Source organism: Sardina pilchardus, chromosome 8 (assembly GCF_963854185.1).
Source record: "Sardina pilchardus chromosome 8, fSarPil1.1, whole genome shotgun sequence".
Lineage (NCBI taxonomy): Eukaryota > Metazoa > Chordata > Actinopteri > Clupeiformes > Clupeidae > Sardina > Sardina pilchardus.
In genome coordinates, this window is record NC_085001.1 from 3310089 (window position 1) to 3454267 (window position 144179).

Genomic DNA, 144179 nt, shown 5'->3' on the forward strand with positions numbered 1-144179 from the left:
CTATATAGTGAATCTTAGAAGAATTTGAATTATGTGAGATTTTCTGATTTTTGCACATCATGTATTTTGAAATACTTCTCCTAGACGGTTTATCGAAATTATGTCATTTAAGCACTAAAATGATCTTGAGGGGTTGCCTGAGAGGAATTGCGACCAGATTTTTGAATTTCAAAAGTATATTGAAATGGCGAAGGTCTGAATCTAGGTGTCTTATAAAAGAAACAAAAAGTTGGTGTTATAGGCAGAAAACAGTGACTAATTTGGATGAAATTTGATGGAGTATTAGTTAGAGGGTTTGTAGTGACAGTCATATACAAAGTTTTGAATTTGGTGTTGTTTGTGTTTTTTAAAAGCTCATTAATGATTGTGGTGGACACAGTTTTAGCTAAAATATTTTGAAGCGAGTTGATGAATAATTATAATCATATCAACCTATGCTGCAATTTTGATTTCAACCATGTTAACAGAAAGTGAGATATTTAGGTTTATTAGGTTTTTATAGGTCTGTGTGCCTAGCCGCGCATGGTCTTGCTCCCTCACTGTGGCTCACCCACTCTCCCCCCACAGTTCTTCCCACCCCTCCCCTCTCTCCCAGCTGGATGTCTCTCTAACCTCCCCCGCTTTCCACATAGAGACTCAGACACAGACAGACACACACACACACACACACAGACACACACACACACACACACACACACACACACACACAGGTTTGAACCTAGGTGTCTTATAAAAGGAACAATAAGTTGGTGTTATAGGCAGAAAGCAGTGACTAATTTGGATGAAATTGAATGGAGTATTAGATAGTGTGGTTGTAGTGACAGTCACATTCAAGTTTTGATGTTGTTTGGTGTGGTTGTGATTTTGTCACTTATAATAGCATATTAATGATTGACACATAGTTTTACCTAAAGTATTATGAGATGAGTTTACAAATACTAATAGTCATATTAACCTATGCTGCAATTTTGACTTTAAACACATTAACAGAAAGTGAGTTATTTAGGGTTATTTGTTTGATGCCCTAGGGAATGAAACTCAATTGTCTGTAAAAGTCTCTCACTCATTTGACATTCTGTGGTCGAGAGCACTGTCCCGCCCACTACATCATGTGATTTGTTAGTCAGTGCAGATCCAGGCGACCCCGACTCATAGCATAGCTCTACACTGAGTGTTTTCGTGGATTTATATTGTGGAAACAGTGCAATCATTTTGACTTTTTGTCTACGGAGTTATTCTTGAAAGTAAGGTAACAGTTTTGTTGAAACGCAACTTTGCAAGCTATTTGATGCGGTTCAATAAGTTGGCTAAAGCGCTCGTTTCCTCCATCTAGCTAACTCCAAGTGATGGACGTTAGTGATATGGTGTTTACTAGCTAGTTTATCTTAGCTTACAAATAGAGCCTTGATAGCCTAGGTGACAGCCTAACTAGGCCTACCGAAACACAATCCAAACTTTTGACAGTTGTAAAATGTAACGTGAAGTTCAAATGTGTCACTGTTTGGGAGTAGCCTGCCTTTTGGGAGCTAACGTTATAGCAAGGCAGGTTTTTGTCACGTTCGGTAATTAACAAGTCCCAGTGCGATAACGAACGTCAAATAGCCTAGCTGCTACTGTAGTTGGTCTTGTTTGAAAAGGTCTAGCGGAAAACACAACAGGCACCTAGGGCCAGCCGTAGTAAATTCGACCTGGTTTTAAATCTTGGCCTAAGCTAGCTAGCTAGCTAGCTAACTCCAAGTGATGCACGTTAGCGATATGGTGCTTACTAGTTTATTTTAGCTTACAAATAGAGCATTGATAGCCTAGGTGTCAGTTTAACTCCTGAAACATAATCCAAACTTTTGACAGTTGTAAAACGTAACGAGAAGTTCAAATGTGTCACATTTTGGGAGTAGCCTACCGTTTGTGAGTGGAAGCTAGCTAATGTTAGCTATTAGTGGAGGACGTAAGTTTGAAACCACAACGAACTTACTCTGCCTAACTGAAGGAGGATGTTTCTCCATGGACATCTAGAAAGCAGGAGAGAAGATGACAGAACTAGAACTGGCCGTCTGCTTCACTGGTTAGCTTTCAATCAAGGTAAGAACATTTCCCTCCAGTGCAAGGCAGGTTAATGTTAATCAGTTGTGGTGATTAATTGCCTTTAAATGGAGTAAACCATCTATCTATTCAAAATAATCTAAACGTTTCCACTGTCTGGAAATACGTTAGTTTGGTGCCACCGATTCATATGAGCAGTCGTGCAATGTGTGTGTGATCCAAGTGAAACCATACGAGGCTAGAAACAACGATATTTTTCAAACGATTGATTCCTGCAACTATACATTGAAACAGCATAGGCAGACTGCCTAATCCTAGTTTTTGAAACGATTGAAGATGGTATGAACATAGTTTATCCCTTTGCATGCGTTTGCAAACATACTCTGGGTAGACTTCAAAACGTTTTTTTATTATTTGATCTGCCATCACTAAGCCTAGTTTAATTAGGCTATAGGCCTATGCATTAATAACCTTGCCTATGATGGGCTGAGAAATCTGCTGTCGACGTTAGGCATGAAACGGTAGGCTCAAATTATTTATTTAAAAGACGTAATTTATGAAGTTGTTGTTGGCTTTGCCACGCGTTCGCATCCAGTTTGACGTGTCCGGATTTTCCGATAATGACAGCAATCTCGTGATGGCAATATTGACTTTTAATTTCTGCGCGTGTAAACTAGTCTAGGCTACAGTGCCTGAAGTTAGCTGTGACAGACTAGCCTACTGGTTTTCATAGTTTTAGCCACAAAGCCTGTCTACCCTAGGTCAACTAAATTGTTTAGTTATCACCTTGTCATGTCGCGTTTTTCCAGCCTTATCTCCGTGCGCCCCATGTCATTCAAAACGTCATTCAAAACATATTTCGGGATAGCCATCTCACTATGAGAAAACGTATGACGACAGTGCTAAGAGATTAACACATTGGCATGCTTGGTAAACTTGTCTTGCACATAATATTGAGCTGATTTTTTTAGTGAAAATGGCCTGTAGCATTGTGCTGATAGATGAAAAAAGTCGCCTATTTAAAGGCACAGTTTGAATTTTAATCCTAGCTCTCCATTTAGTGTGTGCACTTGAACAAGTGATGTAGCTTATACATACAGACGGCATCTCGTCATAGTCGTGGTTACCGCCCCCAGTTACCGTGTTAACCATGGCTGAAACACCCCCGTGGGGGAAAACATTTGTTTTCTGCTAGCGAGTTAGCCCATTGACTTTCATGTGTGATGTTAGCATGTTTTCCCCCACAGAGGGGGCGGCAACCTTCTAACCGTCTGTATCTATAACAGTAGGGCCAGACATCTGTTTTTAAGAGGAAAGGTGTAGGACATGTTACTTTGGAAGGAGAGGGAGTGGTGCAATTTGATTTTCTTTGGAACTTAAATATCATCAAGCAACCTCTTCAAACAGCATCAATATATCAATAAGCCTATTCACTATTATATTATATTGTACAGGACTAGAGCTAGAGGACTAAGGGGGCAGGCTATATGTTATCAAGTAGGCCTATATTAAAACATGTAGTCAACATTATAACTTTATGTTGGTTTAAGTGAAAACAAAGCATGTCATGAACTAGGAAAATCCATGGTACTACATCATTGTTGGCAAAATGATCATGATAGCCTACATATTTCATCCATATCTGGTTTAGTCTTGAGCAGGCCTAGGCTACTTTGCTATAAATTAGTCGTAGACTTATTACAATATAGTCTATGTATATCTATATATATATCGAGGGCTGAGAACCACAGGGGCGTAAGTGACATTTCACCAACTTTACAAGAGAGCCAAAACAAATCTAACTGCTTATGTTCACAGTTAAAGACCTTTGGTTTTTGGTTTTGTCAATCATTTTATATTTATAAATATTTTACTTCTATAATTGTGTCAGCTAAAAAGAGCTCAAGAGCTTTCAGGTGATATATATAACTCAATTTTGACCAAAATGTCACTTACGCAACTGCCCCTTTGGTTCTCAGCCCTCGATATATGTTATAATGTTTATATGTATCACAGTTTATCAACAGTTCTCATAAAAGTCATCTGATGTTATCATTTAAGGGGTCATTTTTGAAAACTTTCTCCTGAGGGTGCTGGGTATATTTTCCTCTTTTTTGTCCTTTGCCAATCACACCCCTGAAATATGGTGTGAATCAATCTCATTGAGTGCTGTCATTAAGAAAAAGAACAAGGAAACTTGATATGACAGGGCAGCAAACACTCATTTTCTATGCCCCATTCAGTTAACCTAATGATAGTTGCTGGTTCAGTATTCGGCTAAGGTTGTATCAAATTTCCTGGTTCTTTATCCTACAGTGACCTCAAACAACAGGGCTTTGAATTTGTTCACACACAATTTCAATACTGGAAAACTGGTCTTGAAAGTCCTTAAAAAGTGCTTGAATTTGGCCATGACAATGGTGTACAAAACCTGTGCATGTAAATTTAACGGTCTATCGTAGCAATAACAGCAACATTTTCTTTTATTTGGACTTCGAAAAGACTTTTTATGAGGAACATTTAAAACCCTTGAACTAATAAAGTAAATTAAGTGAGAGGAAGTGTGCGGACCTTTTACTCTTTTTTTGAACATTTAAAACCCTACAATTTATCTTCGTGGCAGAAGGCGTACTTTAGAAATTTCACAGACAAAATTGTTTTTGCTACCCCTAGTCAGAGACAAAGCTCTGGTCTAGGGTGTGGCTTAGGGACTCTATAGTGCCACCTAGCAGATTGTGTTGTGGTTGACGTGTACATTCACGAAAATGAAGCAAATTTGGTGGGCTTGTGCGTTATTGCTATCGATAGTCAGAGATAGAGCTCTGGCCTAGGGTGTGGCTTAGGGACTCTATAGCGCCACCTAGCGTGTTGTCTGTTGTGGTTGACACATACATTCAGGAAAATTTACCAAATTTGGTGGGCATGTGTGTTGCTCATGCACATGCCCACCAACACGCACATGTTGCTTTGTTAGATTCCGAAATGTCACAGGTCTCCGCACCGCAGGTGCTCGGGCCCGCCATCGCCGCTTGCGGCTATATTTATTATTATTATTACTATTAACCCCCTATAAGCACTGACATGTGTAGCCTATATTTGCTTTAAAAGAAATGGCTGCAAACTATGTGAGTCAGGATACAACTGTATTTCTGTGTTTTTTAGATGCCTTTAAGCCTAAGGCTTTTGATTTTGATTGGGTCAACCATGGAAAATTATTTCTTAAACTGCTACAGAGAGGGGTTCCAAAAGTCTTGATTGGATAGGCCTACTAATATATTGGTATAGTCATCAAACAGTGAGAGTGAAATGGGGTTGTGCGATATCTTCCCCCTTTTTTTGTATCAAACAGTGTCCGTCAAGGCGGATTGTTATCTCCTGCCTTATTTAATTGCATGGATGATTTGTCAACTGATTTGAGTTCGTTTTCTAAGGGCTGCCTTGTTGGACGTTCTCTCATTAACCATCTCATGTATGCAAATGACCTGGTTATTGTTAACCCGTATAGTGCTGGCTTATAACAACTACATAAAGTCTGTATTGAGAATGAAATTACATTTAATGCAATAAAGAGCAATGTCATATCATGATAGTCAGAAGCAGGGAGGATAAAAAAAAATGACTTTCTCTGTATTCTATCTGAGTAATAGTCCACTCATGGTGTGTAAAGAGGTAAAGTATCTTGGTCACATATTCTCAGATGATCTTAGTGGTGACAAAGATACACCACCAACACCATAAACTATATGCCCAGTCAAACATGTTACTTTGCAAGCTCAGTATGTTCTCCTTATTGTAAAATGCTCTTAAAAAGCCTTTTGTACACCTATACTGCTCATTTCTGGTGTGTGTAGAAGAAAAGCAACCTACAGAAGCCGTAGGCTGCTTTTCTTCTACACACACACAACAAATAATGCCTATAATGACTCTCTGAGGCTGTTGATGCAGATACTAGGGCTGTCCGCAAATAATCGATCAATCGATGGTCGACCAAAAAAAAATTTATTCGACCGAATTCCGTTGGTCGATTGGTCGTAGGGAAAAAAAATGCGTCAACTTTTAATTTGAAGGGCGTGAGTCGTTGTGACAAGGAAGACGTGACACGACAAGAACAGAAGGCATCCACTTATTTGACCATGTCTGGAAGACTATCTAAAATATGGGAACATTTCCAAAAGGACAAAGATGACCCAAAGAGGATTATTTGCAAACTTTGCAGTAAATCATTTGCCTATCACTCGTCCACGACGAACATGCATTACCACCTCAATACTGTAAGTAGCGTTGCCTGCTAGCCTAGCTATGTTGCATTGCATCATCATGAACAGCAGGCGTGTGGCACGTAGGCCTACTTTAAATAAATATTCAGAATGTTCAAAGTTCGTCTGTCTTTTGTGATTATTTTTGTGACACATTCAGAATTTCAAAATCTGAAATCATTTGCCCGTGTAAAGGGGACAGGTTTAGGATTATGGTCCTGCTGTGCGCTTGTCTGCTGTGCGCTTGTCATAATGTCACTGACGTCGGGTTTTTTCACTCTCCGTCTGAGAGAAGAAAGACCTTTCGCCAGGAGCGTTCTAATTACGCCCCCCTGTATTGTGGGAGAATTCTGCTGCCGACATTCTGTCCGACATCAGCTGATTTTTGTCGATAGTCTTACTAGCGGATAGCTAACTCTTAACGGCCTAGCAGCATATTTGTTTACATTGTCAGATAATGTATTTCTATTGAAATATAAAAAATCTAAAGTGTCAGAATAAATGTGTGTATCATGATTGAAGCAGAACCTTTCTGACAATGTATGTGGGCACAACATTAACGTTACATGCACAATCAGCGTTAGGGGAGAAGTTTATCCCAGCCAAAGAAAATCTGACGCTCGTCTAGTTAGCGGATTTGCACTAAAAGTGTCAACAAGGGTAGTAGCCTACATACATACGTTGATATTAGCTTAAACTAACTGTAGGCGTCTGCTGACTATCCTGTCATAAGTAGGCTATCGCAGGCGTCACGCATAGCCTAATGACCGTCAATGCATAACGATTTTGCTATATCAGCTATATCAGATATGTATGCTAGATCAGAATCAGAAAACATTTTATCAGTCAGTCACGAGGTTAGTGGTAAATGCGCATAGATAGGCTACTGGCAGCCGGGCATTAAAAATAATAATGATAAAAAAAAATTAAAAAAAAGCTGGGCATTAAAAAAAAAAAAAATTTTTTTTTTTTTTTTGGGGGGGGGGGGGCGATTAATCGATTAGTCGGAGTAAATGACAGCCTCTGGTCGACCAACGAAATCCTTGGTCGTGGACAGCCCTAGCAGATACCCAGATGATTCAGTGCAGGTTGGGCTACTTGTTTGCTTTCTGCAGTGTGTGCCATCATGTGAGACAGTCAAGACAGACAAGTTAAGGAAACATTGGAGAAAATGCTTAAATATATGAGTGTTTTTTTTTTGTCTTGTTGTTCTTTTTTCATCTATTTATGCTGTCTTAACATTCTATGCTATGGACCCAGCAATGGAGTCTGGAATAAAGAATTGAATTGAAATTTAATTGAAAAGATTTTTTTTATCTCTTTTAAATAGCAGAATATAGAACATTATTCTGTGATGACCAGTTTTGATTTTGTGGCGACCCGCCACAGATAAGTCAACATATGGGAAACACTGAGGGCCAGATGTACTAACACAGCGCTAACAGCGAGTTTTTGTATACGCAGACTGCGAACGCTGTGCTAAGTGGAATTTACTAAGCGGAATTTACTAAGCGGAATTTACTAAGCTGTCACTTCATTACGTTAACAGCGGTCATCCCCGCCCGTTCCCGCCCCCTCTACAACGCTAACTGCGTGTGTAGAGCTCGAACTACAAGCGCAGTTGAATATTGCAACATTAAAAAGAAAAGTTTAGCGATCATACATGATACAAAGAGATGTCAACGAGCTGCGACAAACAGAGTAGGCCTAGTAGTTCTAATAATCCACTTAAAAAATAGTCTACTTGTGAACTATTTACTGCACGTAGACTAAGGATATGACTCAATGCTTGTCTAACAGATTGGGAAGTGTAGGCTATGTCGTGAAAGAGAAAACACGATTTTAGAGAGGCAAACAAAAGTTAAGGTTGCTTTTGACATAGTACAATGAAGAAAACGGATGCTCTGAATATTGATTCAGCTGTCTCCAAACGTTTTTCTAATAGATGCATTTAACCGCAATTTGGATTACACCTGCTTTCAGAAGGCGGAAGTTTTTCAACGCAAACTAGACGTGCGCTGTTTTCATACATATGGCGGAATACTTAATCAATCGCTATTAGCACCTCTCCTCCCCTGTACTTGCGCGTTACACCCATTTTCAGCTGATCCGCCCAGATATTAATATGCATGACACGGAAAAGCGCAAATAGCCATTCTCAGCTCCCACGGCAGGCAGTCTGCGCGTTTCCCTCATTGCGGCCGATTTGTACATACCATCGCCATGCTATTACGTGCACGTTACGCCTAAAATGTGCGCAAAACGTTAGTACATCTGGCCCTGAATGTTCTTTTTTTTAATACCACAGCTCATTCCATCATGAGAGGCCTCCATCACCTGTGCCCACTTGTGTGTCCTTGAAGAGTGACAAGTCAGAGGATCGCCACATAAACTTCAAACACGATGTCACAGATGGAACAAGGCAAGTCCATAAACAGACTCACATGAATGAGAACTGTGTGATTGGATTGTTGAAATGTTCACAGTTTGCAATAATTGATTAAAACAGTGAGGATAGATGAGCAAATCAACTCTTATTGCTCAAACTGACAGCGTTGACAATGTTGCCACTTTCATTTAATAACCTCATATTATGAAGTATTAATAAATCATTTCATTTTGCATGTACTGTATGTGTGCTAAGGTCATGGCCTTTAACACACACAACAAGGCTTATGCTAACTGACCGCATGAGAAATAAGCTCATTCACTGTTTTGCTGGTAAATTCAGAAGGCTGTATCAGATGCATGGTTTGTAAATCTAATGTGGTTTGTGAGGCTTAAATCCTCCTTCATTAGCAGTAGCATCATTTCAAAGCTAATGCTGTCTAGGCCCATCAGACTCTGTTCACTTCTTGAATGAGTTTGGTAGCCATAGCAAATCTTTATTGCCACACAACAATGATGGTGGTCATTTTTGTTACAGAGGTACTGTAGCGCAATCCATTACAGAAGAGAAGAAAGAAAGAAAAAAGGAATAGATAATTAAATATATAAATATATTATTTTGGGGAAAAAAAGTTAGTTAAATTGCAAAATCTGAAGGTATATCATTATAGACCAAGGTCTTAGCTGTTCAGCAATGTACCGGTGCAACCTCCCCATTTTGTATTTTTTTTTCCCAGTACTTATACAACGTTTACTTTAAGCTTTAAGTATATATATATTTTACAGTAGACGTGTCGATTATTATCACACTGCAGTTACACAATTTGAGGATATTTTTAGCATGAAATACCATGAAACATATATGTCAACTGAAGAATCAACGTTTTTATGCCACAGCTCATTCCATCATGAGAGGCCTCCATCACCTGTGCCCACTTGTGTGTCCATGAAGAGTGACAAGTCAGAGGATCGCCACATAAACTTCAAACACGATGTCACAGATGGAACAAGGTAAGTCCTTAAACGGATTCATAGAATGAGCACTGTGTGACTGGATTGTTGAAATAGTCACAGTATAATTTATTAAAACAGTGAGGATAGATGACAGTGGTGCTAGCTGTGTTGACACTCTCATTAATGACCTCTTATTATTAAGTATTAAAAGTATGAATTATTTCAGTTTGTGTGTATGTGTGGCAAAGGCTCAAGCAGCAAATAGATAGACCCCTTCTTTCAGTGCTCCATGGGTGCCAACTCATGTAGTAGTGTTGTGTGTGAAGGTGTACACTCTTGGATTCCGTTTATGGAGCCAAGGGTGTGTGAAAAACCTCCAAAACATTCTCAGAATAAATTTCAGAATACTCCCCTAGCATGAAGGACTGTAAGATGGCTTACTAACACTACTCCTTTAATGCTAAATACTCAGAGACCAACATGAAGGAAGCAAACCTGATGGCGTCAGTGACCAGTTGACCCAGGAGGACCTCAAGCGCGTATTCCAGGTTTGGATGCAACCATATAGTACTTTGCTGATAAACACTGTTTGCACACATTTGATAATAGTATTTTCATGATTAATATGAAGCTGATTATTATGACCGCTGCTAGCGGTCATCAGGGTTTAGTCAGAGTTTTTATTTTCTTTCAGATATTTTTTCATTAATTTTGTGTCAACGATTCCCGGGTCACTGAAAGACCGGGCTGCACCAAACTTGATGGGCATGTAGCCCCACAAGGATGACGCAGAACCATTGATTTCTGTTTTGATCTGTCGCCCACCCACCGCACTGGACCCCCCGGCCCACACACACACACACACACACATACACATACACATACACATACACATACACATACACATACACATACACATACACACACACACACACACACATATGGGCATCACAACAAAGACCCACTGCACATGTGCACATACATGCTAAATCTGTGCTATCACGATACCAAATCAGTAGTCGGTACCAATATTAGTATTGCATGATTCTCATGACCGCCAAATTCGATACCACAGTAGAAAACATGGATTTTCTAAGATCCATTGAACTTGAATAAGACAAAACATAGAACAGACTGTAGTACTGTAGATGTAGGAAATGGAGAACTATGTGAAAAAGGCAAGGATTGTGGAGTTGAAGAAGAAACGGGGGTAACATGCAGTAGTCTGAAAAGGCTGCCATCATGCACTGAACAGTAACAGTACAGTCTTAAGCCGCCTTCACATTGGCACAGTAGATACGGCTGCGAAACGGCCGGAAGTCATTCATTTCCTATGGAGATTCGCAGACCGTATGCGAATGGGTCCGAACAGTGCGGTGCGAAAAAAATCGGGTCCGTTGGTCATCCGCATGCGTTAAAAAAATTGAACTCGTACGACAGCAACGGACGGTTCCTATCCGAAGGAAGTTAGCGTTGCTATGGTACTGATAAACAAATTGAATATCTATCTTTTATAATGTCATATTACATGCTTTTAAACGATAAAGTTTAAAACAAAAGTCATCGAAAAGGAACGTGTATGATCCATAGTGGTGCACAAGCCCATCTTGTGAAAAATAAAATGAACGGTTGATGTAAAATAAATAATTATTTCCAAACGAAGTTTTTTGTCATGTCACTGTCTTACATGGTCTCTTAACACTATTAGGGCAGTTAGACAATTAATTTAGAAATAAAATAGCACTATTGTACATTTTACTCCCAAACTCGAAAAGCCTCCGACACTTCCAACGGTCAAGTCCGACGTCCGAAGGGGGAGCACTGCGAATTACGGAGTGCCAATGTGAAGGCGGCTTTACTGTATTCAAACCCTGCATAGTGTAACCAGATATTTATACACCAGGTGCTTGAGGAGAAGATCATCACCTTTGTGAAGAATGAGTTGAAGAGATTGAGGGAGATTGTGAGTCCAGATTACCAAGAAAACTTTGAGGGTAAAGAGCAACATGAGAGTGATGCCAGAGAAGGGGCTCTCAAGATGGCACTGCACTTCCTGAGGAACATGAAGCAGAAAAGTATTATTGACAAACTGCAAGAAAGTAAGAAATGTTCCTTTATTTGTATGAATAAACACACATGTTTTCATCAACACGCTACATTAGAGACACCGGAATGTCACTGGTGTCAGTGCCTTGTATTTCATTCATTGTGAAATATACAGTATGAACTGTATGTCTGTGGTGTCAGTGGCTTGCTAAACGTGGCTATTTTGTATGTTTTAATTTTTGGGAATTAGATCAACAGGATGTAGTCTGTCAAACGGAACTGAAGAGAAATCTCAACAACAAGTACCGGAGTGTGTTTGAAGGAATACCCAAGGAAGGGAGCTCTGCTCTGCTAGAAAAGATCTACACAGAGGTCTACATCACAGAGGGAGGAAGTGGAAAAGTAAATGAGGAGCATGAAGTCAGGCAAATTGAGTCCATATCCAAGAGACCAGCAGGACAGGAGACATCAATCAAATGCAGAGACATCTTTAAGCCCTTACCTGGTCAAGACAAACCAATCCGACAAGTCATCACAAAGGGAGTAGCTGGCATTGGCAAAACTGTCTCAGTTCAAAAGTTCATCCTGGACTGGACTGAGAGAAAAGAAAACCAAGATATCCACTTCATATTTCCGCTGCCTTTTCGGGAGCTCAACACCCTGAAAGAAAAACATCTTTCATTGATTGATCTTCTCCACCACTTTTTCAGTGGTGCAGCAGTCGAGCAGTTAACTTTTCCCAGCCTGGGGAAACACAAAGTGTTATTCATCTTTGATGGTCTAGATGAATGTCGACTCCAACTAGACTTCTGGAGAAATGAAATATTGACTGAAGTGACAGAGACCATGTCATTGGATGTTCTCCTGACAAATCTCATCAAGGGTAATCTGCTTCCCTCTGCTCTCCTTTGGATCACTTCTCGACCAGCAGCAGCCAATCGAATTCCGCCTGAGAATATTGACAGAGTCACAGAAGTACAAGGGTTCAGCGACCCTCAGAAGGAGGAGTACTTCAGAAGGAGAATATGTGATCAGAAACTTGCCAGCAAAGTAATTTCTCATATTAAATCATCAAGAAGCCTCCACATTATGTGCCACATACCAGTGTTTTGCTGGATTGCTGTAAACGTTCTTGAGGTTCTTCTTGAGATGCATGGAGTTGAGCAAGTTCCAAAGACTTTGACAGAGATGTACACATTTTTCCTTGTATTTCAAACCAAGCAGAGAAGTATGAAGTTTGAAGGAGTTCATGACACAGATCCACAGTGGAACCGGGCTAGTCTTCTTGCTCTTGGAAAGTTGGCCTACAATCAGCTGGAGAAAGGGAACCTGATATTTTATGAAGATGACCTGATTGACAGTGGTATTGATGTTAAAGAAGCAGCAGTACATTGTGGAATTTGCACCCAGATCTTTCAAGAAGAGTCAGGCCTTCATCAAGAAAAGTTGTACTGTTTTGTGCACCTGAGCATCCAGGAATACCTTGCAGCTTTGTATGTGATCCTGATGTTTACAACTGAAGGGAAAGATCTCTTGTCCCCTCAGCAGGCCTCCGGAGCTGTTGACAGCAGACCAGTGTACAAATCCATGACCACTTTGCAGAAGAGTGCCGTGGATAAAGCCTTGGAGCATGAAGATGGGCACTTTGATCTTTTCCTCCGTTTCCTTCTTGGCCTCTCTCTGGAATCCAACCAGAGACTCCTACGTGGCCTACTGAAGAAAGTACACAATGAAGGCAAAGAGGAAATAACCAGTTACATAAAGACAAAGATCAGGGAGATTCCATCATCAGAAAGAGTTATCAACCTGTTTCACTGTCTGAATGAAGTCAATGATCACTCCTTAGTGGCGGAGGTCCAGAGCTTTTTGAGTGCAGGGACACTTTCAGCAGGCAAACTCTCATCCGCACAGTGGTCAGCTCTTCTGTTTGTGCTTCTGACATCAGAAGAAAAACTGGATGTGTTTGACTTGAAGAAGTACAGCAGGTCTGATGAATGTCTCCTAAGGCTGCAACCAGTAATGGAGGAGTGCCAAACGGCTCTGTGAGTAGGATAGCAATACGTATTGGCAGAAATGGAGGGAGTAATATACATTTATTGGGGCCGGGACTTTAACGCGTTAATTAAGATTAATTAATTACACAAACATTAACCCGTTAAAAAAATGTACGCATTTTAATCGTATCTATTTTTGCACCGCGGAACGTTTCTCACTGGATGAGTTTCAGACGAACCGATTATACTGGAGAACCAACTAACGCGCATGAGTTTGGTCAGACGACAACAAACCACGGTGGGCTGATGTGACCGCGCTGGTTGGCCCCGTGGATGGGAAATTTTGTTACAAAAAACGAACGTCGATAAGAGCATGGTTATGTGCAAGCTATGCAGCAAGGAATTTGCATATCACCGCAGCACATCGAGCCTTAAGTATCACATCAGTACAAAACATATAGCAGCTAGCGTGGACAAAGTCTGTTATGGCTTGTGAAGCAAGAGAGATGATTTCTAATAGTCAGGGTTTCCAATGTTCTGATTCTGAATGTAGGCCTACTTGAAAGTATTGTGATACTCCAGGCACTTGAGGGAAACTTCCGAGCTTTATTTATTACAGTAATGAAATAGCAACCGAGTTGCTGTTACAGCCACAACTCCTGCTTATAACAGATTAATTCACCGCACCTATAATTCTATGTCCAACTTCACTCTCGGAACCGCACACACACACACAACATAAGCTCACACGCACACTCCACACCCATCCCCCCAGTTCCCCTTAAAGGTTGGGTACGGAATTAGCAAAACGGACGGCAGAGTTTGAACATATACAACCTCAAGTCCCGCCCTCCATGCACGAGCGACAATTCAAATGCGCAGCGCGAGAGCGAGCCAGGCTAAATGAAATGCCATCCTGGCGTCTACAGCACTATGAGCTCTAGTCTCCATACAATCACTCACATCAACTTCCCCAATTACATTCTTTAGGCTATTCACCTCCAAAGGGTTGTAGTACATATGGTTCAGTAGCCATAGGTGTGTATATTTGAACAGAATCTGGTTTGTTCTTACCAGGGCGATTATCTCCTGAAATATCCGAGTTTAGTGCTGCCCCGTTGGTTCGCCTATTCCACCGTAGCTCCAAGCTGTTAAGTTTCGATTTCATGTTTACAGCACTCTTCGTGTCATGGTAAAATGTAATTTTTGCTACATAGCTTATTTATTGCGTGGGTGATTGAGTTTCCGTAGGTATCCGCTGCCTTAGTTAGTTTGTATAGAAATGAAGTGACACAACAAGAGGGGAACATGGACGTGCAGCAGCAGGCAGTTGGTTTCGTTTCAGCACTGACTCGCGGTCACCAGCTTTCGAAAGGGTCGCGCGCGGTGGGGAGGGGGAGTAGGAAGAGGAGTAAGACGTTAGATTGACGATCGAGCTGTGAAATGATGGTATGGGGTGAGGAATTCTATTGGCTGGAGTTTTTCGAGCCCTGCCCGTTCCGCAGATGATTGACGTGTTTAATTTCCATTTCAGTGCTTCCAACTTAGTGGCTATAAGTGGGTTAGGAATAGGATTTCAAGTGATTTTGCAAAAATGGCCAAAAAAGCTCATTCCATACCCTACCTTTAAAGGGACACAACAATTTCATGAACTCAACTCAAGGTAACAGGTAACACATCACACACAATTAACAGGATATCACAGTATTGTGTTTTACTTAAAAAAAAAAAAAAAGTATTATAGTTTGCAGAAGGTCTATCTATCTATAGGCTACCTGAATTTCTGAAATGTACTATATTTCTAGATATGGTATTGCTACTGTCACAGACACCTTGAGCCACAAGGGTAAGGGACATAAGGAGTCTGACACTGTCGGCAACGATTTAAACAATAATTTATTTACAAATATACAGAAGTCAGCAAATGGAGAGCAAGAAATGATAAAGTAAAGTGTCATGCACGTCAGTAATGTGTATGTGTAATGTATAAAGAAAAGGCAATAGGCATAGCCTCCAGCTCCCAGCAACGTCAGCACGTCAAAACCAGTCCAGGACAGAGAGGGGGCGAATGAGGCCTCCGGACACAGGCTATATTCCGCCGGCCATCTACCCGGAGCCACGCCCCTCATTAGGGACAGATCAGACCTGCAGCTCCTCCTACAGGTCAAAGCTCAATACATACAATACCCATAAGACTAGCGCTCAAGAGCACCCTACAGGCAGAGGGAGGGAGAGGCGTAACACCTTACGGCACGGCAAAGCCGGGGCGTCACACTACACTTTATGGCAAAAATTGCACTGGTCTGTTGGACTAAACAATATTTTTGTTGCTTAAGCTTGTATTCAGTCATTATTCAATGATATACTAAAAATCCATGTGAAAAAAATGACTTCTCACTGTTCTCAGGCCAAATATTTATATGCGATTAAAATGCGATTAATTTTGATTAATTAATTACAAAGCCTCTAATTAATTAGATTTTTTTTTTTTATTGAGTCCCAGCCCTAAAATGTATGTATTTTATTTAAATATATTTAAGTAGATATTAACTGTGATTAAGAAGCACAACTACACTAATGTAGTTATGGTATTAAAGTCTTCTCCAGAGAGTTTAGTAATGGGTGGAATGTGTTTCCCTTAAGGCTGAACAGTTGTCGGCTCACTGAGAGTAGCTGTGCACATCTGGCATCTGTTCTCACCAAAGTGTCTTCAAAGCTGAAAAATCTGGACCTCAGTGACAACAATATTGGCGACATTGGGGTCCAAGAATTATGTTGTGGACTGGGTAACCCAAACTGTGCACTGGAGACACTCAGGTAAGACATGTACACACACACACACACACACACACACTAAGGTGGTTTACAGTATGATGGTATAAGTAAAACTTTTCCAAATTTTGCCAGATCACATTTTGCTGTGTTCTTATTGACATTTTGAGCATCTGTACTAGAGCTGAAGATCTTTGCCTGAAACCAACAGGACCCGTCGGGTTCGGTCTTAATTTTTCTCATCTTATCGGCACTGTCGTTGAATACCTTCAAGGTTTTTGGGCTTCGGTAAGAAGGGCCAAGAAGGGGCCTGTCCTGTCAAGAAATTTGTTCTCTGCATTTTGCCCATCCAGGTATAGTGTGCAGATGGCGAAAACTACACATTTTCTTGACTGACCACCGAGCCTCATTAGCCGGTTAAAACCAGTTAACCGATTAGTTTAAAATATGCTACACTATTTGAAATACCAGCCACGCAATTTCGCAACTCTGTCGCATCTCTGTCCCATGCTGTACACATAGCCCCGGCGCCCCCCTTTCACTCACATCACTTTTTCAAAATCCCCTACAGCGTGAAACATGAGTTCCGCAAACCAAGGAGCTTGTAAGTAAATGGGGGACAAATGGCTCCCTCATTTCGAAATGGTTAGGTACAAGGTGATCGTGTTGCAAATAAAGGCGTTTGTCTAGCGTTAGAAGCTCATTTGAAACTGAAATTGCCGCGGCCCTCTTAAGAAGATGACCGCTACGAAGAGACGCCGCTTAGTTTGAGGAAGTGCTAACAATAATAAAGAAAGATGATGATCATTACCTTATCTGTTACCATTGATGACCCTTCCTGAAATGTAGATAGGCTAATGTATTTCCAAATCTCAGCCCATCTTATGCGGAAAGTTGCCTAATAGAGTGCAACACGATAAAACCAATGGATAAAACAGGCACCTCCAGATCGCAAGAGACGCACCGGCCAAGGCAGAGCGCAAACCCAAACGCTGTGGCCTCGTGCCAAATGTTTTTTATTGGTTTATTAAGTAGCCTAACCTACAAGCAGGCGAGTTATGAAAAATTGAGTGTGAGGGATAATTTGTTAACTTCACACAATAAAGATCTTGGAATGAGATGGGTAGCTGTATAGTAGCACTTAGTCCACTGTCTATAATAGCCTAATTTACAGATCGCTTCTTTTCTTTTTAACCGACTAGCGACAACTTTGATCGGTTAACGTGGATACGGTCAACCATCGGTCAAACAGTCACAGGTTAACACTTGGAGCACCAAGCTAGGAGCCCACACCCACGCTAGAGGTGCCTCTCATGCAGCATTTATACGTCCTCCCTCACTCCTCGGGCCTCGATCCTCACTGATCTACATAAAGAATGATGGAGCGGCAACAATGGGATAGTCTAGCCCTTCTTCTATCTTTCTTCATGTAGATCAGTAAGGATCGAGGCCCGAGGAGCGAGGGAGGACGTATAAATGCTGCATGAGAGGCACCCTAGGAGTGCACCTACACATCTGGAGCAGTTGATGTGGGAGATCATGGATGTGGATTTGGGAGAGTCAGTTTTCCTACAGACAGGGATTGAACCGGCCACCCTTCGGTCACAAATCCAATTCCCTAACCAGTAAGCCACAGATGCCCACAGGGCCTGAATTTGGGCGCGGGATTGCGGGTATCCCGCACATTTTTTTATTTCCCGCATCTTAATGATTCTAATGCGAGAGATTCCCACACACACCTAAGTGCCTTGACAACTTGTGTAGCATTCACGTGTGTGAATGCTACCTTCTGCTCTCAATGTTACTTGAACCGTAATTGAACCCTCCTATTACTGATTGACCCACCTCTCCCCCCGTAGCCTAATGAAAAATCTGACAAAAAAAAAAAAAAACAGCAGACACACAGGCAGTTCCCACACGCGCGCGCACATCCACTCTCTAACCACGCAGTAACATTACAACCATGTGAACATGGACCGCTGGCTAAAGCGTGGAAGTGCAATGGCAGAAGTTTCCCCTGCCACCGAAGCCGCTCTCAGACAGACGTGTATTTCCGCAATGTTCACGGACTTTTACGGTTGTTTTTTTTTCTGTTGTGCTGTCTGAATGCATATGTCCGTAATATCTACTACCGGAACTTTTCCTGCTGCCGACCTAGTCATGTTTCCGTAATGTTGCCGCCACAGCTGCTGTGTGAATGCAATCGCGGAAAAAAATATCGTCCAAGGATGTAAGACCTAAGCTGTTTAAGCCTACAAGTAGCGCTCCCCGTAGCGTTGTGAAAAATGAAATTCAGGCCCTGCCCCACCACCAAATGGGTGCACACATTATTTGTACAAACATTATTCATCTTATTTGACGGATCATTAAACATAATGTTTGATTGTCCAAAAGGATATTATGATGAAGTATTTTTCCTGCTTTCTACAGTCTCTCTCTCTCTCTCTCTCTCTCTCACTCACACACACACACACACACACATACACATACACATACACATACACACACACACACACACGCACATCAACAAGTCACAAGTGAACTTCACATCAAGAAAGTGATTCAGGAGACATTTTCTTTATACAGTTTACTAATCTACAGTTTTGCAGGAGGAAAGCTACCTAAAAATGTTTCTTACAAAAGCTTGGAAAGTTTTGTCTGGTGCCTTGATTACATATTCTTTCTTCTAGGCTGTCTGATTGCAGTATCACAGAGAAGGGCTATTCTGGTCTGTCTTCAGCCCTGAGGTTAAATCCCAGATCCTTCAGAGAGCTTGATCTCAGAGGAAATGATCCAGGGGCATCAGGAGTTAAACTGCTTTTAGACCTGAAGGAGGATCCACAGTGTACACTGAGAAATATCCAGTAAGTACATTTCTGGAAGAACAGTGGACAGTCCAGTTGTCAAAGGCTTGAGATCTTTCCTGAAGCTGATGGAGATTTGTTGTGGTGGAAACACTTTCTGTAGATTCAGTTGGTCTTGGTCAACACAGTGATGATTTTTGTTCCTTCCCAACGCAGTGATGATTTTTGTTCCTTCCCAACACAGTGATGATTTTTGTTCCTTCCCAACGCAGTGATGATTTTTCATCAATTGCCATTTCAAGGTTACAATTATATGCCACTGACAAAGAAATACCGGGTCTAAAGTGAAGGCACTTGTAATTCACAGCTATCTTAAGGGCACACTGTCACATGTAACAGTTAGCGAGACAGCAACGAGTCCAAGGCAGCACGACTGGTTTGTTTTGTTTGGTGATTTTTGTTGTGTCATGCAAATATTATTGGGGTAAGTGTAGCTTGTTTTCAAGCTACGTTTTCGTTTACGTTTTCCTTCAATAGTGAAAATAAGTGTAAGACGTTAATTATATGTGTATATGTGTTGAATGGCACATGTTGCTCTCAGTGGTTTATTGGATGTTATGCCCAAAACATACCCATGATTCATTTTGGGATTACCGTAATGCCTGGGACAGTGAAGATTTGTAAGGATGTTAAGATAGCGAAAGTAAAGTCAGACCCAAATCAGTGAGGTTTACAGTGCCTATAGAAAGTCATCATACCCTTTTGAAATAGTTACTTTTTTTGTCTTACAGCCTGAAATCAAAACCCATTTTAAAAAAAATCTTTTCCAGTTTTATTAACAAATTTAGCTGTACAACATCAAAATAATGAAAAAAAAGTAAACAGTTCTGAAAATTAATAAAAAATGAAAAACTAGAATAACAGGGTTGGAAAAGTCATCATACCCCTGACTTAATACTTTGTAAAACTTCCTTTTGCTTTCATTACAGCCATCAATCTGTTTGGATATGTCTCTATTATAGCTTTGCACACCTAGATAGGGGAATATTTGCCCAATTTTCCGTACAGAAATGTTAAAATTTAGTCAAATTCTGTAGGGAATGGCGATGGACTGCTCTCTTCAAGTCAATCCACATATTTTCTATAGTATTTAAGTCAGGGCTCTGACTTTGCCACTCAAGGATATTCACCATCCTATCCTTAAGCCACTGCTTTGTTCTTTTGGCAGTATGTTTAGGATTATTGTCATGTTGGAAGGCGAATGACCTCCCCATCCTCAGCTGTCTAGGAGAGGGACACAGGTTTTCCTTAAGAATGTGGGTGTACTTGGCAGCATCCATTTTCCCTTCTATCCTGACCAATTGCCCAGTTCCCGCTGAAAATAAACATCCCCACAACATAATGTTGCCCCCACCATGCTTCACACTAGGTATGGTGTGTTTTGGGTGGTGTACTGTGTTTGTTTTCGCCAAACATTGCGCTTGGAGTTCAGTGCAAAAACACATCTGGAATATTCTGCTACCATGTGGAAAAAGCTTATATGGTCAGATGAGACTAAGCTCGAACTTTTTGGAGACTAAGATTGAAGTTTTTGGACTGAGCTCCAGGCGCTAACCAAACACAGTATACACACCCAAACACACCCAAAACACACCATACCTACTTTGAAGCATGGTGGGGGCAACATTATGTTTTGGGGATGTTTCTCTTCAGCGGGGACTGGGCAATTGGTCAGGATAGAAGGGAAAATGGATGCTGCCAAGTACACCAAAATTCTTGAGGAAAACCTGCGTCCCTCTCCTAAACAGCTGAGGATGGGGAGGTCATTCGCCTTCCAACACGACAAAAATCCTAAACATACTGCCAAAAGAACAAAGCAGTGGCTTAAGGATAGGATGGTGAATATCCTTGAGTGGCAAAGTCAGAGTCCTGACTTAAATCCTATAGAAAATATGTGGATTGACTTGAAGAGAGCAGTCCATCGCCATTCCCTACAGAATTTGACTAAATTTTAACATTTCTGCACGGAAAATTGAGCAAATATTCCCCTATCTTGGTGTGCAAAGCTATAATAGAGACATATCCAAACAGATTGATGGCTGTAATGAAAGCAAAAGGAAGCTTTACAAAGTATTAAGTCAGGGGTATGATGACTTTTCCAACCCTGTTATTCTAGTTTTTCATTTTTTATTAATTTTCAGAACTGTTTACTTTTTTTTCCATTATTTTGATGTTGTACAGCTACATTTGTAAATAAAACTGGAAAAGATTTTTTTAAAAATGGGTTTTGATTTCAGGCTGTAAGACAAAAAAAAGTAACTATTTCAAAAGGGTATGATAACTTTCTATAGGCACTGTATGTCAGGTGAAACAAATGGTTTATTGTCCTCCTTATGTGTCCAGGTTCCTGAAGAGTAGTGCTGCTGAGGAAGCCTGTGCTGCTGTGGCTTCAGCTGTGGGTTCAAACCCCTTACTCATGACTGAGCTGGATCTGAGTTACCGCATATCAGGAGTCTTGGGAGTGACTTGGCTGTGTGCTTTACTGCAGGATCCCCACTGTACACTGCAGACATTACGGTTAGTGGATGTTGTTGCATTTGCATAAAAGAGTTGGTGGTGTTGCTGTGATGATTTTATAAAATCAGTCATTATTTTGTTGATCACGTTAGCATTAAACTAGAAATATCTGAAAATAGACTATTCTATTTCCTTTCTTTGCTCCATTTGGAAGTTTCAGTTTTGTGAAATGTGTAGAATGTAGCGTGTGGACGACAGTGAGGCACACACACACACACACACACACACACACAGTGAGGCTCTCTCATTGTGAAGTAGGAATCAGGCCAATGACTCGTGACGAGACAAGACGCAACGTTCTAAAACTTTGTGTAGCAGTACTAGGTCCACGCCCCTTATTAGCTCGGCAGTGCCCTTCTGAGTGGCTCTGGGCAATTGGAGGTGCGCCAATCCATAGATGGAAGCGGCTATAAAGTCTCATTTTATTTTGATAGCCGACGTCCTAGCAGAACAATGTTGGTGGTATACCTGACTCTGGCCTCCACCGCAGGATTTCCGTGTGCTATGTGGCCTCCTGCGAGTTGTTTATCCAGTGACTGCTGGTAGGTAATTGCAACATAGCCTATGCGTTAATAGTGACATGTCCTGCATTTGTTGTAACGTAAACTTTGGGGTTTTAGGACCGTATCATGGGCAACATTGCAGGACGTGGGCCTTACAACACCGCTGACGTCTTATTGGTATGTCGCGATTAACTGTCGTCAAATTAACGTGTAGCTCTTGTTGGTTTTAATTGTGTATACTCTTTGTGTAGCAGATCGCGGCGGTAACAGAGAGCGGCAACATCAAGGCATCTTGGTTCCAGTTCCGACGAACGCTGCTGTTTTGTTTTATTTTGTGTTTGTTTTGTTCGTTTGATTCCGTTTGTTGAACCGGCTGTGTTTAGCCAACACGAAGTCAGCCCTAGTGATTAACTGAAGTGACGACAGGTGTGTTGTTACTGTTTGCGGACCGAGTGACTACGAATTCAGTTCAGTTTGAGGCTATTCCTTAATTGTTCACTGCGTGTCGTAAATTGTCACTACAAGCCTGTGTGAAGTGATTTTATGTTTACGTAGCCTACACTGTTTGCTGTGACATGAGTGCATTTTGAGTGCTGTTATTGTTCACGAGTGTCTCATTCCCTGAATAGCCACCTCTGCTGACTTTAGCGAACCCACACTGGAGAGTACAATACTGACTTTAGCGAACCCACACTGGAGAGTATTGACTTTAGCGAACCCACACTGGAGAGTATTGACTTTAGCGAACCCACACTGGAGAGTACAATACTGACTTTAGCGAACCCACACTGGAGCGTATTGACTTTAGCGAATCCACACTGGAGAGAACACTCCCTATGTTTTTAATTATAATAAAGAAGAGTTTATTTTTGGACACACGCCTCTCTGGTTTTCTGTGACCCCGAACCTGTGTTGCCTGGTAGCTTAATCCAGTCTCAAAGAACTCATATGCTGAGGGGAAGGGCCTCAGATGGCGTAGTCGACATGTTGCAAGGTATAGCAAACCATTCACTTTGCCACATTTGCAACTGCGACTAAACATGTTGAATGTGCTCTGCGACGGCTCATGACGGCTTGCAACTACGTGACACTTCTAATTCACACCGTTGCAACTCTTTGGTGTGAATTGGGTTTAAGATGCTCTGATGTTTGTAAATAATGAAAATGCAGCTGTAGCAGCAGTTGTAGAAGTGTGTGTGTGTGTGTGTGTGTGTGTGTGTGTGTGGACATACTGTAAGCTTTGTTTGCAAAGACAGCGCATTTCGCCTGCTTCACCTCCAGTTTCAACCACTGTAAGAATGTCTCTGTGCGGTTAAGCATCTGATGAGGTACATGCTCATCTCTGGATGCAATTTGCACATCATCTGCGTACCCTTGGACTGGGAGTGGTGATCAACAGTACACAACAGTATTCAGACCCTTTGTTATAACACTTGCCATTGAGTTATTGTGGCCAAATGGTTCAGTCTGTGTTTCATCAGACCAGATGATTGTACTTGTCATGGTCTGAGAGTAGTTCAGGTGGTTTTTGACAAACTCCTGGCAAAAAATGGCTTTCATCTGTCCACTCTGCCATAAAGGCCTAATTTGTGGAGTGCTGCACTGAGGTTTGTCCTTTATGCTTCGCTCATCCTCTCAAAGGAACTTCATTCATAGTGACTGTTAAAGGTAGAGATGGTCGGCGCGGTGTGAGGTGGATGGAATTTAGCACTCAGGAAAGGATGTTGTAAGATGGGCGTTTATTTTCCCCCAATTATGGCCCAAAGGGCAAAAATAATAAAGAAATTTTAACAAAAGTAAAAATATAAAAATAAATACTTTTGGTTAACAAAACAAACTGACTAGACAGTCAAAACAATAGTATTCCAAAAAATGCAAGAATATAACAAAAAGACTATTTGCACTAGTCCACTAGTAAGAGCTTTAAAGACTTACGTCCATTCGTCAGCAACTCTCCCGACTGTACTGAGCGCACCAGTTTAAATAGTTCGGACCGCACCCCTCTAATTGGACCAAGCCAATATACAAAAACTCAACAGGGGTGTTTACCGGCCAAAACATAACAATAAGCTTAAAACAGCTGAAAGTACTATTCTGAGGAACTAGAAAATAAATGCAATACTTAAACAATCACTTGCTATGGTTTGGCATAGACAAACAATATAAATCAGCACAACTAAGCATAATTACAATATAATTACAAATGATGGGACTTCCACGTGACCCAGGAAGTCCAGGAGTGTTTTTATACTGATGTAAGGATCTAAATTCCCAGGCTGATGACATTCCTTTCAATCACATATGGACTCTTGATTAGCTACTAAGTGTGGGCCTATTGTGGACCTCCTGTCACATGTTTGTCCAAAGTCCTCAGAAGTTAACTTGGACCAGGAAATGTAACCAAATGTATTGTCATGTCTTGATTGATTTACTCAAGCGGTTTCACTACAACAATGGTCTCAGTTTCACCTACAGTACTCATCATGTGATCTCCATTCATGTAACCCCTGTCACTGTGTGAACCAATCACAAACTTTGTATCCTATAAAAGGGTAGACAAAACATTATTCATGGAGTCTCTATTAGCTATGAACTCCCACACTTCGGTGTGTAGTCATCTTCCCCTGAGCTGGTAAAGTATGTTTCATTCTCTGTCTGTTTTTGTATCTTAGCTTGAGTATTTCTTGAACCTGTTTTAAGTAACTTTCACACTTTGCATTTAGATGTACTTCTGTAATGTGTTGGATGACTAGCTTGTACCTGTCCAATAAATTTGTTATGCTGATCCGCGTAGCCATTAGTGCTTATACGGCTGTGTCCGGTCCCAGGTAACGCGCTAGCGTAATGGATGGCTAGGGTTTAACTACCGCCGCCGTAGGAGTTAACCACCCTGGAAAGGGCAAGTTGTCTTTGAAATTGACTGTAATATTATGAAGCGGTGGGTCGCTTTGTTTACGGGGTCCGCCATAGATTAAAATGTCTATGGTAATTCTGTATCGAGTAATCGCATCCTAGCACAGCCAGAACCCTCTGTGCTAGTATGTGGTTGTGGGTCAGCACGTAGACATATATAGTGATCCGAGTCAGCGGGGCAGCCTCTGCATTCCTTTCTGGAAACTAGTAACAATGATTGCGTCGGGAACCGCCCGAATATAACCGGCAGTGGAGGAGAATAGGACCCTCAGCATATTCCTGACGATATGGGGTCGGTAAGAATGTCTGTGGCAATACACAGTAAATAGTAATGATCAGACGCTTATGACCCACATGAGCCTGATCCCGGATAATTCACAATGTTACTTTCGAAGGCACCACCAGGCTCACCAGCCTGACCCCTGAGAATAATATTACTTCGAACTAGACCTTCTTATATTTGGCGGAGTCAGCTTTATTAGGATTCAACAGGGGTTATCATTTAATGTCTCAAACAGCGCGCGGCTGCTTCACGGATTTTCCTTCGACCACTCTCTGTTCCCTCATTGGTTCAGAAAAGTGACGTCTTACAGGTGGTGCCCCGGTGTGAGGACACGTGACCTCTTAACAACTAATCACGTGCAAGACGTAAGCGCCGCACAGCCTTCAGTTTCACGCAGTGACAGCTGAGTGAGAGTAGATGGATATTTTTTTTTCTACTTTTTCCTGTCTACAGCCACTGTGGTGAGTTTATTTTTTTGTTGTTTGTTTTCTATTTTGTTCTTGTTCTTGAGGGCAAGTTACGACAAGCCAATCCATTTATAGTTGGACATATGTAGAATGGGTCAACATACCCTCTGTTATTCTGGAAACTTTAGAAATCTGGTAAGAGAATGCTTTGGTGAGATCCTTAACAGATAGAGATATGATCATATAGTTGCCTATGCTCAGAGTGAACCATCTATTCAATAACCTTTGTAAATATATACCAGGTAGCTTTATAGCCTAGTTGTTTGTTTTACCTTAACAATTCCTGTTTACAAATAGCCTACTTTAACCAGTTTGATCCATGCTTTCACTGACGGACAATGCGACTGACATTATTCCACCATTCAACAACATAGTAAGATACTTTGATTTACTTCTTAATTGATAAAATCTAAAATTGCATTCGGAAACACAGACGTTTCTTTCTGATTATATAGCCTATTTTTTATTTTTTTTTGTCATGCACAATAGTCTGCCAAAGGGCGGACATCCACACATGGTTGATTACGTCAATGGCAGACACATAGTGCGAACATTAAAATACAAATTCAGTTTTGCAACTTACAGTTTTGTAACCTTACATATGTATATCTAGCTATCATTGTAAAATTAATTTCAAACACTTAGACAAAGATACGTTCAGCTAAAGACAATATGTTATGTACTGACTTTGTTACATGCTGTATGATAAGTTAGCACATAGACTTTATGGGTTTGTTTTGCTACAAAGCATATAGACTGTAGATGTTGGTAATACAATTGTCCTAAAGCTGCTTGTAATCTGTGTAGCCTATCCAATTTAATGTCCAGAAGTGAGAATGCATTGCCTTAACACAACTGATTTTCTATACCTTAAAACTGAACAATTTGGATACCAAATTAACTTTTATTTTAACCAGTGTTATTTTCCACATTAACTTTCATTTTAACCAGTTTTATTTTCCACATTAACTTTTATTTTAACCAGTTTTATTTCCCACATGTAAGCTATCCTGTGTTTTATGTTTGAATTGCTTTAAATATCACCAATGTATTGTCATTATATGTATAGCACTGTAACAAATGTGATGAAAACTATGCATAGAGATAGGCTTGTACTGATGATTTGATCTCCCAATATTCAACATGGTTGGTGAACCAGGGGGCCACTGTTTTTTCAGCACCTCACTAATAGTAATAATCTTTTCAAACTAGTAAATTTGAAGCGCTGGCGTTTCTAACCACTAGTCACACCATTTCCAAAGATATCAGTGCCATCGAACATGCCTTAGCTTATTAAGTACTGTATATGCATAAGATTTATTTACTGCCTCTAGACAAGAGATATTTGTGCCTACGCAAGTTACCTAGAAATGCTTTATGTGATCTTATAGAAATCTTTTATCCCAATAGGTGACTGGCGTTAGAAAAAATATTCAGTTATTAACAGTATTCATGATGCACACAGAAAATCTATGTTCCAACTACACTAACTTCTTATCCCTTAATCCACTCTAAACAGGATTTAATCAAGTTCTCAAAATGGAATCACATTATCTGTAAAGTACTGGTAAAAGAGACTGAGACCTTGCTTGTTGTCATGAAACATTTAAATATGTCATATCTGTAACATATAGTAACCTTTCTCCCATAATAACACAAAGCTCATCAATTATTCAATAACTGCGTATTTATGCTGATGCCATCCAAGTGTCAAGCGTACAATGGACTATCCGGAGAAAGATTAACTCTTGGGGGGTTGATCTACTCAGCACAACATCTGATGGACTTTAATGTTTCTCCCTGGTGGGAGGACACCCCGAAGAAGACCTCATTCAACAAATGGATTACTCCTGAACCTGACACAGAGCTGCTACTTCAGATACCCCATCCTCCAACTTCAGAAGAGCTGACCTTGGTTCTCCAGAAACTGCAATCATCAGCCCTTAACGATCCTACTCTGATAACCCCACTAGGTCCAATCCTGTGATGACCCAGAGGGGTCAAAGGGAGGTCTGTAAGGATCTAAATTCCCAGGCTGATGACATTCCTTTCAATCACATATGGACTCTTGATTAGCTACTAAGTGTGGGCCTATTGTGGACCTCCTGTCACATGTTTGTCCAAAGTCCTCAGAAGTTAACTTGGACCAGGAAATGTAACCAAATGTATTGTCATGTCTTGATTGATTTACTCAAGCGGTTTCACTGCAACAATGGTCTCAGTTTCACCTACAGTACTCATCATGTGATCTCCATTCATGTTGTGGCGATCAAATCTGCCCCCTATAATAAAAGTTTTTACCGTCGAAAAACATGGTGGCTACATCCGGGAGACAGCCGACGTCTATTTATGGCAGTCCAGGTAAAGGTGTCCGCCCTCTCTCATCTCACGTTTCCTCTACCGGTGTCGGCTGTGTGTTTGGTTCGCTGGCGTTTCCCTGCGAGTGCTGAACGGGATACAGGTATTGTGTTTGTCTTGGGAGAGTGGCCTGGTTTGGGCTTTGTCTGTGCGCTCGTGTGGGCCAATTGTGATCACCTAGCCTTAATAGGACTGTTTTATCATTGTCCGGCAGGTTGACACAAGCCGCCGAGTGGTTCAGGGTTTGTAGACGTTTGCCTTTGTCTGTCCAAACCGAGCTCCGTGATTGCTGGCGATAACGAACTGTTTTATCATTGTTCAGCCAACAATCGCGGTAGCGGAGTAGTTGTTCTTGACTTAACTGGTTGTTGTTGTTTAGTCGTGCACTCCGTTCGGTGATCTCCTTGCATTTAGAACTGTCTTAACATTGTTCGCAGGAGACACGCGACGGAGTTGCAATTGCTGTGTGCACACCGAGCTCCGTGATCGCTTTGCTTTAACGAACTGTTTTATCATTGTTCTGCAAGCGATCACGTTAGCAAAGGGCCGGTGTTTAGGGCTGCGCTTGCGTCTTTTTTCCTGTGCTTTGAAGCGCTCTGCGCGACCGTAGTTTAGTTTAATATAGGCTATACCGGGGAGGGTTATTACTTCCTTTTTTGGGGGGAATACTTTTCATTTCTACATTTTCCTTTTCCTCTGGCGCCCGGGTTGCCTTTTAATTGTTAAACTGTGATTGGTAATTGTTAAACTACCTGAGAGCAAGTCACGTTTGTTGCGCCCTGGTTTTAGGGAGGGCTTTTCTTTTGTCCGTGACTTGGCTATTATTTGTTGTTTACTTTGTTTATTTAACCACACTGGAGAGCAGTTAGCTTGTTGTGAGCAGCCTGTGTATTTGTCCTGTTGCTGCATACGTATTTGTCCTGTTGCTGCATGCGTCGAGCTTAGTTTGTTTATACTGTGCAGACTTATTGTGGCCTTGTAGGCTGAAGAGGTCTTTTTGGACTGAAGAACCTTTTTTGCGCTTTTTGGGACCTTTTTGCGTTTTTGGGACCTTTTTGCATCTCGCCTTTTTTGTAATTTACCGAGGATATCACTGCTGCCCTCTAGCGAGGGGCTTGCTAGATATATTATTGCTGCTGACTGCTTCTGGGTGGTTTTGTTTTTTCATGTGTTTATGCTTGCTGATGTACTGAATAACATAACAGAATTACAATATTCAATACAGTACATCTTTTGAACTCCTGTTTGGACCTCATTTCTTTATCTGTTTAGCATTGTTCATAATTTCTGAATTTTAGCTTGCTTATTAGTTTACTCTGTCTGAGTGGTGGTAGAATCCACCTGGCGCCCAACGACCGTTACCCCACTACCGCTACAGATTTTGGCGCCCGTCGTGGGGCTCGAACTGTAAATACTGTACTTATTTTTGAACTTGTAGTGTTTTTGAATATCAGTATTGAATTGTGTATACATTCAGATATGAGCTTCTAGTGTAGACGCCTATTTGAATTTGACTTTGTGATGTGTTGCATTCATATTGACACTAGCATTGTGTGATCAGTTTGTGAATTTGCTTACTGTACTTTTGAACTGTGGTGTACTAACTTAATCATGAGCCTGCTAGACCTTAATCCGGATGAGACCATTTCACCAGGTCCGGATGATATGTCTCTTCTGGCCCCTTCTATTCACACTCCTGCTCCCAAACCTGTTTTACTGGGGGATTTTGACACTCCTGATGATTTAGACGATCTTTTGCCGGACCCACCACCACCACCTCCAGACGGTGACGAGGGTACAATTGTTGATATTGCTGTTTTCTCTCAGGCTGTTGATTCTATGAAAAAAGTGTTTGAAAACACTGTTGCTTGTCAAAGACAATGGCTTGAGGAGGGTTTAAGGCATGTTTCAAGTGAAGCTGTCGAAGCTAAGGGGGATGTTGCTCGTTTAGTGGAAAAAGCAAATGATGACCTGCTTAGCACTATTGGAGACCGCATCAAAGATTTACTCACTAAATGCATAGAACACATTCAGTGGAATTCTAAGCAGACAGCAGCTGAATTCCAGACCCTGTTAAAGGAATCGAACGCTGCTTTATTGGATTCTTTCTCTGTTGTTTTCTCTGAACAACTGGATAGATCAGTAAGGCCTGAGCTGCAGGACTTGCAGTCCCAGGTTTGTGCCATCAAAGGTTCTGTTGATAGTCTTGCTAAAAAAGTTAATGAATTGAATGTCAGACCAACTTTTCCACCTTCAAGAGTCGTGAGCTCTCCTTCTCCTTTTACTGGTATGGGTTATCAGCAGAGGTCTTCTACTCGTGACGTACCGGAGTACAAACCTGAGCCCGAGCCTGATTCAGTGCCTTCAGTTATTCGCACTGGTGACCGGCGTTTGCCAATTAAACTGCTTTTTCCCTCTTTCGGTGGTTCAGGTGATGACCCTGACCCACTTTTGTATATTTCCAAGTGTAAGGACTTCCTTGCTCTTCGACCCATGTCCAGCTCTGAGATCTTGGCCACTATGAGAAATGTCTTGCATGGCACAGCACGTCATTGGTGGGAGATAGCCAGACATAAGGTGCACACTTGGGTTGAGTTTGAGAAGCAGTTCTTAGAGTCATTCTTGTCTGAAGATTATGCGGATGAGTTGGAGGAGAGAATCCGAAATCGAGTTCAGTTGCCCGACGAGAGTGTGAGGGACTTCACCTTTACACTCCAGGCCCTGTACAAGAGATGGAAGCCTGAAGCTGTGGAAGATGAGATTGTGAAAATGCTTTTTAAAACAATGAATCCTCAGTTAGTTAGCCAACTGCGTGGACGCGCGCACACTGTGGATGAAATTGTTAGACTTGGGCAACAGCTTGAAAAAGATCTTTTACATCAAAAAACATATGAGCAGAAGGTTCGTATGACTAAAACTCCTAAGTCTGAAGCCCCTGTCCACAACTCGGAACCATCAAAGAAGAATCAAAAAGCTGACTTCAAGCCTCCTGCCCCTCCCTTGTGCTGGCGTTGCCAAAGTGCACATCCTCCTGGAAGCTGTCCACAGTTTCGAGCACAACATCAGCCAGTGAAAAGCTTTGGCCCTCGTCCGCCTAACACCACTAAGGGTTCCGTCTCCACGGTTACGAGTCGTAACCAGCCTTCCTCTAAATCTCAGCCTGTTAGGCCTAAAACAAACTCCATGCCTTCTCAGCCTGTTCCAGTGGTAGTACTGAAGCAACTGGCAGTGCCAGTCACAGTCAGACACAGCCAGGGTAAGGCACTGGTAGACACTGGAGCTACATATAGCTTAATGAGTTTTGATTTGTGGAACACCATTAAAACTCCAAACGAGAAACTTGAGTCATGGGATGAGGGACCTCTGTATCTTGCTAACGGCACAAATACTCATCCTGTGGGTTCAAAGGTATTAGAGTACAGCATGCATGGGCATAATTGGAGTGTTCCAACTGCGGTGCTTGCTGTTAACGTCCTTGCCTATCCTCTGGTGCTTGGCCTTGATTTCATTTCTGTTAGTGGAATGCAGCTTAATGTGAGAGATCAAGCGTATTCTATTTTGGGTGATAAACAAGGTAGAGTCTTCCCTTTTCAAGTCATGGGGAGACCCAGAGATAGTTGGGGTATTCGGTCTTCTCCTACAACTACTGCTGCTTCACTCATGCTCTCTCTGCCACCATCCTCCCTTTGCTCATCTGACCCCAGTAGCTTCACTCCTGCAGAGGAATTCTTTCTTAGTTGGGGTTTGCGCCCACCACCTTCTCCAACCATAACTTCTGCCTCTGTTGTAACCACTATGTCTCCACTTTCCAGTCTGGCAGAACCTAGTAGGCCTACTCCTGTTGAGGACCTGCAGTCGTTGTTGCAAGCTGCTGTGAGTCAGAGTAGTTTAAGTGGTCAAAATGCAGAGAAGTTGCAAAGTCTTCTGCTGGCAAATCCTGAGGTTTGCACAACTAAACTGGGTTGCACCTCTTTGTTGCAGCATAAAATAAAGCTAAAGGGTGATGTTGTAGTTACTCAGAAGCCATACCGCCTGCCTGTTCACAAACGTGAGGAAGTAAAGACTCACATTGAAGACATGTTGTCCCAGGGTATCATTGAGCCTTCCCATTCCCCGTGGGCCTCACCCATTGTTATGGTGCCTAAAAAAGATGGTAGCACTAGGTTTTGTGTTGACTATCGTCGACTGAATTCCCACACTGAGAGAGACTCTTTCCCATTGCCGACTGTGAATGAGATCCTGGAATCACTGGCGGGGTCTGGAGTGTTCAGCTCTTTAGATCTGAATAGCGGCTATTGGCAAGTAGAGGTTGAACCTGCAAGTCGTCCCATTACCGCTTTCATCACTCCCTTTGGCCTCTATTCCTTCAGGAAAATGCCTTTTGGTTTAAAAAATGCCCCTGCTAGTTTCCAGAGGCTCATGAACGTTGTTCTACAAAGTTGTCTTGGAAGATGCTGTTTTGTGTATCTTGACGATATTATAATTTATTCCGCTAACCTTGACCAACACTTTGCAGATGTTCAGACTGTGTTTAATTGTCTCAGAGATGCAGGCCTCACCCTTAAACTCAAGAAGTGTCACTTCTGCATGTCAGAGATCAAGTTTCTTGGACATGTTGTGAGTGGGGAGGGAGTGAGAGCAGACTCTGAGAAAACAGAGGCTGTAAGAGCTTATCCAGTTCCCACTAACCTGAAGGAAGTTCAGCGCTTCCTTGGGTTAGCTGGATGGTACCATAGGTACGTGCCGAATTTTTCTGTCATTGCGGAGCCTTTGAATGCTCTTAAAAGGAAAGGGATGAAATTTCATTGGACAGCTGAGTGTCAGAGGTCGTTTGACACCCTCAGACAACATCTGACATCTCCTCCGATACTTGGTCATCCGAACACGGACTGCACCTTTGTTGTGTATACAGATGCGAGTGCCATAGGTCTCGGTGCTGTACTTGCTCAGAGGTCGTCAGCATTGGCTGATGAGGAAGTGCTAGCATATGCGAGCCGGTCGCTCTCTGGTGCAGAGAAGAATTACTCAACCACTGAACGAGAGTGTCTAGCTGTGATGTGGTCACTAGAGCGATGGAGACACTACTTAGAGGGTAAACCGTTTGTAGTGGTGACCGATCATTCCTCTCTTCTTTGGGTGTTCAACACAACTAAAGCAAACTCTCGTCTGGTGCGTTGGGCTTTGCGTCTGCAGGAGTTCTGTTTCACAATAGAGTACAGGAAGGGTAAATTGAATGCTGCGCCTGACGCACTCTCCCGTGCAAGCCTTGGTGGTGAGAGTTCCTTGGCTGTGTGCAGTGTAGACCTAGACAAGGTTGTTCCGTTCCCTTTGTCTGATGTTGATGTGTGGAAAGCACAACAGGAAGACCCTGAATGTCAGGGGCTATACAGAATGGTAGCTGAGGCAGAGAGTACCCCTGGCCAGTGTGCCTTAGAGTATGCAATTGTGGAGGATAAGGTCTACCGTAAAACTGTGCATCCTCAGCGTGGTGCACATTACCAGATCTTTGTCCCCGGACCGTTGCGTGACTCTGTGCTCAGGGCCTACCATGACAGCCCACTGAGTGGTCATTTGGGTCGTTACAAGACTCTGAAGAGAGTAATGGATGTGGCTTACTGGCCAAAGATGTGGAAGGATGTTGCTGGTTATGTCCAGACCTGTCATGTTTGCCAGACCCATAAGCCAGAGTGTGTCAAGCCTGCTGGTTACTTGCAGCAGACCGAAGTTTCAGAGCCATGGGAGATGCTTGGTCTTGATCTTATGGGTCCTTTGCCGCAGAGTTCTCTGAGGAACACGCAATTGCTTGTAGTGGTAGATTACTACACCCGATGGGTTGAACTCTTCCCACTGCGTCAGGCCACTGCAGAGACCATCAGTAAATGTCTGCTTAAGGACATTTTCACTCGTTGGGGTGTCCCGCAGCACATTTTGTCAGATCGTGGGCCACAGTTTGTGTCTGAGGTCATGAAAGATCTTTGTGATCGCTGGGGTGTGGTAAAGAAATTAACAACTGCTTACCACCCGCAGACTAACCTCACCGAGAGGGTGAACCGTACCCTTAAGACTATGTTGAGCTCATATGTGGGTGATCAGCACAAACTATGGGATAAACACCTCCCAGAATTGCGTTTTGCCATCAACACTGCTGTGCAAGAATCCACTGGCCATTCCCCTGCTGAGTTGTTGCTCAGAGGTAAGATCATGGGACCGGTTGACAGGGTGTTGCAGCCTCATGCGCATTATAGACCTCCGCGAGATCTGGAACATCTCCAGTTGCTAGTAGCCAAGAACTTGGTGAAAGCTAAAGAAAAGCAAAAAAGAAACTACGACAAATCTCGTCGAGAAGTTGCATATGGCAACAAGAAGAGAGTTTGGATGAGGGCTTATCCTTTGTCCCAAGCCTCACGTAGTTTCTCGGCGAAGTTGGCTCGTAAATGGGTTGGCCCCTATAGAGTTGTGGCCAAGTTGGGGCCTGTCAATTATCAAGTTGTGAGAGAGGATTCTGGGGAGGACTTGCGTACAGTCCACGTGAGCCGCCTTAAGCAATGCTTCCCCACTGCTGCTGAGGTTGACCGTAGAGAACGTGAGCAACTTCTGAAAATCTTTTCGGAACCAGATGTGGATGACGAGTTCCTGGGTTTCCATTAGATTCTGTCTAAGATCAAGTTTTGTTGTTACTGCTCTTTCTTAGGTAGCCTACCTATTGACTGTTGTGTAATATGGGTGGTCCACTTTTGTCCTTTTTTAAGGGGAGAAGAGTGTGGCGATCAAATCTGCCCCCTATAATAAAAGTGTTTACCGTCGAAAAACATGGTGGCTACATCCGGGAGACAGCCGACGTCTATTTATGGCAGTCCAGGTAAAGGTGTCCGCCCTCTCTCATCTCACGTTTCCTCTACCGGTGTCGGCTGTGTGTTTGGTTCGCTGGCGTTTCCCTGCGAGTGCTGAACGTGATACAGGTATTGTGTTTGTCTTGGGAGAGCGGCCTGGTTTGGGCTTTGTCTGTGCGCTCGTGTGGGCCAATTGTGATCACCTAGCCTTAATAGGACTGTTTTATCATTGTCCGGCAGGTTGACACAAGCCGCCGAGTGGTTCAGGGTTTGTAGACGTTTGCCTTTGTCTGTCCAAACCGAGCTCCGTGATTGCTGGCGATAACGAACTGTTTTATCATTGTTCAGCCAACAATCGCGGTAGCGGAGTAGTTGTTCTTGACTTAACTGGTTGTTGTTGTTTAGTCGTGCACTCCGTTCGGTGATCTCCTTGCATTTAGAACTGTCTTAACATTGTTCGCAGGAGACACGCGACGGAGTTGCAATTGCTGTGTGCACACCGAGCTCTGTGATCGCTTTGCTTTAACGAACTGTTTTATCATTGTTCTGCAAGCGATCACGTTAGCAAAGGGCCGGTGTTTAGGGCTGCGCTTGCGTCTTTTTTCCTGTGCTTTGAAGCGCTCTGCGCGACCGTAGTTTAGTTTAATATAGGCTATACCGGGGAGGGTTATTACTTCCTTTTTGGGGGGGAATACTTTTCATTTCTACATTTTCCTTTTCCTCTGGCGCCCGGGTTGCCTTTTAATTGTTAAACTGTGATTGGTAATTGTTAAACTACCTGAGAGCAAGTCACGTTTGTTGCGCCCTGGTTTTAGGGAGGGCTTTTCTTTTGTCCGTGACTTGGCTATTATTTGTTGTTTACTTTGTTTATTTAACCACACTGGAGAGCAGTTAGCTTGTTGTGAGCAGCCTGTGTATTTGTCCTGTTGCTGCATACGTATTTGTCCTGTTGCTGCATGCGTCGAGCTTAGTTTGTTTATACTGTGCAGATTTATTGTGGCCTTGTAGGCTGAAGAGGTCTTTTTGGACTGAAGAACCTTTTTTGCGCTTTTTGGGACCTTTTTGCGTTTTTGGGACCTTTTTGCATCTCGCCTTTTTTGTAATTTACCGAGGATATCACTGCTGCCCTCTAGCGAGGGGCTTGCTAGATATATTATTGCTGCTGACTGCTTCTGGGTGGTTTTGTTTTTTCATGTGTTTATGCTTGCTGATGTACTGAATAACATAACAGAATTACAATATTCAATACAGTACATCTTTTGAACTCCTGTTTGGACCTCATTTCTTTATCTGTTTAGCATTGTTCATAATTTCTGAATTTTAGCTTGCTTATTAGTTTACTCTGTCTGAGTGGTGGTAGAATCCACCTGGCGCCCAACGACCGTTACCCCACTACCGCTACAATGTAACCCCTGTCACTGTGTGAACCAATCACAAACTTTGTAGCCTATAAAAGGGTAGACAAAACATTATTCATGGAGTCTCTATTAGCTATGAACTCCCACACTTTGGTGTGTAGTCATCTTCCTCTGAGCTGGTAAAGTATGTTTCATTCTCTGTCTGTTTTTGTATCTTAGCTTGAGTATTTCTTGAACCTGTTTTAAGTAACTTTCACACTTTGCATTTAGATGTACTTCTGTAATGTGTTGGATGACTAGCTTGTACCTGTCCAATAAATTTGTTATGCTGATCCGCGTAGCCATTAGTGCTTATACGGCTGTGTCCGGTCCCAGGTAACGCGCTAGCGTAATGGATGGCTAGGGTTTAACTACCGCCGCCGTAGGAGTTAACCACCCTGGAAAGGGCAAGTTGTCTTTGAAATTGACTGTAATATTATGAAGCGGTGGGTCGCTTTGTTTACGGGGTCCGCCATAGATTAAAATGTCTATGGTAATTCTGTATCGAGTAATCGCATCCTAGTATGTGGTTGTGGGTCAGCACGTAGACATATATAGTGATCCGAGTCAGCGGGGCAGCCTCTGCATTCCTTTCTGGAAACTAGTAACAATGATTGCCTCGGGAACCGCCCGAATATAACCGGCAGTGGAGGAGAATAGGACCCTCAGCATATTCCTGACGATACGGGGTCGGTAAGAATGTCTGTGGCAATACACAGTAAATAGTAATGATCAGACGCTTATGACCCACATGAGCCTGATCCCGGATAATTCACAATGTTACTTTCGAAGGCACCACCAGGCTCACCAGCCTGACCCCTGAGAATAATATTACTTCGAACTAGACCTTCTTATATTTGGCGGAGTCAGCTTTATTAGGATTCAACAGGGGTTATCATTTAATGTCTCAAACAGCGCGCGGCTGCTTCACGGATTTTCCTTCGACCACTCTCTGTTCCCTCATTGGTTCAGAAAAGTGACGTCTGACACTGACAAGACGCGGCATTCACTCCTTTACAAACAAAATGAAGACGCGACAATGGACACCGGTAGGACAAACATGTAACGACTTGATAATGACATTCTATGTGTTAATGATGATTCTTTAAAGCTAAATAAACGGAACATTTATGACACGACGTGGTGTGATTATTTAACAGAGGTAATGTGATTGAATGGTGAATGTTATAAACTGTCGGGAGTTGTGATGTTGGGTGTAGCTTGGCGTACGCCTCGCCGTAGTGTTTGATAATTAGGCCTACATATAACACTACGGGAGAAACGGGGAAGGGTCTGATGAATGACATGTATGACTGATGATTGTAAACGGTACAAGGCTAAACGGGAAACATAGACACATTCAACAAACATATACATGCAACCCGACATAGACAACGAACATAATGAAGGCAGTACTATACTGCCGTGACGGTGGCTACTCGCCCCGTCACAGTGACCATTGGGTCCTTGGTTACCTGTCTGACCATGGCCCTTCATCTTGAATTTCCCCTTGGGGATCAATAAAGTATCTATCTATCCATCTATCCCGAATTACTCAGTTTGGCTGAGCGGCCAGATCTAGGAAGACTGTTGGTCATTCTAAACTCCATTTGAGAATGATGGAGGCTACCGTGCTCTTGCTGCAGAACAGGGGCGTTGTTACAAGTAGCAAGTGATGACCCATGTGTAGGCCTAATGCATCTCTAACTCAACTGCAATAATACACAAACAAGTTAGTTTGATCAGTGCCATACTAAAACTGATTTTCACTTCCTTGCGTTTTTGCCGGCAGTCATGACGGGTGCTGGTGCGTTAGAGAGAGTGGTGTAGTGGCGTTTGCATCTGCTGCCATGTTGCACATGGTCACACACACACACACACACACACACACACACACACACACACACACACACACACATACACACGCCCACACACACACACACATACACACGCCCACACACACACACACACACACACACACTCACCTACACACAGGTTACTTACTACAGTATTAGTTTAGTAAGTTACCGTAGTTTTAACCCTTTCATGCGCAACGTCCACATGCATGGACAGTAACTTTAACTCTGTTTTCTACTTATTTATCATGTTGATATACACCAATCCACTTCAGGGCAGTTTTAGTAGGTCCTTGGCAATATATTAACAATATGTATCATCTTATATTTGGAATATTGACTGCTTGATGACATCATCAATTCAACATGAGTGACAGTAATGGCCATATGCTGAATGCTCCAGGCATATCTGTAAAAAGTTAGTACTCAAGAAGGCAAAATCATGTAAAAAAAAATATTATGCTATACAGGAGAGTGTGTTTGTTACCGGCCTCAAGCCTAGGGGAACTTGGGCCAGCACAAACCAAGTTCTTTACACTTAAAAGTAAAAGAACAAAGAAGGCAGGTGTTTAGGCATGGAGACAATGGAGTTCCTTTTTATTAAAGATCAATATAAAAAGATGCATTAAAAGGATTATTTCCTAAATACTTGACTTTCATTCATTAACATCATCATAAGATTAGCACAGCCATCAGATCACAGATTACACAAGGTTCTCACATTAAAACTAGAGCTCTCACTCAATCACCACCACTAAATGAACACATTTCATCTCAACATACAACCATCACTGCATACCCAATCATAACCATCTTATACATCAAAGATTAAACTGCATATCAATGCCATGTGCTTGTTAATTCATTACTCAACAAATGCTCAAACAAACAGTAACCTGTATCAGTGCCATGTGCTTCATTCATTCATCCACATTGCTCAAACAAACATTACAACCTGAATATATATATTGTTCCAAAGTAGGACAGCTCAAGTCATTAGCTTTTTAACATCATTTTAACACAGACAATTTATCAGTTCAAAACCCATAAGAAAATAGTCACTTTACCTTAAAAGTAAAAGAACAAAGAAGGCAGGTGTTTAGGCATGGAGACAATGGAGTTCAAAGTAGGATCCCAAACTCCTTCTCTTTATCCTGCCTACCCAGGTGAGTGCGGTGACGTGGCACACACCATTGCTCCCTAGTGGACTGGAGTTGACCCAGAATGATGTCACCATCTCAAAGCATATTGATAATACTGTATACCAATACTAGGGAAGGGGGACTGCAGGTTAGCACATTAGTCATCCGCTACACTCTCCCCTACTTTTAGAAGAGGTCTCCTGACATCTTTAATTATGTGAAAACTCCCACCCCATTACCATAACCCCCAAAGACAGGCCTTAAGTAGTGATGCCACTCAAAAAATGTAGGATGTGACAACTGATTCTGGAAAAGAATTGGTGGGTTATATGCCACTGGGGGATTGTATGCTACTACCTGCACTTCAGGTCTCGAGGACTGATATGACGGTTGACCTAGACTCTGATATGTAAGCATTTCCCTTGGTCTCACTGTACGTTCAGACCTCCTCAGTATGGGTTCTTCATCCTGTTGTCCTGGCTCCAACCCTTCCGGATCACCGACCAGTGGTCCTCCAGAGGCATCATTGACATCGCACCCTTCCTGAACTTCCTGTATAGGTGGCTCGGCTTCGGCATCGGCATTCACCTCTCTATGAATTTCTTCACCAAGCTGATCCGTTTGCTGTAGAAGGGGTTGAAACTCATCTGTTAAAGGACTCATGGTACGATGACCAAAGTGTAGTTGTGTTGTTGACTGGGAGGGCCCAATGTCAGTTCCAGCATCTACTACACGGTGGGGCCTGGAACGCAAGGTATAACTCACTTCCTCATGGTCCTCATCTGAGTCACTCTGGCACGGCTGGTCAGTGGACCTCCTCTCCTGGGATCTTGATGTTCTTCGAGGACATCGTCTCTTGGCTGGACTGGCTTGAATGTTTTCCTCCAACTGGAGGTCGCTGACTGGTAAGAGTAAGTTCCTGTGTAAGACACGGACACGCTGTTCACCCTTTTCAGCTTGAACTTTATACACTGGACTGACTGCATCTCCTACTCTGCCAACAACACGGTGGATGACCCTCTCCCAGTAGCTTCGGAGTTTCCCTGGGCCTTGCCGCTCTGATAGGTTTCGTACCAATACCCGGTCACCTGGCTGAAGTGTTATCCCCTTCATACCTCGATCATAATGATGCTTCCCCTTCTCAGAGGACTTCTGACTGTTTCTTGCAGCAATCTGGTAGGCCTCCTGCATTCTACTCGCCCACTTCTCTGCAAAGGCTTGCTTGCTTCCTTTCTCTGGATTGGGTCTAAGATCAAAAAGAAGGTCTATGGGTAACCTGGGTGACCTCCCAAAAAGGAGAAAGAATGGCGAATACCCAGTTGAATCATGTTTGGTGCAATTATAAGCATGAACAATGTGGGGCAGGTGGTCTTTCCAGTTTGACTTCTTTTCCTCTTTTAGGGTCCGAAGCATCTGGAGCAATGTGCGGTTTAGCCTTTCCACCGGATTCCCCTGAGGGTGATACGGGGTTGTTCTAGAATGTGAGATACCAGCTAATTGCTCCAATCTCCTAAATAGGCCATTCTCAAACTCCCGACCTTGATCGTGGTGAAGTTTTTCAGGGAATCCAAAGCGAGGGATAAAGTCATTGAATAATTTCTCCGCAACAGTTATTCCAGATTTGTTTTTGGTGGGATATGCTTGGGCGAAGCGAGTAAAATGGTCAATTATGACCAAAATATACTCATACCCTCCAGAACTTGGCTCAAGGTGAAGGTAGTCAATGGCAACTAGCTCAAAGGGGGAACTTGTGGAGATGGAACCCATTGGTGCTTTGTCCAAACTAGAAGGCCGTTTCTGTTGAATGCATACACATTTTCGTAAGACATAGTCTTCGACCTCTCGCTGCATGTATGGCCAATAGAATCGTTCTCGCAAGAGATGGAGGACCTTCTCAACCCCCACATGGCCCATGTCATTGTGAAGATGTTTTAGAATCAGGGGCCGTAATTGTTTTGGAACAACCAGCTGCTTATAGGGTCCTGCGTGCCGATACAACACCCCGTTCAGTATAGAAAGCCTAGCCCAGTCACCGAATAGCCTTCGAGCTTCACTAGACACCCTTTCTCTATCCCTCATTGTAGGGCTTTGCCCTCTGCTTTTCAAACTGATAACTTCCTGAATGGCTGCATCTTCCTGCTGTGCACTCCTTACATCCTGAGGTGTAATGACAGATGAACTTGAAGGTTCCGCCTCCTCCGCAAAGGCCAGTTGCAACACAGCCATCCATGGCACATCCTGTTCTTTGGTCGTCATACTTCCCTGCCACACTGCTGTTACCACGTCTGGGGACAAGTCTTCTGTATAGTCTTTCATGTGTTGAGGAAGTGAGACGGGGAACCGGGAGAGTGTGTCAGCATCTACATTGCTCTTACCAGGACGGTACTTGATGTCAAAATTAAAGTCAGCTAATTCGCCAACCCAACGGTGACCTGCTGCATTTAATCGGGCTGTACTCAGGATATAGGTCAGGGGGTTATTATCTGTATAGACTGTGAAGCTAGGGGCATAATAGAGATAGTCTCGGAACTTATCACAAATAGCCCATTTTAAGGCAAAGAATTCAAGCTTTCCTGAATGCAGGTGATAATTCCGTTCTGCTGGGGTAAGTGCTCTGGATCCATAAGCAATCACCCGCAATCTCCCCTCTTGATGTTGATAAAGTACAGCACCAACACCTTCGTTCGATGCATCTGTATGCAAGATAAATGGCAGGTCAAACATAGGATAAGCAAGAATAGGTGGATTGGTCAACATAGTAACAAGCCTATCAACAACAGCACTATGTTCCTCAGTCCACTGGACTGGTGTTCTTGATGGCAACTGGTTTGATTTCCTTTTGGCTGAAGTAGCTAGTTTTGAATTTTGTTCAGTCTTCTGCAGAAGTCCAAACAACGGCTTGGCCACCCGGGAGAAATCTTGAACATGAGAGCGGTAATAACTAAGAAAACCCAAGAGTGCCCTCACCTCCCCAATTGTTGTAGGTTTCTTCTTCTTAAACTGAGTTACAGCCTCTAAATCCTTAGGGTCAATCTGGACTCCTTCCTCAGACACAAGACGGCCTACAAAACGAACTTGCCGTCTGAAGATTTCGCACTTATTCGGTCTCAGCTTGATCCCACTAGCTCTCAATCTCCCCAGCACTTTCCTCAAGTCCTCAACATGGTCTACAAATGACTTAGAGTAGCAAAGGACATCATCAAGGTACGGAGAGCAGCACTCATCTCGCAGGCCATCAAGGACAGATTCCATACACCTCTGAAAGGCCGCGGGCGCATTAGTTAACCCCATGGGGAGCCTAATCCATTCGTAAAGCCCCCATGGCGTGCTGAACGCAGTGCAATGCTGTGAGCCCTCGTCCACAAACCCCTGGTGGTATGCACTACCTTGATCCAAGATGGAAAACCAAGCATGGCCCCCTAAGCTGTCAAGGAGGTCTTGGATACGGGGTAATGGGTGCCGATCGGGAATGGTTTTACGATTAAGCTCACGAAAGTCAACACAGAGGCGCAAACTTGCATCTTTTTTTCGGACACAAACCACAGGGGATGAATAGGATGAAGTTGACCTTCTCACCCACCCTCGCTCTAAAAGATCTTGCACGTAGGCCTTCACTTCTTTATAAAGTGGTTTTGGAATGGCATTATAACACTTTTGGACAGGGGAATCTTCTTTCAGCTTAACCTTCAGTCGTAAAGAGGGAACACATCCAATATCCCCACCATCTCGAGAAAATACATCAGATTCCTCATACAGCATTTGCCTAACAATGTCTTGATTTTCTAGATTCAAATGGGACAGGTCCACTGGAGGATTCCACTTCTCGCTAGGATTGCTCACCCTGGACTGATCAGTAGCCTGAAGAGTTTGGGCTGAAGTCACTGATATGGGAATAGATGGGCTCTGCTTGGGGACTAACAGGGGGAAAATTGTGCAAGCTTCCTCTAGATGGCCTAATACTACCCTTGGTGGGAGAAAAATATCATGCTGAGTGGAATTTTGAATAGGGATTAGTACATGCTTTGTGTGGGTACCCTGCACTTCCAGAGTGGCTGGGAACAGCTCTAGTCCATCAGGCAAATTCAGTTCTATGGCAGGCTCGAAATACACTGTTCCTTCCTCAGCCCAGTTCCTCACCTTGCTCTTCAGCCCCCGTACTTGCCCAGCTGGAATAGTGAGACCTCTCTTCCCCATCATAACAAGGCGGCACGGTTGTGTTTCCTCCACTGAGTCAACCTGAGCAACAGACACAATCGTTCTTGCAGTATCCACCTTTAAGTTTAAAGCTTCACTCAAGAGAGCACTTAAATTCAGTGGGCCTGTGGTGTCACAGTTTTCCCGAATAAGCTCTGTAATAACATTGACTCCTAACAGAGGAAAGTTGAGATTGCTTTGTGCAACCAAGAAGGGAACTTGAATGGACGCTTTACCCTGACTAGCACTGAGGACATCCAGATGCGTGTCAATCCAGCCCTCAAATGGAATGCTTGAACCATTGGCTGCAGTCACATAAAGTGGCTCAGAGAGTAAAGTTTCTAGGGGCCTGATTTCTGCATATGGCAATTTCTTCATCACCCACTCCTTCCCCATAACACTCACTTGGGCCCCTGTATCCAAGAGCATCTCAGTTTGAACCCCATTGACACAACACAAGACCAAACATTTCCCACCAATGAGCTGGGCTGTCCGCCTGACGTACGGGGTTTTAAGTGAAGGTTGTGAGATGGTTGAGCTATCTGTGCAGGTTGAATGACAATGTAAGAGGGACGTGAAATCTGGATGAGTCACCGGCCGTCCCCCTCCTGTGACCTCCTCCCATTTCCCGACCTGTTCAAGCACCCTACAGCACGATGGCCACTCTGTCCACAGCGAAAACAGTGACTACAAGAATCATATCCCTTTTGTTGACATTCCCGACATTTCCCCTGTCTTGACACTCTCTGGGATTGCACCGTTGATGCTACCATAGGGGGGTAATTTGGCACATTATCAGGTTCGGATATGAGCTTTTCCAGGTTCTTAGTCAATGCAGATACTTGGGTGGCCAATTCGGTGATGGCGACAGCATTGGCTTTAACATCAGACTCAATGGAAGGCTTTGTTGAAGAACTAGTCACCGTGTCCCCAGGTTGCTGTGCAGCATGTACTGTGACTGGCCTAAACTTAGAGGGAGCTGAAAAACGTTTTGCCCTTTCGGCCTCTTCACTTGTCAACTTGGTTATTTGTTCTAAAATCAGTTCATCGCTAACATAGAGATCTGCCAGGTATGGTTTGAGGTCGTAGCGAATGCTGTTACTTTTCTCATTTAACCCCTGGTAAAGTGTATGCAAGAAAACCCCTTGTACCAGCTTCCTATCATAGCTAAAATCAGTATCCTGCTGTTGAGCTGCAAGCAATACACGTTCCCTGAGAGCCATTATCCGATACACAAACTGCTGTGTGGTTTCTCTGTCTTGCTGCTTAGTATTGCTCAGTTCTTGAAACAATTCTCTACTACTTTTATCTCTGATGTGAGTTCTAAGGACTCTTTTCAACTCAACTACAGTGAACTCATCTTTATTTGTGAGATACTCTTTAAAAACACCTCCTTTGGTTATCCTCAACACCGCTCTTACAATCTCAGATACTGTAACCCCTGTCGTGATAGCCTCATCAAGTTGTTTACAGATATGAGTGTATGATATTTCTGACCCAGAATCTGAAATTTGACCACCCTGAATTTTAAATTCTCTACGAGGCAAGAGTGCAGTCACATCAGTAATTCTAACAACCTGATCAGTATGTGTTTTTACAGGGTTATTTGGACATGTTGGGTGTTCATCGTCCTGGTGTGTTCTATGAGTGAACGGTACTGGAATATTCACCGGGGTTGTTGATCTTGAAGGTTCAGATGGGTTTCTAATAGCAGTCATTTCATTTACGGCATCCTGCAGATGAAGTAGACGGGACATGCCTGCATCCTCCAGCTGTTGTAGTTCTTCACTTTTCATAAAATCCGAAATATAATAAAATAAACCAGGTTCAGAGAGCGTGGAAAGTTCAGCGTTGTCCTCCTCTTCCAAAGAAACAGCTAGCTGGTACAGCTGATTTGCATTCAGCTGCAATAGCTTCTTATGGATTTCCCATTGGAGTACCTGCCGTGGCTCAGTTGACGTCATCTTTCCTCAATGCTGGTTTCTCTCAGGGTGACCTTCACACGATGGCCGCCCTTTTAGTAACCACCCAGGTTCAGAGGCTTATGACTGGACTTCTCCACAGCAGTGACTTCCGGACGGAGCCCCCAATTGTTACCGGCCTCAAGCCTAGGGGAACTTGGGCCAGCACAAACCAAGTTCTTTACACTTAAAAGTAAAAGAACAAAGAAGGCAGGTGTTTAGGCATGGAGACAATGGAGTTCCTTTTTATTAAAGATCAATATAAAAAGATGCATTAAAAGGATTATTTCCTAAATACTTGACTTTCATTCATTAACATCATCATAAGATTAGCACAGCCATCAGATCACAGATTACACAAGGTTCTCACATTAAAACTAGAGCTCTCACTCAATCACCACCACTAAATGAACACATTTCATCTCAACATACAACCATCACTGCATACCCAATCATAACCATCTTATACATCAAAGATTAAACTGCATATCAATGCCATGTGCTTGTTAATTCATTACTCAACAAATGCTCAAACAAACAGTAACCTGTATCAGTGCCATGTGCTTCATTCATTCATCCACATTGCTCAAACAAACATTACAACCTGAATATATATATTGTTCCAAAGTAGGACAGCTCAAGTCATTAGCTTTTTAACATCATTTTAACACAGACAATTTATCAGTTCAAAACCCATAAGAAAATAGTCACTTTACCTTAAAAGTAAAAGAACAAAGAAGGCAGGTGTTTAGGCATGGAGACAATGGAGTTCAAAGTAGGATCCCAAACTCCTTCTCTTTATCCTGCCTACCCAGGTGAGTGCGGTGACGTGGCACACACCATTGCTCCCTAGTGGACTGGAGTTGACCCAGAATGATGTCACCATCTCAAAGCATATTGATAATACTGTATACCAATACTAGGGAAGGGGGACTGCAGGTTAGCACATTAGTCATCCGCTACATGTTGAACAACTCTATGTTTTCAGAAATTAAATCGGATGTAAAATAGAGTTTGTAGACCCTAAAAAGCAACTGTCCACGTATGTGGACGTTGCGCATCAGAGGAGTTAAATGGCCAAAAAATTGATTTTGTAACTAGGCCTTTTTTTTTTTTTTTTTTTTCAAATATGATTTTAACTGCTTTAAATTACAAAGAAACAAACATTTGGTAAACATATTTATAAATAATGACCTAATTACATGTGGTAATGCCAAGGTGGTATGGTAATATGGGGGTAGTAGAGGGGTGGGTGGGTAGTAGAGGGGTGGGTATGAGAGTACTAGAGGGGTGGGTGGGTTAGTAGTAGAGGGGTGGTATGGATGTAGTAGAGGGGTGGTTGGGTAGTGGTGGTAGTAGAGGTGGGTAATATGGGGGTAGTAGAGGGGTGGGTGAGGGTCGGTGAGCAATAATGGGGGTAGTAGAGGGGTGGGCAGGCAGTATGGAGGTAGTAGAGAGGTGAGTGGGTAGTATGGGGGTAGTAGAGGGCCATAGTTTCCACATTTTCTGTCATTACATTTTTTCCCTTTTTTACCCCTTTTTACATACGTGGACAGTAACATAACTTCTATATGAAAGCATAGTTTTAAAAAATTCCAACTGATTTTCAATATTGGGCTCATATAGAGTAATAAAATCAATACTAAAAAAATCTAGATATTTTTTTTCATAATGCGTGCCGTGCATGAAAGGGTTAAGTCAGGAATGAGAACATGTTCTCTCTCTGGTAAGTTTGATTGCACACACACGCACACATACGCACACACACACACACACACATATCCATGTGCAGTGTGCACACATTATTTATACAACCTTATTACCGTCGCGCAGCGTAGCGATTTCTTCTGGATTTTCTTTTCTTCAGTAATTTTGCATCAAGGATTCCTTGGAAGGAAAGCCCAGGGTGCATGAAATTTGATGGGCATGTACTGTAGCTGACAAGGATGACACAGAACCATTGTTTTTCGTTTTCATCCATTTCAAATGTGGCTGTTAAAGTCTCGTAAGTTACTCTATCAGAGCCACTCGCTTTATTATTCACTAGAGTGAGTATCACAAGATCAGATACTGAGTCGCTTGATTGTTTTTCTTTCTTTCTCACACAAAACGTGTATTAACTCAGTCACATGAAATTGGCTAATGTTATTCTCAAACACTTCTTATCATTGCCTTTTCTTGTTGAACACACACACACATGGTCATACACACACACTCACACACATACACACTCTCTCTCTCTCTATTACACACACACACACCACTGACTTAATCACTCAGTCAAACACACACACCTGCGCACTCATTATTATACACACAACCTATTGTAAGTTGACCGTAATGTTAAACTGTCCAAAAGGAGATGAAGATGAAGTATTTGTCCCTCTTCTCTCTACAGCATGGATAACTGCAGTATTGGAGAGGAAGGCTTCAGAGCTCTCGCATCAGCACTGATATCAAACCCCTCACACATGAGAGAGCTGCAGCTGAGAGTGAATAGAGCAGGAGACTCAGGAGTGAAGCATCTTCGTTCTCTTCTGCAGGATCCCAACTGTAAACTGGAGAAACTAGAGTGAGTATGTCAGTATCCCTGTATCTTCATGGACGCCTGCTGGACATTTTATGTGTTTGCGGCCATGTGCTTCTGTTTTTGTTTTGGGGTGGTGACTCCGCCCCCACCTGTCATGCTTCACTCCCTGTTGTTACTGTCGGCCATGTTGTAGTCACCTGCTCATTGTTTATAATCATTAGGCCTGCCTGTTCGGTGTTAAGTCTTAATGATTAGGCCTACTTATTCTGTGTCCTGTCTACCCCAGTTTGTCAGATTGTGATTTCTAGTTTGTGTGCAACTCTGCCCGTGTGGATTTACTCTCTCTGCCTGGATTTACTCTGCCCGTTCGGATTGACTCTGCCTGCTTGGATTTACTCGGTTCGTTTTGGATTTTTCGTTGGACTGTGCTCTGGTTGGTCTTCTTTTGTTCGCTCCATTTTTGTGGCCTAGGGCCTGCATTTTCGTTCAGTTTTTCTGAAGTTCTCTGTTGGACTACTTTTGACTTTCTCTGTTGAATTAAAATAACTTGTTGAACTTATTTCTGCATCTGGGTCCAAATTCCTCTCAAAACCTGACAGAGTATCACAAGATCAAATACTGAGTTGCTGTTTTGTTTCTCTTCTCATTCACTTGAAATCAGTTAATGTTATTCTTAAACACCTCTTGCCATTGCCTTTTCTTGTTGAAAACACAAATACACACACACACACACACACACACACACATGCACACACACACACTCTCTTTCTGTCTTTCCCTCTCTCTCCATCACACACACACTCTCTCTCTCTTTCTCTCTCTCTATCACACACACACACACACACCTGCACCCTCATTATTTATAGTTGACCGTAATGTTTAACTGTTCAAAAAGAAATGAAGATGAAGTATTTGTCCCTCTTCTCAGTCTGTCAGGCTGCAGTATTGGAAAGGAAGGCTTCAGAGCTCTTGCATCAGCACTGAGATCAAACCCCTCACACATGAGAGAGCTGCAGCTGAGTGTGAATAGAGCAGCAGGAGACTCAGGAGTGAAGCATCTTTGTTCTCTTCTGGAGGATCCCAACTGTAAACTGGAGAAACTACAGTGAGTATCACAAGATCAAATACTGAGTTGCTGTTTTGTTTCTCTTCTCATTCACATAGAATCAGTTAATGTTATTCTTCAACATCTCTTGCCATTGACTTTTCTTGTTGAAAACACAAACACACACACACACACACACACACACACACACACACACACACACACACACACGCTCACACACGTACACACACTCTCTTTCTTTCTCTCTCTCTCTCTCTGTCACACAAACACACAACTGACTTGCTCACTCAAACACACAGACACACACTCTTTCTTTCTCTCTATCACACACACACACACACACACACACACACACACACACACACACACACACTCACACACACACATACAGTACACTCTCTCTCTCTTTCTTTCTCTATCACACACACACACACACACATTTTAATACCTTTATTTGTGTTCACATTTTACAATGAATTTCATTGAACACAAACAATTTTAGACACCAGCATTGCAAACCCAGTAGCCTATGTCTCTGGTCTCAGTTCATGGGTACATAAAACAACACCTTCTCCATATGTGGCGACTGCCAATTATCACAGAACTTGAGCAGAATTTTGCCAGAGCCTTTGCTCTTGGCTTAGAGAGACCAGCAATCTGCAAACCCCTGACTACTAGTCTGTGGACATTACCTAAGCTTCCAAATATACACACCAACAACTTACATTTGTACCCAAGCTGTACAACAATGTCTCTGAGTGGCTGATACTTTAAAAGCTTGGTGAGGTAGGCATCCTCTAGACTGTAGTCAAATGCACAGCCTACTTCAATAATGGTTACTTCTCTGCTGTCCTCATCAACAACAACAACATCTGGCCTTTTTGCAGCAAGATTTAAAAACACATTATTTCCACTATTACAGAGTTTGAACATGCAAGGTGAGACGCATACATTCTTGTAGATTGTTGTAAGCGGTGAAGCACATGGGATTATGTGTTCAACTATTAAGTCAACAATTCTGTCGTGTCTGGCCATGTACATTCCCTTATACACACACACACACACACACACACACACACACACACACACACACACACACACCTGCACACTCATTATTTATACATGTATACACAACCTTATTTAACAGAATATTGTAAGTTGACTATGTTGTACTGTCCAAAAAGAAGTGAAATTAAGTACAGTATTTGTTCTACTTCTCTCTACAGTCTGTCAGGCTGCAGTATTGGAGAGGAAGGCTTCAGAGCTCTTGCATCAGCACTGAGATCAAACCCCTCACACATGAGAGAGCTGCAGCTGAGTTGGAATGGAGCAGGAGGAGACTCTGGAGTGAAGCATCTTTGTTCTCTTCTGGAGGATCCCAACTGTAAACTGGAGAAACTACAGTGAGTATCACAAGATCAAACACTAAGTTGCTGTTTTGTTTCTCTTCTCATTCACATGAAATCTGTTAATGTTATTCTTCAACACCTTTTGTCGTTGCCTTTTCTTGTTGAACACACACACACGCTCACACACGTACACACACACTCTCTTTCTTTCTCTCTCTCTCTCTCTGTCACACAAACACACAACTGACTTGCTCACTCAAACACACAGACGCACACATGCTCACATTCACACACAGACACACACTTTCTTTCTCTCTCTCTCTATCACACACATACACTCACACACATACAGTACACTCTCTCTCTTTCTCTCTCTATCACACCACACACACACACCTGCACACTGATTATTTATACATTTATACACAACCTTATTTAACAGATTATTGTAAGTTGACTGTATGTTGTACTGTCCAATAAGAAGTGAAATTAAGTACAGTATTTGTTCTACTTCTCTCTACAGTCTGTCATGCTGCAGTATTGGAAATGAAGGTTTCAGAGCTCTTGCATCAGCACTGAGATCAAACCCCTCACACATGAGAGAGCTGCAGCTGAGTAGGAATAAAGCAGGAGCCTCAGGAGTGAAGCATCTTTCATCTCTTCGGGAGGATCCCAACTGTTATCTGGAGAAACTAAAGTGAGTATCATACGACTAAATACTGAGTTGCTTTCAGGGAATTTGACATTGAATGTATACTATGTTCTTTCTTTCTCTCAGTTCCTTATAGGGGCATTATGGGAAACCATCTTTATGGGTGGCATCTTGTTGAGGGCGGCGCGAGCGCTCGCTATTATTTTAGCTTTCTTTTGCGCCAATCAGTTTTCTGTCGCCCATTTCCACGTCAAGTCAATCGTATGTCCCCGTGGGGTGCCCAGTGTCATATAAGGAGTATAGGACTGCTACTGCATATATTAATAACTCATTCTAATGGAAGGGCTTAATGTTCATTTGTATGTTTTATGTTGTTTACTGTATGCTCAACATTTCCAGAACACATGAGGCAATAACAGCTTCCCTCTTCGGTCTCTGTGTCCTTCAGCTGATCTGATGAAGTGTTCTCTTCCTTCCCCCACAGCCTGGACGATCAGGAGAATGACGGCTGTTTACTGAGCTGAAGAACAATCTAAACTCTACACACCTACAAATACACAGATTCTAATGAATCCATCTCATTGTATTTGTGAAAAGTGAAGGTCTCACTTTTTCCAAACTCACTGTTATAGCCTGTTATCACATTCACCAACTGGTGTCGTCTCAGACTCTGCAACAGTTGCGACCACTAAGATTCATACAATTACCGTTTAAAACAGCCACATGCCAGTTCAGTAAACCTCATGTATTCACCATGTTACATAGAAAGTGTGTGTATTGATGAAGTGTGTGTATAAATAGTGTTTTTGTTGTTTGTTATATTATAAGTGATGATTGGACAACATCATCATATTTGTTTAACTGCCATTAATTGCTGAATTGGGTTAATCGGGATCAATCACATATTTTATTATTATTTTGCATTCCTGAACTTTCCAGAACTCCATATTAAAGGCGCTCTAAGCGATGTTGCGTGGTTTGTAAGCTTCAACATTTGTTGTCACACACCATCTGCTAACTGTCTCTGCTGAAAAACTGAAACCATAAGGACCTCCCTAACCTCTCTTCATCTGTACCCACTCCACGAGTCTGTCCAAGCACATCAGAATCACTGGAGATGGGTCTCAAGAGTCGTTTTGTATTGTGAGATCACCATCAAGGCCATCTTAGTCTAGTAGCTTTGGGATGTTGAAGTTTTCAGGGCATACACTTCTGAAAAGTGCATTTGAAGTGACTGTATTGCTCTGAACCTCTTGTTGCATAAGATTGAATCCAGTCCTGGGAGCCCCATGCTCACAATGCACTGTGCCGCCTTCAACACTCGGTTTAGGTCAGGTCTCTCAGCAGCAGTGCCGTGCAGGTTTCAGCATGTGTCTCAGCATCTTAGAGTATAGAAAGCAGATGTTGGGTCTCCGTTCGGGTCCGTTCTGATTTGCTGTCCGTCTTTTTGGCTACAATAAATATTTCTTTTGCATCAGATTCTGCCTGAAGACTCATGCTTATTTCAGTTTTCAACAGTGTGTTTTTCTTGGTGTCGTGACGTGAGCTGAATTTTCTACACCATCATGTAGCCTGATTGAGGATTGAGGATCACAACATGGAGTGCAGGCTCTGGGGTGGAAGAGCCACCGCTTCCTTATGGGAGGCTTCATAGTGCTCCCTCAGTAGAGAAGATCTGTGGAGACCCTCTGGAGACACTGGGGCATCGAGGACAAAGATCCTTCATTGCCCACTTTAACCCTCTCTGTCGAGGATGGGAACTCTCACTCTGTCAGGGAGAAATGCTTGTGTCATCTTAAACTTCAGCTGTCATACTCTTTCCAACAAGCTTGGGAAGACAGTGTAATTACGTGGGATTTTAACTCCTTATGTGTTAATCATCATGTGTTATGGTTTATGTGTATTGCACATTTTCTCTTCTGTGGACGCGAAAAAATACTTTTTCTGAATTTGAACTGAATTGTGTGGTCCATTCTGAATAAACAAATAAACTGAATTATGTGCTGCATTCTGAATAAACAAATAAACTAAACAAATAAACTAAACTCTTTTGGATGCAAAAGAAGACAATTATACAGATTATCTTGAATATTGTGTTTCATTTGGCAAGAGACATGTCTTTTTACCTTTGTTGCATTTGTCATTTTTTTTTGTCAAAGATATGACCTGAGTTTATGATCAGATGTGTTACTTTACTAAAAGTGATACAGTAAACCCGATGTCTAAATTAGGGTCCAATGTCCATTGTGTGTTGCTGTACTCCCAGAGGGAGTGGTTTGAAAACAGAGGAACATTTTCCTTCAGTAGGCAAAATCTTTGTTCCCAGCCGTTCCACATGTTCCATACAGTATGTGTGGACCAGAATAGTGGACACATGAAGACACTCATTCTTTTGTGGTCTTTATGTCAGATGTCATGCTGCTATGCAACAGGTAAGGTACAGTACATTTAATTGAATGACTTTGGACATGTTTGTCTCGTGAAGCAGTGTGTGTGTGTGTGTGTGTGCGTGTGTGTGTGGGGGGTGGGGGCGGCAACAGTGATTTCAGTTTTCATTTCAGTGTTGAAATGTGAAATTTCATAGTGCAATAGTAGAAATTGCTCTCTCTTACGTCTGTGTAGAATCTTCGTTACACAAACAATCAATGTCCCAAGCTGAATTTTCCGCATTGCTTAACAGAACATAGCATCCAGCCATCATCGATATCAGCAGCAAAGTGAATAGGCAGGCTATTCATTTACCATACTTTGGACTTTTATTTTGACAAGTTTTCGTCATTTTGTCTTCCACATTCATGAAAGTGTTGGTATGAATGTTGAGTCATGTTTCATGAATCAGTCATGAATGCTTCATGTGCAGTTCATGACAGCTCTTATGAATGTGTTATGAATGAACCCGTCAAGTAAAGTGTTACCAATCATTTTAACATAATACAGAGCAGGCAACATTATATTAAACATCTGTGACAGGGGGCTAAAATAAAGCATAAAAACATCCTGAGAGGAGATGATAGGTATTTCTCATAACCTCCATATGATGTTCAGATTCAAGAGTATGAATAATTTGCCTACAATGTGATCAGAATTGTAGCATATCTGTGGTTCCTCCATGCTGACTACTCTTGTATGTGCCTCCATCCTCAGGTTCTCATTCTTTATGGATGAAGGCAACATACATCAAAGGAAGTTCTTCATTTCCAGAATTCTCAGCATATGGGATGTTGGATGACATTGTGTTTGGGTATTATGATTCAATTGAAAGCAAAATAATACACAAATACATTAATCAGGCCTCTAACAGCAGTCTCGATGAAGAGGACATGAATTATGTTAAATACTTAATCCGACATAATCATGGACGTATGAAAGATCGAGCATCTTATCTGAGCAACTATTTCAACCACACAAATGGTGAGTTGATTGACTGGGGAAAGGCATGTTATATTATAAGGCATTTTAGAGATGTTATCTAAGGCTTACACAACTAGGACTTAACCTGCAAATGCCAGCAACAACACAGAAAAGTCAGTTTAACATATAACATTCATTAAACATTCAAAATGAACTGCAGGATGGGTCAAAATACTGCACAGCCAATGAGAATCCTTGCTAACACAATCATTATGTACTACATCATGGGGTCATCCCACTTTTACCGTTTTTTTTCTCAGCATGTTGTGAATAGATTCCATTGATAAATTCACTGAGCAATTTTGGGAACACTTGGGTACAGGAAGTCATGTCTACAAACCTTAAGACCATTTGGGAAATCTATATTTTTTAAAATACTCTTTGAAAATGTTTAAGTAAAACAATTTTGCAATCTACTGTATGTATCCATTCCAGACACATTCATCAGTGTTTTTCTCCCAGATACTTACACTCTCCAGAGATCTTCGGCATGTGAACTCCTGGACAATGATGAACCAGGATGGATGACGCATTCGGATGTTTACAATGGGCAGGCTGTAGAAGAAGCGTATAATGATGTAGACGATAACACTCTTCACTTTAAAGTGAAGTGGACAAATACTGACAGTGCATTATGGACTCTGACATCGGGCAGGGTTTCCCTGTACAGCTGCATCAAATTCCTCAAAAAGCATCTCGTCATAGAAAAGAATCGTGTGCTGAAAAAAGGTACAGTATGATTGACAGTAGTGAGCTTTCTCTGTACACCTACTCAGTTCATTTCGGTCAATGATTAAAACACACAAAAAAGTTGCGGTAACACTCCATAATAAGGGTCCTTAATAAATAGCGAAGTAGTCATTAACTAACCCTTTGTTAATATTTGTTAATTGTTACTAAAATATCTATTTGCCACAAGTTAATGGTTTTTTCATCATTAATATTAGTAATACTATCAGTATGGGTCTCTCACACTGGAAATGAATGGTCACAAGGTTCACAAAGGTCCTCGATAAAACAAAACAGGCAAGCTGAAAGATGTAGCGAAATTATGCGGAAACTGAAGCTGATGCTCAGGTTCAGACAAAAATGATGACGAATTAATTAATTAATGATGAAAAAACATTAACTTGTGGCAAATAGATAACAAATATTAACAAAGGGTTAGTTAATGACTAGTTTGCTATTTATTAAGGACCCTTGTTACTGTATGCTTTGGATGGGTGCATGCCTGGTTTATTATTAGTACAGTATTTTTAATATTTCAAATAATTTGAACCATTAAAATGTTAGCAGCCAGAGTGGTAAAGGCTTTCCTGGCACATTTAATATGGTTTGGGACTGTTGAAATTTCGACTCAATTTAGAAAAATATAACTAATGCTGTCAGATGTTTTAGAAATGGATGTTACCCAATTGACTTGGTTGTTGCTTAATGATGATTTGAAGATACAGTTTACCTAAGAGTATCTGCAAGAGTAGGAGATGTATGCATAAAAATGGCACAAATAGGAGTTACAGGCAAAGTTTACAAAAGTCAATTTATTTTTGTGGAGAGAATGTGCAGAACTCAGTGGCAATCATATTGTGTACCGCTATGCGGTGCATGTAGTTTTTTTTAGGTAAGCTGAATCTTCGAAGTAGTAAGATTTGCAGTAGAATGTGGTCTAAATGTGTGGAGATGGTTACCCCCACATGAACTACTGGGAGCTGGTTAGGGCAGTTGACATTTTTGCAATGCTGTTTCATAGCACTGGTTATGCTCACTCCTATTTTTTTAACACAGTGAAGCCCGGAGTCACGTTCCTTCCGAGAGAAAAGATGGACTCGACAGATGTTCTGTTGACCTGCCTGGCCACTGGTTTCTACCCCCGTCACATCAACCTGACCCTGCTCAGAGACGGCCAGTCTGTGTCTGACCACCAGGTCACTGGGGGGGAGCTGCTGCCCAATGGAGATGAGACGTACCAGATGAGGAAGAGCCTGGAGGTCAGCACAGAGGAACTACAGCATCACCACTACACCTGCACAGCTGAACACCTCAGCGTGGACAACAAGCTGGACATTGATTTGGGTATGACAGGGTTTTGAGATGTCATTGGGTCTGTTTAATAGGTATGTAGCGCAGTGATGAAAATCATTTCATTTAAATAAGTGATAAATAGCTTAAGATTAATAAAGTTCATAATTACACATTAGAGCTAAAACATTTCATAAAGTAAAAAGACATTGGAGTTTAAAAACTAAACCTAGTGCAATTCATATCCTTTCTATTCATTTTTGGGGTAAAAGTGAAAGGATTATGGGAGTTGTAGTTGAAGGTACAACTGTGTTTAATTCATCTAAGTGTTTAAATTCATTGTAAGAGTTTTGTTTAAAAAGATTGCACTGGTAAAGTGGAATGCATAGTGTAACATGTAATATTTGGATGTTTCTGTTTGAAATGTATTTTATTTCAATACTTTTGTATGCCTTGCATGACGTGAGGTTAGAGGTCGCAAACCGCGCGAACGAGAGCTTGAGACTGTACACTGGAGTGGAAGCCACGCTGAAGACTTGCTCCGTGTTTTTTGTTGCTAATATCAAAAGTGTAGCGTGACAAACGTTATATTTGCTATCTGGACTTCGGTTTAGTGCTGTACACTGAAGTGAACTGACTTTTGAGTCTGGAAGACAAAGAGTTTGCTGTTTTCGTCGAGTTTGTCAGAAGTTAACATCTCGCCAGTTCCACCGAGAGGATGCCTGCGTGAGCTGCTGCCATTCGACGCAGACACATTGGATTAAGGTATCGTGAGTTTATTTTCTCTTGCTCCTAGCCTACAGGAGTGAAGGGGTCATTTATTTGTGGCCACGCCGAACACAAGCGACGCTTCAGGCCTGCAACGGGTTAGCTGCTAGGTTGCTAGCTATTAGCTATTCTGCCGGCTAGGACTGGGGTGGGTGATTCACGTGTGAGTGTGTGTGTGTGCGCGTGGGCCCATGCGTGTGTGTTGCATGTTAATGTGTACGGTTTACATGTGTGCTAAGGTATATGGCTAACATGGCCTAATAATTTCTAAGCTATTGCTATATTGTGAGGAAGCTATTGAGGTCTATTCAATTGTTTAGCTTCTAACATTTTGAATGTTTATCCAAACTTGAGGTTGGGTTTATTGAATTTATTTCTAAATTTAAGGAAGTGTTCTTTGAATACTTCATTCTAGAACTATACATTCGTATAGTATATTTTGTGTTTATTAATAATTCATTCTTGTGGTGAGTTGTATCATTTATTATTCTTTATTCAGTAAACTTTACTGTTATTGAGCCATTGACTATTTACTGAGTTAAAGACACACATACAGGTAAACAGAAGGTCAGCAAGGATCTTATGTATTATATACAATTGGGAATAGTTTTAACTCAGGAAAACGCCCTTTAGTACCAGGAGATAGGCCTAGGGGGCGCTACACAAAATGGAGGCACTGCTGAGATGATTCTTGCTGTTAATTGTGCTTTCTGTTGACGTTGTTGATGCTAAATTGAATTTGTATTGTAGTTTTTTATTTTTGAGTGTGGAAAAATGACATTAGATAGTTCTGCTTTGCAACAAGAGTTGCTTGAGTGGTGCAATGATGCATTGGTTAAGCCTGATCATGCATTGCTTTTGTTGGATGTTCCAGCTGATGCTGCAGTAGATTTTATTGAGAGCACAGTTGAAACTGTGAAAATATTTGGCAGAGTACGTGTTCGTTCTTCAAAGGAAGGTCCGTCTAAAACAAGTTTGCTTGTGCTTTGCGAATGTCGTGAAAAGATTGACCCATCTTGTGTTCCTACTGCTGTATTGCCAACGGATGGTGAGCAAGAATGGAAGATTGTGGTCGTCAGAGACACAGAGCCTGTCCCTGAGGATTTTTCTGCAAAACTCAGAAAGCTTCTACAAGATGAAGGCAAATCCATGACTGATATTCAAGCTTTGCTTTCCCCTCTTCCTTCTAGTTCTCCTGAAGCAGTGATTCGCGCAGTTGGTGAGCTCTTAGAAAAGACTGCAAAGCGTTCTAGTGATTCTACTGCTTACAAGCGACTGCGTATTTTCTCAGGTGTTTTGCCTACTCCGGCTGGAGAGGAAACCATGGAGAATTGGATAGAGCAAGCTAAGTTGATGATAGCAGAAAGTGACTGTGCTGAAAAAGAGAAGCGTAAGCGCATTGTTGAAAGCCTAAAGGGTCCTGCTCTTGAGATTATCAAGGCAGTTAGATTGTCTAATGGTGATGCTAGTGCATCTGAGTATCTTGTTGCGCTTGAGAGTGCGTTTGGGACTTCAGAGTCCGGTGAGGATTTGTATTTTGCGTTCAGACTTCTTCGCCAGAACTCTGGTGAAGCGTTGTCCGAGTTTCTTCGCCGAATGGAGAAGTCATTGACCAAACTAGTTCAGAGAGGTGGACTGCAAGCTGCACAAGTTGATCGAGTGAGAATTGAACAACTTTTGCGTGGCGCTGTAGAGTCAGACATGATGTTGTTGAAGTTAAGACTGAGAGAAAGAAAAGAATCCCCGCCTACGTTCTTGAAGCTACTGAACGAGATTCGTGAGGAGGAGGAAAATGAAGCTGCCCGCTGTAAGCTAGATGCAACGGTGAAACCTGTGATTCCTAAAGAGTCGTCACAGCCGAAACCAACAGAGATTCAAGCATTGAAAGCGGAGGTCAAGGAGCTGCGTGCTAAGCTGGAAGAGTCGCGCGAGGCCCCGGCTGCACCGCCAGCCCTAGAACAAAAAGCAAAGATGACGTCTGAGAGTGCTGAGGCACGAATAGACCCTGAAGTAAAGAGCTTGAAGACTCAAGTTCAGCAACTACAAAAACAGCTGACTGTAATGACTGTAGAAGGCAGTGTAACTCCAAGAAGAAAGACATTTCAGCGGCAAGCTGCGAGCCCTCATGAGAGAAGCAGGCCCGCAGTTAGCCGTGATGATTTCTTTTGTTACCGGTGTGGTGGCGATGGGCACATTGCCAGCCAGTGCCAAGAATCAGAAAACCCCCCTGAAGTTATCCGAAAGCTGCTTCGTTCGCTGAAGAGAGCAAAGGGTGGGAAGAGTGAACAAAGTCTACATCCGAGTGTGAGCAGAGATGCCTACTGCAAGAAGAGCCATGTTCACAATCCTGCTCAAAGCAACCTTCCTAGTGGTTTGGTAGGTCCGCCCTCCACTATTTGCATCAAGATCAATGGCCATTCCTGTAATGCCTTATTGGACAGTGGATCTCAAGTCACGATAATATTCGACAAATGGCAAAAGAAATACTTACCCAATGTTCCCATTCACCCCATCACTGGTCTTTCAATATGGGGTTTGAGCTCCTCTAGTTACCCATATCAAGGCTACATAGTAGTAGATGTGGAGTTTCCAGCTACATTAACAGGAGTGAGTGAGTCTATCTCCGTGTTAGCATTGGTTTGTCCTGAGCCAAGCGGCCCAGACCATATTCCTGTCATCATTGGGACGAATGCCAACTTGTTCCATCGCCTAGCTGCTCTGTGCAAAGATGCTGACATTTTGGACTCACCGGCTCGCTGTTTCAGAATTTTACCAAAGACGAAGGAAGTGAAGCTTTCCCATAGCCAAATGATGGATGTGGAAGAACCCCTTGGTGAAGTCAGATGGATGGGTCCAGGTCCTCTATCTGTTCCCGCCAGTGGAGAACGTTCCGTCATTTGCAAAGTGAGATGCAAGCAACCCTTGAAAAGAGACATTGTCATGGTTGAAACACCCCTGTCTGTGACACTACCTGCTGGAGTGCTCATTCAGCCTGTGGTGTTACCATCATCAGAGTTAAATATCAACAGTTTCAAAGTACTGTTAAGAAATGAGACACTTAGAGAAGTCACAATGTTGCCTGGGACAGTCATTGCTCATGTGTACCCCACTGATACTGTTACGATGGCTCAGAGACCTAAATCTACATCCAGAGTCCTCGATGAGACCTTATTTGACTTTGGTGAATCTCCAATTCCAGAGGTCTGGAAGAAGAGGCTTCGTCAGACCCTGGCGGAACGAGGTAATGTATTCTCTCTTGATGAGTGGGATGTGGGTCTTGCCAAGGGTGTGGAGCACCACATAAGACTCTGTGACACCAGACCATTCAGGGAGAGATCCAGACGCATTGCCCCAGCCGACATAGATGACATACGCCGCCATCTGAAAGACCTGCTGGCAGCGGGTATCATCAAAGAATCCAGAAGTCCATATGCGTCGCCCATTGTAATTGTCAGGAAGAAGAACGGAAGTGTACGCATGTGCATTGACTATCGCACATTAAACAACAGAACAATCCCTGACCAGTACACCACTCCGAGGATCGACGATGCCTTGGATTGTCTGTCCGGCAGTCGTTGGTTTTCTGTGTTAGACCTCCGGAGTGGGTACTACCAGATACCCATGTCTGAAGAAGACAGAGAAAAAACAGCATTCATATGTCCTCTAGGGTTCTACGAATTTCAACGGATGCCTCAAGGGATAACTGGAGCCCCAGCAACCTTCCAACGCTTGATGGAGAGAGCTGTGGGTGACATGCATCTGATCCAGGTAATCGTTTACTTAGATGACATCATAGTGTTCGGAAAAACCTTAGAGGAACATGAAGAGCGACTACTGAAGGTGCTCGACAGACTTGAAGAGTGTGGTCTGAAAGTATCAATTGACAAGTGCCAATTTTGTCAGCCACAAGTAAAGTATGTTGGACACATTGTCTCTGCGCTAGGAATAGCAACCGATCCAGAGAAAGTGAGTGCTGTGAAGAACTGGATGTTGCCTACAGATCTGAGATCTTTGAGATCATTTCTTGGATTCTGTGGCTACTACCGAAGATTTGTTAAGAACTACTCAGCCATAGTTCGACCCCTCACTGAGCTCACAAAGGGCTACCCTCCTAAGAATAGGCAGAAGGCTGCTCAAGAGAGAAAGTCCTATTTCAAAGAAGGAGAGCCTTTTGGCGAGCGCTGGAGCGAAGAGTGCACCGAGGCATTTCAGAACATCATTCACTGCCTCACGCATGCCCCAGTACTAGCGTTTGCTGATCCATCAAAACCATATGTGCTCCATGTAGACGCCAGTCTGAATGGTTTAGGCGCTGTCCTCAATCAAGAATATCCTGAGGGTCTGAGGCCTGTTGCCTTTGCAAGCCGCAAACTCAGTGCTCCTGAGCAGCGTTATCCCATTCACCAACTGGAGTTTCTCGCACTGAAATGGGCGGTCGTGGACAAGTTCCATGATTATCTGTATGGGGCTAAGTTTACAGTGAGAACAGATAATAATCCCCTGACATACGTCCTAACAAGTGCCAAGCTTAATGCAACTGGACATAGGTGGTTGTCTGCTCTCGCCACCTACGACTTCAAAGTTCAATACAGACCAGGTCGTCACAACATTGACGCTGATCTGCTGTCACGTCAGTTACCATCCACTGAAGTGTCACCTGACTGGAAGGAGATATCTCCTCATGGTGTTAAAGCCGTCTGCAAGATAGCCACTCCATGCGAGAAAACTGAGTCAAACAGACTTATAGACCAACTCGGAGCCAACCACAAGGGTGTTCCTAACATCTATTCCTGTCCGACACAGTTGGAGATGAGCAACTTGGAACAGTTGAGCCACCATGAGTTGAGAAGAGCTCAAGAACAAGATCCAGTCATAGGTGCAGTAAAGAAAGCAGTTGAGACTGATAAGCTTCAATCTATGGCCAAGAGTCAAGATCCAAGCGTAGTTCTCCTGCAAAGACAAAGTCCCAAGCTGATTGTGAAGAATCACCTTCTCTTCAGGGTGGTGAACAAACAGTCTGGAGACGAGAGACAACAGTTGGTCTTACCTGAGAGATATCGCCTGATGGTCATGCATTCCCTCCACGATGACACGGGACACCTTGGAGTGGAACGGACAACCGAACTCCTGAAGGAACGATTTTATTGGCCGAGAATGACCACTGAAATTGAGAATTATGTCAAGAACTGTGGTAGATGCATCGCCAGAAAGTCGCTTCCACAACGAGCTGCTCCATTGAGTCAAATCACAAGTACAGGCCCACTTGACCTAGTTTGTATAGACTTCTTGTCTATTGAGCCAGACTCTAAAGGGATTGCAAATGTGTTGGTCGTAACCGATCATTTCACCCGTTACGCCCAAGCCTTCCCTTGTAAAGATCAAAAAGCTATGACTGTAGCCAAGACCCTGTTTGAGAGATTCTTCGTACATTACGGATTACCTTCACGTATTCACTCCGATCAGGGACGAGACTTCGAAAGTCGCCTTATCAAAGAACTTCTGGGAATGTTAGGAATCCGTAAGTCGCGAACCTCACCATACCACCCGCAAGGTGATGCGCAACCTGAAAGATTCAACAGGACGCTACTGTCAATGCTAGGAACTTTGGATTAGGGATGTTAACCGGTAACCGGTTAACCGGTAGTCGACTGGATGTACGGTAACCGGTTAAATTTTTTTTTACCGGTTAACTGCGCCCCCCCCCCCCCCCCCCCCGCCCTACACACACACACGTTATTGATCTTAGTATTTCACACGATGTGTTTGTGTTCATGTTTGCCATTTGTTCAAGTTCACCGAGATCTTGCAAATAAAATAAATACATAAAATATAAAGAAATTGTTCTTATCGTCATTATATAATTTTCACCCATTCTCACAATCATTTTTACGTGGTAGGCCTATGTTAAGTGCTTATAGCCTATTGAAATCCTGACGGTAATATTGTGATAAACTTCACTGCTTAGTGGCTGCCTGTTGACTATGACATGATGTTAGTTGTAACAATTTAATAGCTAATTTGAGCAGCACGTTACTGTTAATAATCGGTAGGCTACTTTTTTCTTTTAAAGAAGACGTTGGTTAATATGCCTAGCAGCTTTTTGTTTGTGACTTTGTAGGCTACGTGAGCTATAGCCCGAGCTCTGTGTCGCATTGCATAGAAGGTCGACGTTGTAAAGCGACGTTGTAATGCGCCTAACCATTCTAATTTGGGGGCATAACTTTGTTTCACGGGTAGAAAACGACGCGCGACAGGACAGGGGGTCCATAACTGCCGTTATAGAATTTTCGATCACCGGTTAACCACCGGTTAAGGAGGCTCGGTAACCGGTAAAGATTTTTTTTAAATTTCGCCATCCCTACTTTGGATCCAGCCAAAAGGTCACAATGGAGTCAGAGCATAAGTCAATTAGTCCACGCTTACAATTGCACAAAAAATGAGGCTACTGGCTTTTCGCCATACCTACTCATGTTCGGGAGAGAAGCCCGTTTGCCCATTGACGTGTGCTTTAACGCTTCTGCTGATGGGAAGGATGCAGTGAAGTACCAACAGTATGTGGAGAACATGAAAAGGGACCTACAGAATGCGTACAAGCTGGCATCTGAAGCTTCGCAGAAGAATCATGATAGAAACAAGAAGAACTTTGACAAAAGAGTGAGACATCATACTCTGGAAGAAGGAGACAGAGTTTTGATAAAGAATCTTGGATTGACAGGAAAACACAAGTTACAAGACAGATGGAAGTCATTGCCATACATTGTTATGAACAAGTTGCCAGACTTACCTGTTTACAGACTGAAACCTGAAAGAGGAATGGGAGGAATACGCACCCTTCACAGAGACCACCTGTTACCCATAGGAGAGTCTGTGAGGTTGACGACTCCCGAAGAGAGCACACAGATCCCTCATCGCCCTGTGACCAGAACCCAGACAGACCAGAGAAGGGTGAGACAGGAAACAAGGAATGAGGAAGTCAGAGAACTTGATGTTGAGGATGGATTTGAAGAGTCTTCATCTGATGAGGAATATGGTGAGCCATATGTACCTCTGACAGATGAGGTGAGTGAACTATTCAGATCCATACCTTCTGCTGTTCCTGAAAGAGGAATTCCACCTGAGAGTACCCCAGTGTCCGATGACTTGGAGCAAAGCAATGCTCACGAAGTTGTAGAAGCTGGAGAACCTCCTGTGGAAAATGATGTTGGAGAGACACCAGTGGAAGATGAAGCAGGGAGTAGTCTACAACCACAACCAGACCCTGTGGAAGCCTCAGAGTCTGAAGGGGGAGAACATCCTGCCGAGAGTGAAGTGGTTGAAGATGAAGAACCTGTGGAAGAACGTACCTGTGAAAACCGTCCCAGAAGACAGGTTAAACCGGTGACACGCTTTACTTACGATGAGCCAGGGAAGCCAGTTGATATGCCCCTTACTGTGGTTCACATAGGTCAAGAGCCAAAGAAGAAGTGTAAAACACTTTGGTGTCATCCCATGGCCCAATGTTTTAGATGCTCTCTTGTTACTCCTTACCCTGTAAGAGGACTTATTCATGTCTGAATGATAGCGCATGAGGACATGCTAGCCTTCAGAAGGGGGAGGGTGTAGCGCAGTGATGAAAATCATTTCATTTAAATAAGTGATAAATAGCTTAAGATTAATAAAGTTCATAATTACACATTAGAGCTAAAACATTTCATAAAGTAAAAAGACATTGGAGTTTAAAAACTAAACCTAGTGCAATTCATATCCTTTCTATTCATTTTTGGGGTAAAAGTGAAAGGATTATGGGAGTTGTAGTTGAAGGTACAACTGTGTTTAATTCATCTAAGTGTTTAAATTCATTGTAAGAGTTTTGTTTAAAAAGATTGCACTGGTAAAGTGGAATGCATAGTGTAACATGTAATATTTGGATGTTTCTGTTTGAAATGTATTTTATTTCAATACTTTTGTATGCCTTGCATGACGTGAGGTTAGAGGTCGCAAACCGCGCGAACGAGAGCTTGAGACTGTACACTGGAGTGGAAGCCACGCTGAAGACTTGCTCCGTGTTTTTTGTTGCTAATATCAAAAGTGTAGCGTGACAAACGTTATATTTGCTATCTGGACTTCGGTTTAGTGCTGTACACTGAAGTGAACTGACTTTTGAGTCTGGAAGACAAAGAGTTTGCTGTTTTCGTCGAGTTTGTCAGAAGTTAACATCTCGCCAGTTCCACCGAGAGGATGCCTGCGTGAGCTGCTGCCATTCGACGCAGACACATTGGATTAAGGTATCGTGAGTTTATTTTCTCTTGCTCCTAGCCTACAGGAGTGAAGGGGTCATTTATTTGTGGCCACGCCGAACACAAGCGACGCTTCAGGCCTGCAACGGGTTAGCTGCTAGGTTGCTAGCTATTAGCTATTCTGCCGGCTAGGACTGGGGTGGGTGATTCACGTGTGAGTGTGTGTGTGTGCGCGTGGGCCCATGCGTGTGTGTTGCATGTTAATGTGTACGGTTTACATGTGTGCTAAGGTATATGGCTAACATGGCCTAATAATTTCTAAGCTATTGCTATATTGTGAGGAAGCTATTGAGGTCTATTCAATTGTTTAGCTTCTAACATTTTGAATGTTTATCCAAACTTGAGGTTGGGTTTATTGAATTTATTTCTAAATTTAAGGAAGTGTTCTTTGAATACTTCATTCTAGAACTATACATTCGTATAGTATATTTTGTGTTTATTAATAATTCATTCTTGTGGTGAGTTGTATCATTTATTATTCTTTATTCAGTAAACTTTACTGTTATTGAGCCATTGACTATTTACTGAGTTAAAGACACACATACAGGTAAACAGAAGGTCAGCAAGGATCTTATGTATTATATACAATTGGGAATAGTTTTAACTCAGGAAAACGCCCTTTAGTACCAGGAGATAGGCCTAGGGGGCGCTACAGGTATTTATATTCAGTGTCTCTTGTCTCCATTGATCTAGGTATTGAATGGACTGGCAAAGTAGGAACATGCTTCAAAGTTAATTGAAACTGCTGATGTGCTTCTACAGTGTTCCTGATTTGCTTTTTTGACAGAGGTGGATTGGAACTCGGGAACTACGACCACCGCACTCTCTGCACTGGTGGCTGTGTGTGTGTGCTGCCTGGTTGGAACCAGTATTGGGGTCTTTATCATGCGTAGGAGGAAAACAACAAAAGGTAAAACTGCGGTCTCTTTTATGTGTAAGGGTAAAATACTGTTAGATGTGATTGCAGCACATTTTAGTTACCATATAAAGTCTTCAGAGTCTTTCAGACAACAATGTCCTGGCAGGTTTGAAAACTGTTTTGCTTTAAAGTCATACATACTCATTGCTAGGTGCTAGTTATGTTGTGCTGTAGGTCTTGAAGATTTTTCTGATGCAGAATGTTTGCTGATACACTGTAACAGGCCATTAGGTACAATATACTCCCTATTCCACTCAACTATTACACTAATACAATGCCTACTCCACTCAACTAACAGGCTATTGTGCCATGTGTGACGGCATGCGTTATGACTGTCATAGCTCTTTGCCGTTGCAGCAAAGATACTTCATTACTGACAAGATAGAGCAACATAATCCATCTCTATATGGAAGCAAAATTCGAACAGTTCCTGTCTGCTTAAAGAGGCGTGTCGCAAAGACGTCTGTCATATTGGCAAGCAGTTCAGTTCGAATGTAACGGAGGTCTGCTTAAAGGGGGATTTAGCACCCCTCCCATTTGCGAAGACAGAACGTGGAAATGATCGAAAGTTTGCGCCTCTCGCTCCACTTTAACACTCTCTAGGTGCAGTCAAGTTGCAGGATTAGTACCCCAGAGACCCGGGTTCTGTCCCTTCGATACACCATGCCACACGCTACACCATGCCCCACGCTACACCATGCCACACACTAGAACACGCTACACGCTACACCATGCCACACACTAGAACACGCTACACGCTACACCATGCCACACGCTACACCATGCCACACGCTACACCATGCCACACGCTATACCACGCTACACCATGCCACACGCTACACCATTCCACACGCTACACCACACTACACCATGCCACACGCTATACCACGCTACACCATGCCACACGCTACACCATTCCACACGCTACACCACACTACACCATTCCACACGCTATACCACGCTACACCATGCCCCACGCTACACCATGCCGCACGCTACAAGCTACACCATACCACACACTACACCATGCCACACGCTACACCATACCACACGCTACACCATGCCACACGCTACACCATACCACACGCTACACCACGCTACACCATGCCACACGTTACACGCTACACCATGCCACACACTACACCATACCACACACTACACCATGCCACACGCTACACCATACCACACGCTACACCATGCCACACGCTACACCATACCACACGCTACACCACGCTACACCATGCCACACGCTACACCATGCCACACACTACACCATACCACACGCTACACCATGCCACACGCTACACCATGCCACACTCTACACCATTGTCTTGACTGTTGCCATGAGAAAATGTTTGAAAACTAACTTAACTAATGTTGAGTTTCTTTTCCTCTGTTATAGGAGCAGATATATTTCATTATATAATTTACTTGAAAACCAAAATGTGCAACTGCATGGGAATTTATAATATTTGTGTTCCACTGTCCCTCTCTCATATAGTCTTTTGAGATTCTGTGTTCTACTGTAACAGATCTCTTTTCTGACTGGATTGTGTCACTGTGTTACAGATGAGAGCTGCAAGAAGAACAACCGCACAGCTGCCTCAAGTGAGTATGTTTACAATATTTTAAGTGCCACTGTGTGTCTCGCTCCCTCATATTTGAAATGTTGTGCTCAGTATCACACCATCAGATCTCTTTTCTGACTGAAATGTGTCACTGTGTTTCAGATAATGGCTCCCAGACTACTCCGATTAAATACTCAGCTGCCTCGTGTGAGTACAGTATGTCAAAGAGAGAATACACACACACCACCTCCCTTTACAACACACTGCAGTCATGTAACCAATTAAAACATACGGCTCAACTGATGTAAACTCGTTTCATCTCGTAGTTCAGATTTAGGTAGCAGATTTTGGTGTGAGTAAGTACAATACTGTGGTTCAGTGTGGTTGAATTAAATAAGCCATGTTCAGCTAGTCTTGGGTTGAATATTTAGTGCATTTTAAAGAGGAATGTTGAAAGAATAAAGTTTGGTTACACTTTACTTGAGGGCATCTAGTAGAGTTAGAGAGTTAGGGTTAGAGAGTTAGGGTTAGGGTTAGAGGGTTAGGGTTAGAGAGTTAGGGTTAGAGTTAGAGAGTTAGGGTTAGAGTTAGAGAGTAAGGGTTAGAGAGTTAGGGTTAGGGTCCATGTTTCATGACAGTGTCATGTCACTCTTATGTAGATGAAGTAAAGTGTTACCCAAAGTTTTAAAGGTGAACTATGCAAGTTTTTTAGCTTAATTTGCCTTAACTGATCAGCCTCGGAGTCATTGAAATGGTTATTTGACTTACTTCGGGTTGAATGACGTCTGTCTCAATTCTCCCTAGCGCCTCTGAGCGGAAACACTACCGGGTCGGTGGCACTTACAAACAGAAATTCTCCATCCTCGCGATCATGCTCATGAAAAGGCAGACTAACCGATTGAGGAGTGTTGTAAAATATACTCGCTGAAGCTGTAGGGGAAGCTCTGCAGAGAAACTTGCAAGCGTAAAATGAGCGAAAACGAAAAGCAAAAGTGAAACCAGCGAAGAAATTGCCAAACCTGCATAGTTTCCCTTTAAACCATGACAGGATCACTGCTGTTCTGACTGAACTGGTCCCATTCTCTTCTTTTATAGGCACAGACGAGTCAGAGAAGATTGAAATCATCACACCAATAGAGCCAAAACCATCTTGAAAGAGAGATGCTCGAAAGACTGCTATGACTTCAGTTACCTCTCAGCTCTATTATTGCTCCAAACTCTACATTCTCTATGAACTATTTTAAAGAGACCCTATGCAACTTTCTGCAGGAGACGATCGCTCCTTGTTTACATCTGGAAGTCTGAGACGAAGAACCATGCTTGCAATTTATATATTTAAATATAGCCTATACATGTATAAATATACACGCTAAAGCTGTCGGGGAAGCTCTACAGAGAAAATGCAAGCATAAAACGAGCGAAAACGAAAAACGAAACCGAAACCAGAGATGAAATCGCCAATCCTGCATAGTTCCTCTTTAATATAGATTCAGTCTAGCAGACTACAGTACTTTGGTTCAAAACTGGAGGAAATGCGGGCTGGTTCACTAGATAGCCCCATGGTTCAAAGAATTTTGAACGGCACTGGTTCAAAACTGGGCTCGCTTTCTGGGGAAAACTGCCTACAGAGGCTGGCAAACGCCACTTGTTTCATACAGGAGATACTGCTGGCAAAACGCCACTTGTTTCATACAGGAGATACTGTGCTGGCATCTCCCCACAGGACTGAACAAGAATCTCCAGCTCTGCAGTGGAGCAACTGGTCACCATATTGGGCTCCATGTGCCCAGTGGGATCTGGGTTCCAGTCCATTTGCTGATCCCGCCCCATCTCTCACTCCCACTCACTTCCTGTCTCTCACTCCCACTCACTTCCTGTCTCTCACTCCCACTCACTTCCTGTCTCTCTCTTCACTGTCCTGCCACATTAAAGGCATAAAAGCCCTACAACACATATTCATTTTACAAACATATAATGCATCTGTTTGTTAATGCACATAGAACAATTTTAGCACATCAATTATTTTAAAGAGCACTGCATAGAAGTGTAGCTCATCCAGCTACACTGGCTACCGTTTACCTTTTTTACGGATTTCTTTTTACAGCACAGAATGATAAAACAAAACGGTTATATGGCTGGCTTCATAACACGCTCCTGTTTGAGTTTGATAGATTGGAACCGCAAAACATTGTGTTTAATCATGTGCAAGTGTTCAACAATGTCCACTCACAGGTACAGCATGGGTTGATTTCACACTTCTTTAATACAGTATACTGTAGTCATTCAATACAAAATAAAGAAAAATAAACATCTTTATGGCTGTATAGTTGTGGTTTCTTTCAGCTTAATTTCTAACACACACACACAAAGGCCATAGATGTCCAAAAAACACACATACACCTTTCGTGTTTAGTTCTAAAAGGTCTAAAGTGAGCATGATCTATGCTTTATGTGGCACATGGAATTTTCAAAAATTAGCTTATGTCATCTACCCTAGAGTTAGATAAGAGGATACAGACCCTTCTCATCTCTGTGTGTGCAATGACCCAGTCTGACACCATTCGCCTATCAAGCACAATTCACTGGAAGTGGGTTACACCATTAGGTGGGGACCACATTGGCAAGCGGAAGGTTTACTATTGCTCTCTATGGTTCGGCAGCGGACCGGTGATAATGCTGGCGTAACGCTAGCGTTGAACAAACTGGGAGTTGAACTTAGTTCAACGTTGAAGCGCAATGCTCGGCTCGTCAGTGTCAGTTTTAGAATGTTTAGGTATTTTGACCATCAGATTCGTCTAAGAACGTAACAACATAGATTGAACTAACAAGAAAGAATGTTTTGGATTAATTATTATGGTCTGAGCGTTGCGTTACGCTGGCTGCTACCGCTTGCCGCTGGCTAATGTGATCCCGCCTTAGCCTAGCATAGCAGAATTCCCTTACATTCCTTATTTAACCCTCACTGAGATCAGATGTTACATGTCGTTAAGTGCAAGAGGCAGTAATGGCTAATGGTACAAATAGGAACTGGACAATTCATACAATATCAAAAATTTCCATTGTTGTTTTATGACGGTTGTACAGTAGGCTATGCTGTTTGTTATTTTCTTAATGCTAAAGGGCTTTTCCTTGTGGCCCTATGTTTTGACCACCTATGTCTACGGTATCCCATCATAACTCTAATATCTCAGAAAGTCTATGAGAGCCCTATTCACATTGCTATTTCATAGTGGGACAGCCCTAAAGCCCTACAGAAATGTGCCTCCTCTGAGTCAGTGATTGGCCGCAGGGCATCAGAAGTCTTCAAGAATTTGCATCTGTGGTTGACACACTTGTGTATTCCTCTGAAAGAAATGTAAAGAAGACATGATTTAATTAACTTCATAACTGTCTGAATCATCATGACTTTTCATTATGTTCCTTAATTACACGGGGCAGCCGTGGTGTACTGGTTAGCGCACCGGGCTTGTAACCGGAGGGTTGCCGGTTCGATCCCCGACCAGTCCACCATGGCTGAAGTGCCCTTGAGCAAGGCACCTAACCCCTCACTGCTCCCCGAGCGCCGCTGGTTGGGCAGGCAGCTCACTGCTCTGGGTTGTGTGATTCACCTCACTGTGTGTTCACTGTATGCTGTGTGTTCACTAATTCGGTTAAATTGGGTTAAATGCAGAGAACTGAATTTCCCTCACGGGATCAAAAAAGTATATATTAAATTATTATTACATCACAGGTTGGAGAGTAATTACACAAGTTACACAATGAAATAGCTAAATAAATGTTATAGTAATCGTAGTTACAGTTACATTACAGACAGATTCTGTTGAACAACAACATTTTAGAGATAACAAAGGGGTTACAAAAATGTAAAACATGTAACAAAAACTTTGCTCTGTTGCTTTACATCTTTCTCGTGTATATTAATGTAATCAAATGTAATAAGTAACATACATTTGATTAAGTAATTAAAATAGTTACATTTCTTATTAGATTTTCAACAAGGCATCTGTAACCTATCCATATTTGTAATATGGATCTGAATCACGAGGCAGAATCACAGACTAGGATCACTATCATCCTTGTGGCAAGATACGGATAAGGATATGCATATGGATATGAACAAAATGTGCGGAATGAGAGAAAATATGCACACAATCAAATCTGAGCAAAGCTATCACGAGCAAATCAACACAATTATCAATAAACAGATTTTCATTTCTGGCACAATCACCTTCTGTGTTCACTTGCAGAGAGGTCTGTGAGCCTTGACCTGAAACACCATTTAGAACCATTTGTCTCAAAACAGGGCAGGTGATTACAGTCATTCAGGTAGAAGAGTTCTTTTCCAAAACGCTATATCCACCATTTTAATGAATTTTCATAAATCATTTTTTAAAATTTGTTTTTTCAAGTAATCTCAGTGAAACTGTATTGGGTTATGTTAAGTTGATTTATCTTTACTCAATAAAAACAGAACAACGGCATTTTTATTGATATTACCTGAAATACACAATTAAATAACATTATTTTTTTATGTTTTCAAAAATGTATTTATAGCGTTTTGGAAAAGAACTCTTCAAAGTGTTATCGTCATTTCCTGACACTGGGCTAAACTACTGGTTATATGGTCAGACTTTTTTTTTTGTGTGTGTGTGCATGAATTCTATTGTGTGTATCTAAAAATATTATGAGTAAAAAAAATAGAATAAAAATAAAAACTCACAATATTGTTTTCACTGTTGTGTCATATATTGTTTGTATTCTGTTGATATTGATCTGTGACATTTTACTAGGTCAATATCCAGGTCTGAACTTCATCAAAACGCTGAATGTTGAATAATTAGTTTTGATGATTGTATTCACTGTGGTAAGAATAGCCTCACCTGTTTTTTTCCTCCTCCATTTGATAAAGGCAAAGACTCCAGCAAGACACAATAACCCAGCAGCTAAAAGCACAGAGGGTCCTATGGATGTGGTGACTGAATCCCACTCATGATCTGCCCAGAAAGAGAGAGAGAGAGAGAGAGAGAGAGAAAGAGAGATTTGTTATTTGAGAGAGAGTTATTTTATTACACAACTATGTTGATTACAGAAAATAGCTCAAGCCAAAAATGGAGAAAAGAAAGAAAAACTAAACAAAATGAAATAATGTCACATACCGTAAAAAAATAGTTCAGATCAGTTCTGTCAGGCGTCTTCCAGAAGATTATGAGGTTAGATACAGACATCATAAAACAACAAGCTACAAACTATTCTTCAAAGCATACATCCAAAATGCAATATTTGTACACCAATAATACCTAAACTGATGTCCAGCTTGTTGTCCAGGCTGAGGTGTTCAGCTGTGCAGGTGTAGTGGTGATGTTGTAGTTCCTCTGTGCTGACCTCCAGGCTCTTCCTCATCTGGTACGTCTCATCTCCATTAGGTAGCAGCTCCCCCCCAGTGACCTGGTGGTCAGACACAGGCTGGCCGTCTCTGAGCAGGGTCAGGTTGATATGACGGGGGTAGAAACCAGTGGCCAGGCAGGTCACTTTGGCCCCTCCAGAGTCTGGGAGTGTCTTCTGGAGGAGCCTGACTCTGGGCTTCACTGTGAAATGTAATCATCACAATACAGAACAAATCCTCCTTAATATGGATCACTGTTAAAACAGAAGAACACAACCCATACACAATCTTATATGTCCACAGAGTATTGAGGTGTTACATATCTTACTCCTTTTAAGAACACGGTTCTTCTCTTTGGCCAGGTAATTCTTCAGGCGTTTAATGCAGTGGGGATAGAAGACTGAGTAAGCTATGTGCACACCCCCAGACCACATACTGTCCACTGCCTCTGGCCACACCCGGGCAGTATGAAGGCTGTCAGATTGTGAATTGTAATAGCGGACATCTCCAGCCTCCCCGTTGAATGCGTCTTTGCTGATTCCTATGCCGTCATTTCCCTGCAACTGACATCCAGTAGCTCTCTGTAGAACATGGACACCTCAGAAAGCACAAGAGAGACAAACGTTGAGACACTAAAATCCACATCAGTAGTTCTGGCCTGCTGCATCAACATCAGTTTATTTCTGGGTTTAACAGTGATTATGTAACACACAAAAACTCCTATTTCAATTTCTCTACTGAATTTCTAATGTATTAGAAAATAAGAAGCTTCATCTCACACTCTCTACAATATAGCTGGTTGTTAAAATTTACTTTGTTAGTCAAATACTTTGACTCACTGTTTGTGTGGTTCAGAATCTGCTTCAGATAAGAGACCCTATTTTTCATAAGTCTGTAGTTGAATTCCACCTGAGGAATATATGCCAGGTCTTTGACATCAGGTGTTCTCTCCGTGCCATTCACATCTCTGTTCATAGGCTTGTTGTCATTTGAGTCGTGGTATCCAATCGGAATGTCATCCAGCATAAATACAGTCTGGAATTCTGGGAATGAAGTCTCTCCCTTTATATATGTACTGAATAGCCACAAAGAATGAGAACCTGCAGAAGAAAAGGTGATCAACTTGGTGAAACATTTAGTGGTAGGATGGTAGGGTAAAAAGAAAACAAAATGAAAAACATGGATAACAAGACACGTTTTTTCATTTCCGATTTTGTACCTCCAACCACATTTCACTAGGTTTTGAGGGGTCTGTGACGTAAGCTTGCATAAATGAATCCAGACAAAGGTGGCAGAATGTCAGTGTGTGAATGCCAAAATGTCACTCAAGGATTCCCTAGTGTGTACCAATCAGTGCAGTGTTTTGGTTAAATAATCTATGAAAGCAGCCTTACCTGATTTCACAGTCAAGAAAATCTGGAATGTGCAGAAGAGGATCAGTAGCCTCAACATGGTGGCGCATGTATCAATTTCTCCTTTCAGTTCATCATGGTATTTTATGCTTCCAAGATCAGCCTCTTTCACCAGCGGCACTTCATGTGAGATTCTATTCTTTACTGAAACATGTTGTTAGAAAGACTCCACCCACACTCCAGATACTGCATTGAGTTTCCTTGTTGCTATATTGTCATCTTTATAACAGGTTGTCTCTCCCCTCCTTCGGTAACCTTCGCCCTGTGCATCAGAAGTCTCAAAACAATCTGTTAAAGTATGGGACAATGACAGCATAATTACTTTGCAGGGATTTTTCCATTGCACAACCTGGGAGGTTTTTAATTGTCCTGGTGACATTAAAACAGTATCAGACCTCATAAATTTCTGTGCACATACAGTAATGCCTGCAAGACATGAAAGCCTACCCAAATGATAAGCCCTGGGTGTCCAACAAATTATAGAATCTCATAATTGAAAATAAACCATGATTGAGACCACTAGAATGGACATAGGGACAGATCAACGGAAAAAAAGACATAGGCGGCCGGTTGAATAAAGTCTACTAAACAAAAGATGGAGGCTATTCTGGGAGTCTGCCAATTCTAGAGGATTAGACGATCAACATCACACCCAAGGGCAGGGGGAAACTGGGCTTATGGAATCAATATTGACTCGTACGTCCAGTTGCAAAGGTCTTGGGAGAGCTTATTGTTTTTACCCATCATGAAATGTTTCTTGTGTGACACCTTGCTAACGAGAATTTTTTTTTTATATATAGCCCATCAATATGTAGCCTACTATCCCAGCTTACATGTTGGTTGGGACAATACACAAACTACATTGGGTTGAGTGTGACAGGTAGCTGGGACTTGATGTGTTTCATGACTAGCCTTTCAAAGCACTTCATGATGGTGGATGTAAGTGCAACTGGGCAGTTGGTAGTCATTGAGACTGGTCACTCTGGATTTTTTTTGGTATAGGCTACGGGGATGATGGTGGTGGTCTTGAAACAGCAGTGGTGCTCAGAGAGATGTTGAAGATATCGGACAGGACATCAGCCATGTCTGCACATTCTCTCAGCACATGTCCTGGTATTTGGTCTGGCCCAGCAGCTTTTCGGCGGGTCAACTCAGATTCGGTTTCCTCTCTTCAGAGGTGGACAGATATAACACCTGGACGTTGTGGGGAGGGGTGGCTTTCCTCGCTACTGTTACTCTGTTCTTCAAATCTGGAGTAGAACTGATTCAGTGCTTCAGGTAGCATTAGCGCTTGGTGGGATGTAAACACAGAGGGCCAGATGTAAGAACGCGCTAATAGCGAGTTTTTGCATGCGCAGAATGTGAACGCTGTGCTTTGATATATTGCGTGGAATTTACTAAGCTGTCACTTCATTACGTTAACAGCGATCATCACCGCCCGTCCCCGCCCCCTGTACAACGCCAATTGCGCATGCAGAGCTGAACCACAAGCGCAGTTGAATATTGCAACATTAAAAAGAATCAAAGTTTAGCGATCATACATGATACAAAGAGATGACAAAATAGACGTGCGCTGTTTTCATACATATGGCGGAATACTTAATCAATCGCTATTAGCAATTCTCCTCCCCTACTCTTGCGCGTTACACCCATTTTCAGCTGATCCGCCCAGGAATTTGCATGACACAGAAAAGCACAAATAGCCATTCTCAGCTCCCACGGCAGGCAGTCTGCGCGTTTCCCTCATTGCGGCTTGTTTGTACATACCATCGCCGTGTTTTTATGTGCACGTTACGCCTGAAATGGGCGCAAAACGTTAGTACATCTGGCCCAGAGTATCAACACGGTTTCAGCCCTATGTTCCCACGGCCTTATGATCCCACATTTCTAAGAATTTTGAAAATTAGGCCCTATGTTCCCACAGTCCTATGTTCTCTCAAGATTGTCCTAGGGTTAGGGTGTAAGTGACTACCAAATTGGGAGGGGATGAAATCTGCAAATCTGCAAATTCATGATGAAGGAAATGTGGGAACCCAGGGACTAATTTTGGAAAGAAGGCATAGAACATAGAGCTGTGGGAACATAGGGCTGTGGGAACATACAGTAGGGCTGTGGGAATATAAGGCTGTGGGAATATAGGGCTGTGAGAACATAGGGCTGTGGGTTCATTGGCACGCAGCCGTGAATTCACATGGATTGTAGAATGGTTGACATGCCAAACCCTGCACACCTTGGCCACACAAGATCCGGCTCTGATGCCATCTTGAGCCTTTTCATGGCTGACCAATTAGACTCAAGCAGGAACTCCACTTAGGCAATCAGAGGTGGGCGGGGCCTGGAAACTGGAAAGGCAGCACATAAACGGCCAGAACACACTGAGGCTGTAACATCCCCCCATAAAAGCGAACGTGTAACGTTTGAAATTAACACAGACAGAAGGCCATAACACAGTCCTTATACAATATGACTAGTAGAGATGCAGAAGAGGCGAAGAGTTAAACTGTCAGCATTTATTCTGAAAGACAATGACAAGGCTATCAATGAACTCATAGACACATGGAAAGAATGCTGGCTTCCCCTTTGATGACATCCAAAATGCAAGTGTATGCTATACTAATCAATGCCCCATCAGAGACAATACCAGAACCATTAAGAAATGATTTTGTGTTTCTTGACAGAATGTTTTATTGTTGATTTTGAAAGGTGACCTTAAGTGTCAAGAAAGGCACCCATAAATAAAATCCATTATTATTATTATTATTAATAATAATAATAATAACATATATTACAGTAGATTGATGTGGTTTACAAAGTTTACATGAAAGAAAAAACAAACAAACACATATGCGCCAATGCGACTGCTGTCTAAATACGCAGACCGGATATTCCCTACAATTTTCAACTAGCACATTGTTGAAAATGCCCACAGTCTTTCACCTTTTCACATTTACAGTACACATAATGTTGCTTTCACATGCCTCGCCTTCAAGGCACCCGTGACAGCTTTTTTGACCTTAGCATAACGTTTCCAAAATCATTGATGGCACATAACAACATGACACCCAACCCCCTCCGAAGTGATTATGCAAGAGAGCTGCTATGCTACAGGAATTGGGAGCTCATTTCTACAGACTGCATTTGGTGCATACCCTCCATATTATATTAGAGTCATGTTCATACTTTGTTGCAAAAGACGCATATTTAGTTAGTTCAATTTTGCGCTTCTCAGCCAGAGGGGTACCCCGAGAGCAATTCTTCTTAATGGTGCCTAATGTATGCCCACGCTTTGTAATGTTTTCATCAGGCTCAAAGTTTTACAGTGTGGTAAAACCAGACTCTTTCACTTTGTGAAGATTCTTTCACTTTGTGAAGAGTCTGGCTTCTCATGATTGGGAAATGTTTCTAGCTCTAGCACAGTAACAAGTGTTCACATGCACATGCATAAACTAATACTTGCCACAGAGGCACTCATGATTTAAAACACCTAGTTTGCAGACTTTTGCAGAGGTTGCAGAGGTTCATCTGTTTCTGAAATACAAAGAGCAGTACATTCATGTCACATTCAAACACAGTATCATATAAGACGGCAAATAAATAGAAAATCATAACAGAAACCTTATCACCACTGAACTGTCAGACAGAATGTTGTCTTCCAAAGTCTAAATGTGTATACTTACCTTGGGTTGACTCATCAGAGGAGGAGCTGAAACACACATTCATAAAGCAATCATGAGAGATCCACCATGTACATGGCAGAGATGAGGATAACAAACTAAAGATCACAAATCCCCAAACTGAGTATTTACCTCTAATTAGGCTGACTTCAATTAAATAATGCAAAATCAAAACAATAATTTATCATCAGTAAACATGTATACCTCCTTGATTGAGAATAACATGTATACATTGCTAGAAATATAAAACTGGAAATCGATGTGAATATGTTGTTCTCCTGTGTGTGTGTTTACCTGTGTCTTCTGCGGCGCAGGCACATGATAATGACTCCACCCACACACAGCAGCAGTGCAACTCCCAGCACGACCACAGGGGGCACTCTGGTACGGGTACCTACACCTGCCACAAGCTCTGCAAATACAAATTAATACAGTTTTTTTTCAATTGCTTACACACAATTTTTCAAACCGAGTTCTTTTTAACAAAATTTAAGCACAGGTATCCAAACGCCACACTCAGTTTGCATAATTCCTAGATTCTTTGCAAAATGAAACACTTCAGTCAAAACAAACACACTTCAGTCAAAACATACACACTTCAGTCAAAACATATACACATATTTGTAAAAATGCTATTAGTTGTCATTTAACAAACACAGTCCTCAATGATCAGACACTATTGCAGCCAGTTTCACACTGCAGTGATAAATGCAAAACACATTTGTAAAAAGAAAAATTAGGAAATAGCATGTGCTAGATTTTTGCCCAGACATTGTTACAGTATGTAAGGGATCATTTAGATGTCCAAAAAATAGTGACAAACCCACAACATTCTTCATGATTAGTTCGACATAGGGGAAGTGTACATAAATAGGTCTATAAATTTGCACTTGCACTGTACAACACTGAAGACTGCTGTAGACTGAATATTTCAAGTATTTATTTCAATACTTACAGCATAACCATAATCAGTTACAGTAATCAACCAACAATGAAATTAATTGAACAAATAAAATCTGTAGACAAACAAAAACTACTGCATAAAGGACATACACTTTGACTCTGAAGAGCAACTACTGCAAAAGCAACAAGACTGTATAGCACACCTGAGTGCTGCGTTTTCAATTTTGCACATGTGTGCTTACACACCTGGTGGATGTGATTATCCAATTCGTTCATTAGTGTAGTCATTGGCAATCCGGGGCCTTGTAATGACAAGGAAGTAATCTCACAATCCTTATCTGTGTCTAAGGTGTGGAAATGTGTGTAGAGTTTTACAAATCACTGTGAGTAATGTTTTGCAAAAAGGGTGAAGCAGACATTGTGTGTAATGTTGTGCAAATCTGTGGAGGTGTTTTGCTCCTTGGAGTAAAATTTTGCTAATTGTGTGAAAAAAAATATTTTAGTGTGTAAACAATCGTAAAAAACTGTAATAAACATTTGTATTTTATATTGAGGACCGAACATGGCTATAGTATTATAATACATGATAACTGACATAGGTGGAAAGAAGAAAGAAACATAACCGTCATGAGAATTACCCAATTTGATGTCCAGTTTGTTGTCCAGACTGAGGTGTTCAGCTGTGCAGGTGTAGTGGTGATGCTGTAATTCCTCTGTGCTGACCTCCAGGCTCTTCCTCATCTGGTACGTCTCATCTCCATTAGGTAGCAGCTCCCCCCCAGTGACCTGGTGGTCAGACACAGACTGGCCATCTCTGAGCAGGGTCAGGTTGATGTGACGGGGGTAGAAACCAGTGGCCAGGCAGGTCACCTTGGCCCCACTAGAGTCTGGGAGTGTCTTCTGGAGGAGCCTGACTCTGGGCTTCACTGTAGAGGATAAAACATTAAAAAGTAGACGGTAAATCCACCACAGCTCAACAACTAATACAATCTAATAACTAAATATTAAAGGGATAATCCGGAGTGAAATGCACTTTAGATTAATTTTTCGGACTATTGGGAGTACATACGTTGAGTTGACACCAAAATCATGTCATTCGGATGTATTTTGAGAAAGTTCGAGTTCACCGTTTTTAGCCAAAACTCGTTAGCCTGGAAGTGAACCGGGCATGTCCTTTCACCGCTACAAAACGCTATTTTTATACCTCTTCTACTGTTCCAAACAACACTACACTTACGTGGTAGTGAGTAGAGGGTCCCTAAAGCCAAATCGAAGTATCCCCACGTCTTTATGTGGTCGGATAGAGAGTCCAGAATGAATTTAATCGAGTCAGTACCTTTCCGGAAATGTCGCTGCTGCAGCTGGCAACGCTTTACAAACACTTTAATAACATTTCCAGAAAGGTACGGACTCGATTAAATTCATTCTGGACTCTCTATCTCAGTGTTTTTCAACCACTGCGCCGTGGCACACTAGTGTGCCGTGACACATTGTTAGGTGTGCCGTGGGAAATTATCCAATTTCACCTAATTGGTCTAAAAAAGAGTGAATAGAAATAATTGTCTGTGTTCATTTGATTCCTATTCAAGACATTTGGACAAGAATGACTTGATATCGTTAATGCGGGCTATACAGAGTTTTATTTAATTTCATTTTCAATAAAATTTCATTTTATTTAAAATTTTCGGCTGGTGGTGTGCCTCAGGATTTTTTCAATGAAAAAAGTGTGCCTTGGATCAAAAAAGGTTGAAAAACACTGCTCTATCTGACCACATAAAGACGTGGGGATACTTCGGTTTGGCTTTAGGGACCCTCTACTCACTACCACGTAAGTGTAGTGTTGTTTGGAACAGTAGAAGAGGTATAAAAATAGCGTTTTGTAGCGGCGAAAGGACATGCCCGGTTCACTTCCAGGCTTTTTGGAGTTTTGGCTAAAAACGGTGAACTCGAACTTTCTCAAAATTCAATTCAATTCAATTCAATTCAAAATACATCCGAATGACATGATTTTGGTGTCAACTCAACGTATGTACTCCCAATAGTTCGAAAAATTGATTTAAAGTGCATTTCACTCTGGATTACCCCTTTAAAGTTATGAAATGAATGCACCTTTATTAATGTCTTACCTGTCATTGTTTCATTTTTCCTCATGTTAAGGTACCTCTTTAGGAATTTGATGCAGACAGGGCTATATATATTTGCAAACGTCAATCTAATACGTTCTTTGTCAATATGGCTCCACAAGTCTGGCCATGCACCTTTGGCCTGTAGAGTTTCCTGTTGTATGCTAAAGTTCAGCTCTACATCATTTACGGTGTTGAACGCATCCCAGGATCGCATTGGACCCGGGGTATCCTGGTCAAGCAGCTCACAAGAGGCCAATCTCTGCTGAACATTGACACCTTTGGTAGAGAAGAAAACATGCCTCACTGTAAGGGCAGATAGGCAACACTGCAATGTTGTAGCAGATGCTTCATCCCAAGGCGATATAGAACAATAACAGTACATAGAACAATAACAGTACATATTAAAGAGGAACTATGCAGGATTGGCGATTTCATCTCTGGTTTCGGTTTCGTTTTTCGTTTTCGCTCGTTTTATGCTTGCATTTTCTCTGCAGAGCTTCCCCGACAGCTTTAGCGTGTACATTTATACATGTATAGGCTATATTTAAATATATAAATTGCAAGCGTGCATGGTTCTTCGTCTCAGACTTCCAGATGTAAACAAGGAGCGATCGTCTCCTGAAGAAAGTTGCATAGGGGTCTCTTTAATTACATAATCATTATAACCGCCGCTTACATTATCATTACGACTGCTGTCACTTTAAGACCACAAGAGAGGCTAAATAGCGCCTGTCACTTAGAGAGCTCCATGAGTTGAAGGATACGTTTGAGTTTCACAGTTTTAGGCGACTGATAGTTACAGTTTTTTCCAATCGTTTACACACAATTTTGAAAACGGGGCTCTTTTTGTCTAAACACATCACACAATTAACCAAACACAACACCCAATCAGCAGAACATAACAGATTGCTAGCAAAATGAAATATTTCTGTCAAAACAATAAACACATTGATAAAACCTTATACTGTTCTCATATCACTAACACATTCTTCGAATGATTCCACACTGTCACTATCTTATACACACCAACACAATAAATTCAAAACACATCTGTAAAAACCCTCCTCCAATATATGGATCTTATTCAGACATATTGTTTGAGAGCATTAGGATAATTTAGATGACAAAAATATCATCAAGTAAGGCATCAAGTAAGGCACAAAACTGATGCTGCAGACAATATTTCTTTCTTTCACTGTACCATATGTTCAGTTACAGTGACAAGTCAATCAACAGAAAATGGCAAAATTATAGTTCTTACTACTGTAAAGTGTAGAAAAATAAAAAATTGTACACAAATAAAAAGTACTGTACACTTACAGTCACTGAAGAAAAACTAAAGCAACAATACAAACAAGTAACAACAATACGTAATACTCTACTCATCTCTCCGTCTAGCTGGATCAAGCCATTAGAGTTCATCCACATCACAGGCTATGGGTGCCTCTCATTTGGGCTTTTATACGTCCTCCCTCGCTCCTCGGGCCTTGATCCTCACTGATCGACATAAAGAATAATGGGGCGAAAACAATGGGATAGTCTATCCAGTGTTAGTTATAGATCAATGGGAACGCCCCTCGAGGATCGAGCATAACACACCTGAGTGCTGCGTTTTCAATTTTGCACATGCGTGCTTACACACCTGGTGGATGTGATTATTCAATGTGTTCATTAGTGTGGCCATTGGCAAGCCAGGGCTTTGTAATGAGAAGGAAGTACCTAACAATATTTATCTGTGTCTAAGGTGTTAAAATGTGTTTTACGTTTTGACATTCACTGTGTGTAATGTTTTGCAAAAAGTGTGAAGCTGAATTTGTGCTTAATGTTGTACTGCTCTGCGCAGGTGTTTTGCTTTTTAAGTGTTAAGTATTGTTAACTGTTTGATAACCTTAATTTTAGTGTGTATACGATTGGAAAAAACTGTAAATGCATGAGTTGAATGCAATTCTTCATGTATTCTATGCCATTAGTTAAAATAAACATGCAACTCAAAGATGATCTATCTTAGATCATAGGAGATAATTGCCTCTTCCAATGACCATTTCTATGATTTTGGTGAGCAATACACAAGGAGACACAACGTGAGGTGGATAGTTAGCTAGTGCCGCACAGATCTGGCTAAACGTAGGATATGTGTATATTGAAAGATTCAGCCAGCTCTGCACAGCACTGCAGGGTTGAACACGCCCACTGATTTAGCCTATTATAAAAATATGTAGGCTACCTTGCCCTGTTACCATCTCTGTAAGCCTATTCAGTGATAATGCTAATGAATGGTCGTGCTTGATAGGCTCAATCAAATGCATGAGGTTGTTATACCCTAAATAGAGCCTAGGTTTGAAGCTACAATGTCACAGCTGGTACGTAGCAGTGCAGTATTTAGCCTACATTGTGTAAACCTTGAGTTATGCTAGCGAGAGAGCTACTGTAGCAACCTGGCCTTTTAGCTCGATTGTTAGCATGCCTGACTCCCAATCTGAGGTGGTACTGCTGCGGGTTCCAGTCAGGTGAGGGCAGGGCTGAACACATTAACACCAAATGATGGGTTTGATGACTGGGTTTTTATAGTTAATGACTTAGTATTTACGCTGAAATCCCCCCTACACACTGTTAAGTGCCGCAAAAGCAACACAATGGTAAAACATTGGGGGGTTTTTTTACATCCTAAAATTCACTGGTGTATGCCATAATACAGTAGCCTAGGCCTAGGCTATGGCGAGCAGTATGTCAATGAAACTAAGTAAATATCCTTACAATACCAACCTTGTGTGCTGTTGAGCTCGTGCTTTGAGATCAATGCCTTGCGTTTCATGTCCATGTGCATTTCTCTGAATACAATGCCAGCGTCTGTCTGCTCTTCCTGTTCGTGCTCTGACTTGATTTGTCTGTAGATCAGCTTCGGTACATCTGAGTCGTAGTAAAACAACTGCAGGTCATCCAGCATTCCCACCATACTGAACTCTGGGAAAGGTGTGTCTCCGAGTATTAGTGTTGCGAAAACCCATAGAGAAGGAGTGCCTGTGGAAAACAAAGCTAAGTCTTGAGCCAGTGTTGAACATAATGATAACAACGTCAATATTAATCATCACCATAATAATATTAATACTACTACTGCTAATAATAATGCTAATAATGGGGCAATAGCTCTGTCACTAGCTTAGCCACTTTTTAGAGTTTAACACAGTTTTAAACTTGTGTTAAACTAGATGCACCGCATAGCAGTACACAATATGACCGCCGCTCAGTTCTGCACATTCTCTCCACAGAAATAAATGATGCTCGTCAACTTTCCTGTATCTCCTATTTGTGCAATTTATATGCATATATCTCCTCTTGCAGCTCATGTGTATGTAATGAGTGTGTGCATGTGAGTTTTTCTTTGTGTATAAGAGTGTGTGTGTGTGTGTGTGTCTGTGAGTGTATGTGTATGTGTGCGTTCATTGCATGTGTGTGTGTGTGTGTGTCTGTGTGTGTGTGTGTGTGCGTGTGTGGAATCTGTGGATGTGTGTGTGTGTGTGTGTGTGAGTGTGTGTGTGTGTGTGTGTGTGTGAGTGAGTGTGTGTCATTCAACCAGCAACCCTTCGCTCAGTTCATTGGTTTCATCAGGTTACTTTCCACAGGTGTATAAAATCAAGCACCTTGATTATCAATGCAGACTGCATGGTGCTTGATTAATACACCTGTGGAAAGTAACCTGATGAAACCAATGAATAGCACTATCTGCAGGCCGATGGGTGTACAGTCACTCAATGTACACAAATTGATTTATTTTATAGCCCCCCTATACACATGAAATCTGGTGCAGTTCATAACATCTCATCTGAAGATAGGGACGATTAAAGCAATATTATATTGCATTTTAATTTTTTTACCATGGGGGTGCAAATCACAAATGACTAGCTATAAGCTAAATTGATGCGGGCTATTGAGACCAACATACCGTAAACATGTTGTCATCCTCGGTGCCACGGTTCAGGTAGTTATTTAGGTAATTTTTGGATTTCGGGGGGGCCATCGCGGGGGTGGGGTGGCCCCTGGGGACCAAACAAAATTTTTCCCTAGAAGTCTACTGGGGCTACATGCCCACCAAGTTTCATGTGCCCCGGTGTTACGGTGTCCCGGGAATCGTTGACGAAAAATACAGGAAGTAGATGACGGGGAAAAAAACAAAACCAAAAAAAAAAAAAAAACTTTGACAAGTAGCAGTTACCATATGACTGCTAGCTAGCTATGCTAGGGGCGGTTATAATAAGTAACATGACTGCTCATCTGGCCCATCATCAAATGCTTGACCTCTTTTGAAAGCTGAGACCCAGTAAAATTCAGAAACAGTCAGTGCGACTGTTTGATGTATACTGACAACAAGTTGCAGAGGCTTGAATGTTGTATTTTCTTTCAGCCAGTAACATACAGTAGCCTACATCTCTGGAAATGCCCTCTAGATTACTTGAAGTGGCCTTGAAATACAATTGTGGCCTGGAACCAGGTCGAAGACTCCTAAGTGACTAGTTCGGGAACCACGACTATAAAGGTAAACAACTTTAGTAAGTTATACCTTTGGAGTCTTCGTAGCTCGCTAAGAGTGAACGTTATCGGGAAACTGGTCCCTGCTCTATGGGCACCTATGTCTATTTGGAGCCTATTGATCTCAGCATAAAGAAAGGTCCACATCCAGTGTTTGTGAATATAATTGAATTAATTAAAACGTAGGCTATTAATTGTACCGTAGCTGGATACTCCTGAACACATGTCTCTTAAAGCCACTAGAGTTCCTTTACTGTAGCTACACCATATTTTGGGTGGCTCCTGAAGACCCAGTGGTTTTCCTGTCTGGCCCACAAGAATCCAGACAGAGGTGGCAGAATGCCAGTGTGTGAATGCCAACATGTCACTTGCAGAATATGAAAGCAGCCTTACCTGATTTCACAGTGAAGAATGTCTGGAATGAGCAGAAGAGGAACAGTAGCCTCAACATGGTGACGCATGTATCAATTGCTGCTTTCAGTTCATCGTGGTATTTTGTGCTTCCAAGATCTGCCTCTTTCACCAGCGGCACTTCAGGTGAGATTCTATTCTTTACTGACACATGCTATTAGAAAGACTGCACCCACACTCCAGACTGCATTGTGTTTCCTTGTTGTTATATTGTACCTTATTAACCTTTGCCCTGTCCATCAGAAGTCTCAAAATCCAAGTATGGGATAATGACAACATAATAAAATGACTTTGCAGAGTTTTTTCGATCGCACAACCTGGGAGGTTTTAGCAACAGTTTGTGATTTTGGGACTAAGATTGCTGTCATCAGACATAGAATTTCATTGTAGAAGATTGTGTCAAATATGATTGAAAACTGCTCCCGAGTGGCAGTTGCGAACCCTACGTCATAATAAATTTACCGTAACCAGAATTGACCCTCTTATGAATCGTCTCGCTTTATAAACAATCTCTGACATGCTTTTAAAATGGAATTTCCCCGTTGAGGATTATGGGCACTATTTTGGCGATCAAAAACGCAAACCTTGTCAGAGGTGCAAAGTTTACAGACATTAATGACATGGCCAGTCCACATTCACCTATTCATCAAAGCAGCCCAATGGCCACCCCCCATCTCAAATAAGGAGAGCTGGACTAGATGGACTCCATACCTGAACACTCCTTCCCTGTACAAATATACCACTCCAACTGCATCACATTTCTCAAAAAGCATCTGGCCTGTTATAACCTACAGTAGGAGTAAGGTCACAACCAAAGACGGAGTCGAGAGGTTGGATCTTTAAATAAAATGCGGATTTGTTAACCAAACTAAACTAAAAAAGTCAGTTGTCAGTGATGCATGGATGTTGTATGTTTGCAATGTGCCGGAGTGCTGTGTTGCATGTCCAATGCCCAAAGTCAGAATTGCCCCCTCAAGGAGATACAGTATGAAGCAGCCCTCTTATCTGCACACCTTACATGTTCCATGTAAACGTCAATTCGGAATTAAGATTTCCATGTAAACTCGAAGGAGAATATTTTTGGGGGCTTTTTATTGTCTTTATTCATAGGACAGTGAAGAGGTAGACAGGAAGTAAGCGGGAGAGAGAGATGTGGTGGGATCAGGAAATGGCCGCAGGTCGGACTCAAACCTGGGCTTAGTCCATTATTGTCAATTAAGCAAACAGTTTATACATACAATGCGCTGTGACATGATACCGACAATGAAAAACAAAGTAAATGTTTATAATAGGTTTTAACCAGTAAATATATGATAACATAGTCGGGCTATCACCATAACCTCTATCTTTTAAGATCAAACATTAGCATGGGGAGTGCGCTTTATTTCTACTGCACAAGAGGCGTGATCAATGGGCATTGTTCAAATGACTCTGTACGCTTGGATAGTCCTTCAACCAATCAGACCAACGATCCGCTGCGTCTTTTGGATAAGCTAGTTTGTGATTGGATCCAAAGATTGTGGACAGGAAGCAGGGGAGATGTGCAGGTTTCCAGCCTGAGCTGCTGGGCGAAATCCAAATTCACTGGCAGGTCAGGCAGGATTCACCCAATCTAATCATTAGTAAAGCTAATAGGCTTTACGGCAGAACTTAAAGGAGTCCTAGAATTCAAAACCACATTCACCTTGTTCCTGTTGAATTTAGGCTGCGAGCAGTGTCCAAAGGACAACACTAAAGACTTTACCGCGTCCCCCGCCTGCTTTCGTATGCAAATTGGGAAATAGAAACAGCCGTGTTGAAATGCTCCAATCTGAACAGAGCTCAGATAACACGTAATAGGCGCCCATCCCCCTTTAGATACACCCCCTCTCATTTGCATACCTTCGATTAATAATTCTTGTTAAACTGCACTTACGATGCTAGTATCTAGATATGTGGTCTATGGCAGAGACGTTGTAATGCTAGCGTTATTACAGCTAACTTTGGAGAGTTACTATACTAAGAAATGTACTGATAAAACTTACCAATCTAACACATTCATTCTGTTGGGGAATCTGCTGCACTTCATCTTCGTCAGAACCTTCTTCTTACTCGGTTTATACATGTACGGCTGTATTCCTTATTTAAATCCATTGTTGATAGCTTTATCAAAGACTTTGGCTTTATTTACCAGCAGTAAACGTAGTTTCACTTTGCTCTAGCTTCAGACCGGTGGATTGAGCCAATCAACTTTCAGGACATATCGGCCAATAGACCAATCAGCGCGCATCTCATTTGAATATTCATGAACTTGCTGAGTGGGCGGGAAAAACAAACTGTTTCATTGCAAGGCTTATTTATGACCTTGTATTAGGCGATCTAGCAGTGCTCCTGGGGCGTTTTCAGCCCCACAAATTTACATATGACATTATTTAGGCTCAAAGATCAATTTGTAATGGTCAAAAAATGCGTTCTATGACTCCTTTAAACTAATGATTACAGGAGACACCAACTCTCCCTTTACCAGCTCCTCTCTAGGGAAAACCATACCAGGCGATTACATACAGTATGTTACGTCAGATTACGAATTTACTACGTAAGTCCAGTTTGTAAACGTTCTTAACAGTCTTCTGTAATAAACTCCTGGTTCACTATATACGTTGTTGGTGCTTCTTTTTATGTGTAGAGACCCTGAGCAAGCTACTGACATGGTTTGGTGCTGTTTTTAACTATATTAGGCCTACTGGTTTAAATGCTATTTGGGAAGCGTTAAGTTCACTGCCCCTAGCTAACCCACTGATTGTGATTAGAGGCTATAACGCACGTTACGTATGCTGATGCAAGCTCTGTAGTGCTTTAAGAACTTCAACAATTCTTTCATGCAAGTTATTTTGTACGTATTTAATTTATTTTTTTTGTACATAGGCTTTTTAATTGTGTTTGTGTGTGTGTGTGTGTGTGTGTGTGTGTGTGAGTGTGGGCCTGTACTTATAGAAACTCTGCTTGTCTGCCTTTTCTCCATTTTTTTCTTTATGACTGTTCCCTTGGGCTACTGCATGTGTCTTGTCTGCCTGTTTGTTTGCAGTGGCCTGTTTTCCTGTCATCTGTTTTGTGTGTCTATATGATCTCACAGAGATCTTACTCTGGGCTGTCTGACTGGTTTTGTTTGTGTTGCTAGAGGAAGTGAGGTTTAAAATGAAGACACTTCTTCCCTCAGTTGGCAGGATTATAAGTGCTGTGCGTGTCATACTGTCCAACTTTGAGCCTAGTCATTTATATGTTCCATATGTTTGGACAAGAACACCAAAAACATGAAAAACCTCATTTTTTTGTGGGCTTTATGTCGGATGTCATGCTGCATTGAAACAGGTAAGGTACTTTGATCAATTGTTCATAATGTTCCTAATTTTATCATGAAGCTGTGTGTATGTGTGTGTGTGTGTGTGTGTGTGTGTGTGAGTGTGTGGCAGAAAGAAGCAGTTAAGCCAGTTTTAGCAACCAATAAGGTGGAAAATATTTATAGCAAATTAACACATGCAAGTGTGGCAACAGTGGTATAAGCGGGACAAGGGGATATTAAAAATGATGGATTTTACTAAGATTCTAGACCAAACTGTCTTGTAATATATTAAAGGGATAATCCGGAGTGAAATGCACTTTGGATCAATTTTTCGGACTATTGGGAGTACATACATTGAGTTGACACCAAAATCATGTCATTCGGATGTATTTTGAGAAAGTTCAAGCTCACCGTTTTTAGCCAAAACTCGTTAGCCTGGAAGTGACGCGGGCATGTCCTTTCGCCGCTACAAAACGCTATTTTTATACCTCTTCTACTGTTCCAAACAACACTACACTTATGTGGTAGTGAGTAGAGGATCCCTAAAGCCAAACCGAAGTATCCCCACATCTTTATGTGGTCGGATAGAGGGTCCAGAATGAATTTAATCGAGTCCGTACCTTTCCGGAAATGTTAATAAAGTGTTGTTAAAACGTTGCTAGCTGCAGCTGCGACATTTCCGGAAAGGTACTGACTCGATTAAATTTATTCTGGACTCTCTATCCGACCACATAAAGACGTGGGGATACTTCGGTTTGGCTTTAGGGACCCTCTACTCACTACCACGTAAGTGTAGTGTTGTTTGGAACAGTAGAAGAGGTATAAAAATAGCGTTTTGTAGCGGCGAAAGACATGCCCGCGTCACTTCCAGGCTAACGAGTTTTGGCTAAAACCGGTGAGCTTGAACTTTCTCAAAATACATCCGAATGACATGATTTTGGTGTCAACTCAACGTATGTACTCCCAATAGTCCGAAAAATTGATCTAAAGTGCATTTCACTCCGGATTATCCCTTTAAGGAAGACTTGTACTTAATAATTACTAGATGGTGACGGATCAAATCATAACTTGTTATCCTTGATAGTTTACTACATACAGTCCCCTCCATAAGTATTGGAACACATGCTAAAGTTGACTATGAAGAGGAATATAAAATCTTTTGGAAATTTATCGTAATGCCTTAAATGAAAAGATGAGGAAATATCCAACCTTTTAGTACATACATTTTCTTTGTGAATGAATAATGTATCATCAATGGTGCTCTGTATGCTTTAACATTGCTCGCTTTGTGCATGGTCTATTCTGTCCTTAAAACACCCCTAAAGTTTTTAAAATTGTGCAGCTCACAGAGTGGTAACTGGTCTTCAAAGATCTTCTATAGCAAGTTTCGCAGTGAAATTCAAATTCTGTTGTGTTATATAGGCAAACACAGTTGTGAGGTATCTGAAAAAGTACTTCCGGGATTTCGAAAATCATGATAAAACATGACAGAAGCTGTGTTTCGCTGCTAAACTTGCTATAGAAGATTGTTGAAGACCAGTAACCACTCGGTGAGCTGCACATTTTTAAAAACGAACATTAAGGGGTGTTTTAAGGACAGAAAAGACCATGCACAAAGCGAGCAATGTTAAAGCCACAGAGCTTTAAAGCTGCTAAATTCCACAAACAGGTTAAATCATCAAACGTCGGTGTCAAACACTCGTTTTCATGCTAGGCAATACAGAAAACGAGCTTAAAGTGTAAAATATCGAAATATTCCTTTAAAGAGACCCTATGCAACTTTTTCATAGTCATAAAATCGCTTAGAAATCGTTGTTTTGCTTTTATCGAAAACAGTAATATTTCCTCCCGCCCCCAGTGTCCCTATCCGCTATTGCAACCTTGCAACTTGTTCAGGAGACGATCGTTCCCTGTTTACATCTGGAAGGCTGAGACGCATAAAGAACAAGAAGAACCACGCTTGCAATGTATATATTTATATATAGCCTATATATGTATAAATATACACGCTAAAGCTGTCGGGGAAGCTCTGCAGAGAAATATGCAAGAATAAAACGAGCGAAAATGAAAAACGAAACCGAAACTTAAGATGAAATCGCCAATCCTGCATAGTTTCTCTTTAAAATTCAGGGGTCATACATATTGTAACACCTACTGTATGTTAACCCTATGTGTTCATGGATCCAGAACACTATGCACCCTGATGAAGTTCCCTTGGCCTTTGGAATTGAAATAGCCCCACATCACATATACCCTTTAACATACCTAGAGATTGGCATGGTTTTATTTCAGTTAGCCTATTAGCGGGTTTTCTTCTTGTTGAGCTCAATGCCATTCAAACCAGCTAATAGGCTTCCACTAAGGCTGGTGTTAAAGGAACACTTTACCGTTTTTTCATATTAAACTACGTTATTCCCTTAACTAAGACAAGTTAAAACATACCTCTCACTAATGCGTGCACTTACTGGCTCTGGCACGCGGCACTACTTTGATAGCTCTTAGCTAGCCCAGTTCATTCATTAGGATCCAAACAGAGATGAATTTAGAAACGACCAAACATCTCCATGTTTTCCCTATTAAAATACAGTAACACGAGTAGTCACACGACCAAGTATGGTGAGACAAAATAAAACGTGGTGCATTTCTAAGCGGGTAAGAGGGATAACTATGTTGTGTGACGGAATATCACTTGGGAGCACTTCGACTCGGCCGGCGCAGTAATATCATCACTCTTGCACTTTCAGTTTCACTTTGGAGTGAGGATATTACTGCGCCGAATCTAAGTGCTCCCAAGTGCAGTTATAGCCGATAGAGAGTTGCGGAAGTGAATGCAGAAGTGCCGTTCACCCTGTTACGAGTTAATAAACCGCTGAAATGATTCTGGAAACATTTTAAGATACGGAAAACTCTTTAGGGTTGCTTTAAATAAAATTAAGCTGTACTTATAGTGTCTTAAAACAACCCCCTTAAACCCACTTGATACCTTAAATATAAGGATATCACATTCACACCTTAAAATATTTCAAGGTAAAATGAAGGCACTGTTTTCAGGGGTGATTTAAGGTATATGAATCGTTGTATCTTATCAATGGATGTCTCATATGAATATTTAAAGGGGACATATCATGCAAAACTCACTTTTTGCGGGCCTTTGTGTTCATATTTAGGCCTCTACTGTTCTTATAGACACTCCAAGCGCGAAAAAAACCCATCCATCCGTTTTCTGTAGATCAGTAGAAAGACTTTGGTGTCAAGAAAGTATGCTGCTGTGAGCCATTTGGATGGCTCCCTTATTCTGATGTCATACTAAGGGAATTTGCATAGACCAACCCTAGCACCAGGGTCTAACATGTGGTTGGATGCCGGCTCTGTTTTAGTCATTTTCACCTGTGAAACGAGCAGCGTAATCAATACATGCAGCCGGAGGCGTGGCCAGCCCAGAAACAGCTCAATTTGGGAGAGACCAATTCTAACCTCGTTTAAAAAGAGGCATGATATGTCCCCTTTAATATATCATATCATGGAAGTGTATATGGTATCGCCTCAGTGATGAAGATGCACACCTCTCTGCTTTACTCATATGTACAGTATAATGAACGGGCAGCAAAGTAAATGGGAGGGTGAGCGGTGTCAATAGCTATGTTAGATCACATCCTGAGGGTATACAGTATGCTTCCAGAAAATATGATTTAGGTGGTTGAATCAGTTTTCCCCAAATTGTACAGCCTAAAAATATATCAGCCATATACTCTGGACCAATACCCAATGCATTATCCATATGGGCAGCATACTGATGAGGAGGGCAGGGCATGTCTGATGTCATGTTAGATCACATCCTGAGGGTAGATGAATTAGGTTTCCCTTGATGGTGCAGACCAAAATATGTTTAGTGTACACTTTTCTCACCTAAATCCATAAAATTCCATATACATCTTAAGCTGTGGTTTTGTAAAGTCCATTACACATGTTTGCATGTGTTGGGCATAGACAAACAAAATAAAACTGGTCTGATTGGGTGCCCTTTTATGGTATCGACCTCTCTGTTAGCTCATTGATTATTTTTCTGCAGGCTCTCACTCCCTGTGGATTTTCTCAACGGTCATCATTGGAGATAAAACACCTTTCCCAGAATTCAGTACGGTGGTGATGCTGGATGACATCCAGCTTGCTTACTACGACTCAGATGTACAGAAGCTGATCTACAGACAATACAAGTCAGAGAATGAACATGAAGAGCAGAGAGATGCTGGCATTATATTCAGAGAGGAGCATAGACAGATGAAAATCAGAGCATTATTTTCAAAGGACCAGCTCAACAGTACACAAGGTAAGCCTCTAGTTCTTAGATTCAGAGCCAGCTCAACTTAAGTCCTGATATTAGCATTTATTTTATTAGTGATGTAGTGTCACTTAACTAACCTATGCCAGTATCACCAGTTCAACATTACACAATGTCTGTCTCTGAACCACAACGTTCATGATGAAAACCAGCTGTTCCAGTCACAGTGGACTGACAAGTAACAAGTATTAGGCATTGCCGTCACCATCTATAAACCGAAATATTAAAGGAATATTTCAGTATTTTGCACTTAATTCACGCCCGTCCCGTCTCAGGGCAAATTCCAACCTCCACCACCTCCCCCCACCATTCAAAGTCAACGGTGAGGGTAACAACAATGTTATAACCCACAATGTCATACATTTACTGAAAGATTGGACTCTTGAATCCAAAATTGACCATTTTTAATGTACTATCTGTATAGTGCTTTACATTGTCAGATTAATCATACTATGTCTTAATTAAATTTGATCAAAAATGCTCTCCTCCCCCTCCTCCGCTTTTGGTGCCACCCTGACATCTGGTTGCAGTGTAGCTGCACTGCAACAAGTAGATGCCACATATTGGGTACTGAAATATTCACAAGAATCCATAGAATTTGAATAGTCATGTTGTTTTTATCCAATATTAGTTGTCCAGATGTATAGTCTAGCTTATATAAAACCATTGAACCAACAAAGTAAATGCAAAAAAATGGACTAAGACTTTTGTGTAATTAGTCCATATTTTGTGTAGTTACTCTATATCAGAACACCTGACATACGATCCAAAAAGTCTACAAGAAACTACAAGTCTACCTTTAATTTGAGACCAAGATTATGCTTCTAGGGGTTCATGTGCAGTAATCATTTGATTATCAGTATGCATTTTGGATTGCCAAAAGTCCTATGGGGAGTTTACATAGGGGATTTTTAAAAACACATGGGCATACCTTGGCAAATAATGGTCTACAGCACTCATATTTCATGTTATATTGATCTACTTTTGTACCAAACCTAACAATACCTGGTGCTGGGGCTCAGTTGTGTGTCTAGGTTAGTATATATGACTTAGAGGGCTGATATATGGTCAGTTTAGAGATGCTTGCAATCCGCCTGGAAGAAAAAACTATATTCTAGCCTCTGTGGCCCTGTGTCAGTATATCACACAGTTATTCTGATGGTCTCTACTGAACCTGCTGTGTCTCAGCTTTCCAGAGAGGTCAAGCTTTTGATTATACTGTAGGACAAACTAGGTGGGAACAGTGGCCTCTAAAGCAGGCGCTGTGCCATTTTAGGCAAACCTTAAAAAACTATATTGTGACCGTTTTCCGCATTGCCTTGCATGAAAACGAGTGTTTGCGACCGAAATCTTGACGATTGAGCCCCTTTGTGGAATTTGTCAGATTTAGAATGGAGCTCTGGCTTTAACATTGCTCGCTTTGTGCATGGACTATTCTGTCCTTAAAACACCCCTAAACATTAGTTTTTAAAATTGTGCAGCTCACCGAGTGGTTACTGGTCTTCAACAATCTTCTATAGCAAGTTTCGCAGTGAAATTCGAATTCTGTTGTCTTATATTAGCCACACACGGTTGTGAGGTATCTGAAAAACTACTTCCGGGATTTCCAAACTCCCTCATAAAAGATGACAGAAGCTGTATTTCGCCGCTAAACTTGCTCTAGAAGATTGTTGAAGACTGATGTCACAGGCTCAACCGCTTTTTTCATGAAAATATGTTTAATAGGGTAGCCAGATGTTTTTTGCAACTTGTACACTTTGTCATCATCACCTCTGTTTTAGCGAGCGTAAAACAAAATCGCTAAACTTTAACAGAATAAAACTGTAGTTGTGCAGCCAGAGGATATGTTCGAGGGAACCTTCCAGGACAGGTTTCTGCAAAAAATATGATTTGATAAGGTTTAGGCAACAAGTGAGTAGTGATATGACAATTTTCTTAAAGGTTACTCAGAATAGCGGAAAAAATTGTTTATTTTAGTGTCAGTGGAGAAAAAACTGAAAGTGAGTCTGAAAGCTGCTGGACCCGGAAAGAGAATTATCTGCCCATCATTGCATCATGACATGACTGAATAATGTCAATTTCGCAACAACCATAACAACCAACATGATTGCTCTAGCAACCAGCAATATGCCGCCCTTAGTTACACTCAGAGGTCAGGTTCAAAGTCACTGATGTGTATTACATTGAACACTGTAGAACTAGACAAGATGCAAGACAATCAATCAACTAAATAGTACACAGACAAATTAAGACGATAAATTATAATCGAACAAACAAGACATAACATACCACTTTGCCCGCTTGTGGACTAAGAGAGGGTTGGTCTTATGGTCCTCTCATTAGTAATTCAGAGAAGCTGCACCGCATAGCTCCGTGATGGTTACCAAACCATTCTCTCACTCACTAAAACCAAACAGCTAACAGGAAGTGATACACTACGACGTGATACATTCATTTAAACTAGTAAGGTGTAATTGTTCACATCAGAACACAGTCCCACACAGTGGAGAGCTCAAAAAATGACGTGACTGCAAATACACATTGTTTTCTTTTCCCCCAAAGGTGTCCATGTTCAGCAGACCTTAACTGGTTGTGAGTTGCTTGACCAGGACACCCCTGGTCTAATGCAATCCTGGAATGCTTTTAACACCATTAATGATGGAGAGCTAAATTTCAACATACAACAGAACACTCTACAGTGCAATGGTAAGTGGCCAAAATTGTGGAGCCATATTGAAGAAAAAGGTATTGAATTGCTGCATGCACAGATATACAGTCCTGTGTGCCTCAAAGTCCTGAAGAATTATCTCCACACGATGAAAAATCAAATCATGAGAAAAGGTAAGACAGCTCTATCTTCCATCTGTTAAATAACTTAAAATATTTAGTGCTAATTGTATGAGGTAGTAGGCCTGCTCGTTATGAGCTGTGGTGGATTTATGTTTCATCCTCCACAGTGAAGCCCAGAGTCAGGCTCCTCCAGAAGACACTCCCAGACTCTGGAGGAGTCAAAGTGACCTGTCTGGCCACTGGTTTCTACCCCCGTCACATCAACCTGACCCTGCTCAGAGACGGCCAGCCTGTGTCTGACCACCAGATCACTGGGGGGGAGCTGCTTCCCAATGTAGATGGAACCTACCAGATGAGGAAGAGCCTGGAGGTCAGCGCAGAGGAACTAAGAAACAAACACCAGTACTCTTGCACTGCTGAACACCTCAGCCTGGACAACAAACTAGACATCAAATTGGTTAACGGTGGGTTTCCACACAACTTAAATTTCGCCTCGCTCCCATTGAAAATGAATGGGGAAGCGAAATTCGCTCCGGTAGGGCGAAATGATGCAAATTTGCCTGGGGCGAATCAAAGTTGGCGAAATCCCAACTTTATGCAAAATTGAACCGCTCAGAGCAAATCAGAAGCCTGCGGGAGTAACAAAAAAATCAGAAAACAATGGTGGCGGCTCCGGGGTCGTAACTGGAAAGATTAAATGTGAATAAAGGTCTCTTGACCACTTTTAATGGTTTATTTTGATACGGTTTATTGTTTATATGCGACACAAATGTGGTCAGGACACATAGATCATTGTAGGTCAACGTAAGCGCTCGAACGGTAGAGTTAGCTTGTTAACTTGTTGACCCATTAGAACCAATTGAAAACACATAGCAACTAGATAGCTAGCTCGCTGATATGAACTACTGTGGTGTTTCTGTAGAACATGAATTGTTGTCAACATAAAAACATTAAAACGGATTGTTGTATGTATGCCACTTTAACATACTTGGGCTAAATAAACCACAGACTATAATCTGAAGCACTGGACTCGCTAACTAGTAACCACTAAGCTAACCTGTTGAGCTACCGTTGACCACCGTTTTCAACAGGGCTTGAAAACGAAATGATTTTTCAATCGTTACGTTCCGAACGGTTCAGGTATGTTTAACTTTTTCGTTCTTGCATTCCGCCACCAACATATCGTTCCTGAACCGGTTCGGAACATAAAATATTGTTCGTTTTTATTGTTCCGGCAGTGTTTGGCGGGCCTATCAAGTCTTTTTTTGTGGTCTATACCTTAGAATAGACGTAGCCTACTCGTTACTATTTGCCCTTGATTTACACCGTAGCTAGTCTATGCCCAGTTACCTTTGTTGATGTTTGATATAGCTCAGTGGATAGCTCAGTTGCTTCCAAATCGCCTCTCGTCAGGGTTGTGGTGGAAATAAAAAATCGTGACAGCTGCCTGGATTGAGCCTAGCGGGCGGCGAAGGAAACGCACATCCGGAAATAGTCTTTTTTCCCCCTGACATAGGCTATGCTTTTGTGAAATTTTATAAAATATATAGAGAACGAAAAAAACGTTATTAACTGGTTTCATGGATTTCAGAATAACGTTTTTGTTCCGGAACAGTTGAAGACCATTTCTTTTTCGTTTCCGTTTCCGTTCCTTGTAAAATTCCGTTCATTTTCGGTTTTCGTTTTGGGTCCTTGAACCGGTTCAGAGCCCTGGTTTTCAACGAAGGTATCACTCAGCCAAAACACTAGGTGTGTGACCACGCCTCCTGGGCGAAATCTTTGCAGGCGTTTTTCGCGTGGTGACATGCTCTGTGGAAACCCGGCGTGATTCTCAAAATGGTTGTGTTTCTTGCTTTCTTCTTCCATCATTGTCAGTTATCATGTATTATATTACTATAACCACGTTTAGCCCTCTATAAAATGTTTTATTATTCATTTTTATTTGCAGCTCGTGTAGGTACCCGTAACAGAGTGCCCCCTGTGGTCGTGCTGGGAGTTGCACTGCTGCTGTGTGTGGGTGGAGTCATTATCATGTGCCTCCGCCGCAGAAGACACAGGTAAACACAGACACAGGAGAACAACACACCTCCAAATCAAATCCCAGTTTTGTATTTATAGCATATTGTTCTCAGTGAAGGATACAGACATGTTTATCCTTCTTCGTAAACAGAACCGCTTGTTCAACTTGCGTGCTATAAAGGCATGACTATTGCCTTTATCGTGTGTGTGTGTCTGTGTGTGACTATTGCCTATAGTTGCAACCAGGTGATAAGTGGGATAACGGCCTTGAGGTATCCTGTTATACGGATTACTGGACTCGGGATCTGTTACACATCATGGAGTTCTGTGCCTCCCCATCGTCCATTTATTTCCGTATGACAGGACTCCTCGCCGGCCATTATCCCTTACCTATACAGAACCAGCTAAAGTCAGCATTATCCCTTACCTATACAGTACCAGCTAAAGTCAGCCATTATCCCTTACCTATACAGTACTAGCTAAAGTCAGCCATTATCCCTTACCTATACAGTATTAGCTAAAGTCAGCCATTATCCCTTACCTATACAGAACCAGCTAAAGTCAGCCATTATCCCTTACCTATACAGTACCAGCTAAAGTCAGCCATTATCCCTTACCTATACAGTACTAGCTAGAGTCAGCCACTGTCATTGCCTCTCATGATTGCTCTATGACTGCATGTTTCAGGTCCTCCTCTGATGGCTCTGATGGCTCGACTAATGTCTCAACTGATACCTCGGGTAAGTATACGCATTTGGACTTTGAAAGTCAAGATTCTGTCTGATGATTCTATGATGTTAAGATTTCTATCATAACTTTATAATGATTTTGTAAGAGCCAATTTGAGTTTAATATACAGTATGTTGCAAATTATTGTTTGTTTTTTGGTTTGCTATGTATGTGTTGATCTGCATGGGGGAGGTGCGCTGGGTTCTGCCATGTGGGTCATGTGACGGATACGTGTGCTTAGTTTTAGTTCAACACGGTCAGGCTAAGAAGCAATACAGTTTTCTGACCGACACCGACACAATGATGATAAAGAGATTGAGTTGATCAGTTTATTGCACCAAGATTGTTGAGATTTTATTTTGTATTTTGACACATTATTTTATTAAACAGTCAAAAGGATTTGAGTTTTGGATATTTTTTGGAATTGTCGAGTCATACTAGTTGCCTATGGCCTGAACGAAAAAGTGGCCATGGAAGACAAGAGTGCCACTTACAGATGTGCCTTCTTATATGTGTTTGAATGTGACGATTGTACTGCTCTTTGTATTTCAGAAACAGATGAACCTCTGCAACTTCCGCACAAGTCTGCAATCTAGGTGCTTTAAGTCATGAGTGCCTCAGTGGCAAGATAATAAGTATTGGTTTGTACATGTCCATGTGGAAACTGAAGCAATTACTGTAGTGTTGGTAAACATGAGAAAATACTTTGGTGGTGGCACTCTTCTTGACACCAAAGGGCTTAAAGGAGAAATCTGGGTATTTTTCACAGAGCTCCATTGAATACGGCAGACATTGAAACTAGTAAAACTGCAAAAAGAGCTTAACCAGTAATATTACAGTTGAAATGGCTAAAGTGTGATTGAAATATAACCTTGCTTATGCAAACTGTAATCATGCTATGAAACATAATTACATCCTGCTGTAGTATGAAAAGGATTCTTGCTATGAGTATGATATAATCTGCTGTAGTATAAAAAGGATTCTTGCTATGAGTATGATATAATCTGCTGTAGTATGAAAAGGATTCTTGCTATGAGTATGAGTATGATATAACTTGCTATGAGACATAGTAAGAAATGTTTTTGTTCAATTGTCAAATGTTCGTATAATCATGTACTGTATTTAATCCTGTGTGATCAGATATACTTCTGTTAGAAAAATAAACATGTTTTGATATGTGTGTTGTAAGTGTCACTAAACATACTCATGCGTGTGTGCTGTGTATGGAAAAGGTTTGTGATAAGGAAAGCCTGGTGTAGACTAGGAGACAATTGTGGTTAGGGAGGTGAATAACAGTATGGATGATTTACTCAGGAAGCTTGACCACCGGGTCAAAACCGGCTCAAATTGGTATCATGTTGATTGTTGATGATTGTTGAAAGTACCATAAACATTCTGTAAAGGTCAGACTTCAATGTCTGTCTCGCAAATAGCAACTATACCATTATAACAGGCAAAGACTCTTTAAAACATAGGGATAAAATAAATTGTCAGAGCCAGGGCCCCTTTGTCACCTTAATTTTTTGACTGACAATTTGCTGTCAAGGACAGAGTAGGGATTTCGGTACTTCTCATCCTTTGAGGAGGAGAAAGCCAATTTAGCTAAAAGACTTGGTTGTCTGTTTGCTCTTTGAAGAGGTTTTATTTTCCCCGCAGCTCGGGACGGATTAACCCCATAACCTTTTGACAGAGACCGCTGTCCAGACTGCATGAGTTGCTGCAGCAGGGAAGGGTATCTATGTTCCCCACTTTGTATGGGACCGGGGAACATACAGTAGGAACTTTTTTTTTATTGTAAAAAGGGTCCTATGTTTCCCGCTTTTCCCAAAAAGGGTCCTATATCCCCTGGTACGTATTGCGACCGGGGATACTGTAGGACCCTTTTGGGGAAAATCGGGGAATACAGGACCCGGGGAATATAAGGATGACCCTCTACAGCGCTACACTCGCCAGAATCCTCCTTTAAAGATACACTGGTCATTTTATCTCCCAACTTTCTGAAGTGACATGCATTAGTGATGTATTGATTGACCACAATGGATGTGGTGAGTCTTTACACCGACAGCACACACTCAAAGCTAGAGATACTGTTAAAAAAGTTGGAGTCCTAGTGACAGTGATCTTAATCTCAACAGCCACATGAAAGAAATAACTAAATCACCTCAAAAACATTGCCATCTCAGAGGTCTGATGTCAAAACATGATTTACAAAAGCTCATTAATGCATTCATCCTCAGGACACCACTCCAGAACACAGATCCATAACACTGCACGCTACACTACACACATGTCCATGTTGAGAGTGTGTGAAACAGATAGGGAAAAACTGTATGTTTTGTAGTGCAGACAGACGTCCCCACAGAGACCTGTGCTCACCAAGAGCCCCCTGATGGCTCAGCTTGTACACCAGTCTTACCCCTCCCACCCTGGGGGCAACAGGAGGATGACAAACTAGGCGAGTTCAAGATGGCTGCGCAGCACAAAAACCACGATGGTCTACATGGGTGTGTTTTCGACTCGGCAGTTGGTATCACATGGCCTCAACTTATCGCGGGAGCGAGGCGGGGCAAGGCGGCTGCTGAGCAGCGGTGCAGCAGCCCTCTAGGTACTGCGGAGCCTAGACCCTGCCTTCATGACGTCAGGACTTTGCCCTAATTGGCTTTTACATCCCTGACGTATGTGCAGGTGTTTAGATGCCTCTTCATATCCACAAGGGTCCGTGCGGGTCCGTGCCTCATGTTTCCTCACATGGTCAAGTCTAGACTACGGGAAGTAGAGAGTGTACAACTTCATAGCAGCGTTTGTATCCCCTCCCCTGCTGCCGCCGGCAGCTCTCGCTGCTGCAAATGGTCATTTGGAGTTGAACTTGAACGCGCCTACTGTGATGAGTACCTGTCCTCCCCCTCCCACCCCGAGCGCTGTGACAACTGGGAGCAGGTGCTGTGAAGAGAGGGTGTGTCTGGACGCTGCTACTGGGAGCAGGTGCTGTGTAGAGAGGGTGTGTCTGGACGCTGCTACTGGGAGCAGGTACTGTGTAGAGAGGGTGTGTCTGGACGCTGCTACTGGGAGCAGGTGCTGTGTAGAGAGGGTGTGTGTAGAGAGGGTGCTGTGCAGAGAGGGTGTGTCTGGACGCTGCTACTGGGAGCAGGTGCTGTGCAGAGAGGGTGTGTGTAGAGAGGGTGTGTCTGGACGCTGCTACTGGGAGCAGGTGCTGTGTAGAGAGGGTGTGTCTGGACGCTGCTACTGGGAGCAGGTGCTGTGTAGAGAGGGTGTGTCTGGACGCTGCTACTGGGAGCAGGTGCTGTGCAGAGAGGGTGTGGACGCTGCTACTGGGAGCAGGTGCTGTGTAGAGAGGGTGTGTCTGGACGCTGCTGGGAGCAGGTGCTGTGTAGAGAGGGTGTGTCTGGACGCTGCTACTGGGAGCAGGTGCTGTGTAGAGAGGGTGTGTCTGGAAGCTGCTACTGGGAGGTGGAGCGCAGCAGGGAGGAGGTCTCCATCACTGTCTCCTATAAACACATCAGCAGCCCTGGAGTCTGGGCTGCTCCAACATCCAGTCCTGGAGTCTGGACTGCAAGTCTGCTCTCTCCTTTAAACCACGATAATGAGGAGACAGAGCTCCCTCTAGTGGCCAGCTCCAACACAGTAGGAGTGTATGGGATCACTGGAGCTCCCTCTAGTGGCCAGCTCCAACACAGTAGGAGTGTATGTGATCACAGGAGCTCCCTCTAGTGGCCAGCTCCAACACAGTAGGAGGGTATGTGATCACAGGAGCTCCCTCTAGTGGCCAGCTCCAACACAGTAGGAGTGTATGTGATCACAGGAGCTCCCTCTAGTGGCCAGCTCCAACACAGTAGGAGTGTCTGTGATCACAGGAGCTCCCTCTAGTGGCCAGCTCCAACACAGTAGGAGTGTATGTGATCACAGGGCAGGAACTCTGGCCCTCTAGCATCTCTGACACAATCACCACGTTCACTCACACACTCTACCCTGGGTTTAATTACATCATGGCCAGTTATAAGTAAAACTCCTCTGAACCACAAGTCTGGCTAACACAACATTAGGGATGAGTTTAGCTATACTTTGAATGAAGTGAATGAAGACAGACCCAAACCAGGCAGATTCAGATGCAGGCTGGACACAAATCTGCGCCTAGTTAAAGTGGTTACCAGAGAGAAGATACAGTGGCAGATTCTGGGCATGCTTCTCTATAGAAACAAACACTATTACAAACTTAAATAAAATGTATTACATTTTTGCAATATCCTTTTTCTGTTAAAGCTGCTGCAGGTTGTATATTCTACTGAGCTACAGAAACTGATTTACCAAAGTTTCAAAATAATCCCTTCACACCTGTGAATATATTACTGCATCTATATTGCCAAAAATATTGGGTCACCTGCCTTGACTCCCATATGAACTTCAGTCACATCCTATTCTTAATCCATAGGGCTTATTGGTCCACTCTTTGCACTTATAAGAGCTTCGACTCTTCTGGGAAGGCTTTCCACAAGGTTTAGGAGTGTGTTTATGGGCATTTTTGACCGTTCTTTCAGAGGCACATTTGTGAAGTCATACACTGATGTTGGACGAGGAGACTGGCTCTCATTCTCCCCTTTAATTCATCCCAACAGTGTTCTATTGGGTTGAGGTCAGGACTCTATGCAGGCCAGTCAAGTTCTTCCACACCAAACTATGTCATCCATGTCTGTATGGACCTTGGTGCACTGGTGCACAGAGAAACACACATACACAAAAGTAAGCACACACATGCACACACACATTTACATACATAAAAGTTGCAGCAGGGATGGAGTAGGAGATGGAAACTAATCACATCGTGATAATTTTTTTTGGAGAGAATGTACAGGACTGAGCGGCGGTAATATTTTGTACCGCTTTGCGGTACATCTAGTGATGTGATGATTTCTGTCCCTCTTTGTACCCTATTTGTGCAATAAATTCCTTGTTTTCCAAACATTCCATAGCATTGCATTGTAATGATGTAGATGTGTTTGTGTTACACAGTCTAGTAGTCCATACACACAGACCATTGTAATTGTTCTACTACAAAATAAGTCCACTAGGTGGCACAATTAGGCTAGTATGTTTATTATATCAAATCCCCGTGTCTTTGTAGGCTGCTCTATTTCAGAGACACTTGCTTTAAAAAGACTTTGTCTATTTTGAATTCCTGAATTCTGAAATTCTGAGAACTGGCTTGGAGGGATGTGTTAATTCGCACCCGCATTTAAAATGGATCATGCGTATTCAGAATGGATTATTTATTAGTTTTACATGCAGAGCAAAGATACAAAAACAACGAAGCCTATGGTAAAAACGACTGGCCTGAACACATAGCGCTATGGTATTACATGTAGTTGTAATGTCAGTGATAGTAAGTGGGTTAGACTCCAAACATTACGATCAACCTTTGGACCATAAAGGCTCTGGGTTGGACAGTGACTGTCTCTGTCAAGGAAGTGTTTTGCAAGGTGCACGCCCATTATTATGAAACGAAACTAGTGCGAGTTACAGTAGGTTTGGCACAGCAGGTGTTGTCATTAATGTATTCGTAAAGTTTTTCACGAATACATTATTATATATTATATATAAGCGCAAAGTCTTGTATGCGCTTAAGAAGAATGGCGGAATCGTCTCAAAGTAACCTGGACCTTTTTACATGTCCTGTTTGTCTCGATCTCCTTAGGGATCCAGTCACTCTTCACTGTGGACACAATTACTGCACGGGCTGCATTAAGGACTGCTGGGATCAGGAAGATCAGAAGGGAGTCTACAGCTGCCCTCAGTGCAGACATACGTTCACTCCGAGACCCGTTTTGAACAAAAATAATGTTTTTGTTGAGCTTGTGGAACAGTTCAGAAAGAGCAGAATTCGACCTGTTGTTCCTGCTCCCGTTGTATGTGCTGGAGCTGGAGATGTGGAGTGTGACGTCTGCACTGGGAGAAAACTCAAAGCTGTGAAGTCCTGTCTGGAATGTCTGGTGTCTTACTGTGAAACTCACTATAACGTTCACAACGATGTAAATCCTGGACGAAAACACAAGATGGTGGATGCCACTGGTCAGCTACAGGAGAGGATCTGCACCCAGCATGAGAAGCCTCTGGAGGTGTTTTGCCGTACAGATCAAACTTGTGTTTGTTTGCTCTGTGTGATGGATGAACACAAAGGCCATGACACTGTGTCAGCGTCTGCAGGGAGAAAGGAGAAACAGGTAAGGAAAGGAGTTGGAGTAGCCTATAACTTGGCTAGCCTATGGTGTAACTAATTGAAGCAGGCTATAGAGTAGACTCATAGGGTTTCATTATACAGCAATAAAAACGTTTGTGTGAAGAAAGTGAATAACCGGCATGCAATCACTTATTTCTATTGAAGTCATAAAACCAAATGGTCACGAGACAGCCTTCTCAGTAATTGGCTCATCATAATACACAGATCAACATCTTAACCATCATGAGCTCATCCTGATGAAGCAGCCCTTGAGGAATTATCTAACAGGTCCAGTCATTCTGTAGTGTGAATGTGATGTATTTGTTTAACATATATAGACACACTTGGGAGAGACCCAGACGAAATGTCAGCAGAGAATCCAGGAGAGAGAGAAGGAGCTGCAGGAGCTGAGGAAGGCTGTAGAGACTTTCAAGGTGAGTACTGATTACAAGAGAGGACAACAGCTGCCGAGATTGGAGCTGGCTGCTGTAGGAGCCATTTTAGGCCTCAGTTAGTGCTCTTGTCCAGTTATGGGACTAGCGCTTTCTCCCAGTTAGGAGTAGTGCTCAGTCACTTTCTAGTTCCTCTCAGCCACACTGTGGGTAACAGGCTTTGTGGAAGAGCTGAGTGAGGGCTGCTTCAGATGGATCACTGGTCTGTGTGTCTCGTTACGTATCAGAGTTCTGCACAGACAGCAGTGGAGGACAGTGAGAGGATCTTCACTGATATGATCCGCTCCATTGAGAGAAGGCGCTCTGAGGTGACAGAGCTGATCAGAGGTCAGGAGAAGGCTGAGGTGAGTCGGGCTGAAGAACATCTGAAGAGACTGGAGCAGGAGATTGCTGAGCTGAAGAGGAGAAATGCTGAGCTGGAGCAGCTTTCACACACAGAGGACCACATCCATTTCCTCAAGGTAACTGCTGATAGGTTATTAGGGCACAGGATGTGCTGATGGCATTAATCTACCTTATGCAGCACTTTAACAGACCCCATGACCTTTCAGATCTTTAATGAATGTTTTTGTTCTTGGTTGTTTTAGGTTGTTTTACTCTCAAGACATAACTTACGATAACAATGAATGATATTTTTATACTGTCATTTGCTGTATAATTGTTTAAGCCTGTCTGCAAAAAATACCATGGAATACGTGATCTATGATCTACTGAGATCTAGACTATAAAATCTATCCCTAATATCTGTTTTCTGACTAGTGTCATATGCTCTGTAATGAATGATATTGTCTTTCTTTGTCCTTATCTCTCTGTGATGTGTATCTCTATTTAGACATTCCAGTCAGTGAGCAGCACACCTGAGACTAAAGACGTGTTCAGTACCTGTGTCAGCCAAAGCCTTTCTTTTGAGGCTGTGAAGAAATCTGTCTCCTCACTAAAGGGGCAGCTGGAGGATTTCTGCAAAGAGGAACTCATGAAGATATCTGCAGCAGGTTGGTCACACTCCTCATATTCCTGACACATTATATTTGTATACTGGGCTGAACATGTGTTGTGTGCATTTACACCTCTTATTTAAGTCAGTGTTGTTTATAATATGATTCTCTATCATAATAGTGGCTAAAGTCCAGGTTATGTTGCCTGCTGAACCTACAACCAGAGAAGATTTCCTTCAATGTGAGTCTCAGTTCATGCAGCACATTATTCCAAATCACAAGTCAGGTTTCATTAAAAAAGTTCAACGTTTCAATATGAGATTTACAGGGCATGGATAGAGGAAGCAAAGTCTATTTGCAGACAGTCATGCTCACAGAGAAAGTGTTAGCCACCAGTGCAAATTCCACAATCAGCTTATGCACTTACTGTATCTTAATATGACGTTCTGAAAAGAAGTTGTGTTGTATATCCCACCACTGCAAATTTCACAATCAGCTTATGCACATACCTCAATATGATGTTCTCAGAAGAAGTTGAATTATATATTCCACCCATACAAATTCCCCAATCAGTCTATGTACTGCACGTGTCTTATATGACATTCTAAAAGGAGTCTCAGGAGGAGATGGAGCAGATAAGCTGTGTCCCGCTAACATCAATCACCCACTTCATTTAAACTCTCCTCATCAGACGCAGTACTTGCTCTGGTGCCCTGTCCCAGCACCACCCTCTACACCATCTAGTTTAGCAAAGAACCTATCATGGATACTTTAGTTCAACTAGATGTACTGGTACATGATTAAGTCAGCATGAAAAGAAGAATGCAACACATCTATAGGTACACACAACACAACACAACACAACACAACACAACACAACACAACACAACACAACACAACACAACACAACACAACACAACACAACACAACACCCTTAGAAAGGGATTCAGCTTAGTGACAGTGTATTGTCCTTGGTAACCAATAAATCTATAGGGGGAAACACAATACTCAGTAATGGATTCATCCAGTGACATACATTTTATTCCTATAAAGTGTATTCTCCTTGGTGGTTCCAGTATAAGAAATGAGAGTGAGATGGACGGATGAGGTGGTGTTGCAGACTGTGTGTGGACATTGGAGGGTTAATAAAAGTATTCTGAGGGACAGATGTGAGACTCATAACCAGCAGAGCAGATGCAGATGTGTAGATTTAGCCCAGTGCAGCCATTCTGCTGCCAGGGCCAGAGTCCACACAGAAGGGATGTTCTCCAGAGAAGATGGACGGGTCACTGCTGTCCAGTAGCATGCATCATTAAAGGTTCAGTCTGTGATTCTGGCCACAAGTTGTTATATGAACTGAACAGCCAAACAATGTGCACCCGCCTCTTTGTGCTCCTGGAGCAGCATGTAGATGAGCTGAATGGTGTTTGGAGTGTACAGCAGTGCATAGTGTAGCCAAAGGTGGCTGCAGGAGTGTGTGTGTGTCTGGCCCTTCAGTATGCTGGGGGTTGTGTAGCCAGGAGGACCGTAGAGGTCTTCTTCATACACATTTAGGATTTGAGAACACAAAGACAAAACTAGAACACACACATCACACACACACACACATAGAGGAACCCGACATTCATACACACCTGGGTGAATATATACAAAGTCAGTCAGACACACACACACACACACACACACACACACACACACACACACACACACACACACACACACACACACACACACACACACACACACACACACACACACACACACACACACAGATAACATTAAAGCATTCTGTCTTTTGTGTTGTCTTCTCCTTCATCAGACTCCTGTCACTTCACACTGGATCCAAACACAGCACACAAACAACTCTGTCTGTCTGAGGGGAACAGGAGGGTGCAGGAGTGTGCTCAGGTCCAGCCATATCCTGATCATCCAGAGAGATTTGATATGTGGCCTCAGGTGCTGTGTAGGGAGGGTGTGTCTGGACGCTGCTACTGGGAGGTGGAGCGGAGTGGGAATTTTGATATTGCAGTCTCATATAAAAGCATCAGCAGGCGGGGTGATGAGTCTTGGTTTGGATGTAATGACCAGGCCTGGCTGCTGCGCACCTTCAACTCCAGCTGCTCCTTCAGGCACAATAATGAAGAGACTGAACTCCCTCTACTGGCCAGCTCCAGAATAGGAGTGTATGTGGATCACGAGGCAGGAACTCTGGCCTTCTACAATGTCTCTGACACAATGACCCTCCTGCACAGAGTCCAGACCACATTCAGCCATACACTCTACCCTGGGTTTTATATGTATAGTGAGTCACCATCAGTGAAGCTGTTGTGAGTGTTGTCAGTTGGGTATTGGTCTGGTATGAGCTGCATGGCCCCTGCTGCAGTAGGAGGCATTAGTGGTTCAGCTTTGGGAACTGGGCTCAGACTCCTCACAAATACACTGAGGAAAAGGAAGGGTACTGTATGTAGTGCAGTGTAACATACATGTCCAGTTCAGTAAAATGGTCAGTAGAGTATTGCAACTAGGGCCGGGACTTTAGCGCGTTAATTACGATTAATTAATTACACAAACATTAATGCGTTAAAAAAATTGACGCATTTTAATCGTATGCCTATTTATTTTTGCACCGCGGAACGTTTCTCACTGGATGAGTTTCAGACGGACCGATTATACTGGAGCACCAAGTAACGTGCATGAGTCACTGATCTATGGTATTCTTTATAGATCAGTGGCATGAGTTCGGTTCAGACAAAACAAACCACAGTGGCACAGTGAACATGAACAAAGAAGCTGATGTGACGGCGTTGGTTGGCCCCGTGGATGGGAAATGTTGTTACAAAAAACGAACGGATGGAAGCGTAGATAAGAGCATGGTTGTGTGCAACCTATGCAACAAGGACGTATCACCGCAGGTAGCCTATCACCTCAGTGCAAAACATAAAGCAGCTAGCTGCTAGCATGGACAAAGTATTGTGATACTCCAGACACTTGAGGGAAACCTCTGAGCTTTATTTATTAAACAAATAGCAACCGAGTTGCTGTTACAGCCACAACTCACGCTTATAACAGTAATCCACCGCACCTAATTCCATGTCCAACTTTCATAGACCTAAAAGAAACTTCACACTCAAAACCGAATACAAGCACACACGCACACACGTAAACTCCGCCCCCCAGTACCCCTTAAAGGGACACAACAATTTCATGAACTCAACTCAAGGTAACAGGTGACACAATTAACAGGATATCACAGTATTATAGTTTACAGAACCTACCTATCTATAGGCTACATGAATTTCTGAAAATGTACTATTTCTAAATATGGTATTGCCCTGGTCTGTTGGACTTATTAATAAACAATATTTTTGTTGCTTAAGCTTAGGCCTATGTATTCAGTCATTATCCAATAGTAGGCTATACTAAAAATCCATGTGAAAAAAAAATACTTCTCACTGTTCTCAGGTCATGTATTTATATACAATTAAAATGCGATTAATTTCGATTAATTAATTACAAAGCCTCTAATTAATTAGATTAATTTTTGTAATCGAGTCCCAGCCCTAATTGCAACATAAACATTAAAGTTTGAATGTTTGTTTGAAGGCTTCAGGTTGTGCTTCACTTCATCACAACCCTCACACAATTGTTTGTTTGTCCTTTACACCCTGACAATATTTGTACAAACAGTTTTGAGCTTGTGATTTATTTTACTACATTAATACAGACAAATTAATACTGAAACACTCTGAATGTAATCAGCTGTGATTGTAAAGTCAGCGTCTGATTGTCCCGTCTGTCTTTGCAGAAATAAAAGGTTTGTTTGCCATAGTGTGTCCTGCTGTGTCCTCCCTGTGTTGGGCGTTTGTGTTGGACTTGTTCTAGACGTTCTTGATCTCTGCTCCCTCCATCAGCCACTTGTGCTGTAGCACTCCTGAATCTCTGCTCCCTCCATCACTTGTGCTGTAGCGCTCCTGAATCTCTGCTCCCTCCATCAGCCACTTGTGCTGTAGAGCTCCTGAATCTCTGCTCCCTCCATCAGCCACTTGTGCTGTAGCGCTCCTGAATCTCTGCTCCCTCCATCAGCCACTTGTGCTGTAGCGCTCCTGAATCTCTGCTCCCTCCATCAGCCACTTGTGCTGTAGCGCTCCTGAATCTCTGCTCCCTCCATCAGCCACTTGTGCTGTAGCGCTCCTGAATCTCTGCTCCCTCCATCAGCCACTTGTGCTGTAGCGCTCCTGAATCTCTGCTCCCTCCATCAGCCACTTGTGCTGTAGCGCTCCTGAATCTCTGCTCCCTCCATCAGCCACTTGTGCTGTAGCGCTCACATCTCCTGAACACACTTCCTCAGGACACCACTCCAGAACACAGATCCATAACACTACACACTACACTACACACATGTCCATGTTGAGTGCGTGTGAAACAGATAGGGAAAAAGTGTATGTTTTGTAGTGCAGACAGACGTCCCCACACACAGAGACCTGATGTCCTACCCCTCCCACCCTGGGGGCAACAGGAGGGAGACACACTGTACTGTGATGAGGACCTGTCCTCCTCCTACCACCCCGAGCGCTGTGATGGCTGGGAGCAGGTGCTGTGTAGAGAGGGTGTGGACGCTGCTACTGGGAGCAGGTGCTGTGCAGAGAGGGTGTGTCTGGAAGCTGCTACTGGGAGCAGGTGCTGTGTAGAGAGGGTGTGTCTGGACGCTGCTACTGGGAGCAGGTGCTGTGTAGAGAGGGTGTGTCTGGAAGCTGCTACTGGGAGCAGGTGCTGTGTAGAGAGGGTGTGTCTGGAAGCTGCTACTGGGAGCAGGTGCTGTGCAGAGAGGGTGTGTCTGGACGCTGCTACTGGGAGCAGGTGCTGTGTAGAGAGGGTGTGTCTGGACGCTGCTACTGGGAGCAGGTGCTGTGCAGAGAGGGTGTGTCTGGACGCTGCTACTGGGAGCAGGTGCTGTGTAGAGAGGGTGTGTCTGGACGCTGCTACTGGGAGCAGGTGCTGTGTAGAGAGGGTTTGTCTGGACGCTGCTACTGGGAGCAGGTGCTGTGTAGAGAGGGTGTGTCTGGACGCTGCTACTGGGAGCAGGTGCTGTGTAGAGAGGGTGTGTCTGGACGCTGCTACTGGGAGCAGGTGCTGTGTAGAGAGGGTGTGTCTGGACGCTGCTACTGGGAGCAGGTGCTGTGCAGAGAGGGTGTGTCTGGAAGCTGCTACTGGGAGGTGGAGCGCAGCAGGGAGGAGGTCTCCATCACTGTCTCCTACAAACACATCAGCAGTCCTGGAGTCTGGGCTGCTCCAACATCCAGTCCTGGAGTCTGGACTGCAAGTCTGCTCTCTCCTTTAAACCACGATAATGAGGAGACAGAGCTCCCTCTAGTGGCCAGCTCTAACACAACAGGAGTGTATGTGATCACAGGGCAGGAACTCTGGCCCTCTAGCATCTCTGACACAATCACCACATTCACTCACACACTCTACCCTGAGTTTAATTTACATCATGGCCTATTATAAGTAAACCTCCTCTTGCTAACACATTTTTAGGGATGAGTTTAGCTATACTTTAGTGAATGAAGACAGACCCAAACCAGACAGATTCAGATGCAGGTTGGACACAAATCTCCCCAATTAAAGTGGTTGAGAGAGCAGATTTCTGGGCTGCATCTATATAGAAACAAACACTATTACAAACTTCAGTAAAATCTATCACATTTTTGCAATTTTCTTTTTTATGTTAAAGCTGCTGCAACCCCCTGGAGTTTAAACCCCCCTGGGGATTTGATCTCTGTGAGTTGTTCTCCTATAACATATAAGTGAGGAAAATGTTCCCCAATGTATAATCAGTATAATCCCCTCACATCTGTGAACATACTGCATGTCAAATAGTTGAAATAGGCATAATTATTTCATTATCATATTATCAGTGTCTTTGCAATGGCAGTCAGTCACAACAGGTCCTGTTTAAGTCTGAACATGCTTTATATATCACCCAACACCATACAATAGTTTGTTATAATCGCAAATAGGGCTTAACCTCTTTCATCTCCCAAGGGCAGCTATTTAATGTGTCAAATATTTAAAACAATCTTTCACTATGGCACATTCCTCTTTTCAAAATGATATATATAGCTTAACTATAGGCCTATGCATAGTCCTTGTAAATGTTTTTTTTTTTAATTATTATTATTTTTATTGTCATGTGATGATTTCTGTCCCGCAACAAATTCCTTGTTTTTCCAAACATTCCATTGCATTGTGTTGATGTGTTTTTTTAGTCCTCTGCTGTGACCATTGTAGGCTAATTGTTTTATACTAGGCCTACTAAATAAGTCCACTAGGTGGCATAATTAGAATGCTTCTTATATAAAACCCATGAACAGATGTTATCCCTGTGTCATTGTAGGCGGTAGCCTACTTTGAATTCCTACATTCTGAGACAAGCAGGCCTAGTTTACCTTGAAGGGATGTGCCCTTTCACATCCACAAAAAAATGGACTAGTCTGCTCTATTTTGTTTAAAGATAATCTGTGTTTATCCAGGATCAACTCTGTGATTATTCACATTGTTTCACATGTAGAGCAAAAATACAAAAACAACTAGGCTAATCATATTGCAAAACGACTAAACTCATAGCGCTAATGGTAATGTTTGTCAATAATAGGTGTTTAATAGCAACCACCAACCATTGGACCATAGAGACTGGACGGTGACTACCAATCAAATAACAAGGAAGTGTTTTGCGATGCACGCCCATTATTAAGAAACGAAACTAGGCTACTGCGCGTTGGTTTGGCACAGTATTGTAGCTTCGTAAAGTTCTAGTCCTTGTTTGCGCTTCAAAGAAGAATGGCAGACGCGACTCAAAGTAACCTGGACCTTTTTACATGTCCTGTTTGTCTTGATCTCCTTAGGGATCCAGTCACTCTTCACTGTGGACACAGTTACTGCACGGGCTGCATTAAGGACTGCTGGGATCAGGAAGATCAGAAGGGAGTCTTCAGCTGCCCCCAGTGCAGACAGACGTTCACTCCGAGACCCGTTTTGAACAAAAATAATATCTTTGCAGAGCTTGTGGAGCAGATCAGGAATAGCAGAATTCGACCTGTTGTTCCTGCTCCTGTTGTATGTGCTGGAGCTGGAGATGTGGAGTGTGACGTCTGCACTGGGAGAAAACTCAAAGCTGTGAAGTCCTGTCTGGACTGCCTGTTGTCTTACTGTGAAACTCACTATAAAGTTCACAACGATGTTAATCCTGGACGAAAACACAAGATGGTGGATGCCACTGGTCAGCTACAGGAGAGGATCTGCACCCAACATGAGAAGCCTCTGGAGATATTCTGTCGGACGGACCAGAGTTGTGTTTGTTTTCTCTGTATGGTGGATGAACACAAAGGCCATGACACTGTGTCAGCGTCTGCAGGGAGAAAGGAGAAACAGGTAAGGACAGGTGCTGTAGCCTATAACATTGCTATATGGTTTAACTGGTATGAAGCAGGCTAGACTCATCAAGTTAGAGAGCAAAACAACAACAATAAGAACAACAAAGGCATAGAATCCCTTCTCTTAATAGACCCCATTCACGGTTCATGTCACGTCACAAAACAAAACAAAAAAAAGCCTACTGTAGGCCTACTACTTTTTTGCGAGTAGCCTACACATTGGGCTTGTCAACCAGATAGCCATATGTCAAGCTAATGAATCTCTGGCCACTTTACTAACGTTGTCTTCTGTTATCAGTTCAGGATCAGACAAACAATCGCCATTAGCTAATTTAACTAATTTATTAAGGTACGGGTTGTGGGTGACAATGACAGTGCACACCTTGACAGCTCAACATGCAGGTCTATTAGCTGCTCCATTTTTCTGACCCCATGCTGCACACACACCCAAACTAAGCTCTGGATGTTTACAAATACTGAAGGGGTCTATTGAAGTCATAATACCAGATGGTCACAGTCTGTAATGACAGCCGTCTTAGTATCTCATCGGTAACATTAAAGATCAACACCTTAGTGTTCATGAGCAGTTTGCGCTTGAGGAAATGTCTAACAGGCGTAGCAATTCTATGATAACTGCAGTGTGGATGTGATGCATTTGTTCAACATAGACACACTTGGGAGAGACCCAGAGGAAATGTCAGCAGAGAATCCTGGAGAGAGAGAAGGAGCTGCAGGAGCTGAGGAAGGCTGTAGAGACTCTCAAGGTGAGTACTGCTCACAAGAGAGGACTACAGCTGCCGAGATTGGAGCTGGCTGCTGTAGGAGCCATTTTAGGCCTCAGTTAGTGCTCTTGTCCAGTTATGGGACTAGCGCTTTCTCCCAGTTAGGAGTAGTGCTCATTCACTTTCTAGTTCCTCTCAGCCACACTGTGGGTAACAGGCTTTGTGGAAGAGCTGAGTGAGGGCTGCTTCAGATGGATCATGTGTCTGTGTGTGTCTCGTTACGTATTAGAGTTCTGCACAGACAGCAGTGGAGGACAGTGAGAGGGTCTTCACTGAGATGATCCGCTCCATTGAGAGAAGGCGCTCTGAGGTGACAGAGCTGATCAGAGGTCAGGAGAAGGCTGAGGTGAGTCGGGCTGATGAACATCTGGAGCAACTGGAGGAGGAGATTGCTGAGCTGAAGAGGAGAAATGCTGAGCTGGAGCAGCTTTCACACACAGAGGACCACATCCATTTCCTCAAGGTAACTGCTGATAGGTTATGAGGGCACAGAATGTGCTGATGGCATTAATTTACCTTATTAAGGACTCTAACAGACCCCTTGACCTTTCAGATCTGTAATGAATGTTTTTGTTCCACTCACAAAAATTGAGTATGAGTGTTAGGTTGTTGTTTTCTTGACTCTCAAGATGGAACTTAAGATAACAATGAATGATATTTATCATTTGTTGTATATTGTATATCTGCAAAAAATACTGTGATCTATGATCTACTGAGGTCTAGTTTATATGATATACAGCTCCCTCCACAATTATTGGCAGCCCTGGTTAAGATGTGCTCTTTAGCTTCTAATAAATTCATTTTTTTCCAAATAATATAGGACCACAATGAAAAAAAGCGTAAAATCCAACCTTTAATACAAGTGTATTTATTTAGAAGGAAAAAAATCCCACATTAAGAAATAATTATTTTACATCAAATCATGTGTGCCACAATTATTGGCACCCCTGATGTTAATGCTTTGTACAACCCCCTTTTGCTAATAAAACAGCACCTAATCTTACCTTGTAATGTTTCACAAGATTAGAGAAAACAGAAAGAGGGATCTTCGACCATTCCTCTTTGCACAAAATCTCCAAATCGTCCAACAACCTCTGCACTCTCCTCTTCAACTCACCCCACAGGTTTTCAATGGGGTTGAGGTCTGGGAACTGAGATGGCCATGGTAGGAGCTGGATACGGTGTCTGGTGAACCATTTCTGTATAGACTTGGCCATATGGGCCCCAGCCGTGGCGCAACGGGCTGGGGCACCTGCACCGCACGCCGGCGACCCGGGTTCGATTCCCGCCCCGTGGTCCTTTCCAGATCCCACCCCTGCTCTCTCTCCCAATCGCTTCCTGTCATTCTCTCTACTGTCCTGTCCAATTAAAGGCATAAAAAAGCCCAAAAAATAACCTTTAAAAAAAAAAAAAAAGACTTGGCCATATGTTTAGGGTCATTATCTTGCTGAAAGACCCAGTGACGACCCATCTTCAGCTTTCGGGCAGAGGCCACCAGATTTTTATTTACAATTTCCTGGTATTTCAAAGCATTCATGATGCCATGCACCCTAACAAGGTTCCCAGGCCCTTTGGAAGAGAAACAGGCCCACAGCATCACTGATCCTCCCCCATACTTCACAGTGGGCATGAGGTGCTGTTCTGCATACTCATCTTTTTGTTACGCCAGACCCACTTAGAGTGGTTGTTGCCAAAAAGCTCTAACTTTGTCTCATCTGACCAAAGCACACGGTCCCAGTTGAAGGCCCAGTACCGCTCCAGACGTTTGTGCTTATGATTTTGAGTGAGAAAGGTTTTTTTCCGTGCATGCCTCCCAAACAACTTGTTGGCATGTAGATAGGGCATGATGGTTGTTTTGGAGACTTTGTGACCCCAAGATGCAACCATTTGATGCAATTCTGTAACAGTGAGTTTTGGAGATTTTTTTATTTCTCTTACCATCCTCCTCACTGTGCGTGGTGGCAAAATAAACATGCGTCCTCTTCCAGGCTTGTTTACCACTGTTCCAGTTGTTTTAAACTTCTTAACGATTCCTCTGACCATAGATATGGGCAGGTGTCTGAGTGGCTATTTTCTTATAGCCATTGCCTTACTTGTGAAGGTCAACACACATCTGCCTTACTTGAACAGTGTGTTCCTTTGTCTTTCCCATGTTGAAGAGAAATGGCCTCTGTGTCATGTCATATTGATAGCCCAGGGAAACAGGATGTTAAGAATTACTAATTAAATGTTCCTACATACTCTGATTGACTTTGTAAACTACTGTAGAAATGACAGAAATGACAGAAATACTTTAATTACATTTATTTCCTAGGAATTGTTAGGAGTGCCAATAATTGTGGAACAGGTGATTTTATGAAGAATAATTATTTCTCAGTCAGGGATTTTTTTCCCACCTTAAAATTCTCTTGAGTTGAAGGTTACATTTTTCTACAATTTTCAGTGTGAGAGTATGCTTCTACAATAAAAAATGTATTAATTTTAAGGCTTTTAACGCACGTTAACCAGGGGTGCCAATAATTGTGGAGGGCGCTGTATCCCTAATATCTGATTTCTGACTAGTGCCGTATGCTCTGTAGTGATATTGTCTTTCTTTGTCCTTCTCTCTCTGTGATGTGTATCTCTATTTAGACATTCCAGTCAGTGAGCAGCACACCTGAGACTAAAGCCGTGTCCAGTACCCGTGTTAACCAAAGCCTTTCTTTTGATGCTGTGAAGAAATCTATCTCCTCACTAAAGGGGCAGCTGGAGGATTTCTGCAAAGATGAACTTATGAAGATATCTGCAGCAGGTTGGTCACACTCCTGATATTGTTATTTTATGTTATGATATTATTTTATATTATTATATTTTTTGATATTGAGCTGAAACTTTTCTGTGTACAATTACATCACATATTTAAGTCAGTGTTATTTATGATCTGATTCTCTCTATCACAATAGTGACTGAAGTCCAGGTTATGTTGCCTGCTGAACCTACAACCAGAGAGGATTTCCTTCAATGTGAGTCTCAGTTCATGCAGCACATTATTCCAAGTCAAGTTTCATAAAAAAGTTCAACATTTCAATATGGGGTTTTCAGGGGATGGATAGATGAAGCAAAGTATTTTCCAGACAGTCATGCTAGCAGAGCAAGTGTTGCACATTTATTTTGTTTAGCCACCAGTGCAAATTCCACCATCAGCGTATGTCTTATATGACGTTCTAAGAAGAAGTTGTGTTGTACATCCCACCACACAAATTCCACAATCAGTCTATGTACAGTACATGTCTTAAAAGGAGGTTTAGGAGGAGATGGAGCAGATTAGCTGTGTCCCGCTCACATCTATCACCCACTTCATTTAAACTCTCCTCATCAGACGCAGTACTTGCTTTGGTGCCCTGTCCCAACCCACCACCCCCTACACCATCTAGTTTAGCATTGATGTAAATAATGATTCTTCTAGAAACAAGTCAAAGGCACAAGATCATTCAGGAAGATTGGTAAAGCTTAGTCTGTTTGTTCAGCTTCAGAGAAGACATCAGCTGAGAGATGGATAATGAACTCATATAGATCAAACAGTAATGTAGCCTACTATAGTACAAGACAGGTATTCCAAAGAACCTACATTTCATGGATACTTTAGTCAACCAGCCGTACTGATACACGATTATGTCAGGATGAAAAGAAGAATGCAACAAATCTATAGAGGTAAACACGACACCCTCAGAAATGCATTCATCTTAGTGACAGTGTTTTGTCCTTGGTGGTTCCAGTATGAGAAATGAGAGTGAGATGGACGGATGAGGTGGTGTTGCAGGCTGAACACTAGAGAGTTGATGAAGGAATTCTGAAGGACAGATGTGAGACTCATTAACAGCAGAGCAGATGCAGATGTGTAGATTTAGCCCAGTCCAGCCATTCTGCTGCCAGGGCCAGAGTCCACACAGAAGGGATGTGCTCCAGAGAAGATGGACGGGTCACTGCTGTCCAGTAGCATGCATCATTAAAGCTTCAGTCTGTGATTCTGGCCACACGTTATTATATGAACTGAACAGCCAAACAATGTGCACCCTTCTCTTTGTGCTCCTGGAGCAGCATGTAGATGAGCTGAATGGTGTTTGGAGTGTACAGCAGTGCATAGTGTAGCCAAAGGTGGCTGCAGGAGTGTGTGTGTGTCTGGCCCTTCAGTATGCTGGGGGTTGTGTAGCCAGGAGAACAGTAGAGGTCTTCTTCATACACATTTATGATTTGAGAACACAAAGACAAAACTAGAATACACACATCACACACATATAGAGGAACCCGACATTCATACACACCTGGGTGAATATATACAAAGTCAGTCACACACACACACACACACACACACACACACACACTTAACATTAAAGCATTCTGTCTTTTGTGTTGTCTTCTCCTTCATCAGACTCCTGTCACTTCACACTGGATCCAAACACAGCACACAAACAACTCTGTCTGTCTGAGGGGAACAGGAGGGTGCAGAATTGTGCTCAGGTCCAGCCATATGCTGATCATCCAGAGAGATTTGATTTCAAACCTCAGGTGCTGTGTAGAGAGGGTGTGTCTGGACGCTGCTACTGGGAGGTTGAGTGGTGTGGGCAGTATGTTGATATAGCAGTCTCATATAAAAGCATCAGCAGGAAAGGACGGGTAACTGAGTCTTGGTTTGGACGTAGTGACCAGGCCTGGCTGCTGCGCACCACCAGCTCCAGCCCCCGCTGCTCCTTCTGGCACAATAGTGAAGAGATTAAACTCCCTCTAGTGGCCAGCTCTAGAATAGGAGTGTATGTGGATCACAGGGCAGGAACTCTGGCCTTCTACAGCATCTCTGACACAATGACCCTCCTGCACAGAGTCCAGACCACATTCACCCATACACTCTACCCTGGGTTTTATGTGTATAGTGCGTCATCATCAGTGAAGCTGTTGTGAGTATCGTCAGTTGGGTATTGGTCTGGTATGAGCTGCATGGACTCCTCACAGATACATTGAGGAAAAGGAGGGGTACTGTATGTACAGTAGTGCAGTGTAACATAAATGTCCAGTTCAGTAAAATGGTCAGTAGAGTATTGTAACGTAAACATTAAAGTTTGCATGTTTGCTTTAAGGTTGTGGTTCACTTCTACTCAACTCTTACACAAGTGTGTGTTACCCTTTGCACCCTGACAGTTGTATAAACTAATCAGCTTCAGTTAAGGCAAACAGTTTTGAACTTGTTTCTTATTTTACTACTTTGATACAGACAAATAAATACTAAAACACTCTGAATGTAATCAGCTGTGATTGTAAAGTCAGCGTCTGATTGTCCTGTTTGTCGCTGCAGAAATAAAGGTTTGTTTGCCATAGTGTGTCCTACTGTGTCTCCCTGTTTTGGGCGTTTTTGGCTTGTTCTACACGTTCTTGATCTCTGCTCCCTCCATCAGCCACTTGTACTGTAGCGCTCCTGAATCTCTGCTCCCTCCATCAGCCACTTGTGCTGTAGCGCTCCTGAATCTCTGCTCCCTCCATCAGCCACTTGTGCTGTAGCGCTCCTGAATCTCTGCTCCCTCCATCAGCCACTTGTGCTGTAGCGCTCCTGAATCTCTGCTCCCTCCATCAGCCACTTGTACTGTAGCGCTCCTGAATCTCTGCTCCCTCCATCAGCCACTTGTACTGTAGCGCTCCTGAATCTCTGTATGTATTGGAGAATGTGTGTGTGTGTGTGTGTGTGTGTGTGTGTTGTACATCGGCCTGTGACTATGCTAGATGGTATATTAAGTGTTTGTGTGTATGTGTGTGTGTGTGTGTGCGTGAAAGAGAGAGAAAGATATGTATGTTGTACATCAGTGTGTGAGTATGTGTGTGAAAGAGAAAGAGAGAGGTGTGTATTGTACATCAGTGTGTGAGTATGACGGACGTGTTTCTGAAGGGGCAGGACTCGTTCTGCTGTCCGATCCGTCTGCAGCTGTTGATGGACCCGGTGGCCGTTCCCTGTGGACACAACTCCTGCATGTGCTGCAGCAGCTGCTACTGGGACCAGGACCAGCAGAGATGCTGCTACAGTACAGCTGCCCCCAGTGCAGACAGACGTGCAGGACCAGCAGAGATGCTGCTACAGTACAGCTGCCCCCAGTGCAGACAGACGTGCAGGACCAGCAGAGATGCTGCTGCAGCTGTCCCCAGTACAAAGTGACTTACAACATGACAAACATTTAAGCTTTTAAGAGCACTTCTAACAACAAATTAAAAATTAGTGTAGCATAGTATAATTCACTGGAAGTGGGTTACTTCAGTTAGCATGTAGCTCTAGTTTTAGCAATGGGCTATAGCTATAGGGTAACCTGTGTACCGTACGCTAATTCACTTCCAGTGAAATCACTTCCCTCATTGACTTCTATTCCTCATTTAACCCTCATTGACATCAGATGTCAGATGAGATCAGAGTGGTAAGAGTGGAAAATGCTAAATTAGGAACCGGACTGTGAGAGACCGCAATGGCCAGCTCACGAGTTGGGATGTGAGCTTGGGGATGTTGGTGGAAAATAATGGCCAGGAGATGTAGTTCCAGTTTCAAACAATGGTGTCAAACTATTTATTAGATAATGAAAATGTGCAGAAATAGCAATAGGCTATTATTTATGAAACAAAACACTTTTAACAAAAGAAAACAAAATAACTAAGGCAATCAGCCATTCAAGGTACTCACACAGAGCATAGAGCTTTACCTCACATCAGGATTACTGCTCTCTCTCTCTCTCCCGCGTTCGCACGTGATAGATAATTTTACTATGTCTGATAAATAATTTTGTATGTTTGTGCGCAAATAAAGACAAGGACCAGTGAATTCCAAGGACAACACAATTGTATTATCTTTGCAAAGAGAGAGAATGATACAACACAAAATGGTTCATACCAGACTCTGATAATTTTAGTCTGGGGCCTCCTTTTATACCAGGGTTGACGTATCTATACAAGAGTTTACGTATCTAGGGTCTCTAGTTTGCCCTTTGACATGATCACATGGCTAAAACTTGGACAATAAGCCCTGGCCTTTGTCCCACCAAACATGTGTCCGAGAGAACCTTTCAAACAGAACATTATTTCTGAATCAACAACAAATACAGAACTTGTGGTCAAGAACTTGGGCCTAGGGAAACTTTCGGTTCCCTTAGATAAATCAGGTAAAAGGGACTACACAACAGTGTTGAAACCTTATCTTGTGCACAAAAGTACAAAGTGTACAAAAACATCTGATTGGCACATTAAGATACAAATGAACAGACCTCTCCATGAAAAAGATGAACCCTCGGCCACAAAGCACGACCACACACAGAACACAGTCTACACATGCAACTACACTCTTCCCCACTCACGATGGCCAACAATTCCCCCATCCAATGGAAAGGAACACACATACCATCAATCACTGTAGGGGAACATAAATACCCGATCAACAATTGTAACTTGTAATATGCTTTTTCAGATTATCAATATAAATGAGAATACATGTTTCAATAATTTCTCCAACAGCACGGTAGGCTAAAGTCTTTTAGGGATATTTCAGTTTCTCACAGGGACAATTCATAAAATTTCAACAAATTCTGTTGTATAGTTTTATGATGGTTGTTTACGGTTTGTTATTTTCTTAATGCTAAAGGGCTTCTCCTCGTGGCCCTGGGTTTTGACCCCTATGTCTATGGTGTCCCATCATAACTCTAAATATCAGAAAGTCTACAGTATGAGCCCAATTCACATTTTGATTTGACGGTGGGACAGCCCTTAACCCCTTCAGAAATGTGTCTCTCTGAGGCGGTGATAGCCGCAGGTCTTCACAAGTCTTCAAGAATTTGCATCTGTGGTTGATACACTTGTGTATTCCTCTGAAAGAACATCACAGTTTGGAAAGTAATTACAAGAGTTACACAATTCAATTACTAAATAAGTGTTATACTGTAGCAATCAATTACAGCTACTGGCATATTACTAAATACTAAATAATTCAGATAGTTGTATTACTTGCTACATTTGCAACAAGGAATCTGTAACCTCACATTTCAAATGTGGATCTGAATCAAGAGGCAGATTCACTAATTAGGATCACTATCGCCATTGTGGCAAGGGTATACATATGGATATGCATATGGGAATAGATGAGTAGAGAAATAATGCACACAATCAAATCTGAGCAAAGCTATCATGAGCAAATCAACACAAATATCAATAAACAGTCTTTCATTTCTCACCTTCTGTTTTCACCTGCAGAGAGGTCTGTGAGCCTTGACCTGAAACACCATTCAGAACCATTTGTCTCAGAACAGGGCAGGTGAATAGTCAGATCATTCAGATAATTCCATGAACACATGTTAATCATAAATCATAATCATAAAGTGTTATCTTTTCAGACAGTGGGCTAAACTGTGCTAGTTAGCCTACTGTCCAGAGCTTTATTTGAGTGCATGAATTCCATGTATTGTGTTTATCCGAACAGAATATAAGCAGATAAAAACATAAACAAACAATCTCGTTTTCACTGTTGTGTCATGCCTATTGTATGGCCCAGTGTCACATAATCATCTGTTAGGCCTACAACTCCACTGGAATTCAATCTCAAAATGACAGTTTTGGTAGGAATCAGCCCTGCAGAGTTTTTTTTACCATATGTCAGAGTTAAATAGCATAGCTCACTGTGTGAGTAGTTGTACTATTCTGTAGCTATTGATTTGTCACATGTACCAGTTCAATAGTACTCACTGTGGTAAGAATAACCTAGAGGTCTCAGCTAAATCTTTAAGTGAACTCAGTGCTATTTCACCTGTTTGGGTCCTCCTCCACATGATAAAGCCAAAGACTCCAGCAAGACACAGTAACCCAGCAGCAGTAAGCACGGAGGACACTATGGAGGTGGTGACTGAATCCCACTCATGATCTGCCCAGAGAGAGAGAGAGAGAGAGAGAGAGAGAGAGAGAGAGATTTTATTGTTATTTGAGAGAAAGTTATTTTATTACGTAACTATGTTGATTACAGAAAGTAGTTCAAGCCAGAAAGGGAGAAAAGAAAGAAAAACAAAAAAGGGTAAAATAATGTGACATAAATAAATAGCATCTGTAGGGTCTTCGAGAGGTACCCAGAGAACGAAAACTACAAACTACACTATAAAGCACAGATCCAATATTCAATATTTGTACACCAATAATACCTAAACTGATGTCCAGCTTGTTGTCCAGGCTGAGGTGTTCAGCTGTGCAGGTGTAGTGGTGATGCTGTAGTTCCTCTGCGCTGACCTCCAGGCTCTTCCTCATCTGGTACGTCTCATCTCCATTAGGTAGCAGCTCCCCCCCAGTGACCTGGTGGTCAGACACAGACTGGCCGTCTCTGAGCAGGGTCAGGTTGATGTGACGGGGGTAGAAACCAGTGGCCAGGCAGGTCACTTTGGTCCCTCCAGAGTCTGGGAGTGTCTTCTGGAGCAGCCTGACTCTGGGCTTCACTGTGAAATGTTGTCATACATACAGTACAGTAGTCATCCTTAAAATGTTAAAGGAGAATGCAATACTGAATCTCAATAATGTCCACAGAGTACTGAGGTGTTATATATATATATATATATATATAGGCTATCTTACTCTTTTTATGAACACGGTTCTTCTCTCTCTCCTTGTATTTCTTCAGGAGGTTAATGCAGTGGGGATGGAATAATGCATAAGCTATATGCACACCCCCAGGCCAGGTATTGTCCATTGTGTCTGGCCACACCCAGTCAGTATGAAGGCTGTCAGATTGTGGATCGTAATAGCGGGCATCTCCAGCCTCCCCGTTGAATGCGTCTTTGCTCATTAAAGTTCCTACGTCGTCATTTCCCTCTAACTGACATCCCGCAGCTCTCTGTAGCACATGAACACCTCAGGAATCACAAGAAACACAGGTGTTGGGACATTACAATCCGCAGCAGTAGTTTTGACCGGTTTCATCACACACACAAACTTTTATTTTCATTTCTCTTTGCATTTCTAATTTATTATTCAAAATAAGAAGCTCCATCTCACTACACTTTCTACACAATAACTGTTGTTTAATATTTTAACTCACTGTTTGTGTGGTTCAGAATCTGTGTCAGATAAGAGACTCTATTTTTCATAAGTCTGTAGTTGAATGCCAACTGAGGGGTATATGCCAGGTCTGTGGCATCGGGTGGTATCTCTGTGCCATTCACACCTCTGTTTACAAGCTTGTTGTCATTTGAGTTGTAGTATCCAATCGGAATGTCATCCAGCATAAATATAGTCTGGAATTCTGGGAATGGAGTCTCGCCATTTATAAATGTATGAAACATCCAGAAAGAATGAGAACCTGTAGAAGAAAAGGTGTATAAACTTGGTGAAATGCAGAGTGGTAGAGTGGGCCACCATTAAAAATAAATAGATAAATAAATAATAATAATAAAATATATATATATATATATAATCAATGTTTCTTGTCTTTATAATACCATACTGTCTTCCCATTAAATTAATGTATGTTGTCTTGTGATGGTGAAGTGAATGTTTTTGCAACAGGCTAAACGAGCAATAGCCTTTTTTTCAAATAAAATTTATATGTGGGCTGTAGCAAGCTCTGAGAAAAAATAAGCAATATGTTCTTCACTAAGGTAACAAGTCACCCGATCAATATCATGGTTGATTGTATTTAGAGAAAACGATCAGTATCTTGCTGCGAAACATTAAATGGCCATATGCCTATACAATAGCATAGCATAATGGGTTAGGCATAAGACAAAAATCACAATTCTGGGTGGACACAGACACAGCCTACCTAATATGGACGTAAAATGAAACAGAAAGTTGTTGACTTGAAGCACAGTTTGAAAAAGTCTGTTCGCTGAGATAAGCCTACACATTATTCATGTGAGATGGTCCACAATAATAATGATAGGGGCCTAAATGATCATGTTTTTGCATGACTTGTTTCATTTTTACCCTCCAAATGGAACAAAGGGGTCATGCACTTTTGTTAGATTTGTGTATGTGACGCAAAGACACACTTTCATGTTTCCAGACTTGCATGCCCAATGTTAAATTTAAGTTAACATGGGTGTATAGAGTATGCAGAATTGGTGTATATCGGGTAAGTACTGTAGCTTTACTGTTTGCTTGAGTGGTTGTAATTAGCCCAATGTCCATTTATTCATCTTCAGCTCTAAAAAAAAGTCAGATTTTTAAATTGTGTGTGTGCGTGTGTGTGTGTGTGTGTGTGTGTGGGGGGGGGGGGGGCCTTCCTGATTGCCTTCAGATTAAGTGCAAGTTAACTAGTACGCGACAAAACCCCCTGGAGTTCCTGTAATGTTTCTGTTTCAGCTGCTGTTTCAACTGACTGACTGAGATTGCGCAGTAATGACAAAAAGATTACTACTGTATGCCACTTCCACTAGTTCACATTTGTTCTTTGACAAAAAGTAGATTTAGATTGTTTAACATTAATCACTCTTCTAAAGTACAGCTAGTTGTTTTGAAGTTAACAGATGGTCAAAACAACTACAATGTGCAGTTAATCTTTAACTTTACAGTTTCTGTAAAGATTAACTTATCTTTCTATCCATGAGGCTTCAATTTACGTGTATAGCCTGCGATAGAACTTGGCTAGAGGTAACAATGTAATCAGATGACATCATATAAAACAGAGCGCTAAAAACAGTGCATATGAACTTATATAGGTGAATTTTCCACAGCTGTCAATGCTTCTCCAACATTGTTTGCACCTCCAACAACATGGTTTTGAGTGGTGTGTGAAGTAAGCTTGTGTTAAAGAATCCAGACGAAGGCGGCAGAATACCAGTGTGTGTGTGAATACCAAAATGTCACGAGCAAATCCCCTGAGTGTACCAATCAGTGCAGTGTTTTAAATAATCTATGAAAGCAGCCTTACCTGATTTCAAAGTCAAGAACACCTGGAATGAACAGAAGAGGAACAGTAGCCTCAACATGTTGATGCATGTATGAATTGTTGCTTTCAGTTCATCTTAATGGAATATACGTTTCTGCCTCTTTCACCAGCGGGATTTAAGAGATTATATTCTTTGCTCTAACGTTTTGTTAAAAAGACTCCACCCACACTCCAGATTGGATTTTGTTTCCTTGTTGTTATATTGTCATCTTTATAACAGGTCATCCCCCCCCCCCCCCCCTCGTTAACCTTCGCCCTGCCCTGTAAGTTTAAAAACAATAGATAGTTAGTTATGAGAGCTTAGACCGCCGCGCAGAAAAGCGGCCACCGCCAAACTTTTCCACAAAGTTGGGAGTATGGAATTGTTCAAAATCTCTTGGTTAATGCTGAAGCATTCAGGGTTCCTTTTACTGGAACTAAAGGGCCAGGCTCAGCTCTGGGATGGCCCTTTTCTGTTCCAACATGAACATGATGTGTATCAGGGCGCAAAGCAAGGTCCATAAAGGCATGGATGACAGAGTTTGGTGTGGATGAACTTGACTGGCCTGCACAGAGTCCTGACCTGAACCCAATAGAACACCTCTGGGATGAATTAGAGCGGATCCTGAGAGCCAGTCACCTCATCCAACATCAGTGTGTGACCTCAAAAATGCGCTTCTGAAAGAAAATCCCATAAACATACAGTACTCCTAAACCTTGTGGAAAGTCTTTCCAGAAGAGTTGAAGCTGTTATAGCTGCAAAGAGTGGACCGACATCATCATAAACCCTATGGATTAAGGATGGGATTTGATTGCAGTTCATATGTGTACAAAACAATTAGTCAAAATTGATATAATGTTAATTCAGTATATCTGCTTTGTAAAACAAAGAGGGCGTTGAAGCTAACATTATTCACAATGCGAATGGCTCTTTTCTGGACTGTGTACACCGGCTGTAAGGTGGTTTTATTGGCTTTACAACATATTTCAACACAGTCCATTAAATAGGGTCGAATCAGGGTGTTGTAGAGAGTGCTCATAGACCTATGGTTAAGAAAATGCCTCACGTTACTTAACACCCCTATGCTTTTGGAAATTTTGGATCTGACATGTTTTACTGTACTTTTCTTGTGGTCTATTATAACCCCTAGAAGGTGTTTTCATACACTCTTTCTATTCAACCATATGTATCTTTAAACTTACCTCAGTGATTAAATGTGTTCTGCGGTTACCAAAGATAATGTTGGCCTAACTTTTTTAAGTTTAAAGATAACTTATTGACATCAAACCACATTTTTTTTTTTTTAACTGATCCGAGACTTTATCCAGCAGCCCTTGATAGATTACAGATATACTGTATGTCAGAGGCCCTACAATGGCTGTAATAGATAGATAGATAGATAGATACTTTATTGATCCCCAAGGGGAAATTCAAGAAATGTACTCAATGTACTACTGCGCGTAATAACCTCTTTAAAGTGTAACTGCACCCTAAAATATGTTTTTTGAGTTGTTGATTGATTGAAATTACTCATAAGTGGTGACCTACACTATTACCAGGGTTAATATTGACAAAAATCGTGTTTCCCGAGAAAAGTAACATTTCGTATGATTTTGTATTGGAGATGTAGCTCTCTGCGCCCTCTACAGGTTGAAACATGCCATGGCATTTCTCCCGAGACTACGTCACCGGGTCATTACCAATTAGGAATGAAACGCCCCAACATCTGCTGCCCTGATTAGCCTACCTGTGATAAGCCATGTCTGCAGCACTTGTTCCCAGATTGACACGAAATCACCATGGTTGATTGGCTGCAGCAGTGCTGCACTACCTTCCAAATTTCAGAACGTCCTGCCCATTTTGAAAGCCTTTTTCAGAAATGTGAAGTGGGTGGAGTTATGGGGTGAAGAATCCCATTCCATAGAAATGTTCAACGCTGCCCTCTACTGGCGGTGTTATTTCTTCTGCAAGATTGGGACCCACTGATGCAAAGAATTTATTAAAATCTTCTGCCACTGCATTCATATCACAGACCACTTTTCTGTTGACAATAAAGTGACTCAAGTAGCTAGTAGACGTTTTTTTGATCATTTTTTGATCATTTTATTATGGCCGCCAGGCAGCGAAGTGGCGATCATTTACAGTACTGTAGGCTTAGTCCGATTTTTTTTTTTCCCCGTCAAGGATTCCTGGGAGACTGAAAGATTGGGGTGCACAAAACTTTATGGGCATGTAGCCCCACATGGATATATTCATAAGAATTGTAGACCCACATACATCGTTTCTTGACTGTTGATGCTGTTTATTGCCAGTTGGTAAAGTTTAGATGAAGTAGGAAGTGATGTTAGGAATCTCTGATCAATGTGATTGGTATAACGCTGGACCAGTGATTAGTGCACATTGCGATTGTTGCAAATGTTTCCCAGTTAAGAGTTCCCGGACTCTATTGACTTTGTGAAAGAATTGAGCTATAGAACATTTACGGACTCCCCTCCAGACCTCTTAGGTGTCATGAGAAAAACCTGCTACTAAAACCTGCTATTAGAACTAAACGTGGTGAAGCATAGATACTATGCGGTTCTACTCTGGAACCAACTTTCTGATGACATCATAAAAGGCCTCAATTACAGCCAGTTTTACAGGGCAAACTGTTCAGATGCCTTATGCTAACTTACAAATTCTGAATCTGTAGTATCGTTTGACTGCTGCCCCTGGCCTTTTATTGGCTATTACTGTGGTTTTGTTTACGGCATGTAAAGCACAGTTAATGACCTCTTTATGAAATGTGCTATATAAATACACTTGACGTAGACCAAGTGGGAATTGGACAACAAGTTTCCTTTCCAGCTTACGAATCATGCACATTATGATGATCATGGCAGCTGTCTGTCGCCTCTCAGGAATCCCATCCAGCAGCATTCATGGTAGGTACAAATGTGCTTATGAGAAACGCGCAGTAGTACATTGAGTACATTTCTAAGCATGCTCCACCTTATGGGAGGGACATTAAGAAAAAACTTGTGTTGACTATCAACTTCAATCAAAGTCCGTCTGACAAGTATACTTTATAGTGCTTCTGTTCCGTCTGTTTTCCAAAACCTCCCTTGGATGTGTTAGTCATCATGACACTCTCTGTGCTTTTATATCTAGTTCACATTTTATCAACCGTGCAAGCAGGTAATGACTTATTTCTACAAAGCTTCTATAAAAGTAGAATACCAGTACTTGTAATTCATATAAATGCCAATAAGGTCTGTTTATAATAAATGACATATCACCTTTTTTATATGTATATTGTATTGTATTCATGATGAAATATGCAATGCATGGTATGTATACTGTTTTAATCTCCAGACGTGATGCTGTTCATGCTGAGCCATGCCTATGTTATACAGTATGTTGTGATTGTTCATTTTGAAGCCAATTGAAGTTCTCATCAATCCATTGCTCTTAAAACTGTCTTTTGCAGGAGGCCATACTTTACTTGTATTTGCAACTGCCATAAATGGTGAGACTGCATTTCCTGAATTTAGTGCTTTGTTGATGCTTGATGATTGTCAAGTAGGATACTATGATTCAATTCATAAAACGGTTCAACGCAGAGGTCCAAATCTCACTGACCCTGTAGATGAAGAGGATCAGAAGGATTTTATGTTGGTATGTGGGGACATTTCTGAGGGTATGGGACACAGAATGCTGTCTCTGAAGGATCACTTCAACAAAACACATGGTAAGAACACACTAATCAGTGCAATACACTCTACATATGCTCACCTATTCAGATCATCAGCTCTTGAAATAAAACCATGTTTGAAGCAACAATGCTGGGACGTGGGATAGCTTAACAATAATTAGCAAAATTGCAGATTAATACGAATACGAGTACGAAAACTTTATTGTCTACAGATGTGCACATTTTTCTTCAGTTTCACCAAGAATACAAGTAAAACAGGACAGGATGAAGGGTTGTGATGATGTATAGAGATCGCTAAGACATGTGACCAACTTCATCAAAACACAAAGAATTATGGGTATGTTTGGCTCGCCTGATGCCAGCCCATGTAAACTAGTGTTCTGGGTCTATGATCTGGCATCATAATAATGAAAACTAAGCATGAAAAAATTGTGTGAAAAACAGAACATAATCTTGCGCTTCCTTACTGATGCTATCCATGCCATTCCCCGCCTTTGTCACCATCATCTGGCGAAATAATCAAAGGAAGTTGCAAACGTACCATGGACGCAGTGATATCACGCACTGCTAACTGCTTGTTGCCTATGGGGACTATTTTCAGATACACACTTGAAAATTAGTTCGCCAAACTCGTTGCTTCGCACGTCGCCGGAGTTCTAGACTTCCACTTAGCCATTATTTCCATCGAACCGGTCACCTCGTCGGCCGTTATCCCTTACTTACCTGAATTCAATTTGTGGCTATGTGTCGCAGAGATTGTCACTAACTGGAATTCCACTTTTCTGGTTCAACCAGAGTCAGACGCTACTATAAAATTCGGGCCCTTTGACAGACAATAATTCTGGGCCCCCTGATAATAGTCTGATTTTAGAACCAATAGGATCCTATATGATTGGGACCCTATAGGATTGAATGGATTTTTTTGGACAATCCTATAGGATTCCTAGCCCCCCCCCCAAGCCCCCCCCCCCCCCCCCCTCTTCCCCAGCGGCGCTCCTGACCACAGTGTTCTGTTGTGTCTCGTCATAGTCACATCTAGACATTCATCTAGACAGATATTGTGCAAGTATTGTGACAATTGTTTTTTTTGACAAGCTACAGTACATTTAATTTAGCCTACAGGTGCAAGCCTATGCAAAGGTAAATAACTAAATGCTAAATGCTAGTAGCTACATATATGTATTGTCACTGGTTTATACAGCATCTCCTTGGACTTCCATTTTTGCTATCATGTCCTCAGCATGTACTTCAATGTTCCCTTTCCATCCTATGCAGGAATCCAAACTCTGCAGAGACTGACCGGTTGTGAACTATTAGGAAATGATGAAGAGGGACGAATGGTTGTAATGGAGGCTTTTGATGGTGAAAGTGGAGATGTGGTCTACTACAACAAACATGAGAGCTCATTCCTGACTGACTTGAAATGGCCAATTAAATACAGTGAAATATACAAAAACTATGTCAAGTATGTGTCACATGTGTGAATATTTTGATGTAGTTTAATAGTCCTTTTGCTGTGTTTGTTTTGTGTGCAGTGTCATGAGCCACGTGTGTTTTTGTGTGCTGTGCTTTATCTCTGGTGTTCCCAATGTGTCTGATAATGAGGACTAATGGACCCATTAACTTTCTACCAATCCTGGCGAGCTGGCTGATTGGACTAGATGTGGGACAGGTGTATGCGGGGGGGATGTTGTGTACTTTATTCGCAGACAGCGATGCACAAGAAAAAAGGACGGCAGTGACAACAGCGGTAGAGAACCCCAGAGTGACTACGGGACCATTAGCCACGGACGAGAGGCCGCGATCGGATTCCCACTGTTGGACAAGGGTTGGGCGCTCACCACGTTTCCGGGTTACAGATTTTGTCTGTGCCCGGCCTAAGTAAGTGACTATCCGCTCTATTTGCATTTGGTCTATGCTAGTCGCTGGCCGCGCTGCACTTCCTTCTCTGCCGCCGAGTCCTTTGTCTTGCAGTGTCTGCACCGGAGGCCTGGCTATCCGACTGACGACTCGCCCTCTGCTTGCCGAATGCCTGGCTGACTGCTGTCGCTTATACTACTGCTTCGCTGAGGGACGGCTCGGCTGCTACTGTTGCCTGTCGCGTCCTGCTACTCCTGCTTCTGTTTGTGGCCTGCCTGCTTGATACTGCTACTGTTGCCTGTCTCGACCTTCTACTCCCGCTTCTGCCTGTGGCCTGCTTGCTTGATACTGCTGCTGTTGCTGTGATCGCTACGCCTGTTGCTGGTGGGTGCCTGGGCTTTGCCTGCTGGCTTGTGGCTGCCTCGCTGCTATTGCTCTGAACTGTTTGGATTTGGGTTCGTCGCCCGCTACTTCTCTGCCTCTAGCTTCGCTGTGGTGGTTTGGAACGTATAGCACTCCTAGTGGCTGGTGGCAGTAATTGCCACTCGGACTACATTTATTGAACAGACGGTTTTAGGGTTATTGTATGTGGTTGCATTATGAACTGTTTGTCATGACATTATTTTAATAGTATATTGCCAATGAAATACTTATAATAAAAACTAAATTAAGAGTATAATCCTTGTCTTGGAGTCATTCGTCTGCCCACCATAATTCCCTGTATATTGGTAAATTCTGCCTGGTCACGGGCAATCCAGTTAGTGGACCGGTGTGACATTTTGGCGCTGACGAGCAGGGTATTGTGGGTAGCAGACGAATTAATCTGAGTTATAGGATTCTTAGACATTGTTTAAACTGCCACTGTTGTATACGTTGTGTGATCCATTTATCTGCCTCTGTATATAACTTGTTTTCACCATGATGCCAATTTTTGCTGGGGCGCCTTGGGTTCCAAAATTTGATGGGTCATCACAAGGAATGAAGTATCTAGAATGGAGAGAGCAAATATCAAGTTTAATTGTTGCAGCTGCAGTTAATGAGGCTCAAGCTGTTGATCTGTTATTGGGGGCCCTATATGGAGATGCCAAACGTGAAATATTAGTTTTAGATGAGGCAGATAGAGATGAGGCTGCCAAGATCTTTATAGAACTAGCTAAACTGTATGGGGACCAGTTGCCTGTGTCTGTGCTGCGGTCAAAATTTTTCAGTTGCCGTCAAAAACCTAATGAGCCACTGAGGGCCTATGCCCTGCGCCTACGAGAACTACATAGACAGCTCCATATCAGAGCTGAAGACAATGCCCCCTCTGACCAACAACTACGGGACCAACTGCTACTTGGTTTAAAGGAAGGTAGTCTGTGTCGTGCTCTAAAGACATTTGTTCGCAGGCATCCAAGGGAAGCATTTGCAGGTGTGTACAAGGAGGCGTTGTTCCTGGAAGAAGAACACCACCAGCTGGAAGGCCAGGATGCTGCATGCGCATTAGTAGGTGAGTCCCATGCCCCCAAGTCCAGTTCAAAGGAGCAGCACTGGAAACAAACCCTTAAAGAGGAATTGATGGGGGACCTGAAAGCCCACCTGAAGGAGCTGACACAGGAGCTCTGGAGTGACCGGCCGCCTCGAATGCAGCCTTCTCTAGGTATTCCACCTTATGAAAGGAGACGGGCCCAGTCACAGACACGCTTCATGTGGGATTCTGAGGGCAAACCAATCTGCCACCGCTGTGGTCAGCCTGGACATATTGGACGTCACTGCCGTAGCCGCTCAGCGTCTCAGCCGGCTTTAAACGAGTAGACCCTGCCGCTGAGGTCCAAGCAGCAGGGCATGTGACAGAACCTGGTAAGATGAGGGCCAAGAGTGCTTTTCTGGGACAATGCCCGACCGTTCCTGTTAGTATTAATGGGCGTAATTTAGAGGGGTTGCTGGACACTGGCTCCCAAGTCACATTAATGGACCAGAATTTGTTTGACCTGCATTTTGCCCACCAGGTGGGGCTAGACCCAGAACATTTCCTAACGTTAAAAGCTGCCAATGGCCTCGATATCCCTTATGTCGGGTATGCCACCCTAGACTTTGTCATAGAAGGTGTTCAAGTGCCGGAACGGGGCGTTGTAATTGTGAAATCAGGTGGACTGACAAACCAACTAATTATTGGCATGAATGTTATTAGCGCCTGTTGGAATGCTGTGTTCCAGAGACCTGACCCTTTCTTGTCTTCCCCACACCATGCACAGGCCCGGAGGGCCTGGACCCAAGCCTTTGCCGTTTGCCAGCGAGTTACCACCGTAGCCCACGAGGAACCAGTGGGACACATCTGGCCTGCTAGCAGAAGACGGATATGCCTGCCAGCGCGAAGTGAGGTTGTCGTCTGGGCATGTGTTCGTCAAAGCCGGGGTGACTCCCCCTATTGTGGCCTGGTCGAAGCCCTACCAGAGACCTCTTCCTTCGGCATAGCGCGTGCGGTGGTTGAGGTAAGGAATGGGAGATTCCCTGTGCGCCTGTGTAACCTGAACCCCTATGATGTCCCCTTAGGCCGTTACCAAAAGCTGGGCCGGTTATGCCGGTTGGATAAAACTGAAATCCATGGCCAGTGTGACCTGTCCTTGGCAGCCAACGAAGAGGGAGTTGTGGAGGTTCGGGTGGTCGAGGCGGGCTGTGACGAGCCACCGGCCCACTCGTTAGACGAACTTGCCAACCGTCAGGACCTCACGACGCAGCAACAAGGTGAGCTCCGTGCCTTACTTGCTAAATGGAGCCTGCTCTTTGCACAGGGGGAGGCGGATTTTGGAAGAACTGATGCAGTGCAACATCGCATCCCTACTGGAGTGGCGGCACCCATTAGAGAGCGATTCCGGCCCCTGCCTCCAGCCATGTACAAAGAGATGCGGTCGCTTCTAGCAGATATGCTGGAAAAGGAAGTCATCCGTGAGAGTGCAAGCCCGTGGTCAAGTCCAATAGTGATGGTGCGGAAGAAATCTGGTGATTGGCGCTTTTGCGTTGATTACAGAAAATTAAATGCCGTTACTCATAAAGACTCATTTCCGCTACCCAGGATTGAGGAGACATTAACCACCTTAACTAAGGCAGAATGGTTTTCGACCCTAGATCTTGCGAGCGGATATTGGCAAGTTGAAGTCCATCCAGATGATCGTGAGAAGACCGCCTTCTCTACGCCACTCGGCTTGTATGAGTTCAACCGCATGGCTTTTGGCCTATGCAATGCACCAGCAACGTTTCAACGTTTGATGCAACGTTGTTTGAGTGGCCTTACAGTAGAGGCGGTGCTAGTTTATCTTGATGACATCATCGTATACTCACCGGACTTTGCTACGCATCTTAAACACCTAGAGCAGGTCTTCCAGCGCCTTCACAAACACGGACTTAAGTTACGCACTGATAAATGCACATTTTTACAACCGGAGGTCAACTTCCTCGGCCATGTGGTAACTCGTCACGGGGTAAAACCTGACCCAGCAAAAGTTGAGGCTGTCCAGGACTGGCCAGTCCCTAGTAACATCCGCGAAGTTCGTGCCTTCTTAGGACTGGCTGGCTACTACCGGCGCTTTATTGCCGGCTTTGCCAAAATTGCTCGTCCCCTCAACTCCCTGCTTACTGGTGTCCCGGCAGCTAAGAAGACTGGCACCCGCCCAATTCAGTGGACAGCTGAATGTCAGGAGTCCTTTCAAAAGCTGAAGACCGTTTTGACACAAGCACCAGTGTTGGCGTACGCTGACTTCGCGCTTCCTTTCCGTCTCTATACTGATGCCAGTAACCAAGGGCTTGGTGCTGTGCTGGCACAGGTGCAAGACGGACAGGAGCGTGTGGTGGCGTACGCTAGCCGCAGTTTACATCCCACAGAGCGGAATGACTCCAATTATAGCTCGTTTAAATTGGAGTTATTAGCATTGAAATGGGCTATGACAGAAAAATTTAAGAGCTATCTGATGGGGTCCAAGTGCTTAGTATTCACAGACAACAATCCTGTAGCACATATCCAAACCGCACGGTTAGGGGCAACTGAACAAAGGTGGGTCAGCCAATTAGCAGCGTATGATTTTGAAGTAAAATATCGCTCAGGCCGCGAGAACACCAATGCTGATGCCTTATCTAGAGCCCCTGTGCAACCCCCTGTGCAACCCCCTGTGCAACCTTCTTTCTCTGAGCTGGCCAAGGTTTGCCTGTTGTCCATGGAGCCCCCGTCGTCCCCAGCTGAGGCTGTGGTCCACCTGCCAGCAGAATGGAAGATGGCGCAACAAGCAGATGCTGACCTCCAACATCTTACCAGGTATGTCACCTCTGGCTGTACACCAACACCCTCTGAGCGTCGAACACTGCCCCCTACAGTCAAACTGTTGCTCAAACAGAAGGACCGCCTGGTAATGCAAGACGGAGTTCTTTATCGCCATCTTACTCACCCAAAAACTCAAGAGCTTGTGCTACAGGTTCTCTGTCCAGCTTCCAGGAAGCAGGAAGTATGGGAGAAGTACCACCAAGCCGCTGGACATGCTGGGGTGGACCGTACACTTGCTGTTATCCGCCGGCACTTCTTTTGGCCCCGCATGGAGTCTGAGGTATGTCAAATGCATCAAAGGTGTGTCACATGTAGTCTCCAGAAAGATAAGGTTGTGCATAAAGCCCCTCTTCATCCCATCCCTGTGTCCTTTCCCCTAGAGGTGGTTGCTATGGACTTCCTATCTCTGAGCAGACCACAAGACACTTACCAAAATATTCTGGTCATGACCGACTTTTTCACCCGTTATTCCTGGGCCATACCCACTCGTGACCAGACTGCAGTTACCACTGCCAGAGCCCTGTGGTCTAATGTAATTCTCCCATTCGGCTGTCCCATGAGGCTGCATGCTGACCAGGGGCCTAATTTCGAATCCGCTGTTATGCGACAACTCTGTGAGCTATATGGGGTGTCCAAGAGTAGAACCACGCCTTATCACCCAGCAGGGAATGGGAGGGTAGAGCGGATGAATCAAACATTACTGGACATGTTGCGCACCTTAACTGTAGAGAAACAAAGCCGTTGGCACCAATACCTCCCAGAGTTGTTACAAGTGTATAACAACACACCCCACAGTAGCACTGGATTTGCCCCTTCCTATCTTATGTTTGGCAGGCACCTGCGCCTCCCTGTGGATGTGTCCCTTGGTGTTGATCAACCATCACCAACATATACCTGGGGGGACTGGGTCACCAATCACCATCAGAGACTAACCTATGCATTCCAGTTAGCTCAGCAGAAAATGACTTTGGCTGCAGCACAACACAAGCAGCATTACGACCTACAGGCAAAGGCAACCCCCCTGGTCCTAGGTGAGAGAGTTTGGCTCAGGAACCGTAACAGGGAGGGTCAAGGTAAGCTCTGTAGCCAATGGCACCCAGAACCTTATGTTGTCAGTGAACATGTGGGCAATACGGGGTTGGTATACAAGGTGAGGCCAGAAAAGGGAGGGAGGGAAAAGACTCTTCATAGAAATGCTTTGAAACCTTGTTATACTGTGTTACATGATGTGCCTGAGTGTGTAGATGAACTTGTACCACCCGAGGACACTCAATCGGTTGCCCCTTTCTTTGGACTCTGGGCTCGGCCACTGCCACCACCAGTACCACCAGCACCACCCTCACCATGTAATGAACCCTTGGACCCTGAACTCGACCACCCTGACGAAGGGAGTTCAGAGTCACATCCTAATGGGAATGATGAGTGGGAGCCGCCTCGAAAGTCCACTCGAGTGAACTTTGGACAGCCACCATCGCGACTCTCCTTGTGAGTTTGAGCGGAACCACTGCATTGCCAGGGACTGACAATGGAAAAGCCTGGGAGGGTGTGGTGTCACGTGAGTTTTGATTGGGACCACTGCATTGTCAGGGACTGACAATAGAAAAGCCTGGGAGGGTGTCACATGTGTGAATATTTTGATGTAGTTTAATAGTCCTTTTGCTGTGTTTGTTTTGTGTGCAGTGTCATGAGCCACGTGTGTTTTTGTGTGCTGTGCTTTATCTCTGGTGTTCCCAATGTGTCTGATAATGAGGACTAATGGACCCATTAACTTTCTACCAATCCTGGCGAGCTGGCTGATTGGACTAGATGTGGGACAGGTGTATGCGGGGGGGATGTTGTGTACTTTATTCGCAGACAGCGATGCACAAGAAAAAAGGACGGCAGTGACAACAGCGGTAGAGAACCCCAGAGTGACTACGGGACCATTAGCCACGGACGAGAGGCCGCGATCGGATTCCCACTGTTGGACAAGGGTTGGGCGCTCACCACGTTTCCGGGTTACAGATTTTGTCTGTGCCCGGCCTAAGTAAGTGACTATCCGCTCTATTTGCATTTGGTCTATGCTAGTCGCTGGCCGCGCTGCACTTCCTTCTCTGCCGCCGAGTCCTTTGTCTTGCAGTGTCTGCACCGGAGGCCTGGCTATCCGACTGACGACTCGCCCTCTGCTTGCCGAATGCCTGGCTGACTGCTGTCGCTTATACTACTGCTTCGCTGAGGGACGGCTCGGCTGCTACTGTTGCCTGTCGCGTCCTGCTACTCCTGCTTCTGTTTGTGGCCTGCCTGCTTGATACTGCTACTGTTGCCTGTCTCGACCTTCTACTCCCGCTTCTGCCTGTGGCCTGCTTGCTTGATACTGCTGCTGTTGCTGTGATCGCTACGCCTGTTGCTGGTGGGTGCCTGGGCTTTGCCTGCTAGCTTGTGGCTGCCTCGCTGCTATTGCTCTGAACTGTTTGGATTTGGGTTCGTCGCCCGCTACTTCTCTGCCTCTAGCTTCGCTGTGGTGGTTTGGAACGTATAGCACTCCTAGTGGCTGGTGGCAGTAATTGCCACTCGGACTACATTTATTGAACAGACGGTTTTAGGGTTATTGTATGTGGTTGCATTATGAACTGTTTGTCATGACATTATTTTAATAGTATATTGCCAATGAAATACTTATAATAAAAACTAAATTAAGAGTATAATCCTTGTCTTGGAGTCATTCGTCTGCCCACCATAATTCCCTGTATATTGGTAAATTCTGCCTGGTCACGGGCAATCCAGTTAGTGGACCTAGTTTAATAGTCCTTTTGCTGTGTTTGTTTTGTGTGCAGTGTCATGAGCCACGTGTGTTTTTGTGTGCTGTGCTTTATCTCTGGTGTTCCCAATGTGTCTGATAATGAGGACTAATGGACCCATTAACTTTCTACCAATCCTGGCGAGCTGGCTGATTGGACTAGATGTGGGACAGGTGTATGCGGGGGGGATGTTGTGTACTTTATTCGCAGACAGCGATGCACAAGAAAAAAGGACGGCAGTGACAACAGCGGTAGAGAACCCCAGAGTGACTACGGGACCATTAGCCACGGACGAGAGGCCGCGATCGGATTCCCACTGTTGGACAAGGGTTGGGCGCTCACCACGTTTCCGGGTTACAGATTTTGTCTGTGCCCGGCCTAAGTAAGTGACTATCCGCTCTATTTGCATTTGGTCTATGCTAGTCGCTGGCCGCGCTGCACTTCCTTCTCTGCCGCCGAGTCCTTTGTCTTGCAGTGTCTGCACCGGAGGCCTGGCTATCCGACTGACGACTCGCCCTCTGCTTGCCGAATGCCTGGCTGACTGCTGTCGCTTATACTACTGCTTCGCTGAGGGACGGCTCGGCTGCTACTGTTGCCTGTCGCGTCCTGCTACTCCTGCTTCTGTTTGTGGCCTGCCTGCTTGATACTGCTACTGTTGCCTGTCTCGACCTTCTACTCCCGCTTCTGCCTGTGGCCTGCTTGCTTGATACTGCTGCTGTTGCTGTGATCGCTACGCCTGTTGCTGGTGGGTGCCTGGGCTTTGCCTGCTAGCTTGTGGCTGCCTCGCTGCTATTGCTCTGAACTGTTTGGATTTGGGTTCGTCGCCCGCTACTTCTCTGCCTCTAGCTTCGCTGTGGTGGTTTGGAACGTATAGCACTCCTAGTGGCTGGTGGCAGTAATTGCCACTCGGACTACATTTATTGAACAGACGGTTTTAGGGTTATTGTATGTGGTTGCATTATGAACTGTTTGTCATGACATTATTTTAATAGTATATTGCCAATGAAATACTTATAATAAAAACTAAATTAAGAGTATAATCCTTGTCTTGGAGTCATTCGTCTGCCCACCATAATTCCCTGTATATTGGTAAATTCTGCCTGGTCACGGGCAATCCAGTTAGTGGACCGGTGTGACATATGCATTAAAAGAGCTGTTCCATCCTCTATGCATGAAAATACTCAGAAAGTACCTGAGGAAGGAAAAGAATCGCATAGTGAAAAAAGGTATACCTTTTCTGACTTTAAAAGTTGTATGTTTCCTGTACATTTAAAGAGACCCTATGCAACTTTCTGCAGGAGACGATCGCTCCTTGTTTACATCTGGAAGTCTGAGACGAAGAACCACGCTTGCAATTTATATATCTCTGCAGAGAAAATGCAAGCATAAAACGAGCGAAAACGAAAAACGAAACCGAAACCAGAGATGAAATCGTCAATCCTGCATAGTTCCTCTTTAAAAGCAGTTATAGTGTTTAGTATGTTTTACCTAAAGTAACTGCAGGTGTGATTTGAGCCTGGGCTATCCCATTTGTAGCAATGCTATCGCTCCTCCATCACACCTATAGAAATTAATTGAGAATCCCTTAAAAGAGTGCTGTGGCAGATTGTTGCATAGAATTGGTCTGAGTTCTGAAGACATTCTACATCTAATAAAGATATGGAAAAAAGAACCAAGCCATTGTCAGATCAATCAATCAATCCTATATACTCTTGGTTATAGTAATGCTGAATTATAGTAATGTAATGGTGAATAGGTAACAATATGCCCAAACAGTATCATGTAGAAAATTTTATTTGAAACCTTTGAAGACTATACTTTTTAATTTAGGGTGACCAGACCTCCTTGGTTATAGGTCACCTGTCCCTAGCTGGAGCTGTCCTCGGAAATGTCTCCAGCTTTCACTGTGAAATTGGAGTTAAAAAGAAAGAAAGAAAACACTGTTAGCTGTTACACAGGCTCAAAGCTAGCAAGAGCAAGTGCTCAGCTTAGAGATGTTCTAGAATACATATACAGTATGGCACATACAGTATTTCACACTGTATTTCTGGTATTCTGGTTGGTTCATCAGCAGCACAGCCCTTTGAGAGAGATAAAACCATGACATGTTTTGGAGATATTTATGCTTCTGAACTGAAAATGTCTTTTGTTTTCTTAGTTTAATTACCATGCCCTTCTTCGCAGTGAAGCCAAGAGTCAGGCTCCTCCAGAAGGCAGACTCTGGAGGAGCCGAAGTGACCTGTCTGGCCACTGGTTTCTACCCCCGTCACATCAACCTGACCCTGCTCAGAGACGGCCAGCCTGTGTCTGACCACCAGGTCACTGGGGGGGAGCTGCTACCTAATGGAGATGAGACGTACCAGATGAGGAAGAGCCTGGAGGTCAGTGCAGAGGAACTACAGCATCACCACTACACCTGCACAGCTGAACACCTCAGCCTGGACAACATGGTCAAGATTATCATAGGTATTGACATCATTAGACAGCATTACATTACATTACATTCAGCTTCACATATTATGGCATATTGATCATGTATGTCAGATCACTAAACACGTTTGCTGGTGAATGAATCATACTTTTATCCTGCTGACAGAAGCTGAGCCACATCCTGATAACCTGCCCCCACTTTCTTTGCTGATTGGCCTGCTGGTTGTGACAATTGTTTGTCTAATTTCTGCTATCATTGTTTTGGGGATATGGAGATGGAGGAAGAGAAGAAGAAGAAGAAGGTGAAAGGTGTTTTGAATTGCTTGACAAATTAGTCATACTTGGGTATCTAACATCCAAAGTTTACTTTATCCAGGTATTTTAAATATTGTACTCCCGAAGATGATGCTATGAACAATATTTCATACTGTCTATAAACTGACCTGGGACTGTTTATAGATATTTTGTGCTCACCTATCTCATGGGTATTCAATAAAACAATACATATGGATGTGTAGTGTTGTTAAAAAACAAGTCATCAGATGATGAGGAAATTGCATGTATGTCCAGTGGGAGCAGGCAAGAGTTAATGTAGCTGTACATGTAAAATTAGTCACTAAGGGCTTTTAGTTGCATCCCATGCTTATTGTGGAGCTCAGCTGAGCTCATATTTTGTTTGCCATAATATAAAGTCACACAATGTACAATAGTTATTTTCCCTTTTCTCACATTTTCTACATTATAATGTAAGGTGGCTGTCAAGTTGTGTAATATAGGCCTACCAGTGTAATCAAATCATCGTAAAAAGACAGCTGAAAAGCATAACACCACAGATAAAGATAAATAGCTCTCACCCAACCTCATAGTGAAAGTAGAGGAACAAAATACTAGTAAAAGGTCAGGTGAGGTGACAACGAATAACATTATTGGCCACCACAGAGACACTGCCCAGGTCAAAAAGAAGTATACTTAAATATACTAAAAACATGTTTGGAATTCAAAGTAGTGTAATTGCAATACATTTGTATTTCCTTAGTACATACCTATACTGTACTTAAGTATGTAATTCTGAAGTACACTTTCAGTATAGTGAAATTTAAATATATTTTATACTACCTTTTAAAAATATGCTAAAATGTAAGCATACTTACAGTTACATTTTAGCATATTTGTATAAACCTATTTATTCAACACTTACTTATAGTTGCATTTAATTTCATTTTTCAAAAGTATACTTTTCTTTAAACTAAAAAGTATACTTTTAAAAAATGCAATTAAGTTCAACTTTTAGTAAGTGGTGAATAAATGTGTTTAAAAAAATATGATGAAATGTTGCTGTAAGTGTGCTAAAATTTGAGCATATTTTTAAAGGCAGTATAAAATATACTTTTTCAGTATTTTTTTTTTATATTCTACTGACAGTACAGTAGATTTTGCAAAATTTCTACAACTTTTTTAATACAGTTCAGAGCACTTATAT

General features: G+C 42.6%; 9 protein-coding genes across 10 annotated transcripts in view; 6 read left to right on the forward strand and 3 right to left on the reverse strand.

Moving 5' to 3' along the window:
• The first annotated feature begins 9585 nt into the window (after window positions 1–9585).
• LOC134088451 (NACHT, LRR and PYD domains-containing protein 12-like) lies at window positions 9586–52811 on the forward strand. Its single transcript, XM_062542415.1, has 12 exons — window positions 9586–9695; window positions 10111–10186; window positions 11542–11737; window positions 11935–13726; window positions 16322–16495; window positions 19141–19314; window positions 21658–21831; window positions 48134–48307; window positions 49194–49370; window positions 50558–50734; window positions 51204–51377; window positions 51817–52811. Exons 1-12 carry the CDS (start codon window positions 9631–9633, stop codon window positions 51854–51856), a joined length of 3393 nt encoding a protein of 1130 aa, XP_062398399.1. The 5' UTR covers window positions 9586–9630; the 3' UTR covers window positions 51857–52811.
• A 931-nt stretch (window positions 52812–53742) lies between these two features.
• LOC134089373 (major histocompatibility complex class I-related gene protein-like) lies at window positions 53743–56833 on the forward strand. Its single transcript, XM_062543815.1, has 4 exons — window positions 53743–53764; window positions 54477–54743; window positions 55206–55472; window positions 56529–56833. The coding sequence occupies exons 1-4, from the start codon at window positions 53743–53745 to the stop codon at window positions 56831–56833; spliced, it is 861 nt and encodes a 286-aa protein (XP_062399799.1).
• Window positions 56834–73477: 16644 nt separating this feature from the next.
• Window positions 73478–74702, reverse strand: LOC134089374 (major histocompatibility complex class I-related gene protein-like). Its single transcript, XM_062543816.1, has 4 exons — window positions 74516–74702; window positions 74005–74274; window positions 73591–73878; window positions 73478–73485 (listed from the first exon to the last, which is right to left on the reverse strand). The coding sequence occupies exons 1-4, from the start codon at window positions 74700–74702 to the stop codon at window positions 73478–73480; spliced, it is 753 nt and encodes a 250-aa protein (XP_062399800.1).
• A 3870-nt stretch (window positions 74703–78572) lies between these two features.
• On the reverse strand, window positions 78573–86766 carry LOC134089375 (major histocompatibility complex class I-related gene protein-like). Its single transcript, XM_062543817.1, has 7 exons — window positions 86709–86766; window positions 84555–84809; window positions 81792–82067; window positions 80304–80591; window positions 79057–79174; window positions 78766–78791; window positions 78573–78616 (listed from the first exon to the last, which is right to left on the reverse strand). Exons 1-7 carry the CDS (start codon window positions 86764–86766, stop codon window positions 78573–78575), a joined length of 1065 nt encoding a protein of 354 aa, XP_062399801.1.
• A 3095-nt stretch (window positions 86767–89861) lies between these two features.
• LOC134088457 (major histocompatibility complex class I-related gene protein-like) lies at window positions 89862–101098 on the forward strand. Its single transcript, XM_062542420.1, has 7 exons — window positions 89862–90074; window positions 94115–94372; window positions 96947–97225; window positions 97342–97638; window positions 99123–99231; window positions 99881–99933; window positions 100475–101098. Exons 1-7 carry the CDS (start codon window positions 90017–90019, stop codon window positions 100516–100518), a joined length of 1098 nt encoding a protein of 365 aa, XP_062398404.1. The 5' UTR covers window positions 89862–90016; the 3' UTR covers window positions 100519–101098.
• A 4338-nt stretch (window positions 101099–105436) lies between these two features.
• On the forward strand, window positions 105437–110999 carry LOC134088453 (tripartite motif-containing protein 16-like). Its single transcript, XM_062542417.1, has 7 exons — window positions 105437–105502; window positions 105542–106155; window positions 106490–106585; window positions 106831–107064; window positions 107436–107595; window positions 107720–107779; window positions 109358–110999. The coding sequence occupies exons 2-7, from the start codon at window positions 105550–105552 to the stop codon at window positions 109867–109869; spliced, it is 1668 nt and encodes a 555-aa protein (XP_062398401.1). The 5' UTR covers window positions 105437–105502; window positions 105542–105549; the 3' UTR covers window positions 109870–110999.
• Window positions 111000–114373: 3374 nt separating this feature from the next.
• LOC134088452 (tripartite motif-containing protein 16-like) lies at window positions 114374–121098 on the forward strand. Its single transcript, XM_062542416.1, has 6 exons — window positions 114374–114966; window positions 115637–115732; window positions 115980–116213; window positions 118382–118541; window positions 118693–118752; window positions 120159–121098. Exons 1-6 carry the CDS (start codon window positions 114376–114378, stop codon window positions 120683–120685), a joined length of 1668 nt encoding a protein of 555 aa, XP_062398400.1. The 5' UTR covers window positions 114374–114375; the 3' UTR covers window positions 120686–121098.
• Window positions 121099–122576: 1478 nt separating this feature from the next.
• On the reverse strand, window positions 122577–127775 carry LOC134088460 (major histocompatibility complex class I-related gene protein-like). The gene is made up of 7 exons (XM_062542425.1): window positions 127650–127775; window positions 125817–126077; window positions 125354–125612; window positions 124930–125217; window positions 124545–124658; window positions 123976–124014; window positions 122577–123612 (listed from the first exon to the last, which is right to left on the reverse strand). Exons 3-7 carry the CDS (start codon window positions 125562–125564, stop codon window positions 123572–123574), a joined length of 693 nt encoding a protein of 230 aa, XP_062398409.1. The 5' UTR covers window positions 125565–125612; window positions 125817–126077; window positions 127650–127775; the 3' UTR covers window positions 122577–123571.
• Window positions 127776–130700: 2925 nt separating this feature from the next.
• Window positions 130701–144179, forward strand: part of LOC134088458 (major histocompatibility complex class I-related gene protein-like) — a 28451-nt gene continuing 14972 nt past the window's right edge. Inside the window, exons 1-6 of one of the 2 annotated variants that reach the window (XM_062542421.1) lie at window positions 130701–130824; window positions 131117–131377; window positions 132617–132807; window positions 141408–141495; window positions 142454–142735; window positions 142866–143001. In XM_062542421.1, coding sequence (XP_062398405.1) covers window positions 130770–130824; window positions 131117–131377; window positions 132617–132807; window positions 141408–141495; window positions 142454–142735; window positions 142866–143001 — 1013 coding nt within the window. In that variant the 5' untranslated portion in view covers window positions 130701–130769. Of the gene's footprint in view, window positions 130825–131116; window positions 131378–132616; window positions 132808–141407; window positions 141496–142453; window positions 142736–142865; window positions 143002–144179 lie in introns of those variants that run through there. The other variant, XM_062542422.1, reaches the window with a different exon arrangement.

Coding starts and splice junctions, on each gene's coding strand:
- LOC134088460 (XM_062542425.1), bottom strand. CDS start 125,564: ATGAGCAAAGACGCATTCAACGGGGAGGCTGGAGATGCCCGCTATTAC. Junction 125,218..125,353: donor GAACCGTGTTCATAAAAAGA/GTAAGATAGCCT, acceptor AACATTTCACAG/TGAAGCCCAGAGTCAGGCTG. Junction 124,659..124,929: donor CAAGCTGGACATCAGTTTAG/GTATTATTGGTG, acceptor CTCTCTGGGCAG/ATCATGAGTGGGATTCAGTC.
- LOC134089373 (XM_062543815.1), top strand. CDS start 53,743: ATGTCATGCTGCTATGCAACAG. Junction 53,765..54,476: donor GTCATGCTGCTATGCAACAG/GTAAGGTACAGT, acceptor CTCCATCCTCAG/GTTCTCATTCTTTATGGATG. Junction 54,744..55,205: donor CTATTTCAACCACACAAATG/GTGAGTTGATTG, acceptor TTTTTCTCCCAG/ATACTTACACTCTCCAGAGA.
- LOC134089374 (XM_062543816.1), bottom strand. CDS start 74,702: ATGCTGGATGACATTCCGATTGGATACCACGACTCAAATGACAACAAG. Junction 74,275..74,515: donor GATTCTGAACCACACAAACA/GTGAGTCAAAGT, acceptor GTGCTTTCTGAG/GTGTCCATGTTCTACAGAGA. Junction 73,879..74,004: donor GAACCGTGTTCTTAAAAGGA/GTAAGATATGTA, acceptor TACATTTCACAG/TGAAGCCCAGAGTCAGGCTC.
- LOC134088452 (XM_062542416.1), top strand. CDS start 114,376: ATGGCAGACGCGACTCAAAGTAACCTGGACCTTTTTACATGTCCTGTT. Junction 114,967..115,636: donor CAGGGAGAAAGGAGAAACAG/GTAAGGACAGGT, acceptor TGTTCAACATAG/ACACACTTGGGAGAGACCCA. Junction 116,214..118,381: donor ACCACATCCATTTCCTCAAG/GTAACTGCTGAT, acceptor ATCTCTATTTAG/ACATTCCAGTCAGTGAGCAG.
- LOC134088453 (XM_062542417.1), top strand. CDS start 105,550: ATGCGCTTAAGAAGAATGGCGGAATCGTCTCAAAGTAACCTGGACCTT. Junction 106,586..106,830: donor AGGCTGTAGAGACTTTCAAG/GTGAGTACTGAT, acceptor GTTACGTATCAG/AGTTCTGCACAGACAGCAGT. Junction 107,065..107,435: donor ACCACATCCATTTCCTCAAG/GTAACTGCTGAT, acceptor ATCTCTATTTAG/ACATTCCAGTCAGTGAGCAG.
- LOC134088451 (XM_062542415.1), top strand. CDS start 9,631: ATGAAGAGTGACAAGTCAGAGGATCGCCACATAAACTTCAAACACGAT. Junction 11,738..11,934: donor TATTGACAAACTGCAAGAAA/GTAAGAAATGTT, acceptor TTTGGGAATTAG/ATCAACAGGATGTAGTCTGT. Junction 21,832..48,133: donor TGTACACTGCAGACATTACG/GTTAGTGGATGT, acceptor TTCTCTCTACAG/CATGGATAACTGCAGTATTG.
- LOC134088457 (XM_062542420.1), top strand. CDS start 90,017: ATGAAAAACCTCATTTTTTTGTGGGCTTTATGTCGGATGTCATGCTGC. Junction 90,075..94,114: donor GTCATGCTGCATTGAAACAG/GTAAGGTACTTT, acceptor ATTTTTCTGCAG/GCTCTCACTCCCTGTGGATT. Junction 99,232..99,880: donor CTCCGCCGCAGAAGACACAG/GTAAACACAGAC, acceptor TGCATGTTTCAG/GTCCTCCTCTGATGGCTCTG.
- LOC134089375 (XM_062543817.1), bottom strand. CDS start 86,766: ATGTTGAGGCTACTGTTCCTCTTCTGCTCATTCCAGACATTCTTCACT. Junction 80,592..81,791: donor GAAAAATGAAACAATGACAG/GTAAGACATTAA, acceptor TATCCTCTACAG/TGAAGCCCAGAGTCAGGCTC. Junction 78,617..78,765: donor CTCTGATGAGTCAACCCAAG/GTAAGTATACAC, acceptor TTTGTATTTCAG/AAACAGATGAACCTCTGCAA.